The 144179-nt window shown below is 32.5% G+C and overlaps 6 protein-coding genes across 10 annotated transcripts in view; 3 read left to right on the top strand and 3 right to left on the bottom strand.

The window, feature by feature from the left end:
* Positions 1-5939, top strand: part of LOC132696485 (extended synaptotagmin-2) — a 10986-nt gene extending 5047 nt beyond the window's left edge. For 2 of the 4 annotated variants that reach the window (XM_060661327.1, XM_060661325.1), the window contains exons 11-21: positions 982-1079; positions 3014-3062; positions 3172-3261; positions 3319-3405; positions 3811-4122; positions 4179-4272; positions 4327-4498; positions 4550-4642; positions 4702-4798; positions 4851-4994; positions 5066-5939. In XM_060661327.1, coding sequence (XP_060517310.1) covers positions 982-1079; positions 3014-3062; positions 3172-3261; positions 3319-3405; positions 3811-4122; positions 4179-4272; positions 4327-4498; positions 4550-4642; positions 4702-4798; positions 4851-4994; positions 5066-5137 — 1308 coding nt within the window. In that variant the 3' untranslated portion in view covers positions 5138-5939. Of the gene's footprint in view, positions 1-70; positions 157-981; positions 1080-2160; positions 2259-3013; positions 3063-3171; positions 3262-3318; positions 3406-3810; positions 4123-4178; positions 4273-4326; positions 4499-4549; positions 4643-4701; positions 4799-4850; positions 4995-5065 lie in introns of all 4 variants that reach the window. The other 2 variants (XM_060661326.1, XM_060661328.1) reach the window with 2 other exon arrangements.
* A 9156-nt stretch (positions 5940-15095) lies between these two features.
* On the top strand, positions 15096-44273 carry LOC132696768 (gamma-sarcoglycan-like). Of its 2 annotated transcripts, none has more exons than XM_060661777.1 (6): positions 15096-15411; positions 33837-33886; positions 34275-34476; positions 34531-34720; positions 41210-41399; positions 43939-44273. In XM_060661777.1, the coding sequence occupies exons 1-6, from the start codon at positions 15277-15279 to the stop codon at positions 44243-44245; spliced, it is 1074 nt and encodes a 357-aa protein (XP_060517760.1). In that variant the 5' UTR covers positions 15096-15276; the 3' UTR covers positions 44246-44273. The 2 variants fall into 2 exon arrangements, with proteins under 2 accessions (XP_060517760.1, XP_060517761.1); XM_060661778.1 differs by lacking the exon at positions 15096-15411 and adding an exon at positions 26698-26764.
* A 30729-nt stretch (positions 44274-75002) lies between these two features.
* Positions 75003-82868, top strand: LOC132696552 (zeta-sarcoglycan-like). The gene is made up of 5 exons (XM_060661440.1): positions 75003-75135; positions 77309-77519; positions 79080-79269; positions 81493-81679; positions 81729-82868. Exons 2-5 carry the CDS (start codon positions 77310-77312, stop codon positions 82030-82032), a joined length of 891 nt encoding a protein of 296 aa, XP_060517423.1. The 5' UTR covers positions 75003-75135; position 77309; the 3' UTR covers positions 82033-82868.
* A 199-nt stretch (positions 82869-83067) lies between these two features.
* LOC132696553 (uncharacterized) lies at positions 83068-84579 on the bottom strand. The gene is made up of 4 exons (XM_060661441.1): positions 84405-84579; positions 83679-83825; positions 83452-83611; positions 83068-83321 (listed from the first exon to the last, which is right to left on the bottom strand). Exons 1-4 carry the CDS (start codon positions 84492-84494, stop codon positions 83206-83208), a joined length of 513 nt encoding a protein of 170 aa, XP_060517424.1. The 5' UTR covers positions 84495-84579; the 3' UTR covers positions 83068-83205.
* A 151-nt stretch (positions 84580-84730) lies between these two features.
* Positions 84731-85625, bottom strand: LOC132697149 (uncharacterized). The gene is made up of 4 exons (XM_060662441.1): positions 85542-85625; positions 85098-85253; positions 84897-85050; positions 84731-84840 (listed from the first exon to the last, which is right to left on the bottom strand). The coding sequence occupies exons 1-4, from the start codon at positions 85623-85625 to the stop codon at positions 84731-84733; spliced, it is 504 nt and encodes a 167-aa protein (XP_060518424.1).
* A 14247-nt stretch (positions 85626-99872) lies between these two features.
* LOC132697148 (uncharacterized) lies at positions 99873-143244 on the bottom strand. Its single transcript, XM_060662439.1, has 7 exons — positions 142964-143244; positions 116243-116460; positions 112762-112897; positions 109313-109446; positions 107226-107424; positions 105030-105149; positions 99873-100033 (listed from the first exon to the last, which is right to left on the bottom strand). Exons 1-7 carry the CDS (start codon positions 143028-143030, stop codon positions 99873-99875), a joined length of 1035 nt encoding a protein of 344 aa, XP_060518422.1. The 5' UTR covers positions 143031-143244.
* Positions 143245-144179: the final 935 nt, after the last annotated feature.

The raw sequence follows: 144179 nt of genomic DNA, 5'->3' as shown, positions 1-144179 counted from the left end.
CTCCATAGCTCTGGTCTAAACTATGTGTTAATTTGCTGATTTTGCGTTTTTTGCTTGTTAAAATCAATAGTTCAATATATTGGATTCCAATGGTCAACAACTGTATATCCATTTATGGGACAAAGATGATACAGGGGACGACGAAAGTCTTGGCAGGTGAGAGCAGTATCTTCTAAGTAATGTATATTTCGTCATCTTACCATTTCATTATATTTATAAATTTTAACAAATTTTCTATAATTCTATATCTTTTTCTTAAGAAACTCCAATTTTAGTTTTATTTTAAACCTAAAATTTCTTCGTGGTGTTGCGTATTGACTACGAAATTTTTGTTAACATGAAATAAAACTGCGCGAGACTGAAACCTGAATGAAGCTAAAATTCATTTGGCAGAAAATCATAACGATTCCTTGGTTGCAAATTTACTAAATCATAATTTACAATTTATGTATACTAATATTTCATCCCATATTTTTAATTTAATCTGTCTTCTGGCATTTATACTTTTTCAATGGGGTTGAATGTGTGCAACATTCGGAATTCACTTATTTTGTTTACATATCCCATTGAAAAATTGGGTACTATGTAATACCCCAATGGACTACGTATCTTGTGAAATTTTTATATATCTACCCATATTACTAATTTTATTAACTTAGGTTTGACGAAATATATATCTTACTTAGTTCATTTATTATGTGTTTGCATGGGGTTATGGAAATTCGACATAGTAAACTGTGGCTTGGCATGATTTTGCATTTGTTTCATTATATGTAATATTTAATTGATTTTCCACGTCGAAATAATCCGCTCGCCGCAATTTTTAATGCTTGTAATCTTGTTGCCTAAATCTGTTCAGCGTCAATATTTCTGTGTATTTGTGTTTAACGAATTTATCAACATGTTACAAGAAACGGGAGTAGAAGTTTTGTGTATACGCGATAATAATCGAAATAAATTGTTTCTTTTATTTGCTAATAGGCAAGTGTTAATTCAGTGGACGCTCAGTTTATAACCTGCTCGTGTTGGGATTGGGATCCAAAAATTCCCGGTCAAGCTCAAGACGATTTTTTGGGCAGGTCAGACGAATAAAATGGAGTGCATAAGCTTGCATTTTTGAAGATATTTGCTAAGTTTTCGGTATAGATTGATAACTGCATATTTCCGGTGACTCACAGTGAATCTAATAAATGTCTCAAAAACGATCCAACGGATTTAATAAGAATGCATATCTCGCTGCCTCGACAGGGTTGCTGCTTGAGCATGTCTGTTAATAGTAACTTGTCTATATCTATAACAGCAAAATAGAGTAAATTTTGCTCATATTTCTTTATTGGTTTCGAAATCAAAAATTAATTTCCGCTACTTTGAAATACTTTGGATTTAGTGACAGCATATCGAAAAAAAGGATATTGATGCTGACTTTTCAAGTGCAAGGATAGGATCTAAGGAATTAGATGTAGAAAGCTTATGTTGTGTAAAATTATTTTTTATTATTATGATTATTTCATGGTTCGGCCCAAAAGTGACTATTTGCAAAGAACTTTCATCAACTATCTCGCATACACAAAAGGCGTAAATACAAAAATTGTTAATTTAGGTATGGTATTTAAGAAAATTAAAGTGCTTTTACCGCAGAAAAACTTAATTTTCATTTTTTTGTGAATAATTGACTCACACTTTACAATATCAAAAAATATATACATTTTACAAATAACCAAAACAAAATTATGGCCCATTAAAAGCTATTCGATTCGATTTACTAATGCGATCTCTAACATAAATTTGAAAAAAAAATATTTTATAGAAATGTATCATAACAAATTTCAAGAGTCGGAATTGTTTCAGAATGGCGAAGATTACTAAGAGTTATGGGGTTGTTATAATTCAAAATCCGGTGCACCGTTTGGCAAGATATTTGTAATAGGTTACTGTGAACCCACCAGGTATAAGAGTTGAACTCATTTTTCCGCTTCTGCATGGCGGTTTGTGCGTTGATCGCATTTTTTCTCGATTGAATTGATAAGCAGAATGATTCTAGCTGTCGAAATTATAAAGTTTGCGGAACACATTTCATGTCATGCTTTAGTCCATAAATATGTTTTATTCTGGGTGGCTTCTTAGCAACTGATTTGTAAAATGCCTTTTGTGTTGACGCAGTTTTTCTTGGAGAGCGTAACCGGTGCCTTTGATTGTACCCAACTGAAGATTCATTTGTTTGATAAAGACAAAGGCCATCGGGATGATGATTTGGGAAGGTACCTATATACCCGTTTACCAAATTGATCTGTTCAAACGCACTTTGCAGCCGCATTAGACCGCCACAGATTCGAAAATTTTCTCGATAGCAAGATTCCATTAATTTAATTTTAAAAATTGTGTATAATTAATTTATTTAAAGCATTGTTTTGTCTTGCTTTTCCTTTTAGTTTTCGAATTTGATGAAATAAATCTTGGAATGAAAGTTTCGAAGTTGTTTAGGATTATACCAAGATAATAATTTGAAATGACGAAGTCTCCAATGCAGCTGTAACTTGTGCGATCATTGTTGTACGTTTATTGTAAAATATTATATATATATATATATATATATATATATATATATATATATATATATATATATATATATATATATATATATATATATATATATATATATATATATATATATATATATATATATATATATATATATATATATATATATATATATATATATATATATATATATATATATATATACGATTATTTTGCCCAATTTTTTTACCGTTTTGATTTCAGTTTTTCGACTGGGATAAGTGCAGTTTAGCTTTTTGATCATTGCTCTGTAATTGTCATGGTAATGGGCGTTTGCTCTTTTACTAACTTTATGCTTTGAGCGGTCACTAATATATTTTGTTTCATATTGCTTTCGGTGTGAAATTAAAAAAAAGTGGTACCGCATTACTATAAATAGTGTATAGAAAATTCCGTAAAATTTAGAGCTCACTTAATTAAACATATTTTCATTTAGGGCTACCATCGAGGTGGAAAACATCGTCAAAAAGGGGCATGAAGATACGGTTAGTATAACTCTGTGTCAATACTTTTTAGTAGTAAATTAAATTTAAACGAAGTACTTTGTTTACTTTTGTTTTCGTAGATACGACGTAAGTTTTGTTTCATTTGCAGTGGGTAACGCTGGAACAAGCGAAACACGGAATGGTCCATCTTCGTTTTAGTTGGTTAACTTTGAGTCACGATTACGGAGACTTAAACGATGTAAGTTCCCTCTCTTCTGATGTTCCCCATAGTAATCATATTAAATTTAATTTACAGATTTTAAACGAAACTCAAAGCTTGCAAGTGTCTTCGTTAAATACTGCTTTGCTTACAGTCTTTATCGATTCCGCAAAAAATTTGCCGGTAAGATTGCTTTTTCTACTGTTTCATTTTATGAAATTTGTTGGTAATTGAATAACCACTCAGACCTTAATGAGAAAAATTATTAATTATAATAAAATAATTTATTATCTTAATATAAGGTTTACCGTGCAGTTAAATAGGCACAGTACTTGCTCATACCATAATATACATATTATAATATATACACTATATTTATTGATCTTCTCCAAGGCAAAAATACATTTTACACAGCAGCATATCAAAATTTAAATTTTTTACTTTCTTCGACTAAATGTGACTTAGTTTTCGTAGAGAAAATTTTCAGAAAAAATGTTTTAAAATTTTATTTTACTTGCATCTAAGCAGTAGTTCAGTAACAGACTTTCAGTATAGGTTATCATTAATAATTTTGCGTTTCAACACCAGCAAGCTAGAATGTCAACGAAACCAGATCCGTACGTAGTTCTTCGCGTCGGTAGTCAAACCAAGAAGACCAACGTCTTAATGAGGACAATCCATCCTGTTTGGGAACAAGGATTTACTTTCCTAGTGGCAAATCCCGAAAATGACACTTTGAACTTGAGCATCATGGATCAGAAAACGAATTCGGAAATTGGACAGCTAGTTTATAAAATTAAAAATCTTTCAAATAAAGCCAACTTGGAAATTAGCAAGGAACCGTTTGGATTAATTAAGTCCGGACCGGATAGTAAGATCTTGTGGTCTATGCATTTAAGGGTGCGAATCCGCTTTTCCGTTAAGATATAAAATATTTAGTTGTGTTCTTTTTATAGATCTTGAAAAAAAGTGTAGGAGAAGAGGGCATGCTAGAAGACGAACCAGAATCACTTCGACGCGCCGACTCTAGAACGTCGATAGCCTCGGCTGGTTGAAGCGATACTAAAATGATTGGTTTATTAATTTATTTCAGTAATATTTTAGGCTCTAGGCAAAGTTTGATTCGAAAATCTTCAGAAGAATCTCCGCAGGACCCTGCGAAAGAGGAATTTGTCACTGACAAGTCAATCGAAGAAGTGATTCCCAGTTCGATGACCTCCAGTGTTCTTCAAAGTAGCGCTGATTCGCTGCACCATAGAACTCCAGTTGTTACTTCGTAGGTGCTGCAATCCCGTTATAATGTCTTTATTATTCGATTCGATTCTAGATCAGCTGGGGAAGCTGGATTGGGAAGAATTCAGTTGACTCTGAACTACAGCATTCAGCGACAGAGGCTTATCGTCAATGTACATAAGATTGCGTAAGTCTAAAGCATGCAATTTTATGATCTATATATAATGTCGCTCATTTCGACCACAGTAATATTCCCCTCAAAGACCCCTCGAGTATTCCTGATCCATACGTGAAGTTGTATCTTCTCCCCGAGCGCTCAAAAGACAGCAAAAGGAGAACCCAGGTACTACATTTCTACTACAATTTTGTCTTCTCTGCGAAATTCCCTTTTTCAGGTGATAAAAGATAATTGCAATCCAGTATACGAGGAGATTTTCGAGTATGTCATAAATCAAGCGGAAGTTAATAATAAACAGCTTGAAGTAACCGTTTGCACCCAGAAACAACTGTTTTATTCCAGCAGTAACATTTTGGGACAGGTATACAACCTTTGCAAAATAATCACACATTAATTATTATTATTAATTATGCGCGTCATATTTTATTGCAGGTACTGATCGACATCAGTAAAATTGATCTTACACACCCATATTGTACTTGGTTTGACTTGCAACCAGAATGAAAGCATTGCGACGTAATATTTTGCGCCTCGAATCTCTAATCTCACCATCTCAGATAACAAATTTATGACTATGTTATTTATATCTACTATGTTAATCATTGGGTTACAAATTGTCAGATCTTTTATGTGCAAAATGCGGAAAAAAAGGCACCAAAGAATAAATTCTTATTGAAATAAGTTGGGAGATACCATATCAAAATAAACCGATCCATTTTGTTGGGATAATTTTTTTGAATTTTATATCCGATTTTAGTTATTTCTGAAAATATTTAGAAAATAATTTCTTCATAAATAAAGTTATTGAAGTGAAGCGACAACAAAAATGTCAAGAAAAGACGCTTGGTTATTAACGATCTGTAATTAAATCAATATTTTTAAAAGATAACGAAAATCGGATTTAAAATAAGGAAATATATGTTCACGATCAGAACTTATCAAAATATTAAGTGGCTTCACTATTTTGTCGCGAGTGTGTCTAGTTTTAACTTTTGCACATTTTTAATAAACAAAAAACAATAGTTACGCTTGTGTTTATTTTATGCGATTATGAATCTCCCATAAGTCGAATAGTTGTTTTGTATTTAAATTTTGCTGCTTTTGTTTTTATTTTAGTCATATATACCCAAGGTTATATTAAAAATTCAAAAAAAAATGTTAATGTTGTTGTTGTTTTGTTAATAAATTGATTTTTATTAGTTGTAAGAAAATTAAAAAAAAAAACAATGTTGAATTTTCTGTGTTAATGTAATGGACTTTCCTACCAAACTAACATTTAAATATTGATCTAACAATATACAAATATTTAAAGAACAAACAAAACCTGTTTTATTTCTACGTGCCCGTTTAAAACCTCATTTGTCTTGCATTTAAACTTGTTTAAACTGCCGGTCAAATATTACCAAATCTGTTTATCAGCAAACAGCAATTTTATTTAGAATGTTATCTATGTGACCTTATTTTGTTCATTGTTCATGTTCATTGGTAATACAGAGAACTTATAATGTTATTACTTTTCAAATATAAATAACATGAATTATTTATTATTACTAAATATTTAACATAATTTCAAATTATCCAACCATTTTAAAAATTACCCCCACTTTTAGGGAAAATATTATAAGTATATTATTTCGATTTCGTCATTCACCATATATAACTACACAACAAGACAATAATTTTTAGGAATGAAGTCTGAATAAAATTTGTAATATTTGGCAAATTTATATTTCAATTTTTTTAACTTGATTTTCAATATAATTGTTAGCAAATTTTATCGTATACATATTATATCAGCATTCTAGTGTATAATTTTTATACTTAAGTTTGTGGAAGGTAAATGAAAAAAACATCTTTTACACGGACGCGGAACCATGTTTATACGAACTTTTTTTTTCTTATTTCAAGCTCAGGAACATGTTCCTAAGTTGAGGATGTGTATTATTCTATCACTGTGTATCGCTGTCTAGTAAAAGTGAATTTTGCTTCAATCAAATATATAAACAAAAAGAGGCAACAGGTAACAACCTCGTTTTCTGCAAAGAAGATCGTCTTTGACAAACATGGTAAAAAGCTCTTTCTATATAGGGTAAGCCAACGACACAGTAAAGCTCATATCTGATTGGTTTCAAAAGTTATGAGATAATGGTAAATCCGAAAGTTGTAATAACTGTTACGGTGCACAATTTAAAATTATTTTAAAGTATGCAGGATGGCTGCAAAATCGTGATCAATAAAACATATTTTTTCTAAATGGAAGCACCATATTTTTAAAGTGTGTTTTGAATTTCTTTTTTTAAGTATGTTATATACTTATTCTTAATACTTTGCGCTTTATTTTAACATTTTCAATATTTACCCCTCGTCTTTCTGTCTAAGATTTGCTATAACATTGGCACTGATATTTTCACATTTTTACCTGACAACTTAGTAAATAAATTGAAAAATTAAGTGATTTTTTCAAACCCATTAGTTTTCTTTCCAAAAAACCGATTTTTTATTATAATATGATAAATAAAGTATAGGCGATATAAAGAACATAAGTCGATAAAGTGTTCTAAAGTGTAAAACTTTTTGCAGGTTATTGTTCTGCCTTAAAATATAGAAAAGTATAAACTAGGCTCTACAACTGTGCTTCTAAGATATATCGCATTAAAAACGATTGGTTTAAGGATTTTTGATATTTTAGAAACCTTTAAAGATAATTAAATATAATTTTGTTCAGATGTTGAACTCTTTATGCCCCTATCGAATGAATAAAGATCATTACTGTATGGTACTGGGTACTAATTAAGTAATTAATAAATAAAACACTTTTTTAATTACTTAATAACACCAACTGAGATCAACCCAATTGCAGAACCCTAGAGGGAACAGGTTGTTAAAGCTCAGAAAAAAAAAGAATTTTATTAATAAAGTGATGCTTTCGCATCGGTATGTGGATGTAAATGTTAAATAATGTATACACTCACAGCAGTAGTATCGCTTAAGCCTCTGCTGAAAAATGTGTGATGATAAGAACATGTCCTAACAAAATAATGAAGTAAATTGTGCTATTATGCCATATATCAGTTAATTAAATATCGGTGATCCGGTTACTGCTTGTCCGCGTTGCAATTAGGAAATATGTAAATGGAATATTAAAATGTCTTCAACGCTTCGCTAAATTGATTTTTTTTAAATTTTGCGATTTTCCACGCACAAACTCGCCATAAAATCCTCACCAATGGCATTAATATTTCCCAATGTAGCTTAAAGTATGAGAATTTTATTAAATCCGTATTTCTTGCAATTTGATATGTTGGAGCGCCTTATCGACTTAAAAGGAGAGATTTGTCAAGAATATCCAATTTTGTCTGTTCAACGTTCCGTTACAGATTACGCCGCGATCCTATATGCAATTTATTTTGTTACAAAACTATTTCACCAGACAGACACTCGATATCGCCGTAGCTATATCGTCAGAGTTAAAGTTTAAATCTAAAAAGGTAATACGTTAACGTGAGATGCATTTGATTGACTCCACACAGTTTGGGCGGTAAGGTTAAACACCTTTCGTCGAACCTTGTACCAAACTGTCGTCGTCGGCTCGTCAATATCGGCGATTGAAATAAATTTGCCCCCGCCGACTCGCTTAAGCATCTATAATCTAAGCAAAGATTCGTTAAACGCGAGCTGGGATTATCGCCATCCGAAATAACTGTTTCCGTTTTGTCTTCAATTCACATTCGGTTACAGAAACGAGGTATTCGAAGTTTATGGAAAGGATTAGCGCCCAGCATCCCAACGGAAATTACTCCCTGAGATATGTGCGGTCCCTTGAAGAGAGGCTGTGCTTGATAAAGCGTCCCGATAACGCCATCGCGGTTTTTCCGGTCGGTGTTGCCACGACGTCGCACATATTGCTGTAGATAAGATATGTTGCACCACCCGTGGCCAACAATTCGCTAACGCCAACCATTTCAAACAATTTTCCTAGTGAAATCTGTATTTTTTATGAAATTTATCCAAACTACCCAATTAAAATAAGTAAAATTTCATAGGATTTCATGGCACTTTAATCTTTTAAAGTTACAGGACATGTGCACCCGACTGAAGGAAACCGGCCAGCGATATGGCCTAAACATCAATTCCAAGAAAACTTAATTCATGATCATTATACAAACACTCAGCATAGAAAACCAACTCATAGAACGGGTCGAAAAATATCAATATCTTGGCTGCTAGTTGTATGCAGACTGGAACCCTAAAAGGGAAATTAGAACAAGAATAGAGAAAGCACGTGCAACATTTATTAAGTTTAGAAACGTACTGAACTGCAACTACGTGTGCGCTACGCAAGAAGCCATGTGTGGTCTGTCTTGCTCTATGGCGTAAAAGCGTAGATCATGAGAACCAGCAGCATAAATAGAATAGAAGCCTTTGAAATGTGGACATACAGACGGCTCTTAAAAATACCCTGGACCGATACAGTAACAAATGAAGAAGTAATTTTTTAAAGAAACTTCCACAGACTACTGTAATATTTTTCAAAAAACTTCTCGATTCGTATTGAGTCTGCTGAGTTTGTTTCAGTCAAGCTCTGAAGAAGCGAACAGGATGATTGGCGAAACGTTAGCAAGTCCGACTCAACAAAAATCGACGCAGGAGGAATCCAGAAGTTTTATGAAAAGTACTCAATAGGATGCAGAAGGAGAGAGAACTGTTTGGTACCATTAAAAAAAGGAAAACCTCCTACTTGGAACACATAGCAGCTCATACTGAACGAAATATAGAAGGCAAGAGGGGAATGGGTAGAAAGTAGCTGTCATGGGCGAGAAACATCAGACAATGGAAGGGTCTGAAGACTATAATAGAGCTCATAAACACTGCAAGGGACAAAGACAGATTTCAACAAGTGATTCCTAATATCCAGTAAACGGATTGGCATCTAAAGAAGAACAACAACCAACCTGCAACTCTCTTAAAAAACCTTTCACATTAGTCTATATATATCATACGATTAAGAGAAGCATAATACAAATTAACCGAAACTCTTCTTGTCTTCCTTCATTTTTGGGATACTACTTAATTTAAAAATTACACCATATTGGGTAGTTCAGAAGCCTGGTTAGTTTAAACGGTAAGAAAGTTATAAATGAAAAGAATGTTTTTGATAAAAACGACTTAAAATTAAAAAGTGAACGAGTTGATCAGTTCAATAGTAGTGTAAGCCTACATGGCGCAGAATAACCTCGGCCATAAACCCAAACGTTTATAAGTATGACACGCTTGGTATTCTGCTTACTTTTGTTATTCCCAAAAAAAAGAACGTGTAATTAAATGTTAATATTATATGACATATTTTTATATCCGGGCAATTTTTGAATATACAACCCAATCAGATTTAGTTTTTGAAAAAGGCTACAGTTTTCATTATAAAAATTAGATTTACATACATTCATTTATTACCTCCTTTTATACGACTTTTTGGAATATTACGTTACTAGGTCAGCCAGCTGAAGGTTTCAACAGTAGTCGGCCATCAAGTGCCGTAGTTCTTGACAGCGATCTTCCACAGTTTTAATGTTCTGATTGAATCTTTCCCTTTGTTTTTCACTACAATGAAATACAATTTTTGGAACACGATCTAGTTGGTTGTGGGTCTTCAGAAATTGCTTCATCATCTCCAGCTTGATATGTAGTGGAGGAAGTAAGATTTTTTTCTCTTGAAATCAAAGGTCCGTTCATAAGTTTTTTTTTTAACTCACTGCTCATTTTTAGCTCTACTGTCTCAAAGGCATAAAAAACAATAATATTTTGTGTAGGCACTCTGCTGCCTAAGGAGAAAGTTTACCATTTTGGAATCAACGAAAAATTACCCATTGATGACTGATTTTTGATAACTAGTGTCGCCAGTAAACCTACTATAGGGATATTGGCTCAGAGACAGTTCCAAGTGTATTTTGACCATTACCAATGTGTCCAACTTAAGAACTGTACATTGTTCAAAAATCTTTGTCAAGGTTGGATTTTCTTTTTTGTTTTATTCTCTAAAAGATTGAATTTTGCCAAGATAACTTACAGCTGAAAGTTGTGCCTAAGTCTTTGAAGAATTTTGTTCGTCAGTGAATCAAGATCTAAATTATGATTGAAATGTGATCTCATTCAAGCGTGGTCGTTTAATTCTATCGAAACCTTTAATATCGAGAACTTTCAAATTGTTTGCCTGCTGGCTGGATCTTATTCGAAAACTTATTCGATAAACGTCACTTTCCTAGGCGCACAAACGCAAGAAAACTGAAATCGCCGACCAATTCATTATGTCTCCATTGCTTTGCATTCGTCCCATACAAGTTCGGGTTTAATTTCGAAAGCTTTCCCATATCAACAAACCGAAGTTCTAGAAGCGCCGGATGGCGTAATAATTAAATGCGTTAAGAGGCGACATCAGGAAATAGCATATGTAAATCGCACTCGGGAAGCTCATTTACAGCCATTTCGCGTCGCAAGGCGTCGTTTTCTCAGTAAATCTCCGAATAAATCAGTCTAATCAGGCAATGCAATGTGCCTAAAACGCACCGAACCCGCCCAGTGCCGTCTCAGAGGCGGGAGATGGATTTCAATTTCGCATGTTCTATAGTCTGCAAACAGTTGATAACACAAACCGAAACTTTAATAGTTACGTCGAGCGTGGTGCATTTTATGACATTAGGTTGACTAGGTTTTAGTGGTCTTTTGCTTCCGCTGCAAGAAAAGCTAAAGCTACTTCTCCTGTATTACTGACTTTACTTTTTATTTTTTTTTTGTTACTTTCGAAAATCCCTTTTAACCCTCCAAGCTTATAAGAAATAGCCCTAGTCCGACGCCGGTTTTTTGGACATTGCTATGAAACACGATAAGTGTCTGAAATTTGAAACAATCCACTTCATATTTGGTAATTGAAAATGGGGGGGCCTGGGGGTCGGGACCTATTTTGAAAACATAAAAATCACGTGTGCAAGGGTCTACAAAAACATGATTTTTCAAAAACCAAAAAAATTCTGGTTCTATCCCCGACCCTACTATACAGGCTGGAGCGAGGGCTGGAAGGTATGAAAATCCAGATTCTCTGTATGTTGAATATCGCTCTACTCTCACAAATGAACGTATACCAAGCTACAAACACCCAAATAATAAAGTGGTTCTGGATCAGCATTTCATTCCAAGAAAGACATGCGCTATTTTGGGAAATGGGACAATTTTTTAATAATATACAGGGTGTGTCGCAAATTCAAAAAAACTGAAAAATGGGTCTCCCTGTTATTGAAAATTGGTTATAACTGAAAGACTATGATTCGGATCTCACTTTCCTTGGATATTGCGATATAGCCCGATTGTACAGGGTGTACCCGATATTTCGGGCTAAATGAGAAATGTGTTAAATGTCCTAAATTTGCAGATATCAACTTCAAATTTACCAAAGAAGTAAAAGTCCATGTCCACATTTAAACGGTAGAAATTGGGTGCAATCAAATTTTGCCGAGTATTTTTTGAAAATTTTTGAATTTTTTTTTTGGTAATTTTAGCTTCTCGAAAAATGTTTTCCTCCATAATCGTTCACCCGATCGGCAAAATTCTTTAACGAGCAGATGCGGCAGATCCAGTGTAATAACATTTATTTCAGGCATTTTTTCGAATATATACAGGCTTTTCAAATTAAATTGTAAAATTGTAAATATGTAAATGTAAATTATCAGCCGCCAATCAAAAATGGAAAAAAACATGGTAATTTGGTTCCAACAGTGTCATAGGCCGCATCAAGAGCTACAATTTTTGTATTTGCGGTTTTCGTCTATCACATAAGCTGCTCGGGATATTTGAAAAAAATCCATATTGAAATCATTATTTCGGGGGCTGCCAAGATGCGATGACGTCTAGATTATTATGGAGCACTGCGTGGTTTCCTAAACCAGAAAATGTGGAAGATCCAGGGCTATAACCTTTACTTCGAACATTGTTTGATTCATATACAGGGTGTGTCGTTTATTCGCAAAAAATCTAAAAGATCCTAAAAATTTCCGATTTTGTGGGTTAATTAATGGCGTTAAATGAATAACAGTTAAAGATGGGATATTTTCAGTTTCAGGTTTTGTCAATTATACAGGGTGCGAGATATTTGAAAAAATATCATTCGACAATGCCATTATTTGTGAAAATTTTAATATTTACCGATGTTTACTGTAACTTTGAAGTTCGACGAGATGTGAAGGACATCTTATACAGGGTGCATGCGCAATTAAATTGCATCAATTTTGCGAAAGTTCCATAGTGGTCCGCAGGAGCACCATAGAAAAACAATGCGTCCCTTTACCATACGAAACCGCGAAGGTCTTTCCTTTTATAATAAAAGCTGCCTCGTGCTAGGCGCTACGAATTTGCCCCACCCAGCGACGATTTTTCGAAAGCAATCTTATTAACCATACTTCTTATAATTAAACAAGGATGCCCTTTGCTCCTAAGTTCAATAAAAGTTATGGACGTAATATTATATAGAGCTATAATTCATGAACCATTGAAAGTTGATATTTCAAACAACTTTGTTGTTGTTGTTATAATTGAAGTTAACATTAAATTTTAATTAAAGCTTACAGCATATGATCTAGTAGAAGTACCTAGACAAGAACTAAGCAACAGATTTATTTCAAATTGCTCAAGTGAGAGTAAGCGCAAGTGTTCTATCCCAGTGTTGCCGTTTCTAGATTTTTCAAAGAAACTGTAGTTACTATTTACAAATCTTCTGGATTCCCCCTCCTGAAACAATTTCAGTAAGCTCTGAAGAAGCCAACAGCAAAATTGGCGAAACGTTAGCAAGTTCGACTCAACAACAACCTACCCAGGAGGAATCCAGAAGATTTGTAAATAGTAAGTTGGTGGAAAGGTTCAGATATTTTACTCTGAGAATTGTAGTTTTCAAAATAAGTTTGGGAGGAGGCGTGTTATTTAATCTAGAAATATGTACTTCATATTCATTATGCTAGTTCCAGAGAACAAGTTACTCATCTTATCGACCAAAAACTGTGTCTCATCCTTTTGTTTACAGGTTCTAAATGCCCGCTTTGTATATTAAGCAAAAACCAAATCAAAAACCAATTTCGAAGAAGAAAAAAGAACATTTTTCTCAAGCCGTTTCAAAGCAAAAGTGTGTTAATAAGAAGATCATTTAAAACTTACACTGTGTTGTCAAAACTTTGGTCAATTTTTTATCGAAAATTTGTATACGGAATGACAGGAGAAGCTTTATGCCATTTTTGCTTATAAACAGTGTAATGAACTACTGTTTGTAAATGCTTGTTAATAATAGAAAATATACAGGTGTGTAAAAAAATAAATAAAAACAAAATAACTCAGTAGAAAGATTTAAAGGCCTTGAAAGGTGATTCGAAACACAGGCTAGTGTGTTCTAGTTTTAAAACTAATACAATAGAAAGGAAAAAATCAACGAATGCTGACGATTTATAATTTTTTCGTCACTCTGAGAAAAATGTCTAATTACAGTTACAACTACACTTGAGCTGTTGTTAATATAATTCAAACATCATAGTTTCATGTCTTGTAATTCTTCAAAATTTGCAAATACTAAAAAATTTTATTCAACTTTTTATTGGCCGATTTAGGACCGTACGGCAAACTCTGTTTGCTGTAAACATTTTGTTAGTTATTAAAATTAAAATTATATTAATTAGATGAAAAGTTATGGCTAAAATAGCGATTAGCTATTTGGTATTCCGTAATTTGTATATAGCGTTGATTTTCAGTTGTGTTAGTAGAATTCAATTTATATTTAAATTTATTTTTAAGGTAATTAAAAGATACCATTCCATATGAAAAAGGAACTGACTTTCAAGGACCACGAAGTCGTCAACTATAAATAAATACAATATAAAAAAACTTTTACACAATTTTGTTATTTTTTTGTGAGTAGTTCGAAATTTTCAAATTAAAGTTGTGACATTCGGTATAAATATTGCTTCTGTCATGAATAAGGAATTTCAAATAACAAGTTTAAAGATATTGTATTTATAAGGCTAAAGTGATTTAAATGGATTCTCCGACATTCTCCTGATTGAAATCTAAAGTTTCAGAAAAGCAAAAATTTCATCAATTCCGAACTTCCGAACATAGAGTTTTCGATTACTAAAACTTGATCTAAGAACGTGATAGACTGCTACCGAAAAAATTTATGTTCATATCTGGATCATCAAAGCACTTTGAAGTAAATTACAAGTAATCTGTATTAGAGCTAGCTAACTTTATATGTTTTGGTCACCCAAAGCATTACCAAAATTTTAAGGTAACATTTGAAAATGTATTTCGAGCAACTGCAAAGAAACCCAAAATTGTCCGGTTGGCCAATCTAAAATAGCGCATGCCGGGTATACTATCCGAACTCCCGCAACTCTAAAGCACGTGAGTTCATGTATTTAGTCGGCAACTCCCAAGCAAAGGGGAAGTAGACTTCTCTCCGCAGTTTATTTACGATTGCGCACGTTTCGGCATAACATTTTTCAGAAAATTTCAGACGCGAATGGATCAGGAGTAGAAATAGAGTCAAATTTATAAACAGTTTAATATTAACGTTGAAGATAAACAATTCAGTTTATGTAGTAATAAAATTTGCACATATGACACTAGAGGGGAGAACGAAAACTATTTTGCAAAAGACATCCACAGGTGAAAAACATGTTTTGTTCTACCAGACATCCAACAACGGTAAAAATGAAGAGGAGAATAATTCCGAAAGAAAAATTTGTTCGCATGTGAGTGTATAATATTTCATTAATAGTTTTGCTAACATTTATTTTTTTCCAATATTAAACTTAATATAGCTGCAATAGCAGATATCATTTACATTACTTTCTGCATAATTCTGGTACATTTTTGGGTAGACCTAGGTGTACACATAGGATGATGCATGCTCAGAAAATCAACCCTGTTAAAAGAATTGGTTTTCTGTTTGGATGCAAGAGTGTTCGGAGTGTGTTTTGTTGTTATCGAGTATCTATACTATCCAAAAAGCTACTTTCGTATCTCATTTATAACCGAGTGTCATAATATCTATGTAGTGCCCGTAAATTGGCAGAACACATTTTAAGTGGTAATTTTACGTCTAATATAATAAAATAAATACATGTCGGAAAATGCTTCCTTGCCGACATAAGAATTTTTTTATGATTGAAAAAATCATTTAATTTTGAGCAAATTTGATGCCTTGAGTTTTTCGGTACGCGGTACTAACCAAAACTGTTTTCACCTGTTACCTTAATTTCAGCGGCACGATCTAAATTTATCAATGTTGTATAAATTCTAGTTTTTGTAAAATTATATACGAACTTACAAGAAACTGTTTTTTTTTATACTTTTATTTTGTTTATTTAAAAATCCATTATCAAAAAGAGAAAACTTGAGGGATCAAATTTTATGCAATTTAAATGATGTGATATGATATGAAAAATGACAGAAAATTTTGATAAAAATATCTTGAGTGAATTTTTTTTCTATGAAATTGAATTAGGTAGTACAAAATGAAACTGAGTTTAATTTAGAAGTGGAATCATAACTAAAAAATATGAGCTCCAGACATTGAAAACAAATTTTCTTGTAAGTGTTAAAAATAAATAAATGGTCGTTCTTAATAATTAAAAGTTATTAAAATGGCAAAAGAAAACATTGTGCTCGAAAGGTAATTAGGACATGAGATTTTTACTTTTAACTTAATAATAATAATATAATATAATAAAATATAATACAAATACAATACCTAAAAAGAATAAAATAATAATAAAAATTACTGCCTAAAAAGTACTTGATTGATTACTTGATCGATTGAAATTTAATTCTGAAGATTTATAATAATTTTTTCTTAGCTGTGACAAAAAGTGTCTAATTATAGTTACAAATACACTTAGAGGTCTTGTTAATATAATTCAAATATCATCAAGTAAAATTGTCTTGTTTCGTAGTCTTATAATATAATTTCGTTCTTCAAAATTTGAAACTTCTAAAAAATTTAATTCAACTTTTTATTGGCCAATTTAGGACTCTATGGCAAAATCTGTCAACTGAAAACATTTTCTTAGTCGTATTATAGTTTCATAAAATTGTGCATTATATTTTGAGTTGTTATTAACTAAAATTAAAATTATATTAATATGGATAGATAGATATAAATAGAAGTTGTGTAAATTGCTTTCTTTACACTTTTATTTTTTTCATTAAAAATCCCGTATCGAAAGGAGAAAACTTGACGGATCTAATTTTCTGCAATTTAAATCATGTGATATGATATGATATGAAAAATGATATTTGTTTTCCAGAAAACAGGGCCAACAATTTTTTCCTTCTAAAACATTCAGTCCACACCTTGGCTTAAATTAAATTCATAAACTTTCCTTATAAGAAAATGCCTTTTGATTATCAAAAAGCGCGTACTAATTTTGATAAAAATATCTTGGGTGAAATTTTTTTTTTCTAACAAATTGAACACCCTGTATTTAGGTAGCGCAATAAATGAGACTGAGTTTATTTTAGAATCATAACTTAAAATATGTGTCGCAGACATTGAGAAAAAATGTTCTTGTTAGTGTTAAAAATATTTAAATAGTCGTTTTTTATAATTAAAAGTTATTACAACGATAAGAGAAAACATTGTTCTTGAAAGGTAATTAGGATATTAGATTTTTACTTTTAACTTAAAACATGGAATGTAATTATTTAACGAATAATATTATGCCTTTGGTAATATTCTAGATATATCCAAAAATAATAAAATAATAATAATAATTACTGTCTAAAACGTACTTGTGCAAAAACTCATATCTGTAAGACAAAAATAATTTTGTATCGGGTGTATTGATTGAAATTTAATGCTGACGATTTTTAATCTTTTTTCTTGGCTGTGAGAAAAGTGTCTAATTACAGTTACAATTACACTTGAGCTGTTGTTAATATAATTCAAACATCATAGTTATGTCTTGTAATACAGTCTTATTATTTTTAATGACCAATTTAGGGCCGTACGGCAAAATCTGTCAACTGTAAATATTTTGTTAGTGGTATTATAGTTTGATAAAATTGTGCATGATATTTGCACAAGTGTCGAAAACTGGACAGCCTGTAGAGTAAAATTTTTCATAAATTCAGTAAATTAAAATTAAAATTATATTCATATAGATGAACTTAGAAAAGTTACGGTTAAAAAAAAATTTGGTACTCCATAATTTGTATATAGGGATGTTTTTCAGTTGTTTTAGTAGAAATCATTTTTGTATCCGTTTCATATTTAAATTTATTCTCTAACTTTGTAGTTGGTTTTTCTTATTTCCTTTGGGGGTCTTGTTTCTGTCAAAAGCAAAGACTGACGCGAAACATTGATCTCACTAATTCGTAAAATTCGTGAGATAAACTTTCAGGAAACAAAAATAAGACTCTAGAAATGTGTCTGATCTAAGGAATTCCAATTACGCAAAACAAATTATTTCTCGCGGAGGTCTGTTGCCGAGCTGAAAAATTTGTTGCTTAAAACGTCGTCGAAAAAAAATTAATTAATTTTTAATCTCAAATTAGACGGGCGGCGTAACCATCGGGAAAAATTCATAAATTGCACCAAAGTAAACGAAACTTCCGAAAGGCTTTTAAAGATTTTATTGCTTGAGATTTTGAGGGGAATTAAGGCAAAATATTCACAGAACAACAATAATTGTAGGGTGGGCGGCATTTTCCGGTCGCAGTTTTGCATTTTCAAACGAATCGTTTCCTTTATAAAACATTAGCTGGCCATACTGGTTTACGAAAGAGTATTTTCTCGCTTATTGCCTTTTTAACCACCAGCCATATTGTTAGGTGTAATTTTGATTCTATTTTTGTTGCAAATTTAACATTTTCACATAATTCGCAACGATCGGCAATGAACAACTGATAAAAAATGTAAACCGTTCCTTCCCGTTAACCGAATTTAACAGTTCGAGTAATATTTTCCTATATAAACAATTTATTGGTTTCTTTGGAGTGTACTTAACAACAGTATTTCGAAACGCGGACTTTCCAGTGGGACATAAATTTGGAAACATTTCCCCGCTTTGGCGTGCGCTTACCTTTAAACTTCGGAAACTCTTAATTGTTACGAATGCCTCTGTGGAAAGAACTCTTGAGAGTTAAAATTGGGCGACCAAACAACTTCAAAGCCCTTAAAAAAATAAAATTTGATAATTCAATTCGTTTTTTTTTATGTAACAACTTTTTTTTTAATTGAGTTTTCACAGCAGTAGGGTTCGTAGAATTAAGAAATGAGTGCAAAACATCTCTCTTACGCTCTATTAATTTTTTCTGTTCAAGTTTCTGCGTTCACGTATATCTATTATATTATCTATTGTAGCTTTACATGCCTGTTAAAAACAATATACGTCTGAGAGGGAGAAATAATTTTCACACGAGAAGCCATGACGTTACTGGACTGTTATTTTTTAAATATTTTCATAATTTACTTATCACAATTTCATATTATCTCCTGCGAAAAGAAATCCTCCACCCTTTGGATAAGTTTGGGGTTTTAGGTACAACTTTTTTTTATTCAATTGTCATGCTTCCGAATTCTTAACCAGTTAGGAAATTGATTGAAAGGTTTTTTGTTATAGCTTCAAAACTGAGCCAAAGCTAGGGCAGATGATTTTGTTGATAGACTGTTTCCTATAATTTTTTATGGACTGTATCATATAATTCATATATCTCTTAATCTTTTTGAGACCTCTCTATACTTTTTTATAGTAAAACGTTAACTTGATCCATGATCAGCAAAAAAAATGTAATGCAATTAATTTACGATAACAACAATTTTAATAAAGCATGTTTCCACCTTCCGCAGCAATTACTGCTTCGTGATATTGAACGCCAGAAGTAAGTTTGTGTTTTCACAGACCGACGTTGAACGGCACTTTTAAGTTTACCCATTCATTCTAATCTTGGATGTACGTGAGACGTAACTTTTACTACGCCCATCCTCTAATAAGGGAACAATTCAATTCACGCCTGCAGTCGTTAATATCATGCTGACTTCGAAGAAATTTATTACGGTATTGCCCCCATCAAATATTGTTTCACGAACCTTTTTAACCGATATTCATTCTTGGAACAATTAAAAACTAATTGTATAAAAATTATAAAAATCCGATGAAGCATAAAACAGTTATAACACATCAAAGATATCTGTTGAGGTGGTGAATTTTTTTGCCATGTAAATAATGCAACGTTGCTGGTTCTTTGAAGAAGAATCTTTATCCACGACCATCACGTTCTTGAAAAAGAACCAAATCGATTTTTCTTATTTCATAAATATCTGCCATATTTGAATTCATTGAAAGCTGAAATTTGGGCGTAGTTTACATGTTTTAGTTCTGTTCATAGAGACTTGTCCTGCTTTCAATGAGGATTTTAAGTGTGTGATTGTACAGCTTCATGGAAAAATGTTTTCTAAAATTTCGGCATATTTAATCTAAGCAGCTAAGAAAAAACTCTTTACAATTTGATTGGGCAGCAACTGAGTTGGCAATTATCTCAAGACCAACCCAACTTTCACCAGAAAATTAACAACTCGTTTCTGCAGTTCCAGCTTCAAGTTCCAACTGTTTTCAAATTACTTCTCAAGCAAAAATAAGTCCGCTATAGCAGATGATGTCGAATCTTCTTTGTTAGTTCTTCAAGGCTTTGAGTATTCATCTAAACAAACTAAGTAAACTAGTAAATACGATATGCACTTTTTTTAGGTTACTTTTAGGTAATGTTTGTCGGTTTCTTTGCTATCGAAGGCGAATATACCAAAATATTAATTTTTTTACCGAAACTTTTATTTCGAAAATCCAACTTTTTGCATGTGTAGTGAGTGGCGACAAACGTCAAAATGTACCGAATTACAATGGACTTGTGACTAAAGTATAGGAACCTCCGCAAAAGTGTTTAACGAAGCTGATATCTTGAATTATTGGGTATTTTGGGAAGAAGGATTTATAATTTTTTTAATGGAATCCCACAGTATATTACATTTTTAAATACCCTTTAAAATACGAATCTAAGGATATGTATCAATATTGGTCTGCAATGCAACGCTGTAAACTTATTAACGTTCTTTATCAATTCCAAGACAATATTAACGCAATTAACATTAATTCTGAAAGTATCACTGATGTTTTTTATGAAATTGGTGTAGCGATAATCATTTATTTATAATTCTGTAAAAATTATAGATTATATTATTTTTAAACCAGTAACATTTGACACACCTTTTCAAAAATAAAATAATAATTTTATATTAAATTTCCACATATTTTGAATAATTCGAGTGGCACTTACTTCAAATGTCATCCGAGGCGGTGTTTAGGCCCCTCATTTAGCTCCGCCGCCCTCAAATAATATATAAGCAGGTACAGAGTAAAATGCGAGCCAGTTTCTGTCAAACTCTGAAGAAGCCAACAGGATGATTAGCGAAACGCCAGCAAGTTCGACTCAGCAAAAACCGACGCAGGAAAAATCCAGAAGTTTTGTAAAACGGAATAGGATATTCTATTAAACACATGTACAGGGTGTTTTATTTAAAAGAATATGACGTAGGCTTATATGTCAGAAAATTGATAATGTTTTGTTTTATACGTCACTTGGGAAAAAACTTGGCTACTAACTCTACTTTTTGGTGTTTTGTTTAACTGGATATAACTAAAAACAAAAAAGTTACAGCCAATTAAAAAGTTATCAAGATTAATTGAACACCCGGTACATTCTATCACCGTGATCAATGTAAGGGCGGCAAATTCGAAAAATTGGATATATATAACAAAGCTATTTGCAAACAGGATTTACAATCATCATAACTTGTGTAGCAAACACTAAACAAAGTTTGGGTGTGTCGTGAATTTCACCATTGTTCTTTTTAATAATACATACGTTTATGTATAATGTATAATGAAAACGAATTTAGGTAACGTTAGTGTTTTTTATTATTTATTCAGAACGTTGGAATTGAAACCTTTTTCCATCGCAATTTTGAATATTAAAAAGAAGCAATCCGAGTGCACCGTTGCTTAATAAACTTGAAAATATTCATATCATGTGTAGAGCGGACGGCCAGATGCGTCCCTCGCACGGAACAATCTCCTTTAGTCTTTGTCAAAATGCTCGAATTCATGTCTTCCTGGTGCTTTTGTTACTCGTATAACAATAAAATCCCCAAACCGCAATTCCAAAAGCGAATTTTGGACGGCGAAATTCATTCCCGTCGAACATCTGCCGCTACTAAATCGAGCATAATGCAAATGTTTATCCTGCTGCCGATTTCCAGCCGTGGAAAATCAGATTCCGACATTGAAACCTATACACCGTGAGAGAAGAAATATCGGAATTTTCCATTTCTCCCATAAATTTTTGCTTTTAAACGAAAAATTCTTTTGGTTAATAAAATCGGCATTGTATTTATGGATTAAATCGATCGAATGTCCTCCTTTCGTTCCGTATCTATTGTGTCGATATCACAGCTTATATACAGCGTGTTCTTTGTAAAATAAAGTAAATGGAAATATTGGTGCAGTGTTCATAGCACAAAGGAGAATACTGAGAAGTATTTTATTTAAGCCATATACATTGCAAAATATTATTTCCTAAACTAAATTTATTAACGTTCCCGTCTCCATCAGAATACTATGTCCACAGTCCAGCAATGGACAATATGATTTTAGGATCAATTTAAATTTGATGTTGGTTAGGCACACATAACAAATAGCTTGATAGTTTTACCAGTTAAACTCTATAATAAACTTCCCACTAGGGTTAAAAAAATAAATAAAATTAGTGCCTTTAAAAGTGTACTTAAGAATAATTTAGCAAAAAATGCTTGTCTAAATTTAATTCTAACACATTTTACATCCTTTATTTATCTGGAAGAATTACTGGCTGCGTATTTGTAAGTCAAAAAATAATCTTTGTTTTCATTGTCCACCACACGATAAAAAATATTTTCACAGAAGCAATTTATTGCTTTGTTGATTATATCAATACCAGAAAGTAACTACCCGGGCTGTTTATCACATATTTCAAAAAACCTGGTCAACTTATTTTTCAATAATTTAATGTTTATGAGTTACTTGGTGTGGCTCTATTTATGTTATTTCTATCCTCTTCAGATTGCGACTCCCGTTCTATTCCTTAAAAAGCGAAATATTTTTTATTGATTGATTGGGACCGAAGTTAACTCTGCGTTTACATTACATTATAAAACAATTTAATACGCGCAACCGTTATTTTTCTCTTAAATTTCGCTAAATAATTTACAAACATGACTTGTGATATTTTTAATATAAGGAAATCATCCGCGGGGTATGATGCAGATCATAAATAAGTGCCCCACCACTTTCATAAATCACACAACAATTTATCACGTAGCGATATTGCTTACTAAAACCAGGACAACCATCCTAATCCAGTAGCATGATATATACAGAGTTTATTTCGTATACGTCAGATAATTTCAGCTTAGCAGCAACTTTGTGATTTATTAATAGATAAGGATCGACACGCGAAGAGACCACGGAGGATTTCCGATACACGGAAACCGCCAAAAATGTGCTGGTATTATAGATGTTTTTATATGTGAGTCTGCGTTGCGTATTCCGAGCGAAGATATATGATAATATTAGGTGAACGAAGGTAAATTGTAAGTACCAAACGTTTAGAGAAGTTAGACTAACTGGTTAACACGGTTGTTATTCAATATCGCAAATATAGCGTTCCCTTGAGAACTGTTGCTACATAGCTTTGTTACATGCCGTTTTATATGATTTGTAAACTTATCATTCATTTAAAACTAGCTTCTCGCTAGTTAGTTTTTTTTTCTCCAATAGTTTCCTTTTTTTCTTTCTTCATATGTATTCGATATTAATTTATTTCACTAAATGTCTTGAAAATCTACAGTACATCTGCGAGTGGTTGTTTGCTCTAGGGGGTTGCATAGGAGCAACGATGTTGGATGTGACCTCAAGTAATAACATTCTGTTTCGAAACGAATAAAGGCTGTTTATTATTATTACTAATATTTTTTACTATAATTTATATTGATATTATTATTACTAATGAACTTATTTTATAAACATTTCAACTTTGCGTTAAAACGAGACACCAATCTGCGTGGATAAGAAAGTAATACGCCGTAAATAACACTGCTTTTATTGTAATTTCGAAAAATAATCTAATAACAGCCCGGCAAAGTTGATTTTTCGTGTTTCACCCTTAATTAGCCTTGCATAGCGTATTAAAGCTAAACGTATTCGAAATACCATTATGCGGTATAATTACACGTAGGCATCTACGTATACATAAGCAAATAACACCGGATTAATATGACATTCAACCACATCAAAGGTAGGGGTTGTGTTAGTAGTCTAGGATATACTGCGATAACAAAATCATCATTGGATTAACTTGAAAAATCAACAACCAATATAGATTGAAGAACGGAATATGTTCATTTCGATACTTATATTAACTTTATTCCAAAAAAAGTTTGAATCGGGTAGACCATTAGGAGAGAAATAAATTTAAAATAAAAAAGACGTAAAAGTTGTTTCGACAACACCGTGTCTTTATCAAATGTGACATTGTCATTTGATAAAGACACATTGTCATGTGAATATTATATAACTTCGTGAAAATCTGAACTTTTAATTCTTATTTATTTTGTTAAATGTATTTTCATCAAGTAAAAGCCACCTCCATTCAATTTTAGAAATAAATTTAACGATCTTCTTGTATTAACAATCGAGAACGAGCAAATTCTTCTGATCGGATCCTTTTTCCAAGGCCTACCGCAAATACCATCATGAAATTTAAAAAAAATCATTTTTGTGAGGTATTTATTAAAATAACCCCATACCGTTATACATTTTTGAAAAGTTCATACCAAGCAGAATCAAATTGGCGTATAAGATATACCGTGCGTCATTAAAAAAAAACTTATTTTTTTTTTCAAAAAAACGAAACCATTTAGAAAAAAAACTGACTATGCCACTGAATTCTACCTAAAAATCTATATCGGATGCACTAGTCTCCTTTCCGACATTTCACAGGATACCGGATAGGAAGCGTGCCAAAAAACTTAAAATTTTCAAAATATCTCTGTATTTTAAAAACTAAACAAGTCACGAAAATTTTGTTAACGTCATCTTTTTGTTTTACAAAAAAGTACCAGCCTTCTCTATCTTCACTAACAACGGATACACCCCTCAGTCGCGCAGTTGTTATTTTGTGTTACGGTAAGCCCCCCCCCCCCCCCAAAAGATTAAATAGTCAACGCACTGGATTTTTTTGATTGTGACTGTGTATAGGAAGGGATTTGATGGTATTGATTTCGGAAAAACATTCAAAATGAAAATCTCATCTTAATAGTATATTATGCAACAAGTGCGATAAACGGGATTTGACTCACGAGTTTTTAATAAACGAGTGAGTTAAAAAGTTTACCTAACGCGTTGCATACTATACTTACTATACATATATACATACTATACGACCGTTAGTTTTTGGGTACATTTTCGCAAAACAACACGAATACATTCATATACATGACCGTCAGAATTGACAAACGTTAAGATTAAAAGCGTGGGAATTATCTCCGAAAATATCCGATTGCTCCCAAACTCGTGCGGTAAAATTCCGGAAATATCCGAAATGGCTCGGATTCGTGGGAAACGAAACTGACGTAGTAAAGTGACACTTCCCGCACGCTAGATCGGTGTGTAATTGGGTATTTTGCAGACGGGAGTAGAAAAACTTGTTTCTAATACAAATACAGTTCTTTAAGAAAATGGGATTTTGAGAAATAAGAAACTTGTGGGGGTTTCTCAAAATTCATACTTTTGACGATCAGCCCGCAACTCGAAAACAAGTACTAAATTTGATATTACAACATTTTTCAAAAATTGAATCAGTTTAGTTTCCTAGCAATACCCAAAAACATAAGTACATGTAACAACATATGCACCTACAAATATGTCTTTTTTATCTAAGCGTGTTTGGTTTTAAAATAGTAAGTCAGTTTGTAAAATATCAAATAAGAAATATATTAAAACTAATCGGTCTTGCAAAATTTTTAATAAACAATAACAAGTGTAATGTGACCATTATTGATGGATACTCCTAAATTAGTTTTTGAACAACATAATGTGAAAATTGCTAGTGTTCTTCCTACGACCTGGTTAAATGTCAAATGACATTTGATAAAGATACGGTGTTGTCGAAACAATTGTCATGTCATAATATATAATTTCGTGAAAATCTGAACTTTTACTTCTTATTTATTTTAAGTATTTCAAGTTTAATTTTTAAAAGCGAAGCAAGAATAAGCATAAGTAAGCAGTATATATATATTTATATATATATATATATATAAAGTTTGCTGCGCATGAAGGAACTTTAGAAGTTCTGATGATGTCTGATGTATATTTTTTGATATCATTTTACTATAACATTACTCCATTATTCCATAAATGGTCCAATGTGACGTTTTGGACATTTGGAATGTTTTGGGGCGCTCTTGTATATTCAGGGAATGTTGGGGTGGACCACCGATAAGGTAATGTGTGCAGTTTTTAACGTTTCTGTTATAGCACCGACACTAAAAGCAAATCCGCTATTCGGACCCCGTTACAATCGAAAGCGCTGAACCAAATCTGAAGCGATCGTTGTCCGATAAGCCGAACACTACAGAAACAAATGGCATTTAATTATTACCCACGGCGAGGCCGTACGTCACTGGCCGTATTGCGTAACCATGCGAAGATACCTATCCATTTTACACTGTCGCTCTGCTACTCCATTCAGAGAACGTGATATACTTGCTGCCTACTGTCATTATCATTAGTGATTTAAAGCGGTTTTAGTTATCGGGGGACCGACAAACGTAAATCTCGCCCCATTATGTTGTCGAAGCACCATTACCGGCTAATACTGATGATGCTTCCGTGAATTTTTCATGTGGGTGATGTTTGGAAACGTGTTTTTTGATGCAGTTTATCGGTTCGTGTTGACTTCGTTATTGGTTAAAAAATTCTCAATGTGACGTTCGAAACTATGGAACAAAACGTATGCGAAATTCTAATCGAAATCCGAAAAAGTAATGGATGATAGTTATTCATGGTTGCCTAATCATTGTACCCTTTCGACGAAGTAAAATAAATAAACTCATGGCTTTTATTTATCTTTATGAAACAACAAAACATTTTAACATCCAGGTATGGGATGCTAAGCTTTCGGGTCGATCCAGCTTACATCTTTAATGGCCTGAGATGTATATCAAAAATCTTTGACAACATGAATAAAATATTTGGCTCTACGATTGAACTAAAATGCTACCATCATTCAGTTTCGATTTTAATTTAGTTATAGGACCCAAATTTTCTATTTAATTGCCTATTTACTTCTACCGGTTATATTATGGAAAAAGTGCGTGATGCTCTTCATCTCTACAGGTTGAATTGTTCTTAAAATATTTGTATATATTGTATAAAAAGTAATTTGTAATACTAAAAGGCGAAACATTATTTTTCCTCGCCTTGAAATTAGAGTTAACCCTGCAACCAAGAGTTACCTGGGTTAATTTAAGCTATTAAAACCGCTTTCGTGACAGAAATTTTCTGAGAATAAGTAATGTAATAATTTTGTTCCTTCTCGGGGCGACGGTCTCATAAATTATGCGGCTTTTATATTGATTTTTAAAACAAACCACGGAATTACGTCGTTCAACTAATTTTTTGTTGACACTTTTTGATTTGGACTTGCTCTACGATGACGTAATAGTAACACTCCCGTTCCGTAAGCTCTTAGAGATTTAAATTTGTTAAAATGAATATAATCCAATATGTTTCAAAATTAAAATTCAAATTATAATGTCGACAAAAGAGGGACTGGGCTATCACGTTTCCATTTAGGAATAACAGCCGTAGCATTTATGAAATATACAATAACATATACATTCATAACACGAAAAAAAAAATCTAGTGAAAGTATTAGACTTTGCTATGCAATGCTAGGGTATTAACATTCTTACTCTGAATCTCAGCTTAGGGATAATCCTAAGAAGCTTTGGGTAATTAAGTCCAATAAAGACAATGGAATATCGAACTTCTGTTAGTAAAACGTATAGAGATTGTCTCATATGGAGTCCCTGGGAATCAATTTTGGGACCACTCATATACGGTACGCAGGTTTTCTTCCACCTAACGCAAATTCATTTTCTATGCTAATGACACTCAGGTAAAGTCTGTTCATAGATTTAAGAAAGTGACTAACTGATATGAATTAAGGAAAGACCCGGGCAAGCTGTAAGAATGAAATATGCCCGAACAGGTCCGTACTTTGCTTAGAATTTAATTATTTGAGTTTTTTTTTATAATAGATTAATATAATAGGTTACCAAACCAAAGAATATTAAACACAGGTAGGTATAAATATATTTTCTATTGCAGACCACAATTTTACCTGAATTTAAATTCCGAAACTTTAGGTAATAATCTTGTTGCATTGTATGTTAATGACCACCCTTGGATAATCCCATTCAAAAGCAATTGATCATTTTCTTATATCTATGAACAGACCATATCTTTTGAACCCGAACAGACTGTTCAGGCAATTTTGGTCGAGAATTTGGATCTTCATATGGTTCACGTTCGGTAAACTTTTTAACTAACTCCTTTATTAAAAACTCGCTCCGCTGAGCTCCGCTCGTGTCAAACAAACTTGTGAGTCAAATGACGTAAAATGACTGTAAAATCCTTACTTACTTCCTCCGAACTCAATTTTCGAAGATTCCGTATATGTATAAGTTTATAATATTAATGTAAACTTTATATACTATAGATCTATCTTGTTCTATAGTTTATTCATGTTATTGTTTTGTGGTTTGTTGAGTTATACAACTTTTATTTATTATTTTTTTCCTTTTTTTCGTTTTGATGTATGTTCATTATGAAGCAACAACTAAATTTCAGTAAGAGCAATTGTGCTGTTACTTCATAGCATAACATCTTATCTAGTTCATTACTGGATGTCGTAAATTGACACCGGAATTTTGTTTGGCAGTTTTGAAAACTGTGTCAAAAGCCCCGTCAAGAACAATTTTTTTTTTGATTACGAGAATAAAGTTCTTGATTATTATTGTAGGAGCAGTATTAGGGTACACTATGAAAACACCAGTCAAAGTTATAACCAATTTTTTTCTGTTCACTCAATAATAAATAATACCAATTCTTAAGCCCGTATCATTCATAAATACTGATAGAATTTCTATGTTTTTCTTCTGGTCTTGCAAATTTTGCAAACTGATCAAGACCACGGACCTCTATCCAGACGCACAGCGAAAACCTTGTGATGTCTGGACCAGTAAACATTTATAAGCTTTTATTTGAATAAGTAACGCAATTCGTTCCGTTAATATATCGCATTACGTATTTATCGAATCAAGCGAACAGTGAAATGGCAGCGTGGGATGCTTTTGGTAGTTAGTATATTATACCTACGATGCAACTGCAATTTTAAACGATTAGTCCATTATTTAATTTTAAAAAGCAAAACGTTCGGCTTGTGTTGAAGACTAAATAAAAGCCACTTAAACATCTTTGAAATTTGTGAACTTCATTCAAATGTTTCTATAAAACTATAATTTATAGCAATTTATTATTATTATTATAGCAACAGACGTTTGTACGCATTTTTTAAAAGTATGTCTTGAATAAATGAATAACTGCTACTTTACAGAAGATAAAACAAGAAGATTTGGTCAATTTAGTTTATTATTTAAAATGCTAATTTGTAAAAGATTTTTATATACATTGCGATTGTCATATCAAGACAAAATAGTGTTGAAAGGATGCCCACCAAACACAGCAAGATTTTTGTCACATTCATGTGCTAGCGATAAACAATCTGCTTAGCTGCTTTGTTGGTATGTTATTGGCACAGTTCTAGTAGGCATCTTTATTTAATGCTAGTTCAGCTTTCGCCTGCCTAGTTTGAGTACTAAAAATTTTCAAATCGTTTATTTCGTTTATTTTGCTGTACAAATAATTTTTTTCCTATAATTCTAGTTACTGAATTCAAGTCGCAGTTGTTGCTTTTACCATATGTTTTAGTATTGGTAATGGTGAATAGATATGCCAATAGAAATTTGTTTTTACCAACCGAGTTCGATGTAGTTAGTGTATTGTATTTTATTAAAATGTGATTGCGGAAGCAGGTTTAAATTTTAAAGTTTCTAAGGTAACTTTCCTTATGTTCTAAAGTAAGTAATTTTCAATTAAACGGTTGATTTTAATATCACAAAGGAGAGGTTGTAGAGGTTTCTTTTAAGCGACACGTTACAAAAGATTTTTCATTAAATCGGAAAGTGGAACAGAAAATTCCAATTTTAAATTACAATGGCTAAAAAAGACTGTCTGAACCCGTCTTGCAAATTTTAGGCCGCCGAAGACGTTGTGAAGTAGGTTACAGCAAAAACACGAATTAACCGTTAGATTTAAAAGTCATGGTTTCATTTAATTGTCAGTGATTTGAATATACATTTCGGCTCATCGGCAAAAAAAAGTTGAACCGAAGGGGAAACTGTCTGGCTTTATTAACTGAACGAAGTTTTCGGTAAACGAGAAAGAAAACGAAGGGGTCAAGTTACACATCCTCATATTCCTTTTATTACTTTCTTTTGAGACTTACGAATAAAAATCGAGATGTGTCTGTCGATAATAAATAATTTATCAATTAAGACTAACGTCATAGTAGATTAACTGAAAAACTGCTTCATTCAATCTGTTTTGATTTTTAGTTCTTATTCTTTTACGTTTGTAACGATGCAAAACTTTTATCAGAAATTAAGATCTGTACTTATTTCAAAATACCTCAATTTATCATCGAAGGCCTGTAGCACACACCGACTGTACAATTATGCTTGTAGTGTAGTGTTGAGTTTCCACTCTAAAACGGAAATTTTTGAAATCTGCCTTAGTTATTTTTAATTGCATTTTAATTTCGTCAAGACTACCCACAAAATAAAACAATAACCAGCGTCTAATTTTTACAGCACATTAATAGAAAAATTATGCTTCTGGATCTGCTTTTTTAGTAATTAAACTCTTAAACTTACTGAATTAGGTTAGAAAATCATTCGAGAACTAAATTTGCTGCTTGATGTGACTGGAGTTGCATGGTGTCCTTTTCAAAAATATACTCGTTCACAATATGAAACTTATGAACGTTTGACATTTTGTTTCAGACGCTGTATGGCTGGGTGGTAAAACTTTACTTTACAATATTTCAATTTAGTGAAAATGATGTTCAAGATAAGTTCTTTGAAAATATTGAGGGATTTTATAAATTCTTTCAGTTTATTGAAATAAATCTCTGCAACTGCTGCTGCTGTTTATGGATTTTTTTTGCCATATGGAGTTGACGTGCATCAGCATTGTTCCTCAGAGTTAGCGTCCAAAATGTCTTATGGTACATATTCTTAACAAGTTCTTATTTGACTTAGTGAATATACCTAGCAAAAATACTAAATGTAGTTTTTCTAATTCGATTATATCTCGGATTGCTTTAATTCCTTAATTTAGATTTTTTTGGTCGTATCAAATGGATGAGGGTATGATCATATATTAAACTTCTGTCCTAAAGTAGTGAGGTGTTTGCTTAAAACTCTTTGTTGCTTTTTTTCTTTTTATTTATTTATCAGTGATGATACTGAGAATTAAAATAATCGCCAATTGCGGATTTCAAAAAATTATTGGTTACCCAGTTTATCCGGATATATATACATATCACGAACTTGAATACACATCTTACCGGTAATACCGACAAATTGAATACCAGCTGCCGAAACTTTCGCAAATACGTATTAGTTTGAATCAAACTTCGGTTCATTTGGCAAATTAAGTTTGACGGTGGGATTATAACTTCAATCTTAGTTATCCGAGTCGTCCCTCTGAAGCTGGCAAGATTCGCTTTTGCCCCAGGCGCGTCACGCCAGCAAAATCCCAGCTGACCCTAAACACACACGACGCCATCTGTCACGATTGTATAATCCGCGGAATTAAGGTAGCCTGAGTCCACTGTGTTAAATATTTGACACGGGTTCCCGTGCCTGGCCACGTTGCGTCCTAATTCTCTTATAGATACGTCTTAGCAACAGAGGCATCTCGCAGATTGTCACTTAATTATTTAGTGGGATTTAAACGTTTCCTGTTTCGTATATAGATTACAGGTGAAATGACGAATATAAGTGTTTTTCTAGCAGTTAAGAACAGGGGACTAAAATTTTTACAAATATATTCGCCTTGGTTACGTTTAATTAAGTTTTATTTAACTAACCGTACAGATAACCGCTGATGGTGACAATGTAACAATGACCTCAGTAGCTTTCCAATAGTGAAGCTGGGTGTTCCGCAAGGGACGGTGCTTGCCCCAGTCCTTTTTAACATTTAACATGTTAACGAGATATTCACGTTAATATCCAGAGAGCATGGGACATGATCTGTTTTGCAGATGACATTGCCATGTTTATTCAAGAACGTGGTCTGAAGTAAAAGTAAAAGCCGAAGAGACTATGAAATGTACAAATTGTTGTATGATAAGAACTTGAATGTTAACAAGGAAAACCTTCTTGTATTTTCAATAAAGAATATGAATGACTTTAACTGTCAGTATTCTCACTGCCAAAAAAAATATTAATTTTTATTTTTTTTGGCTAAATTCTGAGTGAATTTGTTGGCAGAAATTGGCCAAGAAAATTCGCGAGAAAAAATTTTAACCGCATAAAACAGAAATAATAGCATTGATACATTGTAACCAAAATTGTGTTATCCAAAGCGGGATTAAAAACTGGTTTTTATATTTATTTTGTACATAAATTAATAAGCCAAACCGTGTTGGCAAATATTCGACGGAATATTAACAGGGCAACAGAGTCACTTCCATCACTTCCTTTGGTGGTGCTGAACAACCTGCCATAATAAAATCTTTGATCCAAAGACAAGAAAGCACAGACAGACAATGAACTTTTTTATCCTATTAATGTGTTTATAATTACTGTTGGACGTTTTAATGTGTGAAATAGTCTAATTTAAATTTTAAAGTACTGACATTGACGAAGTGGAACGAACTAATATCACTGCAGCACTACTAATCCTTAAAGAGAAATATAGTACTACGGAAACGGACAGGAACTAACTAAAAATATGAATAAAAGAACTCAAGGAAAAGTTTAATTTTAGGAAAAGTTTCCAAATTACCAGATGTTATTAATTCCAAGAATTTACCGAATTTATTAATTAGGATGCCAGTAATATTTAAAATTAAAAGAACATTATGTTCTTTATGTAATACTTTTTTTATAATACCCATAATTAGCATTAAATTACTCAGTAGGTGATATTAGTAGGTTTTTATATCCCTACTCGTTTTCAATTAATTTATTATTATTACGTATTTTTTCATCTTTGTGAGGTTTAGTCAACTAACCAAAACCAATCAATTGTTGAACAATAATTAATTATTGAATTATTTACTTAATAAAATTTGTATTTAAGTGAGTGTAAATAAGACGTCTTTTATGTAATAAACATTTAACAAATTTAAACTAATTAAAACGTTAGCCAATCAACAGACTTTGACAAGCTTCAAATAGCGACATGAAAATTGCGTAGCGTTTGGCCGGTATTTTGTTAATTCAACCGAGTAATGTCATGCCCTTTGAAGGAATTGTAAAATAAAATTAAAATAGATAAATGGTAACATTTTAGTTTGAATTTAAATACCATTTGACAGCCTAAATAATAAATTACCGTTTTATTTGGAAAATTTGGGGTCATTTCATATCAACAACCCGTAAAGTGGATTTTTTTTTAAATTCGTTTTTTTTTGAGCGTCAAGTTCTTTTACGTACCTCGTCGTCCTTAATGGGAAACTCGGTATAAGAAGAAACCCACCCGTGATCTGTTTTGTATTATTTTTCTTTTGTGGTAGTACCCAAAGTTTCCGAATTCATTCCCACGTTTATATCATTAATTGGAAAACAGTTTTTTGAAACAGGAGTTTTAAACTACTCCATTTTATGTGATTTGAGAGTTTTTATTTTGTTTTCACATAAGCTTCAAAAAACTTAACTTTGTTTCAGATTTCATGCGAGAAGTTTGTGACATATAGACATCCAAAGTGCCCAGACAGGTGAGTCTTGAAAATTTTCAGGAATATTGATAAAATACAACAAAATCTGATTTCAATGCCGAGCAGCACTATAACCTTTGCATATGTTTCAAAACTCGACCATAAATCTACATTTTATGTAAGCAAATGCAAAAATTTTCTATCCGAACTCTAAAAATCTCACGGGACTACAAACTTTTTGTAAAATCTATTCGAGGGAGAGGACGGGCTTCCTGCCTTGATTTGCTTCCGGCTCTTTTTTGACCGCAATCATGGGTGTTTTATTGCCTGGTCGTGTGACATGATTTATGTATCAGATACAGGAGTGTACTACGTCAGCGTTTAAAAAATATGTGAGACTGTTCTAGATTTTCTTCCCTTTGTTGAAGCGAGTCGTTTATTTTTTCAGAAACTTTGACCGAGATCTCGATGCCGTCGAAAATATTAGTTACCAAAATCATTCATCTTTTCCAAAAGGCACTAAACGCAATTGTACTGTATTCAAAACGAGGAAGAGATGTCTGTACTCGTTGGCCGTTGTACTAGTAGTTATGGTAATGGTTAATTTAGCGTTGACGTTGTGGATGATCAAAATAATGGATTTTTCTGGGGTATAAACCAGTACGGTGTATGTCTACGTTTCAGCGTTGATGCATTTTTTTCAGGAAGGTATAGGTCAGCTGAAAATAGTTTCCGGAGGTCTTAAGTTGCAAGGGAAAGTTTTTGTGCTAGATAGTTTGATAACCAATAATTTATTTTCAAGAATTGGACAACCTATCGTGGTGGAGTCCAACAGCAACGTAATTTTGAAATCCCGAAACAGAGGCGGAGGACTCCGCGGTTACGTTAAGATAGGTAATGTAAATTATGAAACTTTGGTAGAACTTATTCTATATGCGAAATAGAAAATAGTCAAAATAGTTTTCTTTATGAACATACATTGCGCATTTTATCAATATATTCATTTCGACTCGAAAATGATCTGGCAACTTGGGACATTGTAGTTTTGAATAAGAAAGTTTTCACAGTTTCACAACCAAAGGTTTGTATACAACTTTTCTTGTTGTTATTGATTGCTTACAAATAGGAAATCCAAGGCGTAAAAGATTGACCTCTCATTTTACTAACTTCTAATATTTTAATCATTGTAAAAGTTTAATTTGAATGAAATAAATAATAAAATAAAATAATTTATTTAAAAAATAAATAAAATAAAATTGTCAAATTAAATGGCAGATTAAAAAACAAAATTTTGCTGAGATGAAGAATTGACCTAATTAATTTAGTTAAAAAACGTTTTGGTTTTTTTTTATAAACAACCCATTTTCCATTTTAAAATTTCGTTCTTTTGAGTTTATTTCTTCTTTTTTTTCCCAAATTGGATCTCTGATTTATAAGAAATTGAAGATAAATGGTAATCACTATGTAATTCATTTTTCTTCGCCTCTGTAAATATATGCCAACATAATTACTTTCAAGAACCAAATTATTATTACACATACCGGGTGACACAAGAACACTATATAACTTTTAAACGGCTTGAGATAGCGATTTGAAATTTGGAAGGGTTAATATAGGCTGAATGTCCAATTTTTTGACAATATGTGGTCAATGGTTTCACTTCCGGTTTGAGCGGAAACGACGGTAACTTTCGAATTTTAAATGATACAATATATATTTTTTTGCATTTTTGGATTCAGGAGATCATTCTACGTAGAATAGGACGGTTTTTCTATTCTTTTTTTTTAATTCTTATTTAATTTTTGAAAATTGTGTATAGGAGGCTGTGACCATCATAAATACTTTTTACCCGGGTGACCCGGTAAAAAATGGAAAAATTAAAACTTTTCTTTAGTAGTCTAATGGCAAATAGAATTTGATGTAATGAACTATTAATTTTTTACGATAACCTAGTTTTTACAAATAGCACCCTAGTGAGAGCAAAAACTTTTTAAAACCGATACTTTTTTTGCAACATTTTGACGCCAAAATATTCAATATCCTTTACAAAATAAGCTCGCAGGAAGGAAAAAACCAGATAAGTAAATACATTTTTATAAAAACAAAATATTACTTAGGTGGCTTTATTTCTATTTATTATTAATTGTCCAGTCGGTAAGATTAAAAATGTAGAATGTATTTTTTCTTTTCAAATCTGTCACATTTTGGGAAAATTCAACACAATGTTTTGAAAATATATTAGAAAATAAAACCTCAAGAATGTTGCTAGAATCGATTTGAAAGCGGTATATCAACGTGTGTTACTGTAAAACAAGTTTTCCATTGACACAAAACATCACAGTCATTTATTTTGGTATTCCTTTGAATTAAATAAGGGCGATATATATTTACTTAATAACCAATTTGTTTCAATATGACACTTTCGTAAAATGTTTTCAAAATGTCCTGCTTCTTGTATAGGCTTTAAAAATTGAATTCGCTGTAATCCTTCCTAACATTGGAGTTACACTATCAAATACAGCCTGTATTCTTGTAGACACACTGGAGTTACATAAACACTTTCACGTATCCCCAAACAAAAAATTCTAACGGTGTCAATTTCAGTGCTGTGGCCGTGGGGGCCAATTGACTGGCCATAAAATCACGTAGGGGGTTTAGTGACATCTCTAAAATTATTGGGAGGCGAGCCATCCTGCTGCTTTTAATGTCACGGTAAGAGGTAAATCATCTAACGAGTCTTCAATTTCATTTCTTAGAAATTGTAAATATTGTGCACCAGTCAAGGCACCATGAAAAAAAGAGGTCCAATTATTCGTGTATCACTCCTGCTCAAACATTGATTCCGAACCGTTCTTGAAACTGTCCGGGACGAATAGTTCTGTTGTTCTGTCGGTTAAACATAGCATTATTTGAGAATCGTGAGACATCAGTGAACAAAATTAAATTAACGAAATTATTATTCTCGTCATGTTTTTCTAACAGCCAATTATAATATCGAAGTCTTCTAACAAAGTCAACTTCATAAAAATGTCGATGAAGGTTATACTTAAAAGAATGATAGCCGTGTTTTTTAAAGTTCCCCTGACAGATTCTCTTGAGATGTCTAATTCTAATGCCACTTCTCTTAGCGACGCAACTGGATTCACGTTGACGTATCCCACAACATTGATTTCAATTTCTTCACTTATAATAAAATTATCGTGTCGATTTTTTTGTGGATTTGTCATTTCTAAGGCGACGTCCCGGATAGCGGGTTGCATACAATGCACGGGCCTGTCTAGAATTTTTTCTGCATTCCATATCAGAAGCATATCAACTTTTTCTCGATTTGTAAATTGATTATTGTTTTCCACGATATTCCAAATCGACAAAATCGATAATCAGATAAAAATATACAAACTGTCAGAATATTCAATTATGCCGACTTGATGATGAATAGAAGCAAAGTCACCTAAGTAATATTTTGTTTTTATAAAAATGTATTTACTTATCTGGTTTTTTCCTTCATATGAGTGTATTTTTCAATGTATTTTGAAAATGTGATAATCATCTCCTAAATTCAAAAATGCAAAAAAATGTAGGTTGTGTCATTTAAAATTCTAAAGTTACTGTCCTTTGCGCTCAAATCGGAAGTGCAGTCATTGACCACATATTGTCAAAAAATTGGACATTCAGCCTATATTAACCCCTCCAAATTTCAAATCACTATCTCAAGCCGTTTAAAAGTTATATGGTGTTCTTGTGTCACCCGGCATATTTTATTTAATTGCAACTTACCTATTCGACAATTGAAAGGATTAAAAAAAATGTTATTTTCTCAACAAGTGCAGAAAGTGGCCGCACGCGACTGTAAAGATGTATATTCTGGATGACAGTTAGTTGCTATTAGTCATCAGCTCTTTAGTGTGCTATTTGGTTGGGAATAAGTAGTGAGAGTAACTTTGAAGCACTCATATTTTAATATACTTTTTGCAGTACCTAGTATTTTGTTTAATGATTTTGGTTTTAGCTATTTGCTCACTACCGGTTATCGCTAATTGTGTTAAATTTGTGTAACCAGTGTACAGGGTGTTTAAAAATTCAGTATTAAAATTTACTGACATATTTCTCATATTCACTATTTTTTTCATATAAGCATATCCCCAAACGCTCCGTGATCGATCCAAATTCGAAATATCAAGGTCAATTTTCATTTTAATGTTAAACAAACAAAAATAATTCATCTCAAGTAAGACAGACTATTTGAGATGAAACCAAAATTCAAAATGAAAATAGCCCGTTCCCTATAATTCAAAAAAACTTTGATAAAAAATAATTTCAATTTTTTTCCAGGTAAAGAGATATGCACAAATTACAAGACTCTAAAGTCTCTAAACATAACCGAAGATTTATTTAAATAAAAAATACCTCCTGTATATTTTGACAATCAACCAATCGGCTCTAAAATGTAATCCATGATTCGATTTTTATCTAAGCACTGTAAAAACTGCATTTGAAACTCTGCAAACTGGTGACCAAAAGTTTGTCATTGTGATTGTTGGGAAAATCGTGAAAAATGTGTCCCTAAAATCCTGATACTGAATTTTGAAATGCTTTATATAATTTTCGTCTAGATTTAAAAGCAAATGGCGCAAAAAGTCTAATTTAAATTGATAGAGGAAAACTAATTACCGCTTAATTGTTTGTTCATATTATCTGCGATTTGCTTAACTAATGGGCTTTTAGCATCGCACGGCCCACTTATTCAGTCAAAGAAGGTGGCGAAACGCCCAATTAAATCTTCCTTATCACACGTCCGCCACAAACGTATAGAATCTATTCAAATTTATCCCTGTTCCGCAGCAAAGGAGATACGGCTTTGCCACACGAACAAATTTTAAAATCCTAGAAAGTCTTGCGTGACGTTAAAAGGAACGGTGAGATTTCCACTTGCGGATTTATGCTGGAATTGATTTAACCTCCAAGACTTTTGCATTGTTTTGCATTTTCTCGTCTATCCCGTTGCGTTAATAGCACGTATGACGTTTTAAAAATGAAACTCGCGTCAAACATTCTCATCACAAGCGATATATTATGCATGTGAGGTTTTCTGTTGTTATTCCGTAATGTATTTGTTTCATTGAAAGAAGACACGTCAACCCGTTAAAATTTGATTCGAATTGGAATGGTTTCGGAAATTCCAACTTTGTGACTGAGTGTGAGTGAGACGGGTCGCAATGGGGATTGTTTTTTTTTGTCTAAGTATTAAGGAAATGTTTGCTTCGTCAATTCTTCTAACCGATCGGGTTTTTGGGATAAATCGTTTGTTATATATATATATATATATATATATATATATATATATATATATATATATATATATATATATATATATATATATATATATATATATATATATATATATATATATATATATATATATATATATATTGTTATATATATTGAAGATGTCAAACATTTTTAAAAATTAATATAACTGGTAAAAGCTATAAGTGAAGCATTTAGATCTATTTACATTACATGATCTGATTTTGTTTTATAAATAAATCCTAATTCATCGGGTTATAAGAATAAAACTTATAAAATTGATTTATATAAATTAAGTATTTTTACGTAATAACGAAAATTGTTAATTTGATTTTACCATTTGTATAAGATGGTAATAAATAGAGTAATCAAACAAGAACACCCTATTCTCGCATTTGTATAAATGTTGTAAATATTGTTTTCTGTTCTGTCACGCCTTTGTCATTGCAATTTAGATCAAGTTAATTAATATTTGATTTTATTACTACGAGTACAAACTTGAACCAGTCAGATTTCAGATGTTCTTCACAGGTCTTGTATATTTCGTGATCGTGCGTTATATTTTTGTTATTTTGATGCAGTGTTAGATATTTTAGTTGGCGATTTTGCAATTTGCCAATTAATTTGTGTTTTAAATTATTAAACAGAGCTATCTAAAATGCAATAATTATTTATCTTTTCTTTATGTGAAATAAACTAGTACGATCCATCCTCACCGCACTTGTTATAGCTGGAAACAGTGAGTCTAAACTGGAACCAAATTACGTTAGACCCATTCTATCGCCATAAATTTTGGTTCATGTTTCATCAGCCTTATCTATATACCACTAAAATTATACCAACCCTTGATATTCTCCAAACCCTCTTTTGGGTCCACTGCTATTTCTTAAATCTATAAATATATTTGGTGGCGTTTTTTAGTTAACAAAGTGGTTTCAGCGTTCAAAAAATGTAAAATGTTATGCATGGCGTAAGTCAATATTATCATATTTCTATTGTTTAATTGTGGTCTTTGCGGGTTGTTAAATTTTTGAATTAAATACAAGGAGTACTATATATATATTATATATAATTTTTAACCGTTATTTCTGTCATTACTTGTTTTCCAAATTTTGTTGGTACTATTGTGCCACGCACTGTTTAAGAGAGTTTGTTTATATATTTATTTATCTAAAACAAGGATTCATTATTAAAATCATTAAGGTTATATACATTTTATTCGAAACCTATCGCAAAAGCCACGCTTATTTTAAATTTTCATTAATGGTCATACTGAAAGATTTTTATGTTTAAATTTTCTAAAAAAATCGACTTTGTTGTTGTCCTAAAAGGGTAAAATGGTTTCAATTTATTTTTCCCCTTGCTCTTGTTTGCGTTATGGTCTTGAGATGAGCTACCATGCTCATTCTCAAAAAGTTTTTGATAGTGATTGTTTTATTTATTGACTTATTCCTTTAATTTTCTAAAATTTCAAAGATTTTTGTTTCAATGAATACTTGGTGATTCCGGTAGCTCCAATATTGTGTTGTGTTTTATGGTGTTGCGCAGTGAATTAAACAATACATATATTGATTCTGCTTTTCTTGTGGTGTAATAATAAAATAGGGGAAGGATCAACTACCGAATTACCCGATTTTGCATTGTTCTGTATTAATCAAGGAAGTTGAACAAAGGAACCCTCAACTCATATCTGTCGCACGATTGTTGGATTGTTGTTGGCTTATAGATTATTTAATAAGTGTTATAAAAAGGTATTCTTTGGAATCCTATTTCGGGAGAGCGGATTTCCAAACCATAATTCGGCAAATAGACAATATAAAAGAAAAATTGGTATTTTTATTGGGGAAACAGTTAAATTAAAACCAACTGATATTTTTTTTTCAAAATATCTAATAAAACTTGTAGGCTGGATATTTGGGAAAGACAAGCAAAACTACAAATCCAAAAAATATATCCGAAAATTTTTTTTCAGTTTCAGGTTTTTAATCACTTGTTACATGGACACGATTTATATTGATTTAACATATATTAATGCGTCAATTTCTAGGAACGGTTTCAGAATATGTTATGTTCCAGGCAATGATCATCTTGAATGTCTAGCTGAGAATTTCAGAATATTAAACGAAAACGGTGTCATATTCTCGGCAACTTCCGACGAAGTTTTTGTAGGAACTGAAAGCTTGAGGATAAGAGGCGACGGGGGCACGAACTTTAAAGGTTCGGTTCAGGCAACTACGATCAGAGCCGAGAGCGGAGAAGATTTAAAGTAAGTTTATCAAATACCTATGAACTTTATATTCATAATGTAGAATACATCCACAATAATGCCGTTACGCTGTCAAATGGTGACCTGAAGGTGTTCTCATTTAATTAAATGAATGACACACGTACATTTTGCGATTCCGTGTTAAGTCCGTATGTCAAGTGACAAAAAGTATGAGGCAAATTAAATTTAAGTTGACCACGGGAAAGGAAAATGTTTTGAAAATATCACAAGTTGAGATAATTCTAGTTAGCTCTTCAATTTTCATGTTCTTTCGAGTCTCAGGATAATTTATAAATTTCCGAACACTAAACTAAGCTGGTAAAAATATTGTTGCATTTAAATTACAGAAAATTTTAAAAACAATAATATATATTTCTTGAAACGTGTTTAAAAATTTCAATATTAAACGTTGTAAGGGTTGAGCTTTTTCAGTTTAGTGTCATTAAATACACACGGTGGTACAACTTTTTTCACCTGTACACTATGTTTGGAAAAAGTAGTTCAATAGCACCTTAGTGAGTAAGACAGTCTTCTAATTAGCACCATCTTGAACCAGTAATAAAAACTTACTAGTCAACAATTAATAGTCAAAAAATGTATAAAAATTTTCCAGTTCAAAGTGTTTTAGCAAATGAAATATTTACATTGCAACATTACAGTTGTACACCGTGTGCCAAATAAAACGACCCACTATACGATCTGGAAACCCATAGGAGATAACGAAAAAAAGTTTCGTACTAAAGTTTCTGGGACTCTCCGAAAGATTTAAAGTATTATAATTTTGTTGATACAGGGTGTCCCAAAAGTGTCCCCTCCGACATTAACATTGTTATTTAAAATCTAACACACTATATGTCCACATTTTTGGAATACTTGGTTAAAATAAAGGTCACTTTCTTAAGGAATCCCTATTCGAATTTTGCATAATTTAAGCAGAAATTGAGGTTATGTGCTTTTTTTCATATTTAGATTGCCCCGTATAAAATTGTGTTGCAGGTTGCAACGAAAATTTAAACACAGACTATGAATATGATGTACTATTTAATCAGTTTGACTGATGCTTCACCTTATACAGAGTGTCCCAAATAGATGGTGCCGTTTTGACGAATTCAATTAACAAAATCTCAAGATTTTCAAATGGAACATCTTATATTTTTATTCAGATATCAATTCTAGGATAAAAAATAAGGTAAGTTTGTAATTTATCTTATTGTTAATTTTTTCTTACTTTTTGAGATATTCGAGGTTTAAGATAGCACCCGTATAAATTCTTGTTGAATTTAAAGCTGACCACATTAGGTCACTTGTTGGCAATATTAAGTATCTTTTAAATGGCAAAGACATGATCCTACTTCTTTTAAAGATATATTCCAGATATAAGAATAAAACCTATTGCTAACAATGCAGATTTTATAAAACTTCAGAATTCATATTTAAAGAAATATTTAATGGTTAATTATCTCGCTTGATTGAAAATACCAAATAACAAAAATAAGTAATTAAAGTTTATAGACTAACTAACCAAGGTAACAAATTTGAATAAGTAAATCTAAAACTAAAACTAAAAATTGTTCGTTAATTCGGTCCATAAAGTTAAAAATGTTCCTCTCAAAATGCTCGTTTCATCTGGCATTGTGGTCTAAACAAACTTTGACATTTCTGTTTGTCTTTGTTGTTTTTTATATTTCTATTTAAAAAGTTCTTAGTTGACAAGTTTTTTGTTAGTATAAATTTTATTTGTATTTTAAATAAGTTATAGTTTTTTGGTTACCTTATAAAGTTTAATTATTTATTTTTGTTGTTAGGTATTTTCAATCAAGATAAATAATTAAGTTGTTTCATTAAATATGAATTCTGAAGTTTAATTAAATCTGTTAAAGTGTGTAGTATAGAGTCGATTTTGCTCAAAATCTCCAAGTATTAAGGGACACCCTGTATTGTTAGCAATATGTTTTATTCGTTTTTCTGGAGTCTTATGTATTTAAAAAATATCTAATATTGCCAACAAGTGACCTAATGTCGACAGCTTTAAATTCTACAAGAATTTATACGGGTGTTATCTTAAACCTCGAATTTCGAATAAGTAAGTAAAATTTAAATATAAGATAAATTACAAACTTATATAGGGTATTCCATTTCAAAATCTTGAGATTTTATTAATTGAATTCGCCAAAACGGCACCACCTGTTTGAGACACCGTGTATAAGCTGAGGCGCATCTGTCAAACCGATTGAGTACTGCATCATCTCCTTAGTCTGTAAATTCTCGTTGTAGTAGCGTCACAACACAATTTTTGTATGGGGCAATCAAAATATGAGAACAAAACACATACCCTCAGTTTCTGCCTAAACTATGCAAAATGCGAACGGGATTTTCTTAAAAAAGTGACCTTTATATTAACCAAGGATTCCAAAAATGTCGATATGTACAGTGTGTTAAATATTCAGTAGAGTCCAATAAACTTTTGTATCGTATAGATCGTATAGTGGGTCGTTTTATTTGGTACATATGGAAATTGTATGAAATATATTTGTTTCAGATTAGAGTCCCCTACAAGGACACTATCCATAACCGCAGCGAAAGAGATTCACTTTGCGTCGAAAGGGGGATCCATCAACACACTTGCTTTAAACGACATCAGCTTCAACAGTGCTAACGGAGCTATTCGTCTTCAATCTTCATCGGTTATCGTTACGCATCTACCAACTGCAAAGGCCCAGTCGTCACCGGTCGGTTCAAACACGTTCGAAGTGTTTCAAGTGTGCGTATGTGAAAACGGGAAACTTTTTCTGGCTGATCCAGCTTCTATATGCGCTTCGGAAAACGACGAGCAGTTTTGTCGGTAATGGCACAATAGGAATTAACTTCCGTAAATAGCTGATTATACAATTTTGTATATAGTGAATATATTTTGTATTTATTTGTAAATTTGTCTTTCATTAAACAAACAGCCAGCGGGGTCATATAAACGGCCAGTTGGAAAGGTTGATAGGGAGCAGTGATTAGCTTATCAGGCAAGTATTTTGCAGCGTAATAATTGTAAACAATACAAACGCTTTGAAAGCAAGACACATTTGTTCCGCAACAAGACAAATTAAAATATCCTAGTTTTTCATTCAAATTCCTACCATATTTGACCTAACTCTACGCCCCTATAGTTCAAAAACTCGTAATGGTTTTGTCCGATGTGCTACGAGTTTTGGATAAGCAGAATTGTGATTAAATGTCCTCCGTATTTCGACCGGTAACGTAATTTCGGACACCCATGGTCTAGCCGATGTTTTGTTAGTTAATTACTAAGGATCTCCGAGGATTCCATTATCAAACGTTCCCCTGGGGTAGAAAATTGTGGCGGATGGAAGCGCATATTAAATGAATATGTTTTTATGCAACCTACTGCACTAGACTGTCGTGGTAGGAATGTATAATAAGGAATGGAGAAGTTCTTTAAAGCAAGTTACTCAAGAATATCTGGTACACTATTTATTAATAATGTTAACTTTGATGTGAAAGCAAGTAACTTTTTCGTTGCCATCGAATTGAGATTTATTGTGGAATGTTTTAAAGCTCCTTGTTTTTCTTTCTCTCACTTACCTAACAAATGCAACGAACATGAAAAGAAGGAAACATGTACAACAATGGACTGAACAAAAAATTTCCAATGGGAGGGGAGCGTAAATTCTAAACCTCATTTTTCCAAACAGAATTTTTACGGCACGACTAAACGACCTAATAAAATTTTAATTGTTAGAAACAAGATTTATATTTTATAATATTCCGTATATCATGCTTATGGGGTCGTTATACTGGGTCACAACTCATCTATACCACTTCCCGAATTTAATCTGACAGGCGGTGAAGTTTCGAATATACGGCGCATAAACTTTCCAAGTTTCTTATGCGCTCGCGGCGTTTAGAGAACAAGGAAGTGTACAAATAAAAAGTTAAGCTTCGATTGGATAACATAGCAAATGGTGGAAGGCAGAAAATCGCAATCTAATCACCATTTTGTTACCAAGTTTTATGAAAAATTTCCAATGAAATCTAGGTTCACTATTTCCCGAACCAAAAAATTGTGGGTACGTAGATATGCGACTGAGCGTCTGCAATTATGCACGAATCAAGCTCGCCACTTCGGATCTCTCTGGGGTTTTATTCACGGGTTTTTTGGAGCGATCTATGTTTTAGGTAGATTTTAGCCATGGTATTTTGACATTTGTCAAATTTGATGGTCATGTCATGTGAACGTATTTCTGCAGAAGCATTTGGTGATATCGAAAATGATTTTCACTTTGCATTTTCCTTGTGCTTTTGCTGCCGGATTGTGCACAATTTCCCTAAGCTAGGAGAATATGTATTAACGCCGTATTTTAGTTTATAACATTCAACTCACTTTTTATAATAATCTGTGATGATAAATTGGTTTTAAGGAGGAGTATTACATATAAATGTTAATTCTATTTTCCTAGATCTATTTTTACTCTTTTTATCATTTTTTCTATTTTCTTTCCTCAATAAATAAATATTTAAGTTATTATAATGAAATGAATTGTTTAGTTAACTCTTTATTATCATAGTCAACTTATTATTACTCCGAAGGTTGAACGCTTCTATTTAGCATATGTTTAGCATAATATGTTTTATTTATTTTTATTTAATTCACACGAACTCTTTACAGACACTACTTTGCGAATTAGAAGAAATATTTCTTTTTAATTTCAACGCCAAAACAATAATATAGCTGATTTACATGAATATTATTTCTTCTTATTATTTTAATTTTGTGGTAGGAAAATCGACTCCCGGGCCCATAGTTTGGCATCTTTTAAATAATATGCTTGTACACCCGGTTGCGGTAATATGTGACCCAGTACACTACAAAATGCACGACACATATGGAGATATATTATCATCTGTTCATTGTATTCTGGGAACAAGGGAACCTGGCTTACTGGAGAAGTAATTTCACTGGTCAGTAGATCCTAGTCGGCTGAACTGCACAATAGAACAAAGGCTCTATTTGCATTATTACTGTAAATTAACAAGCAAATAAGTACGAGTACAATTCACTAAATTAACACACAACGAAGATTATTTTGTTTACGTCGATTAATGTTTCCCATTTGACAATGATCAATGGTTAAACCGATAAATTACAAAAAAAAGTAATTTTATTTCATGCCTGGCAAGGTGGGATAATGTAAGTAATTTAATTTCAGGATTGGCTTTTAGTGCAATTTTAAAATTTTCCACTTTTTTCTGTTGCCGCTATAACGAAAGGTTGCAGATCTATTAACAACGAGAAGGTGCTCAAAGGTTCTGTGAAAGAAAATGCCGAACAAAAAATCACACCTCTATAACCTCGACCGTTTTTGATTTTTCCGGTACAAAAGGGAAACTCATCTAGCATGTATTTAGAAATAGTAAAAGCATGTAAAAGCTCACTTCAAAGAGCCATTTAATAAAAGAGTCTTTGAAGCGTTATTTGTGCACCAAGATTGGGAAAAGTACAAGCCATTTTCTTTGTAAATAGTTTGGGCAAGCAATTTATATGTCGATGATATTGAATACGAAGTACACATTTTTGCAATAACTTATAATCCAATCCATGAATCCGTATGAATTGGGCACTAATTCAAAAGAAATAGAGGACTAATTATTGATGAAAATGTAGAACTGCTATATCGGAAGTTGTATCGGATAGAATAATTTGATGTATATCAAAAACCGATTACGGAAACTGGCAGAAAAATATGACTAATACGTTGTCGCCAGCATATGCAACTCAAATTTTGTTGAATTTGAATATTATATGCAATTCGCTATGCATTGCTGTCTAGAACGCATATTGACCCTAATTTATTTTTATTCACAAAGTAGATCTATTCGGTGTATCTAACTACCTCGTATGTGACAGAATGATACAAAACTTACTTTATATAATTGCTTTTATAGTTACATTATTTAAACTACTTCTTAGCTATTCTCTCACGCTTGCAGCCATCAGAGTAGCCTACCTTGGGCTGTTTCACTGCGTGCTGTCTTATGGAATAGTGCTTTAAGGATGGGTCAAATATTCGGACAAAGCTTTTTGATAGCAAAAAAGGCCGTCGACTGTAGACTGTAGACTAAATTTTACCAACCTACTGAGTATGACCCATATACACATACAATTTAAAATAAAAATGAAAGGCTCTTTAACTGAGATTGTATCTCACAATACTAATCAATACTCGAAGCTACTCAGCGAGAAAGCTGTTTAAGTGTATTTGAACCTGTTTTCTGTTACTAACTAATTATATTTGTCTATAACATGAAAAAATTATTTACTGTTCAATATTTGTCTCAATATTTTGTTATTTGCCATTGACGTACCATTTGTTGGTGTATAATGTACCTGGATGTCCATAACTAACACATTTTTGCTACATATAGCGGGAAACTTCTGTGCCGTTTTCAATTTTATTTTTATTTTTACCTTAATCGGATGATGTTGATTTAATAACACTTTTTAGTTTATTATTTCTGCACACAAAATAGAATATAGGAAAATTGGTTGTATATTATTAGTGAATAATATCCTACTTCTTACCGAAATATTTAAAGAAAAGCACAATCCTCTTGGGGTGAAATCGCGACTGAAACTAGTTTACATTTTATAGCCGAGACGCTATTCGATTCCGACGACAATCTCGAAAAATACTCTGTTTTCCACGTTATTGGGGATTATTTACAAAGTGTCAAATTTGATTATATAGCCCTTATCGGGCCATCTTTAATATGCGTTCCCCATTCGAAACGAAACCGTTTACTGTCGCTGCCGCTATTTTCCTGTGCTTCTCGCCGCTTCGCAGTTCATTTCAAGCGAATCACATCGCACTTTTATTATTTCCACGATGACTGAAAAATGGATACATCGACAGCGTAACTTACCGCGGCTTACAAACTTGATGTACTTTTAAAATTCCTGGAATAAGCCTCAAAATGTTTGTATATGTCTGATTCAAAAATGTAAATCGAATATGTACGCAGTATGCGGACCTTCTGACTATTGCTTTTATGTAGACAAGTTTAAGTCGAAAATTCGCTTTCTAAAATAAGTAACCAAAATTTTAGAAAAAAATGAAATCGTATTCTTATAAAAACTTACATTTTATTTTATGTTAATTTTGATTTTGGTCTCCTTAATTAAAAGGGCCATTTTATAGAAACATTGCTATAAGATATTTATTTAAAAAATACTAATTATATTTCTCGTCGGTGCTTGTTTTGAAAACACCTGGCGCAATTGTGGACCTCGATCGTGTCGTTGACTTGCCAATTGCAAAATAGAAAAATTTTCAAAATGTTTACAAATAAATATTTGTATGTCTTTACTGTCTACTTATAGCCGTCTGTTTTTTTAACGCAATATCAAATAAATTGGTATAAATGAAACTATTATGCTCTCTTTTTACGTTTGTTATTATTATGAAATTACGCTCTATGTTTTGCTACAAATTTATTTGACCTTTCAATCTAGAACATAAGCATAAATTAAATTTAGAAATCACCAAACATTTATTTTATGCTAAAATTTTGTATACAGGACATAATGCACTTTTTATTTTTCCAAAAATTACTAACACGAATTGGCAGCTGGAACGAGATTTTACCTGCTGCTTGAGTTTCATCGTGTTGACAACCTAATTTGTTCGATGCTGTTCAGAACAATTTTCCACCATTTTCTGATGTTTGTTTGTTTTTGAAAAATATTTATTAGAGATTACCTTCTATTATTCAAACAGCGGTTGATAGTAACAATACTCAAAGCAAGTTCTAGTTGTTACTTGCCCTTCAATTACAGAACATTCTGCCATAAACAATGTAAGTACACAGATTCTGGGTCAGGTAGTTTGAGAGCAAAATGACTATGATAATGGTTATAAAATATAATATTATTTGTTTCCTAGGGGTAATTACATTTTATCATACTTATTCAAGTAGTATAGTATAGTATATTTCTTCATATTTTGAATGAAATTGTAGGCTATTGTTTTTTTTTTTTCGTTTAGTTTTAGTTTAACTTAAACGTTTTTTGTGATGTATGCGGATGATCTTTCCTTGGCGTTGTCTTGTGGAAATGACGATGACCTCTCAGAGAATTGAGATTAATGGCATTGTTTTGAAAACATAATCTATATTTCAACGCAAGTAAAACTCAAACCATAAGGTTTCATAATTATCAGAAACAATGTGATAATTTTAATGTCCGTTTAGGTAATAATACTATCGCAACTAGGGATACTGTGAGGTTTCTAGGATTGAGTTAAGATGAACCTTTTTTAAATCTTCGTCAGATTTTAACTAGGCAACAGTTGCTCAATTTATACTATGCGAAGGTGGAGTCCCGATTATGTTTTGTTATGCCGATAAAGTATTTTTGGGTCAAATCATATATTAAAAAGTATTGCCCATATTTCCAAGTTTACTTTTTGCATAAGTTTATTTGCCCAGTACAAAACTCTCACATTGGCGAGTCTATTGGTTTTTGAAATGTCATTGTATGTCTTTAACAATTTATCGAATTTTAAGTTAGTTGGTGACGTACAATCTAAGCTTACAAGACAGAGCGGTAAGCTGCCCACTGTAGGCTGTCGACGACTTCGAGGTCACCTGATTATTTGGGTGTGCGTATTTCTAACAATCTGCCTTTGAAGTTAAGAGACAAAAGTTTAAAACTTTGTCTATTTAAAAAACGATTAATAATATTTTTAACATCCAAAACATTTTATAGTCTAAACGAATTTTTTGAGTAAATGTTTTTTTATATGTATATTGTATCTATTATGTATTTTGACTATTCCCATACAATTTTGTAGTTGTCTTCGGGATACGAAATATTGTTATTATTATTTAATGTAATGTAATTGTTGATAGATGTTTACAGAGGGTGGTAATTTGTAACTCACAAAAAATGACGGAGTGTCATCAAAAATTATAAATAATAATGAAAATTATAAATAAATAAAATAAATAAAGGCATAAAATACTTAATTAGAAAAAATATTTGAATGATTTTGGATAAAACGACAATAATGCTTTAATGTAGGAAAAAATGTGGCAAATATTGAAAAAAAAGATGGACAATACATTTATTTCAAAAATGTCCCCGCCATCATTGATATTCAAGAACCTTTGGAAAAACAATTTTTAGAAGAAGGTTTCTGAAAAATATTGCCATTCTCAATACTCTTAAATTCTAATTATCGTTTATTAGTCAACTAAACCCAAGAAGAATATTTGCACATTGCACGTTTTATGGCTCATTATATTAAACACCACGAGGATCTCATTTTTCAAAATTTAGACTGAAAAGAAGAATGATAGTCGTTAGTCAAATAAGAAATGGTTGATTAGTTCATAAAAATGAACTCTTAGTTGTTAATTATTAGTTGAATATTATAAACCGATTTATTTGTTTCAATTAAATTTAATAAGTAATCTATAATTTTTTTATAAACCCAAGACTAACATATATTGTAAGTGCCTTCATTTTTGCTAGCCGCATCTTTTGTTCATATTTTGCCCCAATATTTTAATATATCTACAAAACATATGTTTCGCTTGTCTATTTTGTCTGCCACATTTTGTAATTTTCACAACAATATAGGCCCGTATCCAATAACGGGTAATAATTAATATAAATTTCCCTCGATCGCTCGGCTGACAAAAACTGCAACTAAACGAAATCACCTCTGAGCAATCGGGAGACCATATAATTTTTAAATTTTAAATATTTTAAAACGCAATGCGGCAGGGATTTATTTAAAATGTATACGGGAGGTGTGGGCAGTGCGTTTTAAATTTTAATTGAATAGCAAATATAAATTCTATAAATAACGGTTTAATAAATGAAGATGCGAGTCGGGATAAATAGGTTTCGCACGGCACGTCCTACATGTAATCTAGCAACTTCGTTTCGTTCAGTGGTGTCTAAAATTTGAACCTCATTGTTCTGGAAGTTCCAAAATTTTCTAAAATTGAGAAACCTAAAATTTTAAAATTGATTAGTTAGTACCTTTGTCTTGGACGAAATCTTTGAAATTTTTTACTACAGCGCTTTTCTTCTTTCTGCAACAAATATTATTATAACTACTCTTTACCTATCAAATAGAAAAAAAATATACTTAAGTCTGTCAAAATCAAATTTTAGGCCAGTTTTAGAAACGTTTATTATAGGATGTAGTTAAAGGTTGCTATTATTTCTAACGTATTTCATGGTATTCATGGTAGTATATAACCCTTTAATATCAAATTTCCATTCCTGTGCGTTCTGCTATTTTTTTTTAGCCTTTTCATTTTCATTTTCGAGAGACTCTTTATTTTTTTTTACAAAACTTTTGGATTCCTCCTGCGTCGGTTTTTGCTGAGTCGAAATTGCTGACGTTTCGCCAATCATCCTGTTGGCTTCTTCAGAGCTTGACTGAAACCGGCTCGTATTTTACTCTGTACCTGCTTGTTTATTGCTTGAGGGGGGCGCTAATGAGGGGCATAAACACCGTCTCGGATAACTGATTCCCAAATTGGTGACAGGTAGAGACCTGAGTAACGGTTAAGAATGTTAGGTTGTTTATAGATTTCTATAGACTTTCGGATTTTTCGCTGGTAGAAGAACTGATTACATGCACCGCGACTTAGGGCTCTACCTGTCTCCAATTTGAGAATCAGTCATCCGAGACGGTGTTAAGTACAGAGTAAAATACGAATCGGTTTCAGTCAAGCTCTGAAGAAGCCAACAGGATGATTGGCGAAACGTCAGCAATTTCGACTCAGCAAACACCGACGCAGGAGGAATCCAGAAGTTTTATAAAAAGTATTACAGTAGCCTGTGGAAGTTTCTTTGAAAAAAATGTTTATTTTTTGTCAACGAGACAGAGTTTCGTGGTTCTTTTCCATTAACTTTATTACAACCGCAGTAATATTAATATTAATTTTTGAAAACATTAAATTTATATTTTACATAGACAATTTATTAAATTGAAAACTCAGTACCTGTACCATTTTAGTTCGGGATATCGCACAGAAGTATTTTGTTTCCTTCTTTTTCTTCAGATTTAATGCATGAATTATCTCATTACATATTTACATTTTATTCACATTCACATTTAAACCAATAAAATAAATTTGAGATCAACTTTTAATTTGATCAATTTTTGCGTATATACGAAGCAAACGACTTTCGTTAGATCTCCCAGGTTTGAGAACAATAATAATTTGTCGGATCCTTTTATAACTTAAAATAAATTTTCCTTTTCAATATAAAGGGTCTGCTAAAGTTAACTACGGTCTGTTGTTCAAAAGTATCTAATTTAGTCACCACATTGCCACTGAAATCTTCCATTATGTTCCGTAGTTGGGAACTTTTTATTTGTTTCTCATAAGAAGCTTTTTAGCTCGAAGAAATCCCTAAGATGATTATTGTCTCATAAACTAAGAAGTTGGTGAACTACGTGTTATATTGAATCTACCTAAAATACTGCAGGATGCGCATTAATGATTATATTTTCCTGCAATTAATTATAACTGTGTCTTTGGCGGAAAGCTCACGTACTCTATCTATGAAATAAATTTCCGGGAACATTCGGTTTTGTGAGACGTACGCAGCGTAGCGCAGCTCGGAACCTTGCAAAGGAGAATCTGGGAATACAGGATTCTAGTTTAAACCCTAATTGAAATAAATTTGAGAAGTTTCCGATGAATGAGCAGGTTGGTGTATTAACGATGTATAATATTTTATGTTTGCAGGCAACACGTTCGTTATTAAATTGACATTCACAGCGGTGGTTGTTTCCTTCACGTTCAGAAATGTCTATAAGCTAATATTTGACCCGTCATATTTGATCAAATCTAATTCAATATTCGTCGCTTAGGCAACTGCAGGAGTCTTCGAAGGTAACTGGTTAGTAGATAAATTATATCGCAAGGGTGTCATGTTCGAAATTCTAATTGAGTAATCAAATAACGACTGTTTTCAGTGTATCATATTGATGACTTTAGTTGACACAAAAAAATTATTACAGCGTATTTAACAATTTATTTTTTAAATACTGTCCAAAATTCTTGCGCAAATGTAGTCTTTGTGTACTCTACTGTTGCGACACAGACAAAAATAATTATGATAATATGTTTACCCTTTGTTGTAGTTGTAGAAATTTTGTTTTATACTCTATAAGTTAATGCCATTTTTTTAATAATAAAAAGTAATTCATTTCTTTATAACAATTTTTTAGACAAGTTGTGGTTAGTTTTGTTTACTGTCGGCGTGGAAGGTGACGAATTCGAATCCATTAGTAAAGATATACACAAGAAATAGAAAAGAGATTTTAAAACGTGATGCAATAGTATATAATGCAACAAGTGTGGTAAACGGCATTTGACTCACGAGTTTGTTTGACACGAGCGGAGCGAGTGTTTAATAAACGAGTGAGTTAAAAAGTTTACCGAACGTGTTGCATACTACACTTTTTCTACGACCGTTAGTTTTTGGGTACATTTTCACAAAACAACACGAATACATTAACTGACATCACTGTCAGAATTGACAAACGTCAAAATTCAAAGCGTGGGAAATATCTCCGAAAACATCCGATTGCTTCACATCCGTGCGGTAAAATCGCGGAAATGTCCGAAGTGCCTCGGATTCATGGGAAACAAAACTGACGTGTAAAGTGACGCTTCCCGCACGCTAGATTGGTGGGTAATTAGGTATTTTACAGGCGGGAGTAGAAAAACGATCATGGATCGCAATGCATAATTTTTGTTGTCAACATAGTGAACGGTGTTCCGAAAAATTTTCATATAAATTTATATTTTACATTTTTATATAAATAACCGTTTCCTCAAATGATGGACAAAATTAAAACATACAGTAGAGATAAATTTAACTTTCCTGATCTGAACAAAAACTATCAACAAAATCACAATTATTGAAGTGAGAGAAGATCAAGGATTTACACAAACCTCATTCTTCAGATTTTTATTACAATTTAATTTTGAGTTATTGATATACTGATATTGATATTAAATTTTTGCCAAAGAGCATTGCGCAGGTAATTACAATTTATAGTGAAAACTGTTGCAATTCATTCATTTATCCAGGTGACATTTTCTTTACTTTAATAATGGTTATGAAGACGCAACTGATCTCTCGGAACTAGAAATTAAAATGCATCTTTATTTGTACAATCCACCAAATACACATTTTGCGAATGCAATTTGTGTAATACAATTAATAATATATTGTTCAAAATCTTCAAACACAGCATAAGTCATGGAGCGTAATTTTTAGAATGAATAATTTGAACCAAAAATTTAACAGCGTTAATGAGTTTCTTACTGCAAATTAAAAGTTCATCCTTAAGACATTCAAATATCAGAAAAACCAGTCTTGGGATGGGAATAATTATTCTGAATGCCGTTGCGGAAAACCCGTTCGGCACATTTTCGGAAAAACTATGCAATTAGAAGGACAATAGACTGAGAAAACTTCCCCGCGTCATTTTATCAGAATTCTTCTAATTACTTCCCCAGTTCCTTATTCCGGGACCATTTTCAGCCACTTAAAAGCGGCAATAAAACGCTACAACCACGTTTTTGAAACCAAAACCGTCTTACCATCATTAGTCTAATTAAAAGCCAGAAACTTGCCTGGAGGCTTTCGGATAATTAACCGAGTCAAATTAAATTACTTTTAACAGCTTAATCTAAGCAGACTTCGGCTCCGGGTCCCCCGGACTCGTTTTAATGCTTCCTTGGTCACCACCTCGCCGTAGACGGCGAATTAATGTACTTATCTCGAAACTAATTAGAGATTTTGATATTATTTGTTACGTGTCCTACATCGTATTGCACTTACTCTCGTGATTCTGCAAACTGCGTAATACTATTTTAAAAAAATCACAATTGGACTTTGCATTCAAGAGAAAAGTAAAATTATTCGATTTTGGGGCATCCCTTTTACCGAGTAACACAAAGTAAGAATTCTTAAACGGTTTGAAAATGAGTTTGACCAAATATTTAATTTGACATTATGTGGTCCGTACCTAATTCCGCTGTCGTACATTTTGATTTTTTTTTATTTGTCTAAGCAATGCAAAGCAATGTTTTTCGAAATCGGTATCAGTATCTGTAACCGCTAATGTTCGATTGCCTTTTCATTGTGTAAACTAAAAACTTAACTAAAGAATAGTGTTAAACAAAACCTACAAAGCACATTCTATCTTCAAAAACTCTATTCTAGAATAGAATGTGACGCCCGTGTGTTATATTTTAATTTAATTGTTAACCATCACGTATATGTGTAAAAAATAAATTCGAAAATTGCAATGGTTCATAACTTAAAATTATTTCCCTTTTTAAAAGAGCTGTTTAAAAAAAAAATTAGTTTCTATTAAAAAAGGCTCTCATTGTTGGTTGCTCCATAGCGAATAAAATAATTTTAATAAAAATAATATGATAAACATATATGGTATTGTAATTGTAAATTTTGGCCTTTATTTTTGTGGACCACGAAGTGATCTTGAATAGGAAAGATATTTCGAATGTAGATGGCTATGGGAGTGGTTAAATATGAAAGCTTAGTTTCCACGTAATTTTCTCTGCTTTATGATTACCTAGAATATTTTGTACTACGGTACTCAAAACAATTTCTATCTGCTTCCAATTGTTTCAGGCCCAGCGCGATATGCGAGGGCGCACGTAAGATTTTTTTCTCTCGAAACCAAAGGTTCGTTGATTATGATTTGTTCTCCTTGAATCATGAGATCTCTTGAACGTCAAGTTTTATTAACCCAGTGCTTGTAGCTCTCCTGTCCCGAAGGCACAAAAAACTAGGATATTTTGTACTACCACTCTGCTGTCCATTGAGAAAGTTTTTGAAATCAACTTAAATTGCCCACTGATGTTCTTCGTATTTCATTTTTTCCATATCTACTGCAATTGCTTTATATCCGCCTTGATGGTAAAACAATGACCAAGAGCCAAGATACTGAAAAAGCAAATAACAAATTTATTAAGACCAGTGGATTAAATAGGGCCGGTAAAGTATAGGAAGATTTGGCCAGGGACAGTTACAGGTATATATTTGGATGAGAATATAAATTTCAGTATTACATATATATTTATCTCTTTATTTTTGGGTTTTATTACCTGTATCTCAAAAAGTAGAGTCGACAGAAAAAATCTCAACACCATGTAATCGAAAAATATTTCGATGTTGCCGCTGTAAAAGGCACCTGGATCCATTCTGAGATTATTTTTTTTAAACAAAATCGTCGTCAGAGGTGGTCAAAAATCATATTAATTTTGAATATGTGTTATCAGTATCAATTGATTTTATCGAATATTTGTGGGTAAAAATTGAACTACAAAATAATTCTATTATATTGGGAAATAATTACAGACCCCATAGTTTTGATTTTAGTAAGTTTGTTAATAGTTTTAAGGATGTTTTAGCCAATATATATTCTGCATATGAGACCATTGTTGACACATCCAACCCGAATGTCACAAACAATATTTAAGTTTTTGCTAAGACGGGTGTCTTAGATTTTAATATTGCCAATCACTGTTTAGTATATTTAAAGCTATTAATTCATTAGTCCACTGAACAAGTGACGAGTTTAATGTACCGGCCTATAAACAAGTTCTCTATACATTATAATTACTATAAACTTATTAGGAACTGCACAAAGATGACAGTTGGGAAAGAAAAATAAATTATTTGCAAGCAAAATTTCAAAATTCTAATTCTAGATAGAAGTGGCGTGGACTAACAAAGCTTAATATTATAAAAAGCAAACAAAAACCCTACCTAATTGTCTTGATAATGGGGATACTATTAATATTTTTAATAGCTCCCCTGCCTCTATATAACAAGTTGACCATCAAAGAACTTCTTAACTATTATAAAAATAACGTTATTGATGGAACAGTTTAACTTTAGCTTAACTGAAGAAGTTGAAGTGCTTAACATAATTAACATTATTAAGGCAACGGGAAACTACAGTATTAATATAACTTTAATGCAACTTAGTTGCCTGGCAATTGTACAGTATGTTGTCCAGATAATTAATAAATGTCTTTTGTCCTTATATTTTTCTGTACTGTCTGGTTATAATTATGAAAGCAAACTTTCAGATGTAAATGATTAAATTTTTAAGGCTTACGATGATAACAAAATTACTGTCTTGGTTTTATTTAATTTTCGCAAAGTCGTATCATCCTTTTTTTAAATGGCAGGACACAAAATAAGGCTTACAACATCATTACAGTTTTATGATTATTATTATTATTATTTATGCTGTTACCACTTGTATGTGCCTTAACGAAGCGAGTAATAGTATTCATTCTGATATGAATAGGTTATACGATTCTGCCACTCAACATATGTTCGCACTTAACCCTAATAATTCCGAGGTGATGATATTTGGAAATGAAAATCAATTTGGTAATAGTACAAGCAACGTTCTCCATAAAGAACTCTGTTTTGCATTTTTGTAGCAATTGCCAAAGTTTAGGACTTACTCTAGATTTTCGCCTAAAATTTAGAGAGCACTTTACTATCAAAATAAAGATTGCATTTAGTAATCTAACATTACTTTATGGAAGCCGTCATTGTCTCTCACAGGATACTAAAAGGCTTCTTTGCAATACTCTAGACTGTCAAAGTTTAATCATGCTGCCTTAGACGGATATATGTAGGTTGACGTAGAACTCATGCTTCATCATATCTAGTTAGGTCAGACTGGTTGAATATATTCAATCGATACTGCTCTGCGCAACAAAATTAGATTTCGGACGGATGTCCTGTGTCACAGCATCGGAAAGAGCATTTGAAAAGGTCCTTCTCATACCAAATTGTAAATATGATAAGTCAATATGTCCCCTGAAAAATAAGTTTGAAAATTAATGTCAGCAAAATTTCATTTTCGTTTCTACTTACTTAACTAAACCTTTACTTAGACTTCCTCCAAGCCTTGTCTATTTCTATGTTTCTGTTTATTATGCCAAATTTTGGACAATAACAGTTCTGGCTGTGCCAGATTCTGACTTTTTTAAATATTAATAATATATAATCAATAATATGATTTTTCAGCATTAAAGCATTAAAGCTAAAAAAAAGCTAAATAGCTAAAAACACCATTCAGTTGCTCGATGTCCAGCACCTAGTGTACGTTTTTATTTTGTTACCTTGTATAAAGGGTAAGGGGCTTTGATGTATTTATTTTAGGGAGTAGAATGCTTAGTTAAAAAGAAATTCTGTCCGCTCTGTATAGTGATTGAAAACGCGTTCTCAAATTTGCAACTAATCACCCTCGTCACATACCCGTTCGCAATTTTCCGGAACGTAGCAATAAGATTTTTACTCAAATAAAATACGTTCCCCATTCGGACGAACGCGCGATCGGATCTCGAACCAAAACTAGTTAACGGATGAAAATTTTTGCCATTTATTCAACTCCGAGATTAGCAACGAGATTGCCGAACCACAGGTGAACGTTACCGGGGATTTCCATATGCAGAATATTTTAGCAGGATAGCGCCCAGTACAAATAGCCGGGCTTAATAATAAATTTCCGTTTCGAGGGAAATCTAGTTGTTAACTGCCTGATTTGTTTTATTTTTTGTTTAATACGGGATGACGAATTGCTTAATTCGGATTTTATTGCAGACCAATGAATGTTAATTGTCTCAATAAAAGAAGACCCCGGCTACTGGGCAGTTTACGAATGTTTCACACAGACCTTAGACACAATTTTGATCTCTAGAATTACATGCATATATAAATAAACCTAATATTAGTCGAGTACTCAAAAGAAAGAAAAAAATGAGATCATATACAGCAATTACACACACTCTTAGTTAATAAGGTTTATAAACTGCATTTTAGTAATTTGTTTTGTTTAATAACCGAGCATAAGAAGTTTTGCATGCTATATTTTTCTGATACCGCTAGGAAAAAAATTAGCATGATTATATTTGATCAGTAACGTAATGAATGTAGAGTACATGCAGAAACAGCCAAACTAACAAACATAGAAATACCATCAGTGTCAAATATCTAGCAAGAATCATCCGATTGCTCCCAACCATATCGAAAGTATCGCAAAAGCACGCCACGAAACTAATTTAAAAATAAAGCAACGAACTGACTAAAATGCGTTTTTACCCAAAAAACATCTAACTTAAATTTTGTTTGAATTGTTATAATTTACTATAGAGAAAAATGAAGAACTTAAAAATCTAGATCTATATAAAAAGATAACGAGAAAAGGGTAAATTTATAGTCAAAAATGTCCGTGACACCGCATCATCCTTCAAAACACTGTTCAGACCCTGATTGAAAAAAGACTTTGTATAGTAAAACGTTTCCACACATCTTGTTTCGCCGACATGTTCATGATTTTCTGGTTTAATTTTGTTTGCAAAAAGGAACAGTTAATTGGACAGTTAACAAATTTATACAGAAAAACCTGCTGGGCAACTTGTCTTCGAATTTATAATGAAATAATTAACTTTAACTTTTAACAGAATACAATAACCTGACCAAAACAAAGCAAAACAAAATAACTTCACACTTTCGCAACAGAAGAACTGTTTAGTTTACATAATTAACAAAGCTTAGTTTTGGATCATAAAGCCCCCAGATTCTTGGTATATTTAACCTTTCATATTGAAAGTTTAATATGTTTAATTAATTCTCTCTGCGAGAATTGAGTCATTAGGATCAGTAGGCCCAGATTAATCTTCAATAAATACGTCAAATTTGAGCGTTGTGTGTTGAAAATGGTTTTTTCGGTGGTTTCTGGCAAGAAGTCAACATTAACTTTCGGAGTCGAACTTTAGGACCTCTTTGTGTTATGATGAGGGAAGGAATGTAACTGAATGTTCTTCTTATCTTCTAGATGTTAGTAAATATAAAATAAAACTTTATTACTTCTTTTTTTGTTTGGGTAAATCAAATTTAATGACGAGAAGGTTCAATTTTACAGAAAAACAAAAAAATAGTAACGAAGATAAACAAGTGGTTGTTTTTGACTTGAAAATCGTACAAGCCAAATATTTTAAAATTTGCGCTGTATTCAACACAGTTATTAAGAATAACTAATATTAGTTTCGTTGAAAAATGCAAAGTCCAGCTTAATACGACAACACATTTATTATCTGATTAGATTGTAAGGTTTCGTTTCTAGTTTTTTTCTACGAAAAAATAAACAAATACCGTATACCATTAACCCTCGTATATAGGATTATCCCAAAAAATCCTTTTTAAAAGAGGAAAGGTTTTCCTTCTAAATCATTTCGGCAGCCTCATGGAATTAAAGTAAATATGGTAATAAACGCGATGAGGGGGAATAAAGGCGAATATGGTAATAAGTGAGATGAGGTTATAAGGCGGGATAAATTCGAAAAATTGTTGGTCTAACGAATCACTTTTTATTCTGCTCGTTACGCCATTATACACGTAAAATTATTTACAACATTTTCCTGTAGATGTGCGTCTGCCAAATTGAGCTTCAAATTTCGTTTAATGAGAATCGTGCTTGGATATTTCGAAAAGGTTTCGCCCATTAAACAGGGGTAACAAATGTATCGATCGCTCCGTTGGAAAACCAACAGTGCCGAGCCGCTCGATGGAAAATTTCATTGTTTAAGTTTAGAGCAGTTTAAATTTGGTTGTTTTATTTTCTTTACCAAGTTATGAACTATGCATGAACCACTTCATATTTCCCATAAATTTTTCATAAACTTTTGTAGACCCCATTGTGTTCAACAAAATTGCTTGTAAACGAACGCTAAGCCGTGGAACATGAGAAAGAGGCTTGCATTTTGTACTGAGAAAGACCTGTGTTGCAATTTTCAATTCCGTCAGCCTAGTCTCAGCAAACCAAAGCAACTTTATGGAATTCCTCAAGTTTGCGGCTTTCCGTGGTTCCTTAGTCTTCGGTTTTATGATGTTCACACGTGATTCCAGAAACCTGCGCAAGTAAGTAAGATCAGACGAGTTGCTGACAAAATATATAAGAACCGTCAATCGACGTAAACAAACATCTACTTCGTTTTGAATAACGAGTTCATTGTGGATACGATAGAAGTGGTTGTTTGTTTCTAAACTTGTGGTTGTGTTGGAAAAAACTGTTCACAATATATCAAAAGTGAAATTTAATGGATGTAGAATTTTACTTATCGCATTAAGATGAAAAGCCTTGTACTTGGTTTTCAACTAAAGCCATTTCATCGACAAGCCCCTAGCCTACATTCCCATCATATTCTAAACACGCATATTGGCGCATTGTAATCGACATCAGATGCTTTGTCATTTTGACATTTCCTAGCCAAATTTTGGCATTTGAGAAGTGTTTTCCACCTAAATATTAATAAAGCAATTATATTATGGGTTTGCGCTGTTTAATGTGTAGAATAATCAGTTTTTATTGGTGAAATCGAACAGCATATAGTAAAAGCTATGACATTTTCGAATAGAAGGTGATAAAAAAAATCTGCCACGAGCATAGGAAGCAGACCATTCATAAATGTGGATTTCGACTCATTGTCGTATCTTTTTTGCTATTTGCTCTAATCAGGCTAAGATTTTTTTTTCTAGTAAACAAAATTACAACATTTCTGATTTTGATTGTAGTATTCTGATTTTTATAGTAAAAATGATAGAGTACTGATCACTTAACCCGCAAGCAAAAGAACGTAAACATTTGTTTATAGATTAAATCGCGGCAAAATTTATATATCCATAAATTCAAAGGCGCAACAGTTCACCAGACGCTCATAAATGAATCCCTGCGCCCAACTTTCGCTTGAAAAGTTAATAAGCGATTGGTTTTCAATATCGGTCGGAATTACATAGTATTTCACAACGTCCTGCGGTAAGAAAATGCATTATTTACATGTTTTACAGTCCAAGTCGATATCAGTAGTGACACGAAGCATCGTAACAGATTCCATAAATGCCAGCCGGTACAAATTCATAACTTTCGGCTCGAGAAGAATCTCGTATTACCTTATTCCGGCAACGGGAGTCAGTCACGTACAGCGGACAGAGTAGTAGGTCGATGGATATAGAGGAATCCGTTCGAGGGTAAGGAAATTATACTTTATATGAAACAGAAAATTTTAAGGCTAATATCGTGACTGGAGGGAAGTATCTAATGGATAGATAGAAGTGATAAATGATGGATTGAGAAACACGTTTGCCACGGTCCAAAGGGACGTGGTAAGTGAGAATATTATTGAATTAATTTTGCATTGTATTAAATCAACAATTATAGACGTAAACAGAGATATTGCACAAATGGTCAGAAAGTATAAGAAGCAGTGATTTGATGGAAGTCCGGAGACAATATAAGATCCGATCAGATCAAATTATGTATACCCAAATTCAACGAGAGAACAGTGGATGTAAGAACACTGCGATGAAGTTGAAGCTTTACAGAACTATGACACTTGTAAGCTCGAGGTCTTATCTAGCTCAACTAGATTGTCGTTTATGAGCTTAAAACTGCAAAAATGCATAAAGCGCCAGGTCCAGATGACATTAACATTGAAGCCTTGAAGTTATTCGATTATAAAAATGTGAACTTCTTCAGAATGGTTACAGTCAATATTTATAACGATCCCTTCCAACGGCGTAAAATTTCAAAACCACCTCTTAATTAGTTTAATGAGTCATCTTCTGAAACTGCTACTTCGAGTTCTCCACAGCATTGAAGAAGTTTAAACATTTGAGTGGGGAAACGCATTCTGTATGAAGACCTTAGTACAGATTATGAAAAAGCATTCGAAATGTTGTATCCCAGAAATGCTACCATTGATGATGAAGATATTCGGATAATCCAAAATCTGTAGGTCATGTTAATAAGAAGAAGATAGAAGCGAACGTCATCAGGAGAGTGTTATAGTTTCATTGCTTTGCCGATTGCGCAAATGTAGAAGAATATGGTCAACATGGACAGCTACCTAACAACTAAAGGATTGCGATTCTTTTTTATGATTGATTTTGCAGATGATATTTTGTTGGTGTTACGGTGATTCTTCTCGCTGACAGATGCTAAACTTATTTGTTGAAAATTTTATAATGGCAAAGGGCTAATTTTTGTTTATTATTCCCAATGTGTTCGGAGTTGCGGAGTTGGGAAAACATTTCATTATAACACCTTTTAACGGGTAATGCTAAACAAAACTATTGAAATTTCAAATCAATTTAAATTGAATTCAAAATGAAATTTCAAATTTCAAGAGCCTATTTTGATGCTGAAATTTTATGCTATTTTCCGTTTTAGTGGAAATAATTGCCAGAATACTTTAAATTGTATTAGTCATTATCATGTGATTAAAATATATACAGCATTAAGCAAAGCATAGCTAGAGCGTTAGGTATTTAAGATTCGTTAGCGCGAACGAATTTAATGTGAAAAATGACATGAAATCAAAGCACATAGCGCAAAGCGTCGACTGCGTAAATACGTTGGACAAATTCCTTAATGAGGAATTGGTACCAACGCCATTAATCAAATTAATGCCAGCTTACAAAATTGTAATGTTATTGTAAGGTCGTGGTGTTATCGGTGAGACTTTAATAACCACGCATTAGTGCTGTAGGGCGCCCATTCATTTAATAACTCTTGTCGTCTTGCAATTTGCGTGTCAGAATCATTGTGGGACATTTAAATTGATTACATCGCAATTAAAAAAGTAAATATTGTTGGAGGACATTTTTTTAAAGATTCTTATTGTTTAGCTTTGGTTAGTATTGGTCAATTTCTTGTTATTGCATTTCGGTTCGAATTTAACTTATACTAACCAAATAACGTTAGAAAGATCGCATACTAAATCGGCACAATCTTTTCTTTTCTTTTACTTCGTTATTTCTGTTTGCTCGCATATAGGTGGACAGTAAATTATCAAAAAGCGCTTTGATTAAGATCAAATTAAAGTGGCGATTGTTATTTCATGACTTTAATGGATTGCTCGCTAGAATGAAATGAAATTTGAAAAAAGCCCCATAAAAATTGTTACCAATGAATTTCTAAGTCAATATACAAAAATTGAGCCAGGAAGATGATAATTCAAAAAATAAACGAGTACCAAAAAATTCTCATACAGTTTTTTCCTATTTCAGAGACTTTTATATCCTGTGAATGTTTTTGGGCGGACACAAAAACTTTTTTCGTTTATTTCACTTTTCGTATTGAGATATTGGAATAAATGGTCAAAAACTTAAAAACTCCATTTCGACTGCAACTTTTCTATCATACGCAGTTTCCAGTAGCTATTTGAAAACTTTTGCGTAACGATGTAGTTTACGGCAAATATAACTGCTGCTACTATAAGTATTTATTTGCCTTTATTGCGTCTCTCCAACGATACGAAGTTGCTTGGCACATAATAAAAAATTTTGGGCATTTTAAATCCAGTTTATCGCGATTTTGAAAACGTGCATTTTTTGTATTTATTTTACGTATCGTAAAATTTCCTGATTTATTTAGCGGGTGAGTGAGTTTCGTGCGCCAACGGAGAATAACTTTTTTCGTTTTTGTAAATAGTAGAAATAATTTCGCAAACGCTTTTTAAAACCACCTAATAATTACTTTAATGGCTACTGTTTTTCTCCACTTTTTTATTGAATCAGGCCTACAATGTTTGGCCGAAAATTTGGTAGTCTACACCATTGTTGAAGTTTAGTTACGGTGGTTCGTCAATTGTTTCGACTACCAAGTTGATCAGGTATTGCTAGATTTCGTCTCATAAAAGGCACTATTAAAATTTTGAGCATGGCGCATTAACTCCGGTCTTGTAATACTGCGTAAACGGATTAACTACGTCTAACGTAGAGGAACTAATAGACGTCGAATCCTGACACCGCCGAGATGTAATTTAAACAGTTTGCCGATGTTTTATTCGCAAAGTAAACATTAATTTCCCCGACATTCTACGAATGTAATTAAATATTTGCCGCTGCTGATATTTCTTAACTGTCACCTAAGTATTTGGAAGTCTTCAACGGAGATAAGTTGAGATTCGTTTACTTCAGAGTGTGTGAGAAAGAGAGAGACCTGTTCAAAATTTGCCTTTATTAAGAGAAGTATTAATATTACACGTGGTAGTTTAACATGGCACTTGCCATTTAACGAGCGGTTAAAATTCGATATTCGAAATATTCGCTTACAAAATTATTCATTATTCAAGTTGTATTTATTTATTTGAGTTTTGATTTGATTTGAAAAGGTTATTTTGTTCATCAAAAAATTAAGGGTTTATAAATTAAAGTTTTAAATTAACATGGGTGAAGCACCTATTGAGATGGGTCTGGGTCTCGTGATTTGGATATGTCCTATAATAAATTTCTCTAAAAATTATGATTATGAGTTCCATGAAAATCGGTTTTATATCATCATTTTTATGTTTTTCACAAATTTCGAGCCAGAAATAATTTGCATTTTTCGATATTTATATATAATGTGCTTTATATGAGGAAGAAATCGAAGCTAGAGAGGAATTGGCCATCAATATTGAAGAAAATCCAAAAGAACCAAATGCTGTTAAAAATCAATTAAATTTGTGAATGATTTTCGTGTTTATACAAAGATGTCACGAGGGGTGAATTAAAAACTTGGGATAATGATCGACTTTTCTATAGTAATACCAACTTTTGAAGTTTTTGCTAGATGCAGTTTTTGCATGTTCGGTTGAATTTATATTGAGTTACGGCTGATCAAGAACAACGGGCATAACAAGGGATCCTTGGCGAAGATAAAAGTGAATACAGGATTGACATTATCGCGGCAAAAGGGGATGTCCAATTTGCAACGCCGAATTTAAACGCGTCCGTTATGCAAAGTCCGATGCGAGTAGTGATTTACTGCGATATCAGGCATATCGAACATATCATTAATTAGGGTACATTATCGTTCACCCATATATTACTTCAAATGGCTCGGATCACTCTAAATAATATCTGGTGTACTATCTTAAATTTACGGTTGAAATTGAAGTTATAATAGTATGAGGTTTTCAGTTGCCCCTTACTTATTGGACAAGAATTAGTTAGTTTTAATCATTGATTTAATTTTTTTTATACTGATTGTCTCAATAAAGGCAAGGGGAAACTATTTTCAAGTTTATAAAATTTCTGCAAAAATATTGTATTATCGCAAGTTAGAGTAAATGTTTTTAAAGTTGAGACTATTTTTTTTTTATTCAAAGCATTCAGCTCTACCTCTGTAAATAAAATGGTGGAGGGATGGACTAACATTTTTGGGACCAAATGTGCATAACGAATTTTAATGGTCACTCAGAATAACTTCGCATCGATAGCGACTCGCCCTGTATATATCGGCACTTTATCCACAAAAGTCTATCCGTTGGCCATTTAGCCGTTACCTTTTTCGATTATTTCGCGGTTAGGTGCCTGTCCAACTGTCACACCGCAATCCCATTATTGGGTATCCAATACAGCCTAAAGGGCTATTTGCATATGACAGTTTTAAATCAATCGCCATGACTACCGCTCAGCTGTCTATATTAAAATAGTAACGTCGTTTAATGCTATATAGTTTAAGTTGGACGAAAAACGAACTTTTCGTATGTAGGAGTGCTTACACCCATATTTTTGTGTGTCGACGACACCCCATTAAATTTATCGGATGCTTTCAACTTAGAAAATGATGTGAGCGGTTACCACAATAGGCGAGCACCATATTCTATTCCGGTGCTTTAATGTATACGTATCAAATTTCTGACTAACAGAGAGGTCAACCTTCGCAACCACAAATGCAGGACAGCAGTGGCAAATTAAAATACGACGTAGTTTCTGCTTCTATCGGCAAATATTTGCAATGCAAACCGATTTGGTGCTTTCATTAGGTCGTCTCTGGGAACGATATGTTTGACAAATTCAACCAATTATGGTGTAAAATATGTCCTGTATGATAGCAAGCGATTTGTTTCACAATATTTCGACACCCCAAACTCAACCACACAAAAGAATTTACAGGTTTATAACAGTAAAAGCATCTTTCGCAGTGGCATGCCGAAAGCTCATTTGAAATTTTAGGCACCAGTTTTACTCAGTGACTAAAGAAAACAAATTGGTTCTTACTAAGCAAGTATTGTACTTTACCCTTGGATGTAGATATATTTCCTTTTCGTAAATGATCTTTATTCTATTTATTCATGTACAATTTCCAAAAATAACCTTTAAAAAACGATTGGATGAGAAACATTACAGGTTAATTAGGCATATATTGTTTTTTTATCATACTGATATTACAAATTGTTATAAAGTAAATGTGTTAGCGGTAACGTAGTTTTAGGCACTCATTTTGTTTATTTAATAATTGTAACGTCATTTATAGTTTTAAAATATTATAACAGATTTTACGTTGAGTTAAATTATCAAAATTCAACAATTGTGCTCGATAATACTGGTTTCCATTTCGTTTTTTGTATGTTTTGCAAAAATTACCAATAACTACGTAAAAGAGCGTACGTAAATATACTGAGTAAAGTAATTTAGAATAAGAATGTATCATCAAACTAACATTATAACGCGTTATTTAAATAAAGAAAAATCGTTAATTTTAACGACTCTTTGTAAGCTCGAAATAGCGAAAAAATCGATGAGCAGAAACAATGTTTTCCTTGGCATATAAACATTAAAACTGTCCTTTGTGTAAAGAGCACGTCTGGCAAATGTATGTAAATAGGCCTTGTTAGGCCGCAAAGGGACAATTCTACACGAGTATACAAACAACAAACAAAAGATAACGCTGAATGAGCTGAATAATATATTTCTGGATAATCCCGGCAACTTTAATGGACTGGATACATAAACTTGGATGAAATAGTCGATATAAAACTTACTGCATTGCTACTGTTTGCTTTGAGGCTTTGACCATTTACAATCTCTGGGACCGAAAAAGGGACTGGGATAATATAATTTGTAAAAGTTTTCGTTTTATTTCACGGATGGACGCAAATTTGCTTTTGGAATTATTATGTTGGTGACGTTTGGTGGTTAAACCCTAATATGTTTAACATCACTTTTCTAAACGTCTTTATGAAAACAGCAGATACTATTTATTGTAGATTCTGTCTAGTTTTCGAAACTCTTGAGTTTTCATCTTGTACGTATAAGGTGGGGCATTATTGTGACAAAGTATTTTCCACCTTCATCAAATTATTTTATATTTAAAATTAAAATACTGGCGGCGATAATAGTTTATTATGCAACAAGTGCGGCAAACGGTATTTGAGTTACGAGTGTTTAACAAAAAAGTTTACCAAACGTGTTGCATACTATCCAAATAAATAGGAACCAAAAGTTCCGATTTTCAAGAAAATATATATTTTTACATGACAATTGTTTCGACAACACCTTGTCTTTATCTTTGATAAATGGATTTTCATCAAATAAAACCCACCTCAGTTCAATTGTTGCATACTACACTTTTTCCACCACCGCGACCGTTAGTTTTTGGGTACGTTTTTGCAAAATAACAAGAATACATTCATCGACACGACCCTCTGAATTGACAAACATCAAAATTCAAACCGTACGGTAAAATCTCCGAAAACGTCCAATTGATCCCAAACCTGAATCTGTGGGACAAGAAACTCATGTGGTAAAGTGACGTTTTCCGCAGGCTAGACCGGTTTGCAATTAGGTATTTTGCGGAGGGGAGCAGAAAAAGTATAGTATGAAAACTTTTTAAGTACTCGTTTATTAAACACTCGCTCCGCTCCAGAAATATAAAACTCGTCACTCAAATGCAGTTACTTGATGCATGTAATACTCTTTCGCGTAATATGATTCTTTCAACAACTTTTAAATCGCAGCCCTTTTCGGATTTTAATGCGATAAGTTATTGGGAAAAAAATTATAATATATTAAAAAAACATGTTTTTCTACTCCCGTCTCTAAAATACCTAATTACGCAAGAATCTAGAGTGAGGGAAGCGTCCCTTTACCACGTCAGTCCCGTTTCCCACGAATCCGAGCCACTTCGGACATTTCCGGGATTTTACCGCACCAATTTGGGAGAAATCGGATGTTTTCGGAGATATTTTCCACGCCCGCTGAATTTTGACGTTTGTTAATTCTGAAGGTCATGTCAATGAATGTATTCGTTTTGTTTTGCGAAAATATGCTCAAAAACTAGCGGTCGTAGAAAAAGTATAGTATGCAACACGTTCGATAAACTGTTTAAATCACTCGTTTATTAAAAACTCACTCCGCTGCGCTCCGCTCGTGTCAAATAAACTAGGGAGTCAAAAGCCGTTTACCGCACTTGTTGCATAATATACTATTTCATATATCACTTTTCATATCTTTCAATATGGATCATTTATCAAAAGAGACCCAAACGTATTGCTATGAGTTTATGAATTTAGTGAATCACCCGAGTAATTATTTCACACATAAAGTCATTTTAAAATATTTTTCTGAAATCTCTCAAAAAATATAATCTGATAAAAAATCACAAGTTTATTAGATAACTCACAAATTATGAGTCCAAGGGTTACAATGGGTAAACCGGCAATGCACTGTAAAATATTTCTTAACTGTGGCGTTTAATTCGATGCGTAATTTGCTTCTGTTAAAACATTTTCTACGAAACTATAACTGCAGGTTAATTTTTTGTGTTTAGTTGCTCATCAAAACTCTGTAGGTCTTAATAATCCTGCATGCGATATTAAAATACTAAATTTCATTAGTTTTAAACAGTAATTTTGCTTAAATATTAAATTTTATTGGTGTTATGTATGAGCAAATTATGTTGCCGCGTATCGCTTACTGTCAAAAATAAATTAATCCAATCAAAATTAATCATTATAAGATGTTTAAGATGCCTTTGATATGGTATTCGTATTTCAAGAAAAATGCTATTATACGTCGGGTCAAAAGTATATATTGATATCAATTTTCTGTTCATTCAATTCATTTTCGAATATGACGCATCTAAATGAAACCCAGAGGACTGAAATTTTAATTTTCATTGGAGATGAAGACAAAACGAGAACTCAAGAAGTTTGCAATTTCTTTAACGTAAAATATCCAGAAAGACATTACAAAATTACAAATTTACATTTACAAATTACATTTACAATTACATTTACAAAATTACAAATTCCATAGTGAGTAAAATTGAGAGAAACTTTATAGAAACAGAGCATGCCAAAGAAATTAACTTCTTAACAATATGCTAATAGGTTTAAAACCCGTTCCAAAATATGACTCAAGATATTTCCATTAATTTGCCTTATTTCGTATATAATTCTAAATTTTAAATCATCTAAATTTTTGTTTTTTTCTTATATACTTTTGAGGAAAAAATCCAGTGGAGTGGAGCGATATCTCGAGATCTAGCAGGCCATTCTATTGATCTCCTTCTTGGCCAGGCATTTGTCCAGCAAAATGGGGAGGAGCATCATTCTGTTGGCATCGATCTAATCTGGATTTGGGAAAGAAACTGCGAGAGTAGAAATTAATTCATAAGGTCCAATTCAAGATCTCTACCCAAACATTAATTTTTTGCGGATGTTGAGTATGATTTTCTCCCATCCATCTATTATTATTTGCAGTCCAATACATACAATTTAGTTTATTTGCCGTACCATTTAAACAAAGCGCGGCTTCATCAATAAACAATATCTGGCGATGAAAAAATCGATTTAAGTTGCACATATCCATCACGGATGATATTTTTCTTTTTTTAATACACGCAAACTTGTTCGTTGGCTAACATCTTTTTTTAATCCTGTGTTCTTATTAGTTTCTGGAAGATCTGGCCGCGCATTATTTTTTACATGCACTACTTCTATAAATTTAGATCTTGAACTAGATCTTTTTGGATATTTTGCTTTAAATAAATTATAAACTTTTTTTTTTCACTTTCAATTAAATTTCTGTTTTTTGTTTTCTTGCTCAGAAAAACTAGGAGATAGGTATAAGAGCATGCTACATAAATTGTGGGTAAAATTTGATGCAGAATTCGATAACGATATTAAAAAATGGTGTTCCATTAAGTAACTTGGTATCGACATTTAATTTTTTACGCACCCTACATTTTCTGTCTTACTGCACAAAATGCGGAAGAAAATATTATGAAGAACGTGTGCGGGTATTTTTTAAATGAATTTGTTCCATGTCACTCTATATCAATTAACACCACAAATGTTAGTCTTTTGAAATGTGTTCGTTTAGTTTCCAGGTTTCAAGTGTAAAGCTTGCCCATTTTAAAACGTCTTACACTTTAAACCGTCTTCTTTTGAAACTGAACGCAAAACATTTTTAACTCTATTTCCCACGGAATTTATCTAAAGAGAGCAGTTATCTCCCACCACACACACCCGCTCTTTGAAAAGCTCCCCAGGCTCTTGGCTAAGCTGGTAATATACGAGTAGTTGTTAATTTTTGTTATCAACGGCTTAAATATACAGGACGACGTATAACACCTCCCAAAGTTGCAATAACAGCCTTATTACAACCGCGAAGGATCATATTTATATGCATTAAAGCAAAAATTGCCAGCTTTATTGGCGGTAACAGTAGACGCTGAGTGAACCATAAAGTGGTTATCAAATGATATATTTCTATTAAGACGCCTTTATATCCATTCATCCGTAACAGGTTATATTAGCGCAGTTAAATTTTTATTTTAGATGAAATTTAGTGCATTCTTCCTTTTACCGGTTGCGGTTATAATTTGGTTTATTATTTGCAACAAATTTGGTTCAGTTTTAGGTGACGTCGAGTTTTAAAGTCAATGTTCAGTCGGAAGGTGAAAGTAAAAGACAATGTAGCCAAACAGTTTACAGTTTTTGGTTACCATATAAAATGTTATACTATAATATACATTTAATAATAAAATTTAAATCAAGAAAAAAAAATAGGGAGAGTCAATGCACGGAACTGGCATGAAATTTTCTTTTTTCATTCCTTTATTCATGGGAATCCCATTTTACTCTTTTTACTACTTAAACGTTATTTTGTTGAATTGTTAATGTTTTAGGTACACAAAAGACTTGCTTTTTTAAAACTTATTTATCATTTTGTTGCATTAAGAAAAACAGTTTTAGTATTCGTAAAAAACTGGAATAGGACGAAACGTTGTTTCATTTTTGTTACCACTAATCCACCCAAAAGAACTTTACATTATCTCTTGTCACCAGAGAACAAGAGAAAGAGAAACAGCAAAAGCAGCGGGACTGGCACACTTAAACACTTTAAAACATTCACCAAACACTTCAAATACAAAAATCACACGAAAAAAAACCTATCAGATATTTTTGGGACGAATACAACGGATTCTGCAGGGAGCGAGCGGAAGTTAAACCGCTATGCTCCACCACAGAATCCCACCAGAGAACAAAATTAAAATGAATTTAAGTGCGCCTTTTTGGTTGCATACTTTGTTGCTAAATCTATGTATCATAATCTATCCATATGCCCAAAACTAATTTCTTAAGAACAGTAATAATAATAAATAGCCACCACTTCCCACTCATTTTGCTTGATTTTCCTCTGAGAACACTTCGTTCCTTTACTTTCGAATTGCTGTCTTTTTGACCCTATTTAGTTTACACTTGTTAAGTTCAAGTTGTTGTTGAAAGAGAAAACCAATATCTAAATTTTCCGGTGCTATTAACGAGCTTAGCGTAACGGGAAAGAATTTACTCTTAATTATAATCATTTAATAAGGGGTTTAGCTAAACCTTAAAGGCCCTTAATACCCGTACAATCCAAAAGGAAAACTAAATCTCGTTAGACAATCTTACGCCTGACATCTCCGCAAAATAAGTTAAGTCTACGAGCTGCTCAAATTGGTGGAAAATGTAGAAAAGAAAGGAGCCAAGTCGCTTTTCAATTTTCATAATTTTCCAGCCAGCGGATAGATATATCGAAATTGCGAACAAAAATGTATCTCTGTAAATGGGGTATATTCTCATTATTTTGCGGTAATTCCTTTTCGGTGTTACTTTTTTTTTTAAGGATATAATTCTTTTTATTGAAAATTTACTTCTTTCGCTTTGCTAACTATCGCTAACAGGTTTCGTTTTAAAAGAAACCATTAAATCTCCAATAGAGATCCAACTAATACTAATACTAATGAAAATGGTAATACTAATAAATAATATAAACATTAAATACTAATAAAAAGGAGTGTCAAACCAGTCAACTTACATATACCAAAAAAAGTTAAAATTTATTGACAGAAAACAAAATATACAGTCAACTGAGACAATTCTTTCAACATACTTTTGGTATCTAATTATTCATTTTTTCCATTTATGTCTAATTTGACATAGGGAATTAATAAATCAATGTATTTAAAAAACATAACTAAGAAGTTTTTAGTTGCTATTTATAGTTGCATCAAAGTATTCAGAATACCAGTAAAACGTTTTTCTACTAAAACCACTTTCACGAATTTTGCATTAAATTTAGCTGGCAGCGAAATGTTAGAAGGGTCTGATAAGAGAGAGTCCTTTTTTGAAGCAGGATTGCTGATTGGGTTGTCTAACTAGTTATCTCCCCAAACTAAGTTACATATACGGTCTCCTAGTTTGAACACATCGATTGGCTATTTTAAATTTTTTCTAAAACGTTATACAACTCTTAGGTGTCCAGAAGCTTCTTAAGTTGGAAGATAAATCATAACATACCCAATTTGATATATATGGTTTCAGATGTTGAGAAGAATGACGCTGGTGCAGAGGAATTTAAGCAGTTAACATAATAATTCATTTTAAAATATGGGAACATATTACCTGTTAGCTATTTGTGTATTAGAGAAATGCAAGGGTACGAGGCCAAGCTTTGACAAACCATCGTCTATTCATCAGCAACAAAATTTATATGTTCCGTTCTGATTTAGTTTATATGTTTTCGTTTTGGAGTCCAAGCAGTAACTCTGTCTGTGGTTAACCTCCACTTGACTGACGTCTGGTCACTGCACTCGACCTGTTACATTCTCATAGTCATTCTCCGGTAAAGTTTTGCACTTGTCGGTGCCAGTGATCTCTGAATATTAAAATGCAAAAAGTTTGTTCCTCTCCAGAGCAACCTTGTTTAGATGGCAGTGCATCGAGAACGAGTATATTTTAGAGTGACACAGATGATAAGTAGTTGATGATTGCTGTGGCATCTTGTTGGCGGGTTTGTATCGTAGCCCAATGATAATTGAATTGAGTGTAAGGACAGCTCTAAAAATTGCCTTACTACACCGAAACACTTAAATGTGTAGCTAAAGTAAATGTAACTTATTTTTTCACCTGGCATCTAATTAAAATGCGAAACACTGCGACTTGTGTTGAATATTTTTGTAGTAAATTGGTGAATAGATTAATAAAAACTTTTAAACAGTTCTTGTTTCGCCTTCCCACGGAAGCCAAAACATAACGACATCAACACTTACCCGTTACAACTAGTTTTAAATTTCATTAACGTCGACGGCGGCATGCTTAGTGCTAATTTTATTGGTCACCCAGGCGCATGCTGCTGATTTGATTTGTCTGCTGCACGTGAAACCATAAAACCCGAGAGCTTCAGTCGTGTTCCTGAAGGTTTTGCACGTCTGGCAGCATATTCTGCGACCCAGCCTTGGTTAAATAAACCCGTATGTAATCTGAAACTGAGCAGACAACATAGCGAATACAATTTGGCTTCTTTCTTCACGTAAGTATTGGAAATTATGGAGATTGCGATGGATATATTGTTGTCAAAGTCGTTAAATATATAGAGGCTGATAGTAGTTTACCTTGTTTTGTTTTGTTTCAAGAAAAAATATAGAATCCATATTGTGTGGTTCTGCTGCATATTTTTGTAAGGTCTTTAGTTTTTTTATTCTTAACTTGTATTCTATGTAATACTAAAATTAGATACTATGGGAAAATTGTGCTTACTGGTAGTTTTCTGGTACCAGACTTTAATTTTCTTAACATTTTAGAAGGCGTTGTATTGCGTGAAACTATTTCTATAGGTTATTTGTGACCTTATGTTACAAAAATAATTAAATGCCACAAACTTCATTAAAAATGTAATAGAATAATAATGTTAATGTCCATAATTTTCGGGAAAAATAAAATGATTTAAACATTTAAAGTTATCCTTCGAATGGCCTAATTTGTACCTCAAATTTCATTTAAAAATATGGCCTCAGCGGCTAGAATTTCGATGTTGTCGAAATAACTTCTAAACACTTCGTTTATCATATCTTTAAAATTGTAAAAATTTTAGAAGAAGAATGAAAGTCAAAATGATACAGTATTTATAGTTAAGAAATTCTGATTCGTGTTGTTTTTCCAAATTTTTTTTTTGTTAGGAGAAACATTGGTATTATACCTAAATGAAATTAAATCAAAAAATATCTAATGTCTAATCTAATGTACGTCGAATAAAGGTCATATCTATTTTTACCAATAGGTATACAAGATCTCGCGAAGTGCGTACAATATTTTATTAGTCTAAATTTTTGGTGGAACGAATTATCCCAGGAAATTTAAATTTTACTTTACATATATGAATTTGTATATGAATACTTTTAAAAGCATTCTGCAGATGTTAAATACTTTTGCAACTACAATTACTGTAAAAAATGAGAATTTCTTCTCAGTTTTATTAAGAATTATTGTGCAAGTAGATTTTGCTAAATCTTATGAGTCATATTTCAAATAAAATAATGTTTCATTAAATTAAAAATTCCTTATCACTATTTTAGAAAAAAAAACTCTTCCAGTAATGCATTACGACATTTTTTTTCCAAAATAAATAAGAACTAAAAGTTCAGATTTTCACGAAATTATATATTTTGACATGACAATTGTTTCGACAACACCGTGTTTTTATCAAATGTAAAAGACACGGTGTTGTCGAAACAATTATCATGTCAAAATATATAATTTCGTGAAAATCTGAACTTTTAGTTCTTATTTATTTTGATAAATGGATTTTCATCAAGTAAAAGCCTCCTCAGTTCAATTTTTTTTTATAACAAACTGAAACTTGATTGCGATATTTTTTTGTATTTTCCTTAGCATCGTTTATGGTAAAAATGATTTTTATTGAAATGTTGCTCGGAAAACAAACGAAAAATGAGAAATGAGGACAAAATTAATTGACCACCATTTCCATCAGATCAAACTGATCTGGCGCTTTGGTACTTCTTTTTTAAATAATCGTCATGTAACACCGAAAGTGCTTAATCGTGTTCCAGATATTTCGGATGTTGTGAATAACATTAACACTACAATAGCATAAAATTAGGAAGTTTAAACTAAATTGGTCCTTGTTAGTGGTTTAGCGGGAGAATTCCCTAATTTAATTTCCAGTAATTTAAATCCGCATTAAATGCCAGTCAAATTAGCCTCATAGATAACAGAATTCACGTAAACGATTGCCAAAATTCATTTCGATTCAGGCCTTGCATAATATAATCAAATTGACGAATTTATTTATATTAGCAATACTGTAGATTCCATTACTTTAGTTTGTTTATTGAAGTCTGGTTTTTATGATATTTTGAATAAATAAGTATCTGCTTTCAATTCGAAGCATTTTTAATGAAGGTCGTTATTTAAAACCATTTCAATAAATAATACCCCGATTTAAAGTAAGCCTACAAAATAAATTATTACCGTAATTACCGATTGTATATGCAGAGGAATGGCGTTACTAAATGAACTATAGCACGCTAGGTTTGTCATTCAGATAAATATTGCCATTCAAGATATGGACCTAACTACTGTATTGATTGGCGCTATATTTTTAATAAAAGTGTTTATATATTTTAGTTTATTCGCTGAACAATTAACGACGGCGTAATGTTTACCTGGCATTCTTTTTTTTCCAGAATGAAGAATAATGGAATCTGCTATAGGACTGATGATGATATGGTTTATGTCGAACAACAAGCTTTTTACATCGTGACCGAAACTTTTCGTCTGGGTATGAATGGATGGAGAAAAAAATGTGTTTATTTGCTATTGACATTTCTCTTGATGACGATAGTAATTAACTTATCGTTGACATTGTGGATGATAAAAGTATTGGAATTTTCTTTGGTAGGAACTATGAATATTTACGACTAATGTCAGTACTCAAAACTAGTCATCTCAATCAACTAACATCGTATACAAGCTTGTCAACAATTTTTCTAATCTCATAATAGCTTTAAGAGGCTGTAATTTGATTAATTTAAATAGAATGACGTTATTTTTTAACTTACCAAGGAATAAATGTTTTATTTAAAATTATATAGAATTAGAATATAGAAATGATGTATTAGGGTAGTTAATTTGATCTGGTTTTGCTCTAAAATTAAAAGTTAAAACTCAAAATCAACGCACGCAATGACTAGGTAAGTATACTTCTGCCAGAACTATAGTGCTTTTACAACCAACCCCGTCATTAACTTTGCCCACTGTTTATTACTCCAAAACCGCAGCCCCTTATAGAACACCCTGCCGAGCAAACCTTTAACCATTCCAGGACCGTCCTAGGAATTTATCTATCTATAGTAATAAGCTAATAATTTATTACGTTCTATGTCACTTGTTTTTGTTGCTGCTCCTACTTGCCTTTCTGAATTTATTATACAATAATTGTATAATTGTATAAACAATAGAATGTATACGCGGTTATTAACGGTGGGTGTCCTATTAAACGTTTCTGGAGAATGACTTACGGTAAAAACCTGAAATGTTGGTCACTTATGTAAGCGAATATGAGCTACCTATGAAAAATATTTTTGGCCATGCGGTGTTTTCCAGCCCTACTCGTAACGTATATCAATTTTCTTTTTTAAAAATGGAGCACCCTGTATATTACTGCATTTTTAGATTTCGCGAAGCCTTCTGGAACTTTTTTTTTGTGAAAATACCACACCTATTTCGAACATTTTCGGAGGTAAAAAATAATTTTTGAGAAATTTAGCAACAAACAAATCTCCATAAAATAATAATTTTTTTCGCAACCCGTACAGCTAAATGCATAGGGTTTATTACTTGTGATCCTTTATTCTAGACGAACTAACTCTAGAAGACTCATAAAACAAAATGGCGGTATCTAGTCTAATAGAAAAAATATTAATGGATGTAATAATTCAAATACTTGCATGAGTCGATATGGTGTCCGTATAAGTATTGTTGACAAGAACATTTGGAATTATATTTAATTTGCGTCTTTAGGGCTAATAATTCTTTCCAAATTTTTAATGGATACGTTTTTATTTGATTTGTTAATTGAAGAAAAAAGTGCGTAAACGGAGCGTATTATGCATTAATTATCATGATTTTTTGTTAGCTAATAGAATTGTGCGATCAAAAGTTTAGAAAAAATCCTTATTCCTAAGTAAATAAAATATCCGACCAAATTTACTTTGCTCAAAAAAACAGTTTTTGGTGTTGAAAAGATAGCTCATATTGTCTTTTCACCTGATTTTTTGGTTTTTAATTGCAGTTTTAATTTATTTAGTTTAATAACTTTAATTAAGCTCTTTAATACACAAGGATATACAGCACCAAGTTGTGAAAATATTTTCAGCTCTTCAAACGCTAAACTTATGCTCGCGATACTAATTTAAACATTTTACGTCAATCTAAATAAGCTAAATTATTTTCTAGGACGGAATTGGTCTCCTAAAAATAATGAACCAGGGGCTTAAGTTGAAGGGAAATTCCTATATTGTAGACAACTTAACAGCAAATAGCATTAAATCCAGAACCGGAGAGCCATTAAGTATAAAATCTAATAAAGATTTTATGATGCGTTCTAGAAATGCAAATGGAATTTTAAGTAACTACATGCATCTGGGTGAGAGTGAGCTTTAGTTGTTTGTTGTTCCGTTAAAATTGATAATGCGTCCGATTTATGCTGGTTAGTGTATGTTTGCTTTGCCGCTTAAGTTTTTCGAAACCATTAGTAGTATTGAATTTATTTGGTCTACAAATATTTTCAAGTCAGTTTTTAATAATTGGACATATTACGTGTTTATTTTCTAAATTCTTAAACACGAAACATATATACCCAGGTTATTTGACAATATATTGGTAGTAAATATGGTAAATTCAATACACCTTACGAGGCTACGACATTTTTGTACAGGATGACAAATTCTTCCGGGCATGCCTTTAAATTTCACAAACCAACCTGCACTTTGCGATGTGTCTGAAGTTAATTTTGGGATTTGGATTTGCAAATATTAAAGTGGACCAGTTCGTTACTTATCATCTTAATTAAAAAAACATATTCCCGTCGAAATGTTCGATAAGTAAGCACAGAAATATTGTAAGGGAACTCCCAAAAACCATATCCAATGTCGCTAACCAGAAAATAACCCCTTTTTCCCCTCGCACCCCACCCCCCCGACCCCCAAAAATTAAATTAATTTAATTACTACTTCGCAATCTCGAAAAAAATTGACGTTGTCGTGGAGATTCAATCAGACCACTTAGGAGCGCTTCAAAATGATGTATTGCTCAACTACCTTAAAACCGCCTGGAAGATATAAAACTACCTCCAATAATGAGATTTATTTCAGAATCTAAAAAAATCTTACGTTGTCCCAGATATTGAATTAGACCATTGAAGAGCCACTTATGAGAGCTTCAAAATGTTGTATTACTCAACTACCTTGAAGCCGTCGGGAAGATATAAAATTACCCCCAATAATAAGATACCCAAAAAATTCGTTTTATTTACTTCAGAATCTCAAAAAAATCTGACGTCTCAGATATTGAATTATACTATTGAAGAGCCCCTTATGAGAGCTTCGAAATGATGTATTACTCAACCACCTTGAAGCCGTCGGGAATACCCCCTGTGCTGACACCCTGTTACTCTAAACGGCATCAAATGCAAAATTTAGTGTCATTTCGAATATTAGCGTTCCCTATACTGGAAATAATTTATAATGAAACATAATATGCAAGTGTTGTTAATCCCAAAAGCTCAAATTTGTTCTCAAATGCCGTCCCAGAAAACTTTTAATGAACGGCTAAATTAACATAAAAATAAAAAGGACAAATAAAGCATTCATGATCGATGCGGGTAAATTTCGAGTTAAAAAAATATGTCCAACGTTACATTGTCGTAGGACAGTATAAAGTTACAATTAGTTTACAGTGGAGCAAATATACGAACCAAAAAGAAAGTAAACTCTTTAGTCACTAGATCATTCCTTCCCCTTCCTTCACATGTTCTTCCCTTCCTTCCCTTCTTCTTCCTGATATCTTCCTTTTCTGACTCAGATCTACACGTACTTCTTAAGCAGTCCTTAAAACTGTCTAAACTTAACTGAAAACTATCACAATTGCTATTATGTTGACAAAAAACATCATTATAACTTTTTACACACAATGATAAACAAACGGCAACTTTTGTCTTCTGATATATAAACGACGAGTCTATAAGGTTATAACCAAGCTTATTGACAAAAGGAATATCAGCGAAAACTTTGCGATATTCGAGGATTTTCAGCATGTAGAATACCAAATTGGAATAATAAGAAAAGTAATGTTCTGTAATGGTCTATTGAACCTATAAGTGACTGCTTTCTTAAATCTTTTTTGAAATTTTACAAGATGGTTGAGCAATACACCATTTTGAAGCTCTCCCAAGTGACTCTTCAGTGGTCTATTTCAATATCTGGGACAACGTCATATTTTTTGAGATTCCGAAATAAATATAAATAATTTTTGGATATTTCATTTTTGGGGGTAGTTTTATGTCTTCATGGCGGTTTGAAGGTGGTTGAGCAATATGTCATTGTGAAGTTCACCTTTTTGATGGTGTGATTGAATCCCTGGGACGTCAGATTTTTTCGATATTGCGAAATAGTAATAAAATTAATTTATTTTTTGGGGTGCTTGCTTACTTACCCAGCAGATCTACAGAAATATGTTATTTTAATTAAGATATGTAACGAACTGGTCCGGTGTAACATTTGCAGATCCGAATTCAAATCCAAATCTAACTTCAGCCACATGACTTTGCGCCATTTTTCTATATATATTTCATTGGGAAAATTCGTTGCAGAATCAGACCAATTCAGAGTCCTAGCCGGTAAGTTTAAAATCGTGGACCACCGAAAGAAAGTCTTATTCTCTGTAGGAACCAATGGCGTGTATATTGGAACCGAACTTTTGAAAGTTCCAGGGGAAGTAATCGTTGATGGTTCCATCCTAACTACTTTAGTAACGTCTGAAAGGGGCGAAAAATTAAGGTTTGAAAATATTACAAAGCATTTATTAGTGACTTTTAAGTCTTTATAGGCTGGAAACGAGCACAAGGAAATTGGAAGTTCTAGGTGCAAACTGTGTAAATGTAGACTCTAGAGCGGGTAAACTTGAAGCAGAAGCATACGACGATTTTAGATGTGAATCGCGCGACGGAAGGGTCCATTTGATTGCGGATTCAATATATGTGCCTCATATTCCTACTGCAAGAGCTTCTATTTTTCCTGTCTCTGCAAGTGTATCTACAATCCATCAGATATGCGTCTGCGAGAACGGCAAACTTTTTACGGCGCCTTCTCATGAGGAGTGCCATATGAGTAATGACGAAGTGATTTGCTGATTAATATTATTTCAATTTACTTAGTTAATTCTAAAAAAATCTGTTACTTTTTTAGAATTCAATACGATCTATTGTATATTTTGCAACCCTTAGTGCAAGGAAATGTGAAAATCGTTGTTAGCCTATGTTATGCTTATTGGTTTATGGAACTTGTACATTTTACATTTAAATGTGAAATTTTCAAATTAAATGCAAATTGACATATTTCAATAACGTGCGAGGATTGTTTTAAGTTTAGGAATAGCTGTTGAAATTTGCTGGATGATGAATTGTAAAAAATGTTTAGTAAGTGATGAAATTAGGTAGGGGATTTAAGTATATCCATAATGACAATCCCCTTAAATTTCAACTGAACAAAATCTCATCTGCTAATATGCTCTCCTGAGTGTGTGTGTGCAACATTGCAGCTTATATATAATAAACACTTCTGCACTATTAACTCTCGTCTCGAATGTTCATTCATTATGCTCCATTATTCTGAAAAGCTTGGGAGTATTCAGACGCGATTCCCGATGTATTGTATTGAACTTTTAAATTCTTTATTCATATACTTGAATTCTAGATTAAATGCACGTTCTACCTTCCTTCCTCATTTAAAATAAACGATTGATGGTTTTATTAGCTCCCTATATATTGCAATAGGATCATCACGTCTTCTTCCCACACAATGCTTCCAATACTGCCATAATGCACATGCACAGATGCTTGACGTTTTTCGTTCATGTCTTATATTGAAACAATTTTCACAGGCTGTGGATCTTGAAGGTAAACTTCTTCTGTATCTCAACAATTTGTTTAGCGAAACAGAGAGTCAATACCCAACGCAGGAGAAATCCAGAACCTCCAAGGTCCACAGATAGCAGAAGGCTCTTTCAAATAGGAAACAATTTTTTCTTGCTTGGGTAAGAATGCAGTTTATTGAAATGTTAATGGGAATTTGAAGAAAATTTAAAGACCGTTAAACGTAAATCATTGAATGTATTTTGTCGCAACCACAAATAAATATTTTACACAGCCTTGTTGGTATTATTTTCCGCCTTAGTATTAAAAATAAATAATATTATGTTGGACAATAAAGCGTTATTATATTATGATATTCTGCAACTTTCTGTTAGAATATTTTGTTTAATTAGTGAATCAAAACACTATTTGCAGATTCCTAGATTTCACTTATTATCTCATGTCGTACATAGCAAAATGATCCATGTTGTTTCTAAGTTTAAAAGGTTCATCTTCTTGGATCCTGATGTATGAAAGTAGAGAGCAAAACCAGAGAATGTAATGGACGCCTGTAAACAAAATTAAATTTAACAGTTAATCGATGCGTTATTATAAGAAAAACCGATATTTTTTTTGTATGAAGTACGGATAGAAGAATCAATTTGTTTCTTGTTCGATACCACCAAGCTAGTAACTTACCCAGTAATAGTATGTAGAGAAAAATATAAGAAACTAATGAAGTCACGCCCAACATCATGATGGCATACATCAATATTGATACCGTAATCGAAACTACGAATGTCAGGGATATTTCCAAGGGCACCACAACCAAGTACGGAAACATATAAGGTTTATGTTCCTGAAACAGTTTAAAAATTAATTTGAGAAAAGCATTTTCTTATATAAATTAAATGTGTACGTCTTACTACGTAAATTCCCCAAATATAGGCGAGATTTGCTATTAATGTTAGTAAGATGTAGGTCAATAGTGTTCCAAAAAGTGCTCTTATGACGACTCCCGTCGTTCCTCCAATTAGCACCATAAGGACGATAGCAGCTATAGTCCTTGCGATCTAAAAAAACCTTAGAGGAAACTTTGAACACTTAGTTTTGTTGACTCGATTTTTAAGGCACATTTTTGTTCAAACTAAACGTCAATTTTTATATATAACCATACTGTTCATTGTCATTTTTTAATTAATTAATTTTATCGATATTCTATTCAAAATTATTATTCTCGTAGTTTGCTAGTTGACTGGAACCTTCGGCACTGTACTAACACACAATAACGCGTTTTACCACAAACCGAAACTAAATTTTACGTACTCCTTACGTTACGTACGTTGGCGCGTTTCGCCAACCAAGTTGGCATCTTCAGGAGAAGATTAAAACTGAGTTTCGGTTTGTGGTAAAACGCGTTATTATGTGTAAATGACTTATATATTTTATATTCAATACTTTTCACACACAGTTTGTTAAATTAATTGGTAAACTAGCAAATATTATTAAAACGCACCTATATTAGATTAAATATTGAAACTCAACTGCGACAAAATACTGAATCGTAAGCGAAGGAACCCGGAAGACCTTTATGTTCCACGTCGCCGTTCCAATCTTATTTTATCCGATTAGCAACAACTGAAAATACTTACTATGCCAATCCATCCCGCGATTCCAGCTACAGCCTTTACCGGCTGGTCGATAAAGAAATAATTCCGCAAACTATCTTGAATATTAGCCATTTGCAAATAACCAGTAAACTCGCGTTACATTTTGCATTCAAGTCTAAACGAACAGTACAGTGTCAACTATATATTTCTTATCAGCAGATTATCATGTTTTTGACAGTCCAGTAACTGATAACGTTAACGTGTGAATGACTCATAAAGATAATAATTGGTCTATTTTAGTCTTAGAAATTGTTTAAATAATTAGTGCAAGTAACTATGATATTGATAAACTATAACAGGTAGTATACTCACTCAATAATAACAAAGTTGGTCATTTGAATCATTAAATCGTTTTTACCTTCCTTTGCGTATTTCTTAAACAACAAGATTGTGATAAAAAATGAAAAACAATGCGCCGCTAAAATAAGAATAGAGATATTATATTCTGTTTGCTGTAAGTTGGCTCTAACTTACATAAAAACAATAGAGATATACATAATAGGTATATAGCGAGTACCGTTAAGCTTGCTCTAAGAAATAGGGCAAACAGTCCTGCTACTGCTACAAACCCAACAGATACCTCTAGAGAAACCACTGCCATATAGGGAAGCATGAAATTTTTCTTCTTCTGTGAAAAGATAATTTAGTTTCAGAAACAAAAAGGGGTTATTATACCTTGCATATTCCGAGTATAAATACGAGATTTGCAATCAATGATAATAACACCAAAGTGAGAATGCTCGCCAAAATCATCGAATAGATACTTGGGTCATCTTCCGTAAGATTTGAAATAGTTGTAATAAAAAATACAACCAAAACCGTCCTTCCTATCTAAAACACAATATAAAAAGGTTACTGAATTCAATATGGCCGATGATGAAGTCGAAAGTAATCGAATAAATTGAAAACGACATGGGAGTCCTAAAAACTTTAATTCTTTTCCTTAAACTTACCATAAAATATTTTTCTTCAATTTATTTTTGATTAAGAATTTTTGTTTTGTTCATGCAGCATTTAGAACGTGAATTTTTATTGGAGTAAAATACATTTTGGTTGGATTCCGAAGCAATTTATTAACATTTAAACATCGCGACTGATCAGTTTTAGATTGTTACTCACCGCACCAATCCAACCGAAAATGTATCCAAAAGAAGTTAAATGACAACCAAAATTAATTCGTTGCCTTAATAATTCGGTATTCATTTGGACTTTTTTTTTGTAGATCTAACATACATTTTTCTGATATATTAAAGTAACGAAACGAGACCTAACTAAAGAATTTCTTATCGACGATAAAACTGTCAGTCATATTAGTTATCGAATATATTCAGTGTATGTATTGAGCACGGCAATAATTTATTTGGGATTAAAAGCAATTTCAGGTTTTATAAATATCTGTTTAGAAATGAATTTACTCGGCACTTTTTCAATTTGTAACATACGGCGACATCGTCTGTGCAAGAGATAAAGTAATACAAAAACCATAGAAGGGTGTCTTTTGTTGGATGGAAGGCACCTGAGTTTAGTGGATGATCAATAAAGCCACCAGCATTGTGCCCGGCAGCGTGTTTTGGGTGGTAGCTAGTAGATGGCGCACATATCCAATAGAAAAAACAGCCTAAATCTAAACCTACACTAACCAAATTATCCTATTTCATTTTCCTGTAAGTTGTCTTCATTTTTATTTTTATTTTTGCTGCTAAACCTTGTGTTAAAACGGGATGTTATTTTTCGGTAGAAGAATTAAATAAATATATTCAAAGGAATGTAAATTTTCAAGTCAAATTACAATAACAAAATTGCGCGTCAACTCAAGCGGAACAAAATTTCATTATCGAATTAAATCCCATTTGCCTTTCTTATTAACCTTGTTTTGGGATGCACAGCCCAATGTGGGGGCTCTTCCCTACAATAATTTAAATTTATATATTAATTGAATATATTTCCCTCACTGAAAGGCTCCGGGCTGTAATATGTGAGAAAATTATGCGTAAAATTAAGGTTAAATTTTTTCCGCAGTTATTATTGAGTGGTTTTTGCAAATAGTACCCTTAGTCAACTGTATTGCCATAAATTATTGTTTAGATATTTGAATATTAATATTTTAAAGTTTCATTAGTGTCTTTGTTTCAGTCATATTTGTTATATCTCTATATAAAATGAGGGTTTTTTAACGATAAATAAATTATTAATAGTAAATTGAAAATTGAAAGTTTTGAAAAATAAATAACACATATCAAATAAAAATTGAAAAAAAAAGATAAAAACTTAAACAATGTTTAGATATCTTATAAACTTTAATTATTTATTTTATAACCTCAAATTCTGCTCAAACTATGCAAAATTTGAATAAATTTTTTTTAAGACAGTAACCTTTATTTTAACCAAGGATTCCAAAAATGTCGAAGTATACAGTGTTCTTTTAACAGAACAGTTGATGTCAGGGGGGACACTTTTGGTTAGTTTAGTTAGTAGAAACAAACAGAAATAAATTTTCTAACCAAAAAAACACTCGGGAATAATGGGAACAATAGAAATATTTTTTTAGATTAAGTGGAGATAAAACTACGATTAGTAAAATACTCCTGCCAGCTTAAATTTAGTAAATTGGTCAATATTCGGTATGATACACTTAAGTCAAAATAGTCTCCACAACAGCGTTTTAAAACTCAGGATAAACTCAGTCAATTACCTCTCTGGCGGCATTTTCTCTTTTCGGATTTACTTACCAATTTATTTTCAGGCGTTTAGCCTTTTCGAAAAACAAGTAAAATAATCGTTTTTTTATTTCAAAAATAGATAAAGAGTTTCTTTGACCCTGTCAAAATTTGTATTTTATGAAATTGACTGTATGGTTTGTTTTCCGTGGCATATAAAACGGTTTTCGCACAAAATCAGAGAACTAACATGGAGAAATATTTCTTGGAGGAGACGCGATTCCATCAATTCTGACCGTAGTTTATTAAAGTTCATAACCACCACTAGCTGCAGCAGGGATGACAGCGTAAAGTCTCCGCGTCAAATAAATACGAGTGGCGCGGATTCCTTCCGCAAACGTTTTGAAAAAGATGATTTATTATTAAAACAGTATCGAAAACGAAGAAGATAATGGATATTTTTATTATTCCGACACTTCCGTTATGAAGTCGAAATTTGGGACGATCTAATCAATCATTTCAGCATTCGGAGGGATATTCATCTTGCGATTCAAAGTTTCGGTCTTTAAAAGTTATTTAGAGTATTTGGCAAAAACAAATATTATGAAATATTTATCTCTAACGGAAACGAATTTTAGACAATCCGGGCTTTTAGGCCGTCGCGAGTGTTTTTTAGGCCTGGTTAAAGCAATTTCGTGAATGATCGAAAATTATGCACAAGGACCGTATAGTACATTTATAAAAGTCATGAATAAATAACCATTACAAAAAAAAAGCTAATTCTTAGGAATTAAATTGTAGGTTTTAATCACGCGTTTTCAAAGAAAAGTTTGTGGTTATATCTAAGGCTGGGTATATATAACCTATAGCTCTTTACTTTGATATTGATTAGAGGAAAGTAATGTATATTTTCCTCCTTTCTAAAAATGATCATGAATCTGCTATGAAAACTTTCCGATTATGAAATCGACTGAATTGGCAGTTTGTTCCATTATTTAGTGCATCAACAAAGATATTAATAAACCATTTGTTAATAAAACCGTTTGCCGATTGCCGCATTCCAAAATATTAGCTTTGGAGAACACAAAAATTCAAATTGTATTTCATGTGGCACTTCAACTATGGTAAACAAATTAGGAGAGTTTACGAGCTATTCGTCAATATGAATTCCAAATCCAATCCAAATGCATCGGAAAACAACATTTTTAAATTAAAATATATCAAAATAATTGACTACATTCTGCTTAAAAAATTACATCTTTTTTACCACAAAAAAAAGTCCAGTTAAAATTTCATCCATTATTAAAAGCAGTTTTCAACTGCTAAACGAAAAATACTATCTAATATGCAATTTTTATTGTGACCATTCAGACTTAGATTGGCACTATCTTTTAGAGAAGTTACAATGTTTTGAAACAAATTGCATATTTAGTAACTGCCACGTTATTTTGTTGTAGATTATTCGTATTTATTTATTTATTTTACTTATGTTTTGTCAGCATAAGTTTTAATTAAAAACTAATTTGTTGCTTGTGGAAATGCAAATTAAACTTGCTTGCATAGAAATCGCAGTTCAAGTGCAGTAACAGCTGCATGAAGTTCGAAGAGTCGCTAATAGTCAGTGGACGGTGAGAAGAAGACTGAAAGAAAATAACCTGATCTCAAAAACAACTGCAATTGGTCCAAAACTTACGCTTTGCCCAAGATAATCTGAATTGGACATTGGACAAATAGGGGCCTGTTCTGTTCTCAGATGAGACCAGCATATGCCTTTTTGGTAGTGTACCAAAGGCCAGAAGCGTGATTTGTAGAATGCTGAAATGGAAGAGCGGAACCCATATGGAGGTAGATGGACGCACCTGTTTTCATCCGTAGGGGTGACCGTGGTGAACGGGCAGGAGGTTTCACAGGTGCAAGGTACATCGAGGATATTTTATCAGATCGCATGGTACCATATGTCGACTACATTGGAGAAGAATTCATATTTATGCATGACAATGCTAGGCCGCAGATGGCAAGGATTGTGTAAGATTACAAAGTCGATTTTCGAGTTGTGGAGTGGCCAGCATGCAGTCCCGTCCTTAATCTAATCGATTATTTATGGGATGAGCTAAAATTTAGAATTTGAGCTATACTTCGTACCCCAACCTCAATCTCAGAACTTATTGTTGCAGTAGAGGAAGAGTGGCTTAACATTCCACAAGAAACAATAGTGAACTTTATTAGATCTATGCCTAATCCAGTAAGAGATGTTATTAGGGCAAGGGGGGGTCATACCCATTATTATAAAATAAGTGTTGAGTTGCTAATTTTTAATAACCCTATTTGTTTTTAGTAATAAAAAAAGGTTCATTTGATTTGTGCTAAACTCAAAAAGCAGCAATAAATTTTAATTAATTTAAACTCGTATTAAAGCATAATAAATTGTCTTTCAAACAGCATATTTTTTTTAATCTGCTCAGTAGTTTATATAAAAAAAAAGAAATTGAAGTCACACGTTCACAACGGGCCTATTTCTATGCACGCAAGTTAATTTTGTTTCGTTTTTCCTAACATAATATAATCAAAAGCATGCTAATAATGTCCAAAAGATTAAGCAAAAGTCGTCGTTTTCTTTTCACATCCTACCTTGAAAGTGTGACGTGGGTTTAAAATTTTAACAGCTGAAAGCCAGGCTATAAAAAGCAGATCAACTCAGAAACAACTGTTAAAATAGTTTATTTTTACACTGTTCTTTCTGAATAACAGGGGTTGTACTTCAAATTTTAAAAATTGTGTTTCTTACTTGTAATATAATATTTATCCATAATTTATAATTACAGCATTTTTTCTAAATAACAGCTAAAACATCCTATCAAACGCTAGAGTTAATACTGCAACCAAAAGCATGCGTGCATGTCGATGCAATTGAATCGTAAAAAAGTGGATGATCTACGACGTCACAACTCACATCAAAAACACGATAATTATTCATTTGGGAGCCGCTTTAATTTAGGGAGTACGTTTCCTCTCAGACTCGACTGACACTTTGCCTTGAAACAACGCGCCAACATCTCCACGACAGCGGGTGTTTGCCTATCACCCTTAACAGTCATTAGTATGAGGCAGAGGCTAATTACCAGTTCAGTCCCTCAAGATTCCAAGCATACTTTACTCACAACAATTAGGTATAAACAGTACGTTCTCTTTGATTTTTGTGCTATATTGACTTTACAAGTATTAGGTACTAAATTATTTATTTACTTTCTAACGCATCGCATGGCACAAAATACACAAGATACAATATTTACAGAGCAACTTACTCAGAACAACAAAGAGTTATTATAAAAATTACTTTTTCAAATACTATAACTTACTTTCTGCTGACTTCTATCTAGTATTTTTGTTAGTTTCTATGTTTCTCTGTTTCTTTATTTCGCATTTGATAGATGATAGATGATGGATTTTAAGTATAAATAAATATAAATATAGAACATAACAAATATTAGTAAAAATACTTACACAAAAATTATACAATATATTTAATTAACACACATGGTAATTTAACTTTTTCGTCCTGTAACCTCTTGTCGATCTTTGCAGTTTCGTTTGAAAAAATCCAAATTTTACTTTTCGTTTTTTTCCAAGATATTTTCCGCAGCATTAAACAAGCAGGCTTTGAACTGTCTAATGACAATTAAATCGTGGGGTAACTAATCATCTTCATGCTAACTGTAAACAGCGTCCGAATATGTGCAATCGTGTTACGCCTCCTCTTTCATATATTTCAACAAGGACATATTAATTTTATTTTTTGGATTCCACGTGACTATTATTAAATTGAATCTGTGTTCTTCTTGTATTACCTACAGTAAATTCTTTAATTTTGCTTTGACATATCTCAAGAATCGATCAAAACGGTATCACAACTTTTTTGTCTCATAAACCTTCCTAAAAAATAAAATTCTGCCCATCTCTGCCTCCCTATTTTCTAGTTTCCTGGCGAGTTTGTGATTTACAGATCTCTCCATATTGCCAAAATTTATAAAAATGATTAGTTTAACAAAAATATATTTATTCCTTGTTCCTCAAGCGAAATTTGTAAATACAAGTCAAAGCTTTAAATAGAAACAGATTTAGTCCCGAAGCTTTAAATCAGACGAAAGTAACGACTCTGATTAAGCGTTAATTTAAAATTAAACTTCTTATTATTATTATTAATATTATTACCAAATTAAAGTTGATACTGTTTCGTTTTATTTTGAATATATATATATATATATATATATATATATATATATATATATATATATATATATATATATATATATATATATATATTCTCACGTATTGATTCACGGATGGAAAAATGTGATGACACTATATTCCGGGATATCATCCGTTCGCTCGTTGAACTCCGACTGGAATCCTGCATCCGACTGGAATCCTGCAAATCTTGCATCCGACTGGAATCCTGCAGACGTTTCGCCAAAATCTCACTTGGCATCTTCAATGCTCGCGCTCCGAAAACACTTCGAAGTGTTCGAAGTGTTTTCGGAGCGCGAGCATTGAAGATGCCAAGTGAGATTTTGGCGAAACGTCTGCAGGATTCCAGTCGGATGCAAGATTTGCAGGATTCCAGTCGGATGCAGGATTCCAGTCGGAGTTCAACGAGCGAACGGATGATATCCCGGAATATAGTGTCATCATATATATATATATATATATATATATATATATATATATATATATATATATATATATATATATATATATATATATATATATATATATATATATATATATATATATATATATATATATATATTTTTTTTCAAATCTGTTCCTGCAAAAATAACAGATTTGCCATTATCTCAGAATAAAGAATACAAGGTGATATTTTTCTACATTACTTACTTACCCAAAGTCAGATACTCTAATTTGTGGTGAAAATATTCATCACAAAATGAATTTCAGATACCGCATCTTCTTTTCTAAATAAATCCTTCATAAACATGAAGTATTAAGGTATCTCACCTTTTCACGAATCCTCATATCGCACGTACTCTAATTTTACAATTTTAGTATTTTCCCATTAGTTTGACCTTTACTTTGCTGTATCACATGATTTCCGACAAAAAACAACCTTTAAATAATTTTTCAAACTTTTTGGGTCATCCTGGCCCACTGTGCGACGTAGGATGCTATTGTGATACAGAAAGTCTTGAAAATGACTGTGTAAGATCATTTTTTGCCTATGTATTGTGGTTATCTACATTTACTTTTTCCGGTTTTAAATTTTGTTTCTTCGTATACAAGTAAAGATGTTAATGTTAAAATTCTCAACTCTTGAAATATTTTCTACAAAACACTGTTCTTTTGATACCCGCCATGCATCTAATTGCTTTTTCTTTGTATAATTAATATATCATTGATATGACAGACTGGAACAACCCCAAATACACTAATTTAAGATTCTCAATAGGAACAGTAATTTTGATATTTTTAAGTAAGAAGCAGCATGAGCTTGTGTTAGGTGTTATATTTTGTATATGAGTGGTCCATGACATTTTTTGGTCTCTAAATAAAACTAGCAATTTTGTAATTGATACAGTGTTAATTGATTTGTTCTCCACTTTTATCAAAACACTGCTATCCACTGTAAAATTACTTGGTACGGCTATCACGGTCACGGTTTTATCCGAGTTCAAATTTAAGCGATTATCGCTCATCCTGTCATCACTCTGACGGACTCAGCACTTTTATATGAAATTTCAGAACATGTTTTATCTGTGATAATAATGTTGCTGTGGTCTGCATAAAAAACTGTAAGTAAATCATTTGATCGAACTTGACGTGCTTTTTGTATAATATAGCAGGAACCTCATTGACGTCATTTAACAGCTCTTGAGCGATGCTCTTGACGGTCTATTTGTTCAAAATTAAGCAGTTTCGCAACAAATTTTGCAGCTACTCGTTTCACGCTGAAAACCTCGAAAAAAATTGAAGGACACTATCCAATAGAGATGCAGACTGCTCTAATAGTGATTAGACAATTTTTCAACATCATTTGTTTCACTTTTTAAACGCATTCAGCAGTTATTGACGTGCTGGGGCGTCCAGAGCAAGGTTCGTCATCGGCGTCTACTCGGCTACCTTGGAACAGCTTGTACCACTTATAAACTTTTTTTTGGCTTAAAGTCGATTCAGCTTATGCCGTTGTCAATATTTGTAGTCTTTTGCCGCACTGTATTCCATTTTTTAAACAAAATTTTATGCAAATCGTCTGTTCCAACTTTTTTGATAGCAGAAAATCGCCGAGAACACAAAACACGTCTAACGCTTATGTTTCACAAAAAAAGTAAACATGCAAACTGGCTAAAGCTATGAACATATGACGTGTGTACCGACATAACAAAAAGAAATATCGAAAATTGAATCTAAGTAGCCCCGCCAAAATGTAAGGTAACCTATTACTTTTTGAACACACCACGTATATGCTGTATAATATGTAGGAATCAAAGTTTTAACGAAGTTGCTGTTTCTATTGTCAGTTCTTAATGAAAACATGCTGGTAGATGATTTGGCAACATTGAATATTAAATTTATTAATTTAATCTATATAAATTTCAGCCTGTCGCCAATCAATTTCATGTCCGATTGTTATATTCAGTTGTTTCGATTTTAAAAAACATCTGAAAAATAATGAAAAGCTTCCCCTGGGGTCCATTTTTGTATTTACTAAATTGCACTTGAGAGGTGCACTTTTTAATAATCATAAAGGCAATTTAAGGAACGAAAGAAAACCGCAACAGATTTCCGACAACACAAATAAATTGTTGTTTTTCTGATCGCGTTATTTAGTTTATGTTTGGTCTCTGTAATTTCGTCGTGTTTTCCACCGTCGAAATTTAAACTGCATATCGGAAAATCGTCGATCCGACCTGGAAAGCCAACTGAAAATAACGCGAGTGTAATTTATAGAAACTCAGACCAACAACATCCATAAATTCCGTCTCGTGGCACCAACACACTTTTTCTATCGAAGGAAAACTTTTGCTATTTATTCGTTTTTAATTTACGTACGTTGGGACAATAACATTTCGGTTTTTGCTTGTCTTTTGTGCACTTTTATTGAGCACCTCTGGAAATCAGGTAGCTATAAGAAAACTAGTTTGGGTATAAATATATTACTTGTTAATTATTGGTCTCTGATGACATTAATGTAAATTTCGTGATGATCACAACCATTCGGCAGTAATGAGACTAGGAAGTCAACCCAAAGCGATAGATAGATTCTTGATAACTACGGATACCTTAAAAAATAAATCGTTGTAGGGCAACTACAAGAAAGCTTAACCTAGCTACTGCCTTTATGTAACAAACATGCAGATGTCTGGTAACCAAAGGGCGATCTAATCCATTAATATGTTATTCTGTTGTACAATATTGTATAAACTACAAAGCAAAAACACATTATATTAATTGAAAAAAAGCATAGAAAAGTGCGAAACAGGAATTGATCAGAATATCGGAACGAATAACAAATTCTTGGTAGTTAATAGTCCTACATTATATAGCACTTTGTTAAATAGTTTGATTTGAAATGCATGATTACATGATATACTTACAAATCAGGAAAATGGACAAACAAATTGGATTTCGCATGAACAAATTTCCAAATCATGAAATGCAGGGGATCAAAAAGGGGATTGTCTTTATTTCCCATTTGGTGCTAGTGATTAGAGGAAATATTTCATTTCGGTGGTAATGAAAAAAAAATAACTAACCAAAACTGGCTATATGGCCAGAAAATCTCTAAAAATAGCTCTGCTATGCTAAAATAAAAAACAAACAAATTAATTTATGAAATATATAATTATTATATAAATAATTATCTATTTAGAAAATAAAAAAAGAACGAAGAATCGGTTAACAACAACGGTGACAACTATTATTGTTTATCACAGATTTGGATGACACTCACAATAACTGAAGATCTTGTAATTGTTGTGTGATAGTTTTCAACTGCAGAATCAAAAAGAAAGCTGGAAAAGTAATTTTAAAATTCCATAAGCAATTTGAGCGTTCTATCTTATCAGCAACGGTCTCCGGAGAGTTTATTTTTTTGGCTCTATTATCACTTCCCTAAATAAATTAAATTTAGTAACATTTTATCAAATAGAATAATGATGCTTTTTTATTTTTGCTTAATACTTGCTCGCTAATGTTTTCAAAATATAAATGACGGCACTAAAATTTATTTCATAGATGCAATTTGTGCTATATTCGATTGAAAAAAAGAACTCCATAATGCGAAAACGTCTAACCTGCTACACACAACTAGCTTCAATTCTAATTTTAATTCTTGTTTCTACTAATAAGTATAACGTGTATATTTAAGTATTTCTAAAGGGCCCAGAAAAAAAAACAGAGCCAGATTCCCACTTGTTTAAATTTTGTGTCTTTAGGACGACGTTTTTAACTCATTTCTGTTTATCATTAGATGCTTAAGCATTAATAACACATCCAGTTATATGCGACACGGAAGTGGTGAGATGAATTGAGCGTGATTTTCCTTGCCTTGATTTTCATATATCTGCGGCACCTGATACCTTCAAGAATGGTGTCTGAGATTCGAAATTAATTTGAGATCGTCCCCTTGAAAGCAGCTGTTGTACAGAACAGGTTTCTGGGTTTTTCTATACTCGTTTCATTTATTACTATTGCAACATCGACTACTCTCTAGGCCAACTTCGATTAAAAATATATTACCGAAAACAGGTTGCTGATAACTATATTTTGAACACAGATATCATAGGGACTCAAAAGGAGTATTTTGTTGGCATGAAAAATATTTAAGCCTTCAAAAAATGCCAATGGCTTCATAATCAACTTTTGCTATATTAATTGGACATCTTTCCCATAATTTTGCGAAAAGACAAAAGAATTGTTTAAGAGAAACAGTGATCAAAAAGCAACAACAATAGCGCAGAAAACACATAACATAATGCATAAAAAATTATTTGTCCTGATGGTCATTGCAAAAAAAATTTTTTGAGCTTATGGTTTAACTTTGATTTTGTCTTGAATTATTGGTTATTACTTAAATATATTTAAGTTCTTATATTAAACAAATTTACGCTAGTTAATAAGAATGCTATAATTAAATAAATCTCACACTTGAATGATCAATGTTTGTCAGTTTCGTCACTTGAATTTTATATCTCTTTATAAGATATGTACTACCACAAACCTACGATTTTTGTAAATACTTTTTCGGATGGTATGACAACATTTTCTCAAGATAAAAGGGCTTTTAATCAGAAGCCAAAATCAGGCACACTCATTGGATTTAGATTTAAAACCCATTTAATTTTAAGTTTACTTATAATTTTCTGGCCTTGGATTTTCTATTACAGATAATGCTTTATATACTCGATTGGAAATGCATTTCGATGGAGTCCCTGAAAGGGATCTGGTTAAAAAGCCACCATTATCACAGAATCGTAATTTTCTTTTCCATTAAGTTTTCCCACTTTTGGTGGTTTCGCGTAGGTTTTAACTACTTATTTATTCTTTCATGTTGTGCATTCGTCTGGAAAAATCTCATTTCGAGAAGAAGCTTCTGGCGTAAAGCAAATGGAAAGTACGCGGGGTTTTGCTATAATTTTTTATATTGACGTAGTTTTCTGTAACTGAAGGGAGCAACATTGATTGACGGACTACATTTCTTGGTCGTCGCGATTTTAATAAAGATCCGTAAAATATACCGTACACAAAGACAAAATTAACCTGAAATTTAATTAATCCCAGCACGTCAAACTAATCTCTCGTAGCGATAACTTCCTCTCTAAAATCCAGCACTTAGAAAGCGGCACAGGCCTTTTAGCAACTGGGATCGTTTTACAGGATAACTTGTGCGAAGTTTTAAGAAATAATATTTTATAATAACAAAGCGTTGGATGGGAGTACTAAAGGAACTTGAACTCTGCTCCATTATACGATTTAATAAACAGAGTAAGTTGATCTCGACGCTTTGATGTTACAGGCCTTAAATGAGATAACGTTATGTACCTCTGCTAAATGCCATGTTTGTTCACAAAAGTTCGAAATATGTTTTTGCCTTACATAATACTAGCGCTAGCTCCTCTGAAAATTTATAAATATTGAATTGAATTGAAATTGGTTTTATTCGACAAACTTAGAATAACTTTGTGAAAAGATAAAATAAGGTGTTTTTGACACTATAGATGCGACTTTTGTATGCAAAAAACTTAAAAGAACAGGCATTTTTTATCCACGCATCCCTTTTATCGTCACGAATATTTAAAATCCTAATTGGTACTGTTTTCCCACTGTCTGGCATAGGTACCTCACAAGCAACTGTTTTGAAACCGTACTGACCTTATTGAATACATAACACGTGGACTTGTTTTCATGTACGCTAAATACTGATCACGACCTGGAAAAAAAAGTTCTCTTTACATTACATGAATTCTCAAAGTGATGTAGGCAAATTAAAATTATTATCAATTTGTGAAAAACAGTCTTAATGTCAAGCCATTGAAAATGTGCGTATTGTTTAACTAGTAATTCCAAATTGGCCAGAATTTCGACTGACAGTTATTTTAGGTAGGGTCTTGATTTTATCGATTAGCCATATTGGTGTCAGGACAATAACTCACCGAGGAGATCCTTCAAATTCATCTTCATCACTAATTCTAGAAAATATGCCGCAAGTAATTATTGATTTCTGTGCAATTAAGAAACACTTAAGAAATTGGATTATGTGCCATTATTTACACGATTGACTTATTTGATTATATTATTTGATATCTTTCAGGTTGCGCTTTCTACTGTCACGATAGTGCTGCTGTATTGCAGTGCTGAGTCACTAAACCGCAAATACATTTTTTTATGGTGGGTACATTTTTCAGGTTGCCAGAAAAGTTGTTAGAACAATATGTAGAGCTGGTTGCAGAGAACATTGCAAACCTTTTCTTAAAGATCTCTAGCCTTCTATACTAGAGACGCCCAAATGTAATGTAATATAATTTCAAGGTATGCGCACAAAATCTCAAACATTTTTAAATTTTTTGAAATTGCTTTGAGGTTCTTTACAGTGACACCAGCTAGATACCATTTTTTTTATCATACTTTAAAAGATCTAAAATTGGGTTACATATAATTGACCTTATTTAATTTAAGAGCCTATATGGATGTATTCGAATGAAACGCAAAGAAATGTTATTTTTGACCTTTGAGTTTCATGCATGTATTTGCTGTTCGGTTTTGTGGTAAATTCAGTATCGTATGGTATATAGATGGGGGAAATGGTCCCTATGCAATTAAATTATTCAGGTAACCAATTTTTAAAAGAATTCAATACACTAATTACTTTATGCTAGAGACGCCAAGGATATACTCAAAAAATATTATCAAACGTTGAAAAAGGAGATGACTCTAATTTAAGAGTCTATATGATGTGTTTGAATGGAACCCAAATGAATATTATTCTTGTCCTATGGAACTTTTATACACGTTCATGTCATGCTGTCCAGTTTTGTGGGAAATTGCAGTGAGTGCGCTTCGGAGCGTGTCTTATACTGAACACCGAACTGATCTGTAAACGAATTGGTATTTGGGATTAATTGCGCCATTTGTATATTATCGACAACGAAACATCGTTTACATAACTTAATTCGTCGTGAAACTATGCGAAATGAAAATTATGTTACCATAATCATTCCACCCATGTTCGGCTTGTTAATTCCCACGAGATGATCGCGTATTCAAATTTAGAGCCTTATTTTAAATAAAATCGATCATGGTGAAATTGCTTTTATGCAAAAATTACTCATTGATTGGCATTTGTGTGCCTATATCTTTGCAAACAACTGCGCAAATTAAACAGGTGATGGTAACAATGGCACTGTTTACACGTTGCGTGATTGTTTCCTCGATTCGAAAATATACGTTCAAACAATAGTCAAATTTTAGCGCAAGTTGCATATTTCCAGCCACCAATGTAAACTTTACGATTATTATCTACTTCATGGATAATACCATGAAACGTCATTAATTTAATATCCAGTTTTGTTAACTTTACATGTAAATCATATATCGTGGCTTTTATATTAACCGCACATGAAAACAAGAACAGCATAAGAAAATAAAGTTCTATTTATTCAGACATTTATTTAATTTCAACAATGTTTTGTGCTAAAGTTAAAACTAAATACGTTTAAATGACTTAAACTGGCCATAAATTTTATTGCTGGAGAAAATAAAATGTTCCCCAGTTGACACTTGCAATAGGGGAAAGGACAAACTTCTATAGAGGTTCACCCAGCAGTCAAGTGACCCAGAGTAAGAGATAGATCCTTCAGGGCTAGATTCTGGAGTCCAATGAGAAGCCGGCTTTAATCAACGTCCTAGGACAATCATTCAGTCAATCACAGGATAGTTGCTGGTCGTTTAAACTTCAAAAGCGAAATTTATAGAGTTAACAATATTATAGAAAATCTGTAGATGTATATGAGAAGACCCTTTCCATAAAGGAAGAAATACAACTGAAATCAAATAATAAAAGTTTATTGATAGCAAAATATGTGGTATTAAAGTAGAAGCTTAATATTCACATCTAGTATACTTAATTAGCCATATTGCAACTTTGGTATTTGACTTTCCGTCTTCTACCTAATACTATTCCTTCGTTATCGGCAAATATTATGAAAAAAATTAAAAAATTTCAGAATACAAAAAATGACGGTTTAATTCTGAATTCATGTCATAAAAACCGCATGCCAACTCATTTGGGGTTGTCGTTGTGGGGCATTTTGATATTAATCAGATTGATAACAACGATTAGAGCGTAAAATTTGTCTAGGGAATTTATACGAATGTCTGTGTAGTCACAAACGGGCGTGGCCACTACCGTATAATATGTGACGCATGAAGCGGGGATTGTCTCTATAAATCATCCTTTAATTATTCTGTTGCACTTTTGTAGATCACAGACGCAAGTTTAACGATACGATAATTTTGCTTCAATTTTATACTATTCCTTTATTCCAAGACATTCGCAAGAAAACTTCATTTTTATTTTTTTATGTTCATCGTTTCTTTGAAAAAATACAAATATTTGAAACGAAGTAAAGATTAAACGTGATTCTGTATACATGTATAAGATAATAAAAAAATAAAATTTTTATACATTATATTGTTTGATCTTCTAAAGCTGATTTAAATGAATGTCATTTGTTCAAGGCTAACCTTCTAAATACTGCATCCGTTGCTTCTGCATTACTTGTTTTTAATAATGACATAATTCTCACAGTCATCAGTACTTTTCTCAGAACTTCCCGCAGAGGTCTGGTTATTTACAGAAAAGTCCTCCATAATCTAATATCTTTTAATTTAGTGGTCATATTCTATCAATTCCTGCATTTTTTCGTAATCTATCACCTTGATTGATGTACTTTCGATCGATACTTTTATTTAATCCGCTCGATTTGCATATTATTAATAAATTTAGTAAAAATTCTAATCCTAAACATATGAGGCTTTTATGGAGAATGCGGCCAGTTTAGAGGCTTTGTTTTAGAGATACTATAAAATAGACACCTCATTCTATTTTTTCAAAAAACGACTGCCACTGCTTTAAGATGGATTTTTGAAGTTCAACAACAAATTTAAAAATGGCTCCTAATGAAAATACCCTCTCACACCTATCGATATTTATTGCAATTGCAAGTCTAATTAGAATAATACATTCAAAAGTTTTTGCCTGTGCAACATTCATTTCTCTTAAGCTACAGTTGGGATACGTGATGTGGACGCTTTGAATACGAAAGAGCCTTTTTAAGGTGTTTTATGCTGTTTTTGGCCATTAAAATGTCAACTGTAAATGGTCTTTCGCGACACGCTTTAAAAGAATAGTAAGCATTGTGCAATTTAGAACGGTTTTTGTACTTTATTGTTGGAAGGCTAATTGTCCTTGTCAGCCCACTACGTGCTACGAGCTACGTGCTCTGACCAACATTGCTTACGCTGTATTGTAAACAAAGGCAAGGAAAAATTTTATTTAAATTTTCCCATTGTCAACACGTACAAATGCGTGGTAAACGTTTCTTCAGTCTGAACTCGTGAGCGCAGCACTGCTTGCACGTAGGGCACAAACATTACTTTGAAAAGGATTTCGCGTCTCGAGTCCTAGTTGATGTTTTCCGGCTCTCAGAGATTGTTGGCTTTTCTGACTTCCCATCTTTTGTGTTCTCGGCGAGGTAGAGAAACGAACGTTATATAAGAAATATGCGACATATTATTCAGTTTTTGCCTTCAGGAAAGCAACGTTGAGTAGAGTATTTTCAGCCGTGTTTTAGGTAGACGAACCAGAAAATGTTTAGTTTCATATGGAATGCGGACTATTTTGAATGTAGTCGTCAAAATGGCCATGCTGCTAAATGGAGTTGTCGCTTTTTGATTATTTCATGCAGTAGCGACGAGTTACATTATTAATCAAACGGACAGTCCTAGAAAACAAATTAAGGGCCATATTCATATCGTATTCAAGCGCCGATTTCTTCCAAGCACTGGATTACGAGGAACTCGTGCGGTTCAAATAAGACAATTTTAATAACAACAGTAAATACAGTCGCAGTAGTAATTCAAATGACAGTTGAATTTAAACTATTTAAAACTGTAGGCAATTAAGAGACTGACAATAACGACATGAAAAATGGGTAAAGTTTTGTCGAATAAAAAAACTGGTGGATAAAAAGAAATGAATTACTTCTCTCAAAGGTGATGTCTTATTTATTATTGCTACTTAAATACGTCAATAATCAATAAAACTAGTTAGTCTTCAATAATTCATAAGTGATTAAACCTATTTTTTACAAAACTAAATATTTGAAAACGAGAAGGAATATTGTCCAGACATTTGACGAGATTGTAAAAAGAAAGTAATGATGTTAAATAGCAACATTTTACTTTTATTTTATATACTGTGTTCATCTTACTTAATTGATCTAAAATGTTGGGGATAATTAGACCACCCATAAAGTGAATGTTTCCCCTATCTATCGTAAATATTAGAAAACCGGGTTTGTAAAATCAATTTGGCAATTACACTATCTGGTTGTCATTTCAGAAAGTCCAACATTTTCTCTTTGTATCTTTAAGGGTGTACTGGTTAGGGGCAAAAAAGGGTTCATTAGCCTATTCAAATGGAGGGGCGTTAGACACATGTTTCGCGATTTATATTATTAGCATGTTTAGTGATTTCGATTGATTATATTATTTTTCTTTGATGCCTGGATCATATTTTTGCTATTATGCTAAACTTAAACACCTGTATTATTGATCTATGGGAGCTTTGTTTTTTTGATTTTTTATGTTCTTAGGAAAATTTACTTAGTGAACTTATGAAATATTTGTAGTTGAAATTATTTAAGAGAACTGATGTAACAGGCAGTGAAACTGCTGTGAAAACTAAGCCGCTCACACACGAGTGTTTTTGGTACCAGATGTATCGATCAGTGTGAGTGCGTTTTTTGCAGACTCAACAGTCTGAGGTTTTTTGGTTTTGAATTAATAAGAATATCTAAAATGGGAAGAATGCCGTTGTCTTCTAGTGTGATAGTGAAATTGATGTTAGGATGTATGGTGTTTAAGTAATTCAGAGATAAGAAAAACATCATCTACACACCTTTTTTATAGCTTCGGTTTTATGTAGAACTTATCGATGGCCTTTTTCCAAAATGTTTCAAATGATCAAATGTGACTAATTTGTGATATGCATTTTTCGATAAAAAAGAGATGTTGAGATAGGTTTTCGGATTTTATAATATGTCTGACATAATATGAAAATGTGACTGGTCTGTCGTCCAGATTTAACATCATACTTACTGACTTAATATTTTTTTGTTTCCATATCCATAGTAAGTAAAATGGGTTGCAGTCAGTGCAGTTTATAAATAAAGCAGTCATAACCATGTATTGCCTATACTGAGCAAATTATCTAATTCTTTCAAACACTACTGCCAGCAGAATAAATTAAAACTGTTTTAATCGCATAAGCACAAGTGGCGGGAAGGAATTAATTTTTATCACATTTAAAAAAAACACTTAGGTTATACCATACTTTAATTTGCAGTATTAAATTAATAGGGTAATAACCAACTATTAAAAGGAATAAGACGACAAAATAAATATTATAGTTGGCATATTACCTTTCTGGAATGACGTTACATTGGTTTCTAACATCGTATTTCTTATATTATTTATATTTTAGCAATCTAAGCGTATACAGTATACAGTCAATTAAAAATTTTCTGACACCGAACCAGTTTTGGAGGTGCTCGAAAGCGAAACCAGAGTTAGTCCAAAATGATTATATAGATTCACAAAATGAAATTTTCTTGCAAATTTTTCCATTGCTTTAAAGATACTTCATTTATCGCTTTTTCCCCACATGACCTAAACTTCCTATTGTATTTCCTTGTCCCTTTGGTCATATTTCCTCTTACACTCATATCATACCATTTCAATAGTACGAAACTGACAATGGCTTGCTTTGTCCATCACTCAACCTTTTTGGAGGAAGAATTTTCAAAATTTTGTTTATTCGTATTGTCATGATAATCTCCGCTTTATATTTCACTTTGAAGTATTAAATTGGTCCCTTTAATAAATCTTGCGTTTGATTCAGTGTGCATAATATATCGACGCCCTTCGCTAGTTTTTTTAAAACTTGTTATCCTGCCAGCTGTTTTTAAGCGAACCCAAATATCATCAATAAATGCGGTGGTATGAGCATCTTTTCCTAAGTTTTGATTTTTGACATATTGAGAGATATTTATTGTGAATATAAATTGATTATTTCGTCGACGATGTGAGGTAAATCCATTAGGTATTTTCTATTACTTAATTTATTTCAGTTTTTTTAAGGCAATTTGTAATGAATACATCTTTGGCATACATGCAATAGACGATATCTCTTATTTTATTCTATTAATAATCTGAAAATTTTTTTACCTCTTTTTGCTTTTGAGATATTCTGGAGTTTATTATTTATTCCTCTTTTCTTAATATTTATGATTGTTGAACGGCTATGTTGTGTTGCACTTGAAGCTCGTTCAAACCGACATTGACTGTTAGAAAGAAACGATAATGATATTTGTCACTAACCAAAAATGACGTCACTTCAGAAAGGTAATGCGCCAACTATACTTAAAATTTAGTGAACTCAGGTTCCAAAACTTTAATACTATGATATTAATGTACTGGAGATTTTGAGGGTTAACAATTTTAAAAAATAATCAGTAATCATAAATGTGGCAATAGCAATCTGCTTAAATGCTTAGTCTGGCATTTTTGCTGATGGCAGAATTGAGAGCAAACTGCCTCGCAGTACATGTTGGATTTTGGATTATTTGTTTTGCTTTGTTTTCGAAGAAATAACACCGTATTTCTCCAAAGCCATTTTGCTGATTTCAAAAACTAGCTTCGAGCATTCAATCAATTCAAAACAATTTTGTATTGGCCAATGGACAACAATTCTGCTCCATATCGTGGAATTAAAAGTCAGGTCCTTCAAATAAAATAAATAAACATCCGAAGTCCATGAAACTCGATGTTTTTTTATTAAGGCATTTTTATAAAATCCCGAGGCACAGAAATAACGACCAGAATAAAAATCCGATTGTTTGACGATGGCAAAATGCAACGTTCCGAGTTGTTCCCGTGAAACGCACAGTTAAACTTTTCAATATTAATCTTTTTGGACTAAATAAAAGGCTGAAACTGTAATGCTGATTTGGTAGAGATAAAATAACCATTTTAATTTCCGACGCATTTAAAAAGCAATAAACGGAGACCAGAAATTATAAACAAAAATTTATGCCTTACGGGAACCTCAACCGAATAAAATAAAACAATGATTTCAATTAATTTTACAGAGTTTTTATTAAAATTTTAATAACAGACTCTGCATTAAAACAAAGCATCGTAAAACAAAATAGTCGCAGCGGTATTGTCTGACTGCTTGCTGTGGAAGCCGCGCTAGCCGTGTTCGGAGCACTCACTGCAATAAAAAGAGAGAAAAGGTATTAAAATAGAGTAAAAGAAAACTTGTTTATAGTCGGCGATGGAGATTTGGCAAAGCTTTTTCGTTGCTGTTTTAAAATGATCTGTGTGAAAGACTAGGAGCCATAAAAGTAATATTTGGGAAACGGATGTTTTGTAATGGCTTCTGCTTCAAAACTTTTAGAATTCGGCTGGATATACAAGTTCATCGAATTTATTTGGAAGGGAACAAGCCAACTGTGTTGCGATAACAACGTATGGATAATTCATAAAATAAAACTTTCTATAAACTTTTGCATATTTATGTAGGGTATATTATGTAGGGATAATGTTAATTAATTATTACTCTTCCGTGAATATCCAATAAATTGATTTATCGATGCATATTAAATAACAAGCAATTATATTATAATGTGTGTTTAAACATTTTCTCCATCCTCAGTAAATAATAAGCTTTGCAACCTTTACCGTGGATAAACTAAAATTCAAGAAGTCAACGAAATGCATTTCTTTAATCTTAGATTAGAAGACAATTTTTTATAGAAACGTATGGAATGAAGTCGCATTTCTTTTTATTTGCCACCCTAAGCAAGGAGGAAACCTGATTTTTTCCATAACAAGAACGAAGGATCAATATATCTTTTTATTTGAAGACATAAATTTTTAGGTGTAAAAGGGGTTAAAATAAAACTTAAACATTAAAAATTATTTTTTCATATTGGTTTAAAAGAAAATGCAATGTTTGGTTTATCAAAAGATAAACAACTAACTTCTGAGTAAATTGAATCCTAACCAATTTTCAATATTATTTTTTGTCTGTTGGTTACAATTAAAAGTTTTATTTTGTGTATGCTTGGCTTGAACTATTTAAATATGAAATATAACGTGTTTATTGAAGAGTTATTGAAAATTAAATTTTTCAAAAGAATCTGAGTTTATTTCAGCTGATTGGAATATTTCTTCATTATTTGTCTAGTGGGCCTAAATTCCATTATAATGGTGTACGAAAACGCATACAACAAACTTAAATGTTTGAGTTAGGAAATTATAATTGGTTTTTGGTTCATGATTCTTTTCATAAAATAGAACTCAGCAATAATATAATGTTTATTTTATTTAAAGTGTGTATCTATCAGCTTCTACCATTGAAAATAATTTTTAATCTTATTTTTAAATCCAAAGAATACCCAATTGCATGGAATTCGTAAAAGTAGGAAAAGGTCAGAAATTAATAATTATAGATTTGTGGCAATATTTGCACACCAAGCAAAATTTTTGAAACCATTTTGTATAAATGCATCTTTTCTCAAATAACAGAAGTACCACATCGACACCAGCACGGTTTTATGCCGAGAAGACAGACAGAGGCCAATTTAACAAGCTCTTTCCATAAAATAAACAATAAACAAGTAGCCGTTATTCTTAGAGATTTCTTACAAGCGTATGTTGGTGTCTCTATCGATATTCTTAAGGTATGTGCATATTTGCCTCCAATGTCCAGAAATCCGCATTAAAATTTGCACGTCCACAATTTTTATTGATCAGTTTCACAAGTCCGGCAATTTATATTCCCCACAATGTTATTTAATTGACGGTATATCTAAACATTTTGTTTTTCGATTTATTTGGCAATCAGTTAAAGTACATTGACCAGCCAACTCCGGATTCTCGCTTATCGCCAACCGGGACACAACAAACGCAAGATTTTCTATCGGCATTACACCGAAACGGCATAATATATTGCTTTCTTTTCTTTTGAAAATAAAAGAAAGCCTTACAGCCTCCGGTTCAGAATGAAAAAGGAATTTCGTTCGTCATTAAATCGAATGAATGTGGAGCATCATTTTCTCCTAAATGAGTTTTTGAAGAAATCCTCTTGTGGGGTTTGCCTACGTCTGTTTCGTAAACCGCTAAGTAGATTTGCCATTTTTGTGGGAGTTTTTTAAAATATATTTGAAAAAACTGCAACATGAAAATGCACACTTTCTGAAACCCCGATACCTCAGTTTCACACAGCTGCTTTGAATAAATTTCGAAACTACCCAATTTACGTTTCAGATAATAAAATTCATACCTTTCTCTGGCACAGGGTGCCTGACACTTTGTAATTCCAACCCGACTGTTTCGTGGTACACTGAGGATACTTGAGCCACGCATTGCAGGTTTAATTGGCCTTCTTGAAAATGCAGGTCCGATAGCTTCAGCTCCAGTTGCAGGTCGCTATAATCGGTTGGGCGGAGCTTCCTCAGCGCCAAAGGCTCAGTTTGATTAACCTGACAATGGATCGATTTGCAAACTTAATTAAGGATTTACTAAAATTCGAAACAAAAGCTTTTTAACCAAGACATAAATATTATGGATTCATTACTTTGGAACACGGTTAAATTATTCTTCCTAAAAAAGTAACTTTGGGTATTTTAAAACTTATGTGCTCTTTAAAAAATAATTTTTGTTTTGCTGCACAAACAGATTGGAGGAACTTTTTTTTGACTATTTAATATTTTAGGCAAACAGCAGAAGAATGTATTCTCTATGGACGTAAATTATTTTAATTTTGTTTTACATTCAATATCGCAAGCAGCATAATAACATTGTACAATTGGTATTACCTTTACTTATCAATCACAGCCGGCTTGTTGTATAAAGTAACAAAGCCATAGAAGAAGAGGAAAGTTAAGCAAGTTCAATAAAGTTTGAATCAATATAATATTTGATATTTGATTGAATCCATTAGCTCAAAAGAAGAGAGGACATCAAATAAGTTTTTTCCTCATAATGCTTGGAGACCAATACTAGTTCTGGTTCTTTTATTATATCATTATCTATTAAATCTATTATTATATCTATTATATCATATCGTGCAACACTTCTGTAAGAAATCACTTCAAGAATTACCAGTAAATAGCATTTAAATTACATCCAATTTCCACTTATTACCATTCCCATTATTTGTGTTTCAATTAATAAATTAAGGCAGGTAAGTGAAGAAAACCTTTCAAATATTCTATTTATCAATTCTACTCCTTAAAATAAAAAAAATATATAAGTTGCGAGAAATAAATAATACTTTAAAGTACCTAAAAATATAAAAACAAGCAATTTAAACAAATCTTTGGTAAAATTTTACCACAAATTAAAATAATAATATCGTCGAACAGCCAAAATCTAACCTATCCTGAATAGTGGGATCGTCGGAGGACACTTGGTATATCACAAATCCAACAGTGAAAATGTCTGCTAAAATGTAACTTATTTTTCTTTCTTCAGATATATTTCTCTATCTTCAAAACCAGACGTCTTTTTAATCACTAATCATTACCATCACTGATATACTTTATTATACTTCTACTAATTATCGGTAATTATCACTGATGTATGAGGGCGTTGTGTAAAGAAGTCAGGCATCTTGTTCGTTGTTGAAGAAGTAGTAGCTACAGGTTCCAATGCCTGCAGAAGTTTTATGAAAAATTACCTACAAACTATGAAATAAACGACCACTGGTTTATGTTTGTTTTTAATAACTAATTACTAATAAAAAATATTATTAAATCTGTAGTTGAAATATTTCTTGGTTTTTTCTATTTCTTCAACTCCACCAGAAATTTAAAAGAAATTAAAAAAAAACATGCAACAACGCATAGCTGCAAATTCGAGAGTCAAAAAATAGAAAAAAGTGCATATAAACTTAGGTTCAGACATGCTTGAGATACGGGGTGTTACATATTAAAAAAAAATGGTTTGAGCGAAAATTCTTAGGCCGTAAGTTTAGGATAATACTCAGGAGTCAAAAAAGTTGTAGGTTTAGTGGCTTGTTCAAAGTAAATAAAAATACATTTCTTTGGAAGTACTATTCGTTAGAATACCTTCCGTGAGTACACTGGATTGAAGGAAAAGCCTTTTATCATTAAAAATGACTCAATTAAATCGGACAACAAATATTAATTATATCATAAAAGAGCCATTACAATATAATTGACATCCCATATCTTGAAAATTAAGCATTTTCGGAGCGTTGACTAATAATAATATAATGGTAATTGATAATTAAAAAAATTGTTTAACATGACCAAAAGCAACAATTTTTTTAAACTGCGAAACGACGGAAAATAGGATCGTAGAAAATATTTTAATCGATGGTGCCGACAAAGGATTTTAACTTACCGTAATTCCATTTAGTATCAAAGTTAAGTCGGCCGGAGGTCTGGACCGATACGACGAACAGTTGGCTCGTAAAATATCGCCGTAATCGAAGGGCTCTCCCCTTACGCTTATTTCTGGTGGATGCTCGGGCAATTCTGTAAATCGAATGATTAATTAGTTTAAGATATTCGAAAAGGACCCTTCGCACGAAATTTACGTTCCCAATTATTGTACCTTTCTTTTCGTTATGTACTTCTGGATATCTGCAAAAGCGGTAGGTCTAAAATCCGAATTAATCCTTTCGTCCTCTTTCCCGTTGAAAATTCATAAAATTCCGTCAGAACGAAATGTATATTATAATTACGCAAACCGAGACAAAACTGGGCGCTTGACACAGAAATAACAAGACTTTCATTTTAAAGGGAGTTTATTTACAAAAGACGTACAATTATGGAGTTATTTTTACTGTCGGCGAAGTTTATTTCGTCAACCGGACATAACTCACATCGCTTTATTAAGATTCTCCAAATTTTCGACGGCTGGATCCCTAAATAAAAATTCATATTGGAAGTTATACCATAATATAGGCCCAATTTGTAGAGGCGAATGAATATATATATATATATATATATATATATATATATATATATATATATATATATATATATATATATATATATATATATATATATATATATATATATATATATATATATATATATATATATATATATATATATATATATATATATATATATATATATATATATATATATATATATATATATATATTCTCACGTATTGATTCACGGATGGAAAAATATGATGACACTATATTCCGGGATATCATCCGTTCGCTCGTTGAACTCCGACTGGAATCCTGCATCCGACTGGAATCCTGCAGACGTTTCGCCAAAATCTCCGCTCCGAAAACACTTCGAGTGTTACATATACATATATATATATATATATATATATATATATATATATATATATATATATATATATATATATATATATATATATATATATATATATATATATATATATATATATATATATATATATATATATATATATATATATATATATATATATATATATATATATATATATATATATATATATATATATATATATATATAATTATTATTAAAAGCAGAAATTTGGTTCGTAGTGCTCATCAATTTTCTATGACGACAACATAGGAGAAAACAAACGCCATCCTATCGATTTCAAAAAGTCCCAATTTTGTCTTCACGAAGCATCTTGAGTTGTCACATCCCGTTTGATAATGCCTCGTTAAATTAATTTTAAAAGAAGGACAACCACTTCAAAGGTTTTAACTTACTACCCCGAATAACCGGATAATCCGTCGAAGCAAAGAGGCCGAAACTGAGCCTCACTCGAAAGACGTTTCAAGCCAAACAGACGAAGGCACTGCAAAAATAATTCAAAGAGCTCAAAATGCCACTTCATTATCGGGGTGTATACGTTACGCCCGACATCAATTTCGACAAAATAAACATTGTCAGCGCTTTGTGTGTTTTGCGGTTGGCGCGAACACACTGCGATATTTTAAATTCGGACTGTATTTTCTTTACCGTATTTGAAGACCGTTCGTTTGATAAACGACCGGGATTTGCACTTATCGCAAGCTCAAAATTCATTTTTGTAGCTTCACTTCGATGGAACACTCGTGAAACTGAAATAACTTTTTTTTGTTTTTCAGGGGTTTTAATAGCATTTTATATGTTATCAAACTGAAAACCCTAGCGTCCCAAAATATCAAAGTTAAAGGTCCTGGATACAATGCCTGATCATCAACTTTTAATTTCCACTACGTACAGAAGACATCATCGGAACTCTCGAAATGTTTTAACATATGTTTTAAACAACATGATATCCAGGAGTGCCAGTCGCAGAGTCGAATTATTATGCATTTTTAAATCAATTAACACTTTTCTGACTTGTTTAATCAAATTAAGGCTCTCGGCCATAGACGTATCAGCCCTAAAAGGTTTAGGCACGGGTTAGAAGTCGAAAGATTACACTTCCTCCAGATGATGGAACACTAGAAGAAGAAGACCTTTCGCAAGAAAGAAATACTTACAATTAACAGAGTCTGACTTTCTCACTAGTATTAACCTATAATCAAGGGTATTTGTGGTCGAAACAACGGGTACTTTTATTACTGTCACTTGAGTCAAAGATCTTGAAAAATACTCTACCCATACTCTTGATTCATGTGACCAAAATCTTGTATTCTGCAATCAGAACCCATAAATGAATTTGCTCGAAAAGATTTTTGATGTCTTAACTTCATAGAAATGATCTCGAAAGGATCCATCTAGTTATTTAGTTTAAATCTACTCGGTTTATTACTTGCGATTCTCAACAATCCAACAACAACTTTCCTCACTGCGAATTCGGAACGAAGTAATTGAAAACAAATATCAACGCCAAAGTTAAATTCACTCTTAAAATTCAAGACGTTTGAACCTCGAACCGTTGACAACCGACTGCTGAAACTTCTTCGGATTTATTCTTTTCTCTTTAGAGAAGCTTTGTTAAACAGTAATAAAAGTTAGTTAGACTGCAGGTTTAAGTTTTCTGAAAGATTAATGACCCATTTTGCACAGTGGATTCCCTTATTAAGAATTAGAGAAACTCGTTAAAATTTTGGGTACGGACAGTTTCACTGCTGGCAGTTATTCTGCCATTGTTTAAATTTAAGGATTGTTTTTTTTTTCGGTGAATTGTAATTAAAATCTTTGTGTCTCAGTGCGCTACTAAAAGAAAATGAGTTTGACCGTAGGAAACGGCGGAAATTTTACGCAAATTTTATTCTACGTCCCGCAAATTTATTACTTTGAGTTTTAAAAACTTTAATAGAAAGCTATACAGTTCATAAATACTTTCAGTGATGTTTTTAATGTAAGAAAGGACAACAGTGCTTTCGGCCTCATTGCTATTGATAAGTTGTGGTGAAGTGTAATATCTTTAATGTAGAAATTATTGTATGTAATCAATCTGAGAGTCTATAGAAATCTATAAGCAACCTAACAATCTTAACCGCGACTGAGGTCTTTACCTGTCACCAATATGGGAAACAGTCATCCGAGATGGTGTTTATGCCTCTCATTTAGCTCCCCGCCCCCCAATTTATATATAAGCAGATGCAGAGTAAAATGCGTGCTAGTTTCAGTCAAGCTCTGAAGAAGCCAACAGGATGATTGGCGAAACGTTAGCAATTTCGACTCAACAAAAACCGACTCAGGAGGAATCCAGAAGTCTTGTAAAAAGTAAAACAATTAATCTAATTTCAAATAGGCACTTTCCTTAATTTTTTATTTTAGGATTATAAACCGAAGCACAAATACCAGAAAGGATGCATACAATATGAATCGAGGCAGTTAAACTTGCATCAAAGTCTGGACCCCAAAATTAACAATCGAAGTTTTACTTACGCACGACTACCATCGATTTGCAGTTGTTCAACGCGTGAATGTGCGAATCCTCGGTCGTAACTTCGCAGCAGAATTCGCCGGAAACGACGAAGTCGATGTCGTTGAGCGTCACTTGCGTGGAATCAGAACGATCTACCTGAAAATAAGCATGGATTTACAAAACTAAACTAAAGATTAAATGTCTCTAGAGATCCCTATTCGGATAAGAATATTTGGGGTTTGGGTGTTCTAAGTGTCACTTTGAAGATGGTCGGCACTTAACCCTTTTGTTCATATAAATTTTAATTGTAAATTAAAAGAATCTGTACTTGATATCTGTTTTGCTTTATTAGGCTGCTGAAATGGAATGAAAATAAAACTTGAAATCCTTTGATGACTTATTGTCTCGTCTGTTATAACAATATTGTTGTGAATGCAGGTTGGTGCAGTGTTTGATTAGTTGACCAATTACCTGGATATACTGCCTACACCCGAGAAGGCTTTTATTTAGTACTAGTTGGTGAAGCTGGTTCCATTTCTTACTTTTAAATTTGAAAAACACCAACTACGATTATTCGTTTTCGAGGGACTTTAGCAATCAAGATGGTTCTCCAGAAATATCTAGATATGTAGTTGTTGTGTAGCGAACCATTGAATACAAATTTAATTTGGTGTTGGCCAGCTAATATAAATATCACAGGCCAAAAATATTTTGGTGCCTGCGATTTTTCAATTGTCTCTTGCCAGTTAAACATTTTCTTTTATGGGACTTTCTAGAATGGTGTTTACTAGAGCAGTCTCGCTGAAGGCTGGATCAGTAGTCCGTGGTTTTAATATTCTAATATAATTTTTCATTCTCTGTCTTTCACTGCAATCACCTAAGTTTTCTGTAAGGCGATCTAGATGGTTTTCAATGTAGTGAACTTTTATACTCATATTACAACCTATAATACTAAAATTTGCCTTTAATTTTTTAATTTAAAGCTTTCACAAGTTGCTTCATCTGTCCCACCTTGATATGCAAAGGCAAAAGTAATATTTTTTAATTGAAAATCAAAGATTACTTGATCAGATTTTGTTTTCCAATTTTTGTTAACCCACTGCTCATTTTTAGCTCTGCTGTCGCAAGAGCACCAAGAACAAGGACTGTTTGTTTAGCCACTCGGCTGTCCAGGGAGCAAGTTTACCATTTCGAAATTAACGCAAATTGTCCATTGATGGTTTATCATACTTATTCTTTTTCAAAACTGAAAGGACTAGTAAACTTTATAGATAAAGTTTGGATCAGGAACAATTCCAGGTATATATTTCTAGTTTGATCATTTAGTGTATATTTGTCTCTTAATTTTTGTCGCTTTTCAGAACTAATATTAATAGACCTGTATCTGATGATGAGGAAAATTGTCTGCAAGTAAAAAAGGAAAGTTATGTGTGGATGTTTCAATTTTTTCTTGACTGAAATTTATAATTGGAGGTCAGTATACAGATTTACATTTATACAGATATCTCTTTCGCAATCTTATACGGACTGGTTTTATAATGATTTATCACTTTCTTATGGATTGCTCACATCCCGTAAGAACCAAGCCTGGTAGCATAATTAAATATCACTAGTTGTAAATTTGGTAAAAATAGTAATATTAGTTTGAGACCTTATGATAACTGCGACGTGAAAAGTTTATTGGTATATTCCGTTTAACGGAAGTTTAGATGTTTTTTGGTCCGCATACATCATTTGTGGTATTTTTTGAAAGCTGGCTAATTTTTTACTTCGACATAAAAAATATTATACAGAGGATTCCATTCTAAATAATTGAATTTCCATAGAATATGCAAAACTCTGTCTCTATATCTGCGTGAGCATTCGATTTTGATTTTTCAATAGGGTTTTTAGTTTTATATCTTCTATATCTATCTATCTATATCTTTATCTCTATATCTTCCTATCAGCTAAAACCTATAAATTATATCAAAATAATTGTTGTGAGAATTGGAGTGGATTAAAATGCTCCAATGCCAAGGGTTCTGTTTATAAGAAGATTTTGATGAGAATTATTGAGACTGGTATGGTATATTAGTAGAATCTTAAATGTTAAAATTTGTAGTAATTGCAGTTTTCTGATAACAGATCGACGAAGTTCCTGGTAGGACTGATTAGCTGCGTATATTTCATAATTTAGTTGATATAAAAGTCAAATCGATTTGAGTTCACTTTTATGATATTCCTACTGTAGAGGCAGTGTTTGATGTGGTGACCATCCTAAGCCGGTTTTGAATTTTGTGTCACGCTGAAATTTTAAATTTCATAGTGCTAAATTCACAAAGTTTTCTTTTACATAATTTCTAGATCTAGCGGACTCCGTCTTGAAACGCGTTATCAGTCTAGAACTCAATCTAATTTGAGAGCTCCATTCCGTTTTGTTATTGTCGAAACCGCTAACCCCACACAGAAAATCCACTTATCATTTCACGACGAACACTTGCAAGAAAATTAAATTTTAAAACAATTCCTACCGTCGAAAATTTGCATAATAAAGTGTCGTTAACATCTTACCGGTACGTCGAAATGACTTTCAGACTCAACGAAGTTACGTTAACGCTATTAATAAAAGCGGGGAGGTACATGTCTCTGTTGGCGAAAGTCTTGTCGACTAAATAGGGTGGAAACGGTTTATAGGATGCTTATCCTTGTGCTAGATATTTTTATAGGAACTGTTGATATCTTCAGTCCAGAAGGTGTAACTAGCCTATTCGCTATAAAACTTAGCTAGTGCTAGTGCCTTTCCATATCCGTTTTAGGTCTATAACCATAAAAAACGTTTTTCTTTAATCACGACCGCTCATTGATTTATACAGAAATGCACATGACGTTTTTTTGATTAAACGCTTCTTATTATCTTGTAAACAGAAAACAGAAGGTAAAATATGTAAGTTATTCAAAATTAGTGATATAATGTCAAATAGAGCAGAAAAAGAACCTGCTTATATCCTGCAAAATGTTTTTCTTCAGAATATTCATATTCGAACTTTTGGCGCTCTCCTGAACCATATAGTCATAGTAGAAAGTTGAAGATCGTTCAGATGAACATTACAATATATACGATATTCATAAAAAGGTGTTCAAGCGTACACAAAAATGTTGGGAGATGGGCGATAAGGATTTTGAACATCCAATGTAAATTTTTTGTCATTATTTTCTATTTAAAAATGATAAGAGCGGTATGATCTGATAACAACCATCAATATCAGTATCGATGTTGGTCAGTGCATCACACTTTAATTACTTAGCATAGTTTTGTGAATATTGGTAGGACTTTTACTCATGCCTAATTTTGTAGTTTTACCATAATATACTAGCATGGCAAAATAATTTTTTTGATTTGGCAAACTAGCAAAATGACAAAAACTTAAACAACTTAAAGGAAAAAGCGGCACTTTCCCTCTTACTGACGTTTACTGTAGAACTGATGTTTGTTTCATTCTATTTCTGTTTCATACTTACGTCTATAGTGACTCCCTTAAAAGGAAATGCTTGTTTCCTTTTATCCCTCTCCTTTTCCGACGGTGTGTATCTATAAAATTCGAGACTTCCTCTATACCATTTAACAGTATACAACGCATCCCCTTCAAGGTCGTATGTACAACGTAGTTTAGATGTGTTTCGATATTGTACCACGCTTGGCTCAATCGAAAGAGTCACATTTTTCAAGCTGAAGACACCTGTAAAAGAACATTTTCTAACTAACTTAACTAAAGAAACGGACAAAAGCAACTCTAAATTGTTTGTCTGATACACCAGAGTTTCTCTACATATGAATTGTTCTATGTATATTTCATGTGGTCAAGAACGGGGAGCGCTCAAAAATTTTAACGAGAACAGAGTCTCACAGAACAACTTTCTTCTACAATGAAAATAATATTTCTATAGCAGAGTTGAATAGTGAACCACCATTCAACTTTAAAATATAGTAAAACTTAAAATAAGCAAGTTTAAATTAATTACCTTTCTATGGCGGATGTCCTTTGTAACAATAATAAATAATGGTTCGATTACAACAATTGGTTATGAAGATCGCCTTAATCAGATTGCCTTTTAGGGAGCAACCAGAATTAGTCCTTTAGATCTATAATTGCAAGCAATATATAAGCAAACTTAAAACACATACTCATTTTATAATGCAATTTCAACCTAAAAAAGCTCCCTAAAACAATGAAGAACCTCCAAGTTCGACCCGTACAATAACATCGAACAGCAAATCCACTCAGATTATATCTTATCCAGAAATTACTTAATGGAGAAGAGAAAAGACAAACAAAGACAAAGAGCAGGAAATAACGACTATTAGCTAGCGATAATTACTCGCTTAATAATAAAAGTTTCTTTAAAACTGTTAGGATGCAGATCATCTTTTAGTAAAGTTTGTATGTCATTATAAAGTTTATATATAATAAATGAAAACCCTCTTTTGGCGAAGTTCAGTTTGAGGCGATGGAGAGTTAAGCCTTTAATTTAACGCATGAAAATCTGTTCCATAACTTTCTTGATAAAATACCGAAAACACTTATAAAAGGTAATTTTATTTATTATTTAGACAATATTATACAAGGTGGCATACAAATAGTTTAAATTCAACCGCCGAATTTCAAAGGGATTTGCTTTAGAAGATTTTGAGGTTTCAACTGTAAACACAATATTCTCCCTTACTTCACGAAATTCACCACAACCTGATTAGACACATTCACATCGATTTGGTCAAGGGCTCGTTGACTTTCATGCCCATAAAAAAGGTCACGTGGAGTCAAGTCATATGATCCATCGATGATCGCAACGAGATAAATTGGTCGGAAATCTCCCACGCGTAACCAAAAATTCTTAATCTATTTCTTCCGTCTCTCTACTCCAAATCCCATACTAAACCGTCCAACTCTTCGAGGATGCATTTCTTGTACTTGCAGTAGCAAGAAGTAAGAAGTTTGATATTAAAATGCGCTTTATCACTGTAAATTATGTGCTGACGAAAACCGATGATCTCTTGTTCGATATCAAAATCCATTCACAAAACTGCATTGACCGTTAACACAATGCTGCTAACAATTAACAACAAAAAACGGCCCTTTCAAATTGGAAGTTCAGTTTGAATAAAGAGAATTAGTTTGATTTTGAAATTTAGGCCAAAGAAATTAATTTTTGTTTAGTTTCAAGTTTGTTTGAATAAATTATATTTAAAAAAGATGCTGTGATCAAACTGAATAATTCTGTAAATCAGCACTATCAAAAAGAAAAAGAATTACATTCGTCGATCAAAATTTTCCTGGAAATGTTTTAATTCGGATATTCATATGGGAAAAATGGTAAATGTTTAAAAAACGTAAAATCATTTCCCACAGTTTTTGTTTTTTCTCTCCGTTGGTCGGAAACCTGGGGGCCAAGAAAGTAAGAGCACGTAGGACTAGAAACATTTCAATGGTATACCTTTGGACTACATTAGGATATCGCCAGTAATGAAAGGTACAACCAAGTGTAGTTAGATAGAGGGAGTTTTTGTATTCAATAATGCCTTGCGGAGCAAACACCAAAAAAATACGACTGTGGACTGCAGAAAACTAAGGCTGAATTCTATGTGACGTGTGATCCCACCTCAGATCTCAGTTTAGATAACGCCGAAATAGCAATTTAGGATGAACGTAAACCGTATCTTTATCGATATCACCATATCAACGCAGAAGGAAAAAAGTTTATCGGAATCAATTTCCGTGGCCATTTTAACTCCATTCCATGTCTTTAAACTTTTCGTTAATGATTCGTGGAATTAAATTTAGTTCGGTTGAGCGGGGTCGTGTCTCAGATACAAATTAAAGGTAAGGTTAAATAAAATTTAATTTTCATTTAACGTGATATATGTGCTCGAAGTCCAACGCGGAGTGGACTTTTAATTACTTTATGATATCGATTCCGTTTAATTAGAGGAACTCGGAATTTGTGGCCCCCAAAATGGGAAAAATAATCGGGAGGTGCTGCGTTATCAAATTTAGCATTTCTGTTTAGTACAAAAGTATTAATTATAATTTATATAGAACTTTAACCACCGAATATTAACAAAGGCAATAAAGTTGTCTTTTCAGTGGCACTTGCGATACCTGGTAAAAACAAGCAATGGGTCGTATGCTAGATAAGGAGAACTGGGATTAGGATTTACGACCTTCACGTTTTCGCGAACTATTTAATCTAATGAGACCAATGAGGTTTTTTCATTATAGTAGATCAATTTATTTTCAAGAAATATTAAACAAGGACTATGCCATTGACAAAATTGAATCGTATATCAATTAAATATATTTTTGAACATTAGGCTTCAATTATCGGCGAAATGTGTCTTAGAATTATAAATAGGTCATTGGATTTTCCACGTAATGTGGAATAGAAAGGATATTTTTACGTAATGCAGTATCAATTGTCTAGTTCTAGGCAACTATACTTTGGTTTCTTGTTTTTGTGTCATTAGTAATACTGAGACCACTATTACTATGAGACCATTTATAACCGATGGAAATTAATAATCGATTTTGCAACCGGAAATTTGTTTAAAACATTTTCATCTGCGAAAGCCAAATTAATTGTAGACCACACCGCAAAAACAATGTTTACAACAGCCCATATAGTTAAGTATTGATATGAATATAATCAAACGTGGAACACAAAGAGAGACAAGGTTAATTGAAATAACTTATAATATTCATTTCCCACTTCCTGGCCAAGTTGTGTGGTGACTGGGGGTAGATTCGTAATAGGATTTTAACCTAATTTCGTCTCTAAGGCGGTTTCCTCTTTATATGTTGCTTTTATCATTGTTATTGTAGTAATTATTGAAACACTAGAAGGGGGTTCTGACGCGTAGCAATCCCACAAACTGCCTTGGTCGTGCAGACAAGCAGTCTTTCTAAGAAATAAAAATCATGTGGAACATTAGAAAGAATTTTTATGCAATGTTTTGCACATATGCCAGAGTCTAATATCTGCTTAATATGGCTCCTACTTAATCTAATGAATTTTAAGGGATCGAGCAATTGAGGACTTGTCAACGTCCATAGACTTTTATAATATCTACGAAAAGTAAATGTTTGTTGCATCTCTTTTTTATTTATGATTGATCACTTCGAAAACCTGACTTCTATATTATGTGGAGAGTATTCTCAACTATATTGCGAAGAACTAATCCATATCGTCTTCTCATTTTGCTTGTGATCGATATGCATCTATAGTTGAAGCAGTCACCTCCCTTTCCCTTTTTATTGACTGGTGTTATTCATGCTTATTTTCATGTGACTGGGATTGGTTCGACGACTACATATCGTATCATCAGCTCATTCAGGAATGTAGTTAATTTACGAGCACCAGTTTTTAGCAGTTCTGCCAGTACTCTTTCTGGCCGGGGTATTTCTGTATATCCTATTAATCGTGTCGATCAGGAAGATTATGCAGGTTAACCAAACAATTATTGTGCGGGAACAGCGAAGGTAGCTTCTATGACATAGCCATGTTGAACGAATGGGAGATGGGTGATTACCAAAAATATTGAAGTAATGATATTTAGATTCAAATTAGAAAGTGGAGATGTATGGATTTGACTAAACGCCTAGAATTATTTATTTACTTGGGTAATATATAACAACGGGTGTCTTGACTTTTGAAACCTACTCCACGTTACTCGTAGGCGCAAACCCTACTGAGCAGAGGTACAGGTGGAGTCGGCAGTCCTAAGGACAAGCCTGCTGACTAATTGTTTGTTCGGCAAAGCACGATCTAGTTTATTTAAAAGTATTTAATGATCTTAATCTACATCGAGTGCTTTTAAGACTAATCCTAACTGTCACAGATTTCCTTCTTCAATCATCGTTTATCAGCAAAGTGTCTCTTTGTGAAACACTTGGATGCATTTGTTTGGATAATGAACTGAAATGAACATGGTGCATACAAAAGCCATTGTAATTCATTAAAATTTATTTGTTATCTTAAAACGGTTATTAAGAAATCTGTAAGTCGCAAGCAAAATATTAATCTCACTCATTAAATAATTAGTTTAGTTAGTACCAGCGTCAATTTATTTTTAATTTCGTAACAGATTGATATAAATTAAAGTTGTAGAAATTTCAATATGCCGTTGAACGTAGCTTTCAAAATGCAATAAAGAGCCAAAGCGATTGTATTTTTCTGCTTTGTAGATTGCATCCGGTAAATCGTAATTACAGGAAATTTAATCACTTCAATTTCGCTACGCGTTTTTTACAATAGACTTGAGGAAAATTAAAATGTTGACTCATTTATTCATAGAGATGTGTATTTCTAAAATCACCTATACAGGCCGAGTACTTTCGTGACGCGTTAGTGTCTGTTTCACAACGGATACGAACGCTTTCTAGTGCAATAAAACATTCTTTTTCATAGCATAACGAGATACTTACGTGCTAACGAACCCTCTCAAACCTTGCTACTTAAAAATGTCTCGTTTTCATGGTTGTCATGTCGTTACAAGCGTAAAATATTGGTGCTTATCCTGTTAGAAGCACCCTGACCGAAATAAAACAACCGCAAGAAATTGTTCTATTTATTTTTTCCTTTTCTTTGGCTTATTAGCTTTTTACATTTGAGTAATGGTTTGAAATCCATGATATCTTAAACAATTTTCAATGTGTTTTCAACAGGTATTTTAACCAATATTATTTATTTTTTCTAGACCTCCCTTTAGCTGTTGTTGTATTAGTCGGGAGACATTTCCTATGGAATATCTATGGAGAATGTTTATAAACTTAGTATACATTTTTTAATGTATCTTGTTCTTTTACGAGTAGGTCGCGCCAATGTCTCTCTTTCTCTCGACACGTTTTGGGTTTGGACACTTAAAGTAAATTCATGTTGTAATCAAATAAATGTGTTTTATAAGGTCTTGCTAATTGAATTGGAACCCCAATAAAGAGTCGAACTTCGCTTGCCTCCAAAATGGCAATAAGCTTGTTAATGAAGTGTTTCAAAGGTCAAATGAAATTGAATGACGATAAGAAAAAAAAAAACGTTACGAATTGTCTGGCGTTCGCTGTAATAAATTTAGGAATTTTGGAGCTTTGGCCCTCGATTAAGGTTTAAAAATAATTATCACTCTTTCTTTCTTTCTCGATGCTTCTGTTCCGGGCAATCTGCTAGGGAATGTTAGGAAGTTTGATGTTGAATTCTTTACGTAGAACTGCGTAGGCTCGCCGTTTCACTAAATTTTGTAAAGTTGTAAAAATGTAATGGTTACATAGCCATGGTACTCCAGTGGAACTAATAAGCCAAAAGTTGATTTGCTCTTCTCAGTGTAAGTCCTAAATCGGTAAACCATTACGCAGTTACTGATGGTTTTTGTTTGACCTCTGCTGTCTATATTTCTTGATTTTAAATATTTTGTACATTTTAAAGAGAAAAATAATAGATCCTGAATTAAGATTTTATTAAGAGTTTATTTGGATATTCAGGCTAATATTGCGGGAAAACTAAAATGTTTAATATATAAGTGAGGGAGTCTGCCCAGTAGTCACTCTAAAGACTAGTAACGGTTTGTTTCCCAGACTTGGGAATAAGCTGTATTCTTTGTCAGTCAATTTTTAATTTTTTTAAATATTTTCTTCATTTCGGAATTAAAATATTCTTTATTTAAATGTCAAATTTGGGGTATATACTTACGCAAATTATTGAAATGATTTCTCTACTTAATTTAGTAAGCTTTGCTAGAACTATCCCATAAATAGTGCTAATTATTTAAAAATAATAGTATATTTGATAAATCTCATGGTAACGTCTTTTGTTACGTTCTCTACCAAAATTTGGCTTCTTGACGTTCCCTAGATTTATTTTATTTATTTAAATTTTTTATTGGAACGTTTTGGCATCTTACTATAGATAGAAATTACGAAAAAAACACGGGAATTTTAAAAACAATCGAGGTTAACAATATAGAGTTAAAATTTTATTAGTAATTAATTAAAAGGAGAAAGGTATTAGAGCACATGACTGAGCCGCAGGCAAAGAGCGACGAGGAAGGGAAAGCTGTTTAGGGTTAAATTTTGAAATTTTAATTTACATATTATTATACATTACAATAGCATTATAAAGTTACTGTGAAATAAGGTTAATCAATAACGAGGTATCGAGAAATTGTTAAATTTTCGTATATCGCGGTGATTTCGATATCCAGTTATCGCAAAGTGATCTAAGATCCGACGAATAAACAGAAGATAGTCAAATATTTTCAGTTCGGAACCAACTAACCAACCAGTGGCACGTTCTGTCATGTTTTCTAAGCCAGAAAATAAACGTACAACACACTTGAATCTGTTGCAATCGATTCTTAGTCAAGGCAAGGGTAATACACAAATACTGGCATAATTTAATACCGAGACTAAGGAATTCATATATTATTTTGCAAAATTTGATCCATGTCTATTGTAGAGTGGGGATTGAAATATATTATTAATTCAATTAGGAGAATATTATTCTAAGTAATTAAAATAAAATACTTTCTGCTTCTTAAGAGAAAGAAGAATAGAAAAAAATGTTATGGATATTTTTTGTATGTTTCCTTTTTTCCGCATTATTCCAAGAGAACAATCGGTTTGTTGATTTGCGGTAATTTGAGGAGTTCCGAGTATTTGCAATGAATTACGATGACTTGTAGTGGTTTATTTATAAATAAAATGAATTGTCTTAATCTCTCTTTTAATCTAATATTTTTTCTAACGGATGAGTAATCTTTACACTCCAAGTAATACAAGAGTCACGTAGTGGGTGTGGCTAATTTTAAGCTATTTTAAAATTATTTAATTTTTTGAAATAACTATATTGCTATTAAACAAAAACAAGGGAGCAAGGATAATACAATTTCTACGACAACAGACTAAATAAAAAGTCCTAAGCGACAATTAACAGTTTCGCTGAGGGTTACAAGAATCAACGGTGCTCTTACACTTCCACAATCCAATTGTCAAAGTTTCGGAGCGACATGAATAATATACACTGCACAATATCGGGACGCATTACCCGCTGTTAAAAGCAATCCTCGATGTCTGCCGTAAACAGCGACAGTTTACCGGATCGTATATCAAAACATGATATTGCAGTAACTTGTAATGCAATTAATTAATCTTGTATTGGATCGGCCAAAATGTTGACTCGCGGAATTGTACATCCAAAGGAAGTTGGTCAAGAGCAATACAGTGTTTAGTTTACGCCGAGACTAACGGGGTCTCATTGTTCACAATATCTGACCTAATATTTGTTGCCTGACGGAATTTGGCGACGAGGGCCAACATTTCGAGGGCAATGTTGCACTAAGGTTGCTATTTGATCCCATCTGCGGGTATAATTAACTTGCTATACATTTTTAGAGTTTCTTTTTATGCTTGGAGGAAAACCAGCTTTGTAAAATTTCGCGATGTTTAGAAAACGCGAGGAACAAGAAAAACAACAATTCTAATAAACCAGACATATATAAAGTTAGAAAAATATAATAATAAGGATTATTTGCAGAAAATAAAATAAATTGTTTCGTATCAATTATAAGACTCCAAAAATGAGACTGATTGAATGATAAATTGGATCAAAGTGCAGTCACGAAAATAATAGAAGAAAAAGGTGTTCACAACCTAAAACAATTGAGATATATTATTTTAAGATTACTTCAAACAAACAAATAATATACAAGCAGAAAATGTGGGTAAAGAGTCATAACGCCCATACGATGTCTTTTATAATTTATTTTTCACGAATTTACATTTGGGGCTTACACACGATTAGGCACATTGTTGTATACTGTATATACTTTATAAAAACGATTGAACTAAAGCTGTGGGAAATTGCTTTCTTTAAATCCTAAACGGTGTTATTGTTCGGTCCTATTGTTCCTGTGGGTGAAACTTTGTGAGAAAATTGCAAAACCAAATGAGCTCATTTACCTACTATTTGCGAAAACGTCTTTGAGGAAAAAAGGATTCTTTAAAATGTTCAAGCGTTTGGAGGCGACAGTTTCAGTTAACCTTGACGTCATCTGCTATATTATGTACTTTTGATATCGCTTTAATTTAGCAGAAAATTATCGTAATTATCTCACTTCCACATATTTAACACTTCACTAAATATCTAGGTTGAGATTTGTTAACTTTGGCACATCCACCTAAAAATAAGATTATATATCTGTATGTAGGGACTATTAAATATTCCTATTCGATTTTATTTATATTTCATTTCATATGCTTTTGGTGAAACCAATTCCAACTGCACCTACATCTACTTCTCCTTAATAATATAGTAATAAAATAATGGAAAAATAAGAAAAACAATGAAAAGTGCATAAAGAAATTTGGTATAATACTAATAAGTAGGCGACAGAGTATGACAAAAGTATATAAATAAAACTCACTGTTCCAATCTGCATTTAGCTACACTACTGGATTTCTTCTGCGTAGGTTGTTGTTGAGTCGAACTTGCTAACGTTTCGCCAATCATCCTGTTGATTTCTTCTGAGCTTAACTGAAACTGGCTCCCATTTTACTCTGTACCTGCTTAAATATTGTTTGAGGGGGGCAGAACTAAATGAGGGACATAAACATCGTGTCGGATGAGTGATTCCAATGAGTAGCGCTTAAGATTGTATAATTCTATAGATTCTAGGATTTTTCGTTGGTAGAAGAATTGATTACGTGCAATAATTTTAGTTTTATCGAATAATTGTTTATGTCCAGTTTCGTAATTGTGTTCGGTAGCTGCTGATGAGTTTATTTGTCTTAGTCTTAAGGTTTTTTCATGTTCTTTAAGCCTAGTGGACATTTTTTGTCCTGGCATCTAAAATGGGATTTTGTCTTTGACGGATCGAAGATGTTGAGAGATTTTTGGATAAGTGGTAAATCTGGTTTTGACGTTATATTTATTAAGAAATTTTGATATGGTCAGTGTGTGATTACTTTTGCACTCTTTAATTATCTTTAATATGAAAATTGTTAGAGAGAAGGGCAGAGGTAAGCTGCTCAGGCTGAAATACTTTTACTGCTATCTAAACAAAAGAGTTGATAACGGATGATTTTTTCTCTAAGCACCAAGGCCCAATGTTAGGTGTGATTTTCTAATGATAAGAATATCAAAAATTCAAAACGTATGTCTTGTAGGGATTCTTAACCATGAAATCAAATAACAAAAGTGTCATCGACGTAGCGTTTCCATAATTTTGGTTTTGAATGGATGATGATAATACAGGATGGTGATAATACAGAACCCATAACTGTTAAAGACGTTCGTTCAAAAATTTGACTATTATATTAGGGGTGACAGATTTTTTCATCTAGTTTGTTATTCGATAAAACCAAAATTCTTGCAAGTACCAATTCTTCTAACAACGAAAAATCCGAGAATCTATAGAAATCTATAAGCAACCATACAATCTCAATCGCGACTTAGGTGTTTACCTTTCACCAATATGGGAATTAGGCATCCGAGACATTTAGCTCTGCCCCCCTAAAACAATATAGAAGCAGGTACAGAGTAAAATGTGAGCCAGTTTTAATTAAGCTCTGAAGAAGCCAACAGTTCTTCATGCAGCCAGTGACTACCAAATGGACATACATCCTTTGACGTGAATAATATAAAATTGGCTAAAAGGGGTAGAAAAGGGCTGCCGAACAAAAAAGCGCTTGATACATACAAAAACATCTGTATTAATTATTAATTAATAATGGGTTTGCGTAAAGCTTCGTGCCTTTTTGTTTTTCCATGGCACTTCAACGGACCGTGATGCAACTCCATGTTCACAAATTAGGAATTCACAAGTTAATGACGGTTCGGGTGGTGGCACGTACCAAATCTTTACGGTTTTGTATGACCTGTTTTATTTATTTGTAATTGACCAAATATATCATAAAATTTGGGGACACGTTAAGCGACAGGATTTATCAAATTTTACAGGAAATGAAATTCAATTTTATCAGAATTATTATTCATAATGTCACAAAATAAAATACCTACATATAAAACATTCGTTCCGAGCTATAAATTAAACGGATTAATTGACCCATTAAAAATTGCGGTCGTTATGAACGAATAGGTACAGTTTGGGTAATTTGGAGCAGCAAAATAAACAAAAGTTCCGAACAAATTAAATGTTGAATTATTGCGCGAAAACATCAATAAAACCTACAGGAACATGCCAGTTAAATCCATTTTTGCCGATAATTGAGACGGTTTTGCAATTTTTTGTAGGCATCGTTTCTGATATTGGAGTCGTAATCACGAATAAACTGTTCATTTAGGGGGGTTGTAACGCTCTAGATAATTTTAGACATTTCGAATTAATCGACATTTCGAAAAGCATTCAAAGTACATTTCGATTTGCATATAAAGTGTTTCAGGCTCGATCGGTGATGAATGGTATGAATGGGTGTATTTAATAATCAATTAGAACATTGTGTATTGCATATTAACCAGTTAAATGATATTTGCGCCATCGGGCATCGCCGATTTCAATTAAGTTTAGCACAATAAATAACTGATTCTAGATCTTTTATAATCTTACTGCTTTGAAAGCCTGCTTTTTAGGGTTACTCGTCATTTTGGTGCAACACTTGCTAAATTTAATAGTTCATTCGTTACGCTGAAATTTGAATCGTTGGGTATAATACTAAAAAATTATATAATTTAGTATCTATCTATCTATCCATTCTTATCTGTGGCTGATAAAACGAGATTACAAAAGAAATCGGAACAACTGCCTGATCCGTTTACGGATTATCTGATTGTTCTTTGCAAAAATTTTAGTTTGGTCAAATAACATTTTATATCAAGTTTCATAACTGTGCGAGGCAATTGTTGATGAATTTATTTGTCGTAGTTTTAAGGCCCTTTCATGTTCTGTTAGCCTAGCCGATATTCTTTGCCACATGCGCATGGGTGCTGGAATGAAAGCTGGAATGCTGAATCTTTGATGGATCGAAGATGCTGAGAGATTTTTGGACGGGTGGTGAATCTAGTTTTACCATTAAATTCCTTAAGAACTTTTAATATGTGGTTAGAAATATTATAAATATAAGGAAGGGCCAGAGTGGCAAGGTATAAAAACTTTCGGACTTGTTTTCTTTGGGAGGAGGACAATGCATTAAGCTATCGGTCTAAAATATCATTGAATTTGCAGGAAGTTCGATTGAGCAAGATCCGACTCAGGAGGAATCCAGATTGTAAATAAATGATTATTCTACGGATACTGAAGTTTAGTACATTTATAAATAAAGCTTCTTACTATATTAGTACTATAATATTCGAAAAATGGTTAATGCTGGGTAGCTGAGATGAAGATCTTAAGCTATACTTCGTCCTTTGAAATATAAGTATGTAAGCTTATTAGTTTGTATTGGAATTAAGCAAAAATGTTGTGCAAGAATTTAAATTTTTCAATAAAGATTAGACTATTTATGATTAGTTTGATAGGAATGGACCTTCAAGTTTTGAAATTTGGCATCCTATATATTTTATCCATTCCTGAAGTTAAACTTCATTTGGCCAACTTGGCTTGAACTTTAATGAAGTGAAGAATGTATGAAGGCGTAAGTGGACTCCCAAAAAAATAAATACCATATCTAAAATTTTTTTAAAATTCTATCAATTTTCCCAGGCAATTTTAATATATACAGGATGGTCCAGATATGCGCAAAAAAGTAAGGTAACGTTTCTCTTATAAATCTTATATTTCTTCATATTTGCAATAAATAGTGATTATACTTTGTAAAGCCCATACCTATAACTATATAACTATAACTATAACTATAAAAATTGCAGCCAAGAAAGGATTTGGCAACCGAATAATTCTGTTAATTTATAATAATTTTTGATAATTTAGCGAAAATTATAATTTTTGAATTCGTATATGTTTATTTATAATTGATATACTGGGCCATCACAAAATATTAAATGAATTCTAAATTATTTAACATTAAAAATTTGGAAATTAACTAAAATTCATAACAAATTAATAAAATAATAAATATAAAGCTCGTATAACTTAAAGTAATATAAGTTGGAGCTACTATCACTTCCAAGAATTAAAATTTGCTCCTACGCAGCTACCAGGTAAACTTTTAACAAACCGCTTTGCGTTAGTGACCTCGTATAAGTATAAACTCGCTCGATGTATAGTTGGAACCTCAAAATTTTTTGCAAGTGTAAAGAGCGAGAAAAGTTTTTCCCTAGAAATTATCGGAGTAATAACTTTCAAAGTTTCCGAACTGAATCGACTGATTCCTTCTTAAAAGTTTAAGCGGATTTCTCAACACCACTTCTTTTTGAAATATTTCGTATCTATTAAATATTTATAAGAATTTTAAGTCAGCATCATTGATGCCGTTTTTACCTTCGTCGTGGGAAAACCAAAATTTGTTCCCTAAATATTTAAATAACGCACATCTCCAGCCAAATAAGTAAATGTCGCTGTTATTCAAATTTGGTAGCCTCAATAGCTATATTCTTCTTTGGAAAATATACAATGAATTATTGATTTACAAATAAATCTGAAAAATCCTGAAAATATATAAGTAGCCTGAGTTTACGAATAGCGTGTCTAAATTTCTTCATAAAGTTCACAAAGTTATGGTTGGAGGTTCAGTAATCCACCGCCAGGAAAAGGTTTTTCTGACCACAACAAGATTTTAATAATGACGATTCCAGTCGGGCCTGGGATTAATTTAATTTAACTTAAGGGAGCGAAGTGTTCTTACTACAACACAATCGTACAACAGGCTTTTTATTAAGTTAAGAGAACGAAACATAGTTGCTGAGCACTCGTCATGGTAAACAAAAATTGTCAATTCTGGAAAACCAAAGCAGAAATTTTTGATAATGATTTCCATTTAATTGAAAAAAAATTGTTAGTTCGATCCGAACACCGATATCCGATATCTTTTTTATTTTAATTTCAATTTATTTTTTAGCTAAGTTTAATTCTTTTTAACATCATTAGGAAAACTGAACATCGTGTCATTTGATGAGTAGGTGGATCATATTAATGAAAATGAGTCCTCACTATGAGGTTTAGGTTAAAAAGAAGTAAAAAAAAATATTGAAACTTCAAGGAGTCTAAGTATAACTCAATTTTCGAAACAGATATCATTTTGCAAAACAGTAAAGCTGTGTTTTCTTATGACATTTTCAATAATTATTTATAATACTGTTTTCCAATATTTTTAAACGAAAACTTTTCTAGCAGTTGTTATTATTTTTTACTTTGAGACAATTCTGGATTATACTACATCTAACTTAAAATAATTCATTCTTTTAATTCCTCCAGGCGACAGTCCTAAAAATATCCAATACTCTAACACCTGGCACTGTTTACTTGTGAGTTTTAGGGCTTCTTCGGCACATCCCACATAAGCCAAGCCCGAACCATATGGTTTGGCAGTATGCGAGCTCGTGTCTTCAAAATAATTCCGGTTAGTTTATTTTTACAGACAAGACGCGACAGAATAATAGGAATTGTTTTGATTGTTGTCTTTATAAATGTGTAAGCGTCGAAATAACTCTTGTTTTGACGTACATCAATTACGCATGGAGAATGGATGAGTCACTTCGTTTTCTGGATAGAATAGAATTGTATTTATATTTGGATAGGACTGGTTGCTGGCACTGGAGAATATCCAGTAACCAAAACTATATTAACTGAAAATTTGCCGCCGTTCATTTGTTAAAGGCCGAAACTATATGGTTCATATTATCAACCCCATTATTTAAAGTGCATGGTTTCACTATATGATAGTGCGAATAATCCGCAGCTAATGTACGGAAGCGACGCAATATTAATTTTACCGAAGAGGTGAGCGAATAAAAGGGCAATAATAAAGCAAGGACTCCCTTTCCCTACGGACATTGTCACGCATTAGAGGCGTAATGTTAGCACTTTCGGAGATAATTAGATAATCCATTAGGTGGATAACAATGGTAGAACACGAACACTCCTTAAAATGCACCGAACATATGGAATTTAATTGATATTGCTACGCCAATTTCTCTAGTTGCACAAACGCTGTTCGTAAATGATAAGCAAATGATCATAATGACTTTTTTAAAGCGACATAAAGTATGATGTGATTTTATGATTTCTATAGAACAGTACAGTACGTACAGTGCAATTTTTGGGAGCTGAAAGTTTGAATAAAAAAAATTGAAGTAGTCGTCCTCTTTTTAAAACTGTTTCTATATTTTTTTTAGTAGATTTTTGTTCTAATAATGAAAATATTCCACATCTTCATTTTAATTGGGTTGCTATTTCTTAACCTCAAGATACAAGCATCTATTATTTTCTTTTCAAAATTTCGAAAATTTTTTTCTTAAACTGGACTACGGCATAAAAAATTTTTTTCTGTGCTTTTGATTGATGCACGCAGGGTCATGGTAAGCTTTGTTTCATAGAATTGGCAATGAAAGACATCGGAATTATTATTCTCGTGCGTTGTTCTCAAATTCCCTCATAAGTTAAATGCTAATTGATACAAAAAATAGATTTTTAAGAATATACATTGAAAATTTAGATTATTCAGTTTCTATTAACATGTAAAATATAATATGTATGTAAGATAACCAATATAAAATCTAAATCTAATTTAAAACTAATTTTGATTATTCCACTATTAAATTTTCTTATTAACACTTGGACTAAGTCATATCAAAATAGAGAAATATTATCCAAAAAAATTCTTAGAAAAAAGCAACCTCCATCCATGTCATACAATATTCAAATCTGGAAATATTTTCGAAATTGCACACTAAAAATTTCTGAACTTTTAAATCATACCCTCCAAAATTATAGCCTGTATTCCAAGTGTTGGGACACGGTCAATGGACAGTCAATTGACCACTTCTTAATTGACTAGTCAAATTCGATCAAAATGTTTTAACTAAAATCTTGCAATTGTGGATTATTATCTATAATTGTGTAACAATAATAGGTATTTTACAATAACTTATTATGCGTTTGTGTTGTCAATGTACCTATAACCCCATTCAAAGAATACCCGAATGTGATACTTAGCGATCGGGGAATCCCAATAAAAATATCGCCTCCATTTAGTTCTCAGAACAATATAAATGAATATAAAAAAATAAATTGACACGAAAAAATTTGACCGGCCAATCCCATTACCCTATATAGTATCCCCCAAGCATCTCACCTTGGTCTCCTATGCGTTTCGCTTATGGTGTAAGCTATAAAGCACTGTTTCCAATGCTCTAAGTGTACATGCTTTGCTGATGATGTTAAAGTACATGAGGTTATTAAAACTTGAACTGAGGTGGCTTTTACTTGATGAAAATCTATTTATCAAAATAAATAAGAACTAAATGTTCAGATTTTCACGAAATTATGTATTATGACATGACAATTGTTTCTTTATCAAATGTGATAAAGACACGGTGTTGTCGAAACAATTGTCATGTCATAATATGTAATTTCGTGAAAATCTGAACTTTTAGTTCTTATTTATTTTGTTATTAAAACTATTTCAATTAATAAAATTTAGCCCCAGAGGATCGGATTCATACGCTCTATTTTTTCTTCACAAACAATTCTCTATTAAATAGCAAGAAACTCAAATATATTTTATTGTTACTTTTTTAATACGCAGGAAAAAACTATAATTACAGCTCTAGTCACATAGACATATAAGTCTTAATTCACCTAGAAAATTAGCGATCGATGTTTTTCTATGATAATCTATGATATTCATATTCATATTGATTTGTTATTACACTTTGATTTCCTGTTGTTTTCCGTTTCCGGTTTGGTTAACTAGTTTAATAAATTTTCTTTCTACTTGTTCTCTAATAATAGTAATATAATAATTATGCGTGCTCTGCAAATTTTAATGATTGTACATTTTTTTGAGTACCGAAATAAATATACATAAATGAATGTGTAAGTCAGTTTAGGATTAAATTAGGCAAATACACATCAAATAACGAATGTCATAGGTTTAAACTTCAGATATTTATAATAAAAAAATCGATTCATTTTTTTATAAAATATTTCAGGAATTGGCCGCAGTATTAGAACACAAAAAACATTGTTGTGTTTTGACTACGCGCAATTTCCTAACAAAATGTCAGCGCCTTTTTCAGACATCCAATTAACTTGCCGAGACCTACGCGTTTGCGAGGAAAAAAAAACTAACTACGCTCTACGTCGCGTCGTCGCGAAAAATGAAAACATGAAAGAGTAATTTGTGTATCGATTATGGAAACAGAAAAACTCATTTCGATGCACATTTCGCCCGCGTTTTCCTTGCCGTTTTTAAGGCGAACGCGGGAAATCTAATTTCCCGTTTGACTAAAAATCACAGAAAACTATTTTCATAAAATTATACACTCCGAACGAGTTAAAGAATTTCGAGCGGTGCTCGGGAAAATGGAGTTGCGATTATTTCGCGTTAACGTGCATTACTTTTAATATTTCGGACAAACGGAATCCAATTACTTTTGAAAATATAAAAACTACTTTAATACGGAGCCCGAAATTTGTTTTCCTTTATATTCCGAACGTAGTAATCTTCGAGCAGAGCGGAAAATATAATTAAATTATGCGCTTGTTGTATCTTGCGATTTTCTTTCGGCATAACCGTGAATGGAATTATTTCCAAACGGAAAAGTGCATTAGCCACGACGAATTAGGCTTTAATTCGAACCGAAGACGGAATACAAATGTTATTTTCTGAAGATGCTCTGCTATATTGTTACCTTTATTTCGTTTTCTAGAAAAATATTCTCAATTAGTGTGTGCCATAAAAATAGCAGCCGTATTTGGTTAGCTATATTTATATTGCTTTACGTCTTCACTGTCTGCATGAAGTGTAGTAATCGATAACATTTTTGTCACATTTTGTTTAAAAGTAACAGTTTTTTTTTAAATAACAATAATAATAATAATAGAATAGAATAGAATAGAACTTTATTAACCATTCAGATAAGTCACAAGAACAACAAATGGTACGTCAAGAGTATGGCAATTACAATGGTTATCGCAGTGGAAAAATATTTAAAATAAACAATAATAAACAATAATAGATAACATGTAAATAATACATAAAGTAAACATATAGATAACAAAATCACAAATTACTAAATACTCGTATGCTTAAGCAGCTCAAAATATTCATCGGTACCATAAATAGGATTCTCTATAAAGAAAATTTTCATTTTCTGCTTAAATTGTCTGGTTGGTAGATTTTTAAGGCTGCTCGGGAGAACATTGTATAATTTAACATTTATTTTATTAGTTTGCGAGGACGTCAGTTTGGAGTACGGTAGGGCGATCGAGTCACCTTGCCTGGTGTTATACTCATGTTTACTAGTTAGTGTGCGATAAGAATCAGCATTATCATGAATGTATAAAACAGATCTGTAGATTCAGGTAGAGGGCGAAAGGCTTTTTCCGAGTATTTTACCCCATCCCACAACACACTGTGCAGCAGACCGAAGTAGGCCGTTCTTAGGGCCAATCTTGTTAGACAGTGGCTGAGATGTCTTAACAAGAACAAACGCTGGGACAGTGTGGCGCAGACTTCGTCGATCTGGCCCGTCCATGACAGAGTTCTGTCTTGATGAAGAAAATCTACTTTGCTACAAGAGAACGTAAGTTCTTGAGTTTTTTGTTGGTTAAGAATTAGGTTGTTTGCAGAGAACCACTGCTGAAGGATCCTCACAGTCTCATCAACGTTTTCTGAGAGAACGGCAGTGTCATCCTCGAACAGGGTCAGGCATTGGGTATGGACAGCGGCAAATCATTTATGTTGATGATGAAGAGCAGCGGCCCCAGTACCGAGCCCTGAGGAACGCCGGAGACTATTAGGAGAAAGTTATCACTTGACACGCCGCCACTCTCAACGTACTGAAACCAAAGGCCTTTGTAAGATCATACAAGGCCTTCGAAATTTCACCATCATCATACCCCCGGACCACCCTGCTCACAAAGTCTATGCGCGCATGGGTTGTGGATTTGTTTTCACGAAACCCGAACTGAGAGTCGTTCAGAAGTTTGTGGTTTTCAAAAACTCGTGAAAGGCGAGTTTTTAAGGCTTTCTCGATCACTTTACCAAAGATAGGGATGATTGCAATGAGTCTAAAGTTTATCCATTATTTGCTAATGATTCTTTTCTAGTTCTTGTATCTATATTTACTTGGTTAAAATTAGTAACTTAATCTAAGAATTATTATTTATTTACTAGGGACAAAATCTATAATTATGAATGTTTTTTCTTTTCTTTTTCCATGTTTTTTTTTTCGTTCTAATAATTTAAAAAAAAATGCTGTCCAGGCTAGACTTGTCTTATAACATTGTATTTGTATTTTATTAAAATAAATCTTAATAATAATAATATGAATTTATTTTTATAAATTAAGTAAAAATCTTGACTCGTTAGTGCGTTTTTCTCAACATTCACAAAATGTTGTGGCTATCTCTATTGAGATATGTAGGGATTTTACGATAACTTGACTTTTTTTTTTCATTTGATTATACAGTTTGTTGAAAAAATGCCAAAAGTATGTTTTTTTCACATGGGATCTCATTTTCGTCATAAATATTCGGGTTTACAAAATTTTAATTGTTAATTTATATTGTTTTCTCAGAAAATATGGATAGACATTGACCATCATCAGAGTGCAACCTGGGTCATGTCATAATCCTTAGGCAATCCACGGATATACTGTTGTGATTTATGTCAACGAAACTATTTAAACATCTACATTTACAATGACCTCTCTGAATTTAAATTCGGTTCGTTGGACTCAATTTACTTTAGTTCGAATAAAACGGACATGAAATAGTTTCGTTTCAACTTGATTTGGGCACGGCACAGGAAAGTATTTCCAGCTTAACGATAACATTGTCAAACAAGGGATGTAATGTGTATTTTTAATTAGTCACGTCGGGGTGTGTCGTTCCACAAAAAGTGTCGTCGACATGAAACACCTTTCGTAAATTAAAAAGGGAGCGCACGTATTACAGGCATGTTTGTATTTCGTTTAAAGGGATCACTATATGCAGGGCGCGGCAGACAAGCTACCCCTGAACCAAAGGGTCAATGTTGGATGGTCAGGTATTTCCACAGTTCACCATTTATATTTTTTATTGTTTGGTTATTGATTTTATTATCTTTTATTTAAATTTAAAATATAAAAAAAATCAAGCTCCCGATGATGCTACTTTAAAAAACGTGAAGTTGTCAAATCGATTTGGCTGTTTTTAGACTTTCCGACTCTGTAGTCGTTTTTTTAAAAGTAGCCTGTAGTGCGAAGTGTACGGGGTGGCCCGTTTAAGAGTTATAAATAAAAAACCTAATTGGTTTCTGTTAAAATGACCTTTATTTTTTTTATTTACCCAATAGTCACTCTTTTATATACAGAGTGGTAAAAACAAAGTTTTTTAAATTGAACATCCTATATTTTATTGCATTTTTGGATAGTCCTTTCAAAGATTAATTCAACGATATATATATATATATATATATATATATATATATATATATATATATATATATATATATATATATATATATATATATATATATATATATATATATATATATATATATATATATATATATATAAATAAGTATGGGTCTGTGATGCACCGTTTCGAACTTATTAGCGATCATCTTCAGAATTCGGGTTATGTTTAAACCATCATTGCTGGGTTGCTTATTAACTTATAAACTTATTTATTTATATTTTATTAAAATACGCGGTGTTGCAACGGTTCGACAAAATTATACTATTCTTAATTTTCTTAAATGAGACACCCTGTATAATATTTGCAATTTCAATTATATAACATAGTTTGTGCCTCTCAGACTTACCATTTTGGCTTAATTATTTTCCAATATTAAGTAAATCTTCTAAATAAGGCCCTTGGAAGGTACAGGTGCTTTGAAAACAATAGTAGTTCTCTTTTGACAGACATCAATGTATTATTTTTTTAGCGTATTTGTTCGGAGGTCCACTATTTTCTATTTATTTTGTTAAGTTGCATTTTTGTTGTGTCTATTTTGTATAATGTATACGACAGAGGAAAAAGTTGACCCATTAGAATGTTATATCGCCAATAACAAAAGTTCGGATTTTGCTCTAGGACAAAATAGAGCCGAATTTCCCCATAGGCGTTTGCCAGGAAAAAAAAAATTGGCAAAATGTAGCAGCAGTTTCGAACAAATGACAGTGCTTTAGTGAAAAAAAGTAGGAGCCGAACGCTTTTGATGAAAATATGCAGCTGGATATTGTTCTACATTTTGAAAATACTCCGGTGATCTCCAACCGCCTTACCGCTTCAGATGTAGACGTTAGATGAACCACACTCAAACATGTTTAAAAATTAACACTTATAAACCATTTAAATTCACCCCACCACAAAATGCATATTTTAATATAAAACTCGAATTTTGCAATATAATGCACAGGCAGTTTTCATAAAACATATTTCAAAATATAATTTGCACCCATGAATCAATATGTACAATGTTTGCGGTGTTATTTAATAGAAAAAATACTCATTATTGGAGAAAATAAAAAATGTGTTTTTAAAGTAAACAAGCAGGGCCCTTATTTTATTCAATATTTAGAACATATATATATATATATATATATATATATATATATATATATATATATATATATATATATATATATATATATATATATATATATATATATATATATATATATATATATATATATATATAACAAAACTGTAGTCAATTTTTTAAAAATATGGGCTGCTCGAATATTAGCCTGTGGTATATCGCTGATAGGGAATTCCGACATCAATACAGCAGCCCCAAGAAGTGTACACTAACAATAATTTCGATAAAATTTTGATTTTAAAAAGTGAACTTGATATCCTAATCATTTGGCTTTGTTCGCTTATACCATTGGCCATGTTAACTTTCTGTAAGTATTTTTAGTTCAAGCTTAAGTTGTGATATTGCCATTATTACCTGAGCTTAAATAGTAAGAATCCGTGATTATTTGGATGGGCCCTTTTTGACAAAAAGCAGAACCGTAAGTTTCATTACATTTAATGGTAAACTCGCCTAACGATAGGTCTGCCAACTCTCTATCAAATCGCGTTGTTTTCTCCAGATCGTAGAGGATATAATTAAGTCTAAACTATAGTCGGAAAAAGTTTGTTTCTCATCCCACGTTGAACCCACAACGACCCTTCTGAAAGGTGGCTCAGCTAATTTATTAACAGACCTTTTTGCGGAAAACATTCCGGGTTAGTTATTGGAAAAGTTCCTCTAATGAATTGACGGATATAAGTTCGGGAAGAAAAATAGCCTTGCCATATTAATTTTGGGAAGGAAAACAACTTTAGGCTGTTGGCGGACCGATTTGCCCACCAACGATATTGTTTTGCGAAAGGTAAAAATAACTGAATAGTAATTTTTATAATATCTAGTAATTACCTTCATTGTAATTAATTGCGTTGTAATAAAAGGAATTCTCAAAAGTGAGAGGTGGAGACTAAGAAAATTCTAATTCTAAGGAGAGGAAAGTGTTCCTAAACCTAAGGCCAAGAAAAAGTTTTTACATTATATTATGTATCTTTAATTGTTCTTTTCTTTTACATTTTCAAATAATTCCTTATGACGTTTGCTGTTTTTCAACATCTAAAGACATATTATTGAAGGTATTGCCCTTATAGTTTTACTTTTTTCGGAACAGCGGTTGTTAAATGATTGGCCTCTTAAAAAAAATAAAATTACTGAAGCACAGTTAGTAACACAAAAAAAAACTCTCTGGCAATATAATAGGTAATAAATTTAAATAAGCTTAAGAGTAAAGATGCTATCTATAAATATCTTAAATATTATTTTTTGAATAATGTAAAAAGGGGGGTTTCTACAATTTTCCTTAGAATCGCCGATTTACCAAAATAACGAATTAATTGTTCTATCGTTCATTTGCACCACGCTATAGGTAATAACTCATTTGCAGGATTCAAGTTCGTATATCTGAGGCAATAAATTGGTTTATTGCAAGTACACTCTTGGAGATAAATATCTGTTATTCCAGATGTTCCCCTTACAAGACAAAACATTACTCGGGTCCTAAATGTATTTTTAGCACGCAACATTAAATCAACAATCCGTTTCCAAATAAATGAATTCCGTTGTTATACTTGCTTTTGAGGGGATTAACTATTTGTTTATCCCTTTTAAAAGGGTTTTCGATTGAGTGCTTACAAACCGAAGAAATTCTTGCTGGCAAACACTGATTAAGATTTTCCATTTAGATTGTGCGTATATTAGCGTAAAAATTGACCCTTTGCTGATATCAGCCTTATTCGAAATTATACTTCGATAATTACATAATACAATCTCTCATTCCTCATTCAACATAGAACTCATGTATAACTTATGTACAACCTAGCGTAAATTTTTGTTTGTGTCAATTGACCGGTCAATTGATCGAAATGATTTTAAAAATACAATGAAATTCATATTTATTTATTTTTATTTATTCCTGTTGCGCGATAAGTCGCCATCGCGTCGTTCTGAAAACTAAATAGCGTGGATATTTTTATTGGGACTCCCTGAATTGCTAAATATCGTATTCGGATATTCCTCGAAGAGGGCTATAAGTAAATTGGACATCACATACGCATAATAATTAATTATAAAATACATGTAATTATTAAACAATTTCAGATATTTCTTTTTGTTATATTCGTTAGTTAACTTATCTTATAAAGATGTTTAGTTAAATGTTTTATACTTATTAGAAACCTTAATATTTTCATTTAGAAATGATTCCAACGCAGAAAATTTTTAAATTGATTAATTTATTTTTTTTAGATTAATTTATTTAGAAAATTTGGTGAAAACTAATTATAGTATTATAATGACTATGCTCTAGTATGAAGAAGCGGATCATGTAGAAAATCAAGAATTTATTTGATACATAATATTTGCAAAAACAAATAATGACCTATTTTACTGTACAAAAACTAAATTGTATTTTATATGTCTGCGAATGTTTGTGTTCTTCTTGTCGACAAGTTGCAGTCACTAGATACCTGATAGTACTGTGTAAAGTCTAAGGGAGGTTCAAATCTCCTGGTATTTTGAATGTCTCATGAATCAGTTTAAAAAATTTTTCTGAAGCCAAATGTGAGGGGCTAAAAGAATCTGTATACCAAACGTTTATTTACTCCCACTTGCACCCCCGCAAATTTCGAAAACATCATCACGCCCCGGGGGTGTTAAAATATGCAACCTTAGTCCAATTAAGTGTCGTTTTTACTTTGCAAGTCGTAAAACTTAATTTATGCGCTAATTTGCATAAATATATTAGGAAAGGCGCGACGCTAATTCGATTAATGTGCCTCACCATCATGCAGAGATGGCAAATAATGACTTATTTAACACCCCAACTATGTTTTATAATTTATGCAACGACGCCATAACTTCAGAGGGAATGCTGCCAAGTTTAATCGCTATGCGGTCGAGTTTATACTCCGACGTACGTCGTTTTTGTAGTTATATTGAGGGTTCGTTGAAACGATTAGTTTTGGCCAAGGCGTGTTGAACTTTCCATAAATTTACAAGTTTTTATCAATGTAAACTATCTTTGAAACTAAGTACGAACATTACTTTAAACATTGAGGCTAATGAAATGAAATATAATACAAAATTAAGAACATAAAAAATTCATTTGGTGCAGCATCACTATGTTGTTAAAAAGTATAAAAGATACGTTTTTTTAAAACACTTTTTTCAAATAAATGTCATAAAGAGATCGCCAGAGTTAAATAGTCTGCCGTCTATTCAGTTTTTGCTATACCAAACAATGCATACAATTATTCATAAACATTTAAATATAAATATTTATTTATTCCCCTTGGACAAGAAATTATTCTGATGAATTTTTTCGGAATTTGAGCGCTCTGTCTAGATCCTGTGCCATTCCTGAAATTATTAGGCACACATATGACCTAATATGACAATTTATATTACCCTCCCCCCCCCCCCCCAAATTATGAAACTATAAACTAAAAATATTGGTTTGCGCATTTTTGTATTACTTTCATTATTTAAAGTCTTTTTTACACCAATTTGAGACATCAGTCGACTCCTTTTAATTCTTTGTTACCAACCAGACTAACCAAAAGATTTTGAGAACCGAGATAATTATGTAATAATCATCCTTTCTTTTGACTGCAAATGACCAAAGAAACCGTTAATTGCTTAAAATTCTAAAACAGAGTATAATCTGTAAATGTAAAAAACAAGTAGCGTGCCATAATTTTATACAATAAAATTAATAGCTATATTAAATTAACCTGGAAATCAATCTTTAAAATTTCAAATTAATTCCTTACAAACCGCAAGCTAATACTTATCCTAAATAACGGCTTTTTGGCACTTAAATACCATTGAAAGAAGTATTCAATTTCCAACTGCCATAAATATAACCTGGCATGGCACTGACTTGAATTTCCAGGCGTATATACGAATCTCCTGTCGATTATTCAAGTGAGTAATATGATAATTCTACAGAATTTTCATTTTCTTTTTTCTTTGTACATCGAAAACCTCTCCGGAAAGTAAAGTATTTGAATCTGCTGAAGTACAGCAAAAAGACGAGACAAAAAGTATTAATGTCTTCCTCCGATCAATAGTTCATTACTTAAATTCTTCGTATAGACCAAGATTGGTAATCGGATTATGTAAAACTCTATTCTATTTTATTCGACAATGCCCAGTAGACACAAAATTTTATACCAACGAATTACGGCGAAATAAATAAACCAGTCTTGTGCAATAAGCTCGACGCTTGCAGCGTGCTGGGACATAATTTATGCTACTTCAGATGCCCACCTAACACGGGACGCTTATTTTTAACTCGGTTTCTATTTATGTGGGATCTTATTTTTCAAAATTTTGTTCCCATCATTACAAGGTTGGATAGCTCCTATTAAACGGGGCAATCTTCATAAATTTCTATGAGTTATTTAGGACGCTAAAAAGTATATCGTCGCTACGTTGACTCGCTTGAGTTAAAAGTACGTATTGGATTTATATGCGATCTTATTCTGCTTAAGTCTTATTAATTAATAGTAGTTAAAAGACACTAAAAAAATTAGTCACCTACAGTTTTATTTTCATGGCAGATTAGTTCATTCAATTGTACTATTTGAAATTAACTTAATTGTACTTCTTTTTGGTTAGCATTCAATGAATAACCAAAACCAATGAAGACATTGATATGCACTCACGAAAACTGCCCACCACTGTAGTATTGTTAATTATTATCCTATTTTAAAATTTTAGAAACCGCATTAACTTGTTTCAAAACAGCTACAATCTGAGAGGCAAGACCATAAATTTTGTTCATTTGTTTCTGAGCAGTAGTTGTCCATTAAAAAAAGTGACACATTTTCCTCGAATTCGTGTTCTACTTCTATTTCTTAACATTTTTGTGTAAAAATTAAGCACATGCCTTTAACCGTTAAGATAGAAATGACTTGAGTAGTTGATGATTGATGACATTTATTAAAATGTCGCGTTGCATAGCTCATTATGTTAACAGCGAAGTAAACATGAACATGAAATGATGATAAATAAAAAATTAGGCATACTACAGCGGTGGACGTTTTTCGGACACGTCTGGGTTTAAACAGTAGCTTCACATGCCAGTGTAACTATTAATTTTGAAGGAAGGAAGGAAGAATTCCTAATATTTAAATTTTTCGCCTGTGCTAGTGGAATGGATTTAGCACCTGTTGCTCCGTGGCGAGAAAATACTACTTCGAAGTTAGGGTCAATTCGGCATTCAAAATGAGGATGTACTCAAAAGCCTAAATCATACGCATCGAAATAAAATGAAAAATATCTTTGGCATTTTAAGGTTATATTAAATTAGTAAGCGACTGAAAAAGTCTTTCACACTAAAATACCTTTTGTTTCTTTACGACATAAGATCATTGACCTGTTATAAATCGAATTGGAAAAAAACAAGAGAGTACGTTTCGACTGTGCCTTCGTTACAACTTGAGAACAATAAACTACTTGTTTGCTTGGATAGAAGATCGATTTTCAAATTGGCAAAAAAGAGAAGAGGGAGTTGGCTCATTTTTCGTTTCACCTGAGTTTATTGGATATGGCTACGCACCTTTAGTGTCAAGAATCCAAAGAATCGTACAAAGGCAAACACCCTTTCCGGTAACTGACGCCAACATTTCGCGTTATATTCACAGTCACATCTGTCGCCGATTAAAATTCGGTTAGCGGATTCCTCGTACACAAATTTAATATTTATTGTTAAATTTCGCTTGGATGAAGCGTACTCGGGTCATCAAGCAGTCATCTAATTAAATTGTATCGGATACGACGGCGATGCTCTTACACACGTCCCGGCGCCGTCAGACAATAACAAGGAAGGCGTCCGCGCGCGTCGTGATGCATATAGAACAGAAATAAAGACGAAGACCCTTCACAGATCGGGTGGATAATGTGAGGTTTGTCAAGCATTGCGCGCGCTCCCTGCGTGTGTGTGTTTTTTTTATCTAATGCACGACTTTCCCAACTTTTTTAATTTCAGAGGTGACTTTCGAGTTTGTTCGGCTCTTGGGGTTTCCTACGGAAATATTTCATAATGGGATTGAATGCACGTCTCTGGTAGTTTACGTTTACGATTACGTTATTTATGGAGAGGTTTTGATAAATTCCTGTTCCGACGCGAAGGTGTTCGCAGAACTTTACTCTTAAAATTAAAGGTAGGTGGAAATTCCATTATTAATATTGGAAACGTTTGAGCACCGGAGCGTTAACGAAAGTTTTCTGGTTAGAATTGAGGGGATGTCAATCGCAAGTGCGGCAGTTGTTTGAGGCAGGTTGTGCCACGGAGACGAAATTGTGTCAAAATGTCACTAGGCTTGCTTGAAGACGTAGCAACGACTCGAGCAGTGACATTGATTTTTTGCAATCAGCACCCCTATATACCTTTCTTAACAATATATCCGTAGGGAAATCTTAATAGCTACAAAGTCGGTGAAATCAGAGAAGAGGACTCGCCGTTGCCGAAAGCCGTTAAAAAATCTTTCACACAATTGCCAAATTATTTAAAAAGAAAGAATACGGGAAGAAAACTTCTAAAACGATATTTTTAAATAATATGAAATTTCATTAATCCAAGTTGCACCAAAACTAGAAAGAATTATAATAATTTTTACACTCTTTGTATAAACGATTGAGCGGCCTCTGATTTAAAGAAAAACACCTGAATTGGAATACACCTCGTTTCTTAATGCGAGAGAGTAACAAAATGTAAACTTTCAAAAAGATGGTAAAGGTATGGGTTACATTACAAAAAATTGCGTATTTCAGTT

Source organism: Cylas formicarius, unplaced genomic scaffold, assembly GCF_029955315.1.
Source record: "Cylas formicarius isolate icCylForm1 unplaced genomic scaffold, icCylForm1.1 PGA_scaffold_1__22_contigs__length_36826433, whole genome shotgun sequence".
In the NCBI taxonomy this organism is placed as follows: Eukaryota; Metazoa; Arthropoda; class Insecta; order Coleoptera; family Brentidae; genus Cylas; species Cylas formicarius.
Note: the sequence above shows the minus strand (reverse complement) of the source record. Positions and strands in the feature narration are given on the sequence as shown.

Excerpts from the sequence above, each read along its gene's own strand:
- LOC132697148 (XM_060662439.1), bottom strand. The coding sequence starts at position 143,030 with ATGTTGGCGTCAGTTACCGGAAAGGGTGTTTGCCTTTGTACGATTCTT. Across the intron at positions 116,461-142,963 it reads TTGGATTCTTGACACTAAAG|GTGTCTTCAGCTTGAAAAAT; the intron begins GTGCGTAGCCAT and ends GTTCTTTTACAG. Across the intron at positions 109,447-112,761 it reads CAAATCGATGGTAGTCGTGC|AATTGCCCGAGCATCCACCA; the intron begins GTAAGTAAAACT and ends TTCGATTTACAG.
- LOC132696768 (XM_060661777.1), top strand. The coding sequence starts at position 15,277 with ATGACACTAGAGGGGAGAACGAAAACTATTTTGCAAAAGACATCCACA. Across the intron at positions 33,887-34,274 it reads CATCCAAAGTGCCCAGACAG|AAACTTTGACCGAGATCTCG; the intron begins GTGAGTCTTGAA and ends TTATTTTTTCAG. Across the intron at positions 41,400-43,938 it reads GAGAGCGGAGAAGATTTAAA|ATTAGAGTCCCCTACAAGGA; the intron begins GTAAGTTTATCA and ends TATTTGTTTCAG.
- LOC132696552 (XM_060661440.1), top strand. The coding sequence starts at position 77,310 with ATGAAGAATAATGGAATCTGCTATAGGACTGATGATGATATGGTTTAT. Across the intron at positions 77,520-79,079 it reads AAGTATTGGAATTTTCTTTG|GACGGAATTGGTCTCCTAAA; the intron begins GTAGGAACTATG and ends ATTATTTTCTAG. Across the intron at positions 79,270-81,492 it reads AAGTAACTACATGCATCTGG|AATCAGACCAATTCAGAGTC; the intron begins GTGAGAGTGAGC and ends AATTCGTTGCAG.
- LOC132696553 (XM_060661441.1), bottom strand. The coding sequence starts at position 84,494 with ATGGCTAATATTCAAGATAGTTTGCGGAATTATTTCTTTATCGACCAG. Across the intron at positions 83,612-83,678 it reads ATATTTGGGGAATTTACGTA|GAACATAAACCTTATATGTT; the intron begins GTAAGACGTACA and ends AAACTGTTTCAG. Across the intron at positions 83,322-83,451 it reads TCTCTACATACTATTACTGG|GCGTCCATTACATTCTCTGG; the intron begins GTAAGTTACTAG and ends TTTTGTTTACAG.
- LOC132697149 (XM_060662441.1), bottom strand. The coding sequence starts at position 85,625 with ATGAATACCGAATTATTAAGGCAACGAATTAATTTTGGTTGTCATTTA. Across the intron at positions 85,051-85,097 it reads TTATACTCGGAATATGCAAG|AAGAAGAAAAATTTCATGCT; the intron begins GTATAATAACCC and ends ATCTTTTCACAG. Across the intron at positions 84,841-84,896 it reads TATATCTCTATTGTTTTTAT|CGGCGCATTGTTTTTCATTT; the intron begins GTAAGTTAGAGC and ends TTCTTATTTTAG.